A 101,015-nucleotide genomic window follows, 5' to 3' on the forward strand; every position below is an offset into this window, starting at 1 on the left:
TAAAAAGCAACAGAGGGTCCTGTGGCCCCTTTGAGACTAACAGAAGTATTGGGAGCATAAGCTTTCGTGGGTAAGAACCTCACTTCTTGCTTATGCTCCCAGTACTTCTGTTAGTCTCAAAGGTGCCACAGGACCCTCTGTTGCTTTTTACAGATTCAGACTAACACGGCTACCCCGCTGATACTCTACCATTTTTGCCGCCCCAAGCAAAGGAAAAAAAAGCCGCCCGGACTGTGCCACCCCAAGAATGGATGGAATGCAGCCCCTTAGCATGTGCCGCCCCCGGCACGTGCTTCCTCCGGTGGTGCCTGGAGCCGGCCCTGATTTTGCTCATTTAAAAAAAACCTGTTCCCTGAACAAGAAACCGATAGCATCTGTAGGGTCCTTTCCCTTAGAGGAGGGGCCCAACACATACTTTGTGCAAACAATTTAGGAAAGGATCTCGAAGAGGAGAAATCATACTGAGACCAAAACAACGAGGAGTCCTTGTGGTAGAACAGTAGTAGAACACTTCAATCTCCCTGGACATTCAATAACAGACTTAAAAGTGGCAATTCTTCAACAACAACAAAAACCTTCAAAAACAGACTCCAACGAGAAACTGCAGAACTGGAATTAATTTGCAAACTGGACACCACCAAATCAGGCCTGAATAAAGACTGGGAGTGGATGGGTCACTACAAAAAGTAATTTTCCCCTCTGCTGATACTCACCCCTTTTTGTCAACTGTTGAGAATAGCCCACTTCCACCTTAATTGAATTGGCTCGTTAGCACTGACCCCCACTTGGTATGGCAACTCCCATCTTTTCATGTGCTGTGTATTTATACCTCCCTACTGTATTTTTCACTCCATGCATCTGATGAAGTGGGTTTTAGCCCACGAAAGCTTATGCCCAAATAAATGTGTTAGTTTAAGGTGCCACCAGGACTCCTCGTCGTTTTTGCTGATACAGACTAACACGGCTGCTACTCTGAATTCTGTCACCATACGGAGACTGAAACGAGAGAGGGTGGGGAGGGATGAGGGGAAATGAAACCAGGCTCAACGTTTCGCAGGGCTTTTGCATTCTTGGCTGGGCCAGGAAAGGGAAACTCCAGTGTGATGTAAACAAACACAAAGCAGCAGGAGAGGAAGCTGCTCTGAGTGGTGCACCTGGGAAGTGAACAGTTCTGCGGCTTACTGGCCAGGAGAGGGATTTGATGGTTATTGTGGGAAAATCCTTTAAGCCATCAGCCTAGCGTGTGGTTGGCAGTGAAAGCACAAAACAAGCTCCTGGCACGTATCAGCGCAAGGTAAGAATACAAATCCAGGGCGGTCTATTGTTACTGTGCAAGGCACCGTTAGCTCTGTGGCTACTTAAATCTGAGAGAGGGGCTGTGGCGGGGAGAGCGCCTCCCATTCCTTACGGGTCTCGCATTAGCCTGCCTGGGCTGAGCAGCTGGAAAGAATCCGGCAACGAATAACAAGTCAGGAAAGAGAGAGGCTCTGCAGTGCTCAGGGTTGTCCTGGAGGGAGGCAGCGAAGGCCCGTGGGCAGGGCGGGGGGAGAGAAGAGGGACTAGCTCTTCTCTGCCAGGCCCAGATGTGTCCAGGGCTTATCTAGCAAGAAAAGGCTAGGGAGGTTTTCAATAGTGGCCACTGATGTCAGGTTCGTGGTGCCCAGCTTGAGACACTTCTGACCCCCTTGCTTGCAGAGCGGCTGACCTCCCACTGTCCCCGCTGGAGCCAGTCAGAGCCAGGACAGCTCAGATCCCCTGAGGACTGTCTCACTTTGGGCACCAAGAAACTGAGGCACCTTCAATTCGTGGCCACTCACTTCTGAAAACGTGGCTCCCGGGCTGCAGTGGGAGCCCTGGCCCCTCGGCACCACTGACAGCCAGGGCCCGGGAGTCCCGAGTTGGGCCCTGAAAGCAGCCAGAGTTAGAGGGGACAGTGGGTCCATGGAGAACTGGTGAGGGATTAAAGTCCCCGGGGCAAACAGTGGAGACCTGGGACATTCCGGGGACGCGTGGGAACCTGCCTGGGAAGGGAATAGCAAACAAGCAGAATGAGTTGCTGGGTCTGACGAAGTAGCTCACGTGCGAGAGAGACCTGATTGTGGAGAGCAGGGATGGACAGACCCAGGGTGTGGGGTGGACTGGCTGGACCTAGGCGACAGTTCTTGGTCAGCAGTTCTGTGTGCGACGGAGCTGATAGCGTCGCTTTCCTATCACCGCCCCGGGAGGCAGCTAAAATACCCGGAGAGTGATCACTGTGGTGTTCATACTAATGAGCAAAACCTGGGCGACTTATTTTGCATTAAGGAGAGCAGCCAAGAAAGACCAGCTCTGTCCCCGTGACAAAGCGAGGGGAGCGTAACGTGGCCCGGAGACTGCCAATCGGCTCTCTCCAAAGTGGCAGCGCTCTCAGCAAACAGGCAAGATCCCTCTGTACATTCACAGTTACAGGATGCTGAGGAATCGTGTGCCCAATTATGTACAATAGCTGCAGGATAACACGGTGATGGGCACAGTAGAGGAAAACAGAGTAGACCTACAGGGTATCCTGTATACAGCGCTGGTTATCAGAAATGGGCTCGGAAGATGGCATCTGGTTCCAGATCAGATCTAAGGTAGGGTTCTGGTCCAAAGCCCAGGCACGGAGAGGGGCTGAGTTTGACAGTAATGCAATTTCACAAGCTGGCTTTTTCCCTGCCCCGAGCAACATCCAGAAATCCGACCCCATCTGGATTTGCATCTGGCCCCAAAGCAAAAAGCCCCACTGGCCCCAGCACTATATCTGGGGCACTATTCTTTGGGTCTAAGCACTGGTGTAATGCAGTCCCAGGAGCAGCTAGGACTGGGGCTCTGTTGAACTCAGTGTTCCAATGGCAGGGATAATGAGGACACGGGCGTCAGAATTGCAGAGCCCCGACCTGCTGGGAGAGAAGTTTCTCATTCAGGTGACGGCCCGGGGAATGTAACAGGCTTTTCCATCTCCATGATTTGTGACCTGGAGAAATAGGCTGGTGGAAGCCTGTGTGCGCCAGCTCTTTATTCATCCCAACACAATAGGGGAGCCGGGAAAGAAAAGCGAAGCCCAGACGGGCTTTGGAAGGAGGCTGTTCTCATAGTTACGCAACAGCAAGACTCCGTGCAAAGCCCTGAAGTCCAAAGAGGGAAGGAAAATAGAAATAGCCCTGAAGTGAGAAGTGGCCAGGCCCCGGATACGCCGGAGGGTTGGGCAGAGTCTGCTTCCAGGCCCTCTGCTGCTTTCCTGACAAAGACAAGCTAAGGATCAATCAACTGGCCTTGGACAAAGAGAGAAACCAGTTAGTCTCTAGATGCTATAAATTGGACTTCCTGGCAGAAAACAGGGACCAACTGGTCAGAAGCAAACAGAACAGCTCCTGCTGCTGCGAACAAACCCCTTTTTGTATTCTGGTACAAAAGATGGTCCGTCCTGACAAGATGGGAGCCTGTGCCTTTCAAAACCAGCACGGAGCGCTCGGGCTGGTTTCTCACCAGACAGATAAATGCCGTGATTGAAGACCAGCCCTGCCAGGGTGACACTAATTCCATGCAATGCACCCAGCTGAACCCCAGGAGACAAACGGGAGGTGGGAAACAGCTTCTGCGGCGCCCAAGGAAAGGCAGTTGGCTACCCAAGCTAGTTACAAAAGTGCCAGGTTATTATCTGTGCCTAACACGGATGGAAGCCACCAAGGAAAGAACACGGCTTGCAAACAGCCAAGGGAAGCACACCCAGCTGAAAGCAAGCTTGCAATAACGCCGAGTAATTAGTTCAGAGAACATGATTCAGAAAAGAGGACAACCCAGGGGATGAGAGCAGATCGGGGAATGATTTAATTACTAAGGGGAGGAAGTGCAGTCTCAATTAGTGCACAGTAGCAGGTGTCAGGGTGGCTGGGTTTCATTCCCAGCTATGCCTCTGAATCACTGTGTGACCTCGGGCAGGTCACGTAAATGCTCTGTGCCTTACTTTCCCCATCTATGAAATGGGGATAATACAACCTGCCTGCCTCGCAGAACCAATGTGAGGCTAGATTAATGAATGCTTGTAAAGCACTTTGGCCCAGATCCTCAAAGGTATTGAGGCTCCGAGCCTCCATTGATATGTTAATACGGAGGGGGTCACGGATGGGTCTGCAAAGCTGTGGCACCTCTAACACTGTTACAAAGAGTATCGCGCCGTCCAGCCTGGCAAAGCGCAGAGGCAAGCGAGTGAGAATACCACCCCGTATGGAACCAGTTACCCCAGGGAGGGACACCGCTGAAGTCACCAGAGCAAGTCAGAAAACTCCAGATGTTAGGGAAACATCTGCCCTAGAGACCTGGAAAACAGGCTCGGGTTGGTAATAAATGGCAAAGAGAAGGCCAGGAGAAACAGCTTGTGCTGGAGCCCTGGGTGAGCTCATAGAAAAGCAGCGCTCAGCTGCCTGGATCGATTCCTCCTGCCCCGCGACTCAACGTCAGCACCTCACAGACAGGAGATCTCTGGCTCGGCTGGGTGAACAGACGGTGTCACTGGACTGCGACAGGGAAAGGCGGCTCAGAGGGAGGCCGTTTCATGTCTCAGGAGCTCTTTGAAATCTTGGGGGCTGCAGTTAATGCTGGTACCTTACAGCGCGTTGATGCATATCCCCCCTCCAGAGAACGTCCTGGACTATTTTCATTCGGCTGTACAGAGCTGTCCCCTGCCTCCCGGTTTTCCTTTGCTCTGCATCTCAGAGACTCTCCTTCAGGCGGAGAGGGGCCCTTTGGAGCCCACCAATGCTGCTCTGATTCGCTTCTGGCCAATACAAGGGTCACCTTCCCGCCACACGGCCAGGGTGCTGCTTCTGCAGCCCGTCCAGGCCCAGGCGAGACAGAAGGCCAAACAGGCCCAAGACACAGAAACAACACCCCCGCCCACTTCACACCTGCCGCTTCCTTCCAGTCTGCCAGCTGGGAGGGCCAAGGGCCTGGAACAAGTAGGTTTGGCCATTCAGCGTGTGTGCAGCCTGCAGATGTGACTCCTGCTGAGGCTTAAACCGGGACTCCTGTGGTCCCTAGGCAGCAGCGCTGCTCACTGAACTAAAATGGAAACTCCCTCTGACCTCCGCCGGAGGAGCTTAGCTGAGCTGGTCTCCGCCGGGACGCTGCTCTTTGCAGGTACCTCCGCGCTTCTCTGTTCTCACTCCCAGGCCGGCCCAGCTTTGGTCTCCTCATCCAGTGCTGACTGAGCATCCGCTTTCATCTCCTGTATTTGATCTTTCTCGCTCAGCAAAGCGGCCCCGAACCGCTCCCGTGAAAGGCACGGTCTGAATAAAAGTGGTGTTCTCCTGCATCTGAGAACCCCGGTCGGGCTCGAGACACCAGCCGCCCGCAGAGCGCTGGAGAGGAACGGCTAGATCGGAATCCATGCCCATCAGCTGTCACCCGGTGCACCACCAGCCTCATCGCTGCAGCCTGTCCTTGCTCTAAGATATACTACTGTCACCAGCCCCCGGGCCGTGTAAAAGCTACGAGGAAACCAGTGCCAATGGGGACTGCACTGGAGATACACAACCAGGATTGGAAAGTAAAAATAAGCCAGGAAACAATACGAGGGAGCTACACAACAAGCGGATACATGATCGCACAAGAATGCTGACGGGGTCTTCATAAGCCAGTGACAACCTGAAATGTCTCTGTAGAAGAGCGACCGTGGGGTCACGCCGGCCTCCACTGAAGTCAGTGGCAAAGTTCCCACCAACTTTAATGGGAGCAGGATGGAGTCTGGCCCGGTGCTGGGAGAGAGGGTGTGGGGGGTGCTTCAGTGCAGTCTAATCTCTCATCATGAGGGGGCTCTTGTCTGAATTACTCTGCTCGGCTACTATGGTGATGGGGACTAGATAGCTACTAGATGAGCTAGTGATTATCTCCTGAAATGTCGAGAGCTGAATAAGCCCAGCTGGCCGCCTACAGTAGCTGCCTCTCTCCTTTTGCAGCAAGATGACACCAGCTGGGCTAGCCTGCTCTCCAAACACACAGGAACCTCTCCAAAGCCCCCTTCTGCCTCTGCTCCAGGACAGTCTTCTGCGTTTGAGGCCACTGCCGCATCGCTTTGTGCCCACAAGACCTAGTCGCAGGCCGGATCTGTAGGCTGTGAGCGTTGAGTTTCTGTCCCCCGTATAATCCCCCCCACTGGAGAGATCAACTATACCTTAGTCTCCCTTTTATTTGCTTGGGCAGCACACGTGAAGGCGGAAAGCAAGTTCACACCAGCAGGAGGAAAATGGACTCGGCTGATCAAATATGCATGTAAAAATGGAAATACTTTTTCCTTATTGCTACGCCAGGCAGCCAGGAACAGCCGAGGCGCATGGAGCCGCATCCTGCCCGAGAGGTCACCAGGGTTAGGGGCCAGCTGCGCCGTATCCAGGGCCCCTGACATGTCTGTGTGTGCAGGGTAGGAACAGGGGGAACAGGCTGCTTTGCTCAGCTGGGTCCATCACACATGCGTGACCCGACCCTGCTCGGAGTCCATCCACGGCCTGCCCCAGGAAAGCCAGCGCAGCCTGGAAACATGGGCTTGTGCTGGCCTCCACACCACGTGTCAGCAACCAGGAGACCAGTCTGGGAACACTGCTTGGCTTTTATCCTTTGGCTCAAACGTTTGCAGCCAGATTCTAGTCCCTTTGAAGGCTGCTCCACACTGTTCTTTTGGAGGAAATCAGCATTAGAGCTGGCGTAGCTGGTTGTGGGAGCATTCGCACGCACAGGAATCCCTAGGTGGTATAGGGGCTGTGGAGCAATCACTGGTACAGCGCCTCCTGCTGGAGGCCTCGGGAATTAGCTCAATTCCAGCTCTCGGAGCACCCTCTGCTGGCCGGTGTCTCACCTGCCTCACACCCCCGTGTCCCTCCTGGACCCCGGTGCCCTTTACCTCGGGGTTCTGCCCCAACAGTGCCCCCCACACTCTGGGTCTCCCCTCCCAGGGGAACCCCCAACCCTCTATCCCCACCTTGCCTCAGTGGCTACTGCCAGTCGTCATCCAGCCCCGTTCTCTGGGGCAGACACAGTCTGTCATTGCCACTCATCACTGGCAAGGGGGTAAGACCAGCGGCCTCTGTCTATCCCCAGGCTGCACCGCTGTAGCCCCAGTACCTGGTTAGGCCTTACCCAAGGCCTCAGCCTGGGGAGTTGCCAGGCTGGAGCTCCCCAGCTCCCCTTGCCTTTCCCCAGCACTGCTCTGCATCAGGTACCCTGCTCCCAGACAGCCAGGCCCTTCTCCCTCCAAGGCTGGAGAGAGACTCTGACCCAGTGCCTCCCCTAGCCCTTTTATCAGGGCCTGCTGGGGCCTGATTAGGTGTGGCTCCAGCTGTGGCTGCTTCCCCAATCAGCCTACCTTTTCTCCCAGGAGCAGGGTAACTGCCCCTCTATAGGCTCCTTTGCTGGCCGAGGGAGCATGTGTTGGGAAAGGAAGTGTGGCAACAGTGCTTGCAAGGCTCTGACTGTTTCTGGATGCAGAACAGCCCCTTGGGAGCCACTGCAGCCAGGCTCAGTTTAGAGCAGCCCCCAGGCTGCTCTATCCTGTGCCAGGAACACAACTGGCCCAGGCTGGTTCCAGGATCAGGTGGGGAGAACAGAAAGGTAGCTTTGGGCCCCTTGTGCACAGCCCCCGGATCCATCCCAGGCTCTCTCACACCAATGCAGAAACGTTTTTGCATGTCTGTGTGCCGCTGGGGCTGTCACTTTCTCCTCCTCACAGGAGTATTTCCAGAGTGTGGTGGGTACAGAGCCTTCCTGGGACTGAACTATTCCGTACCACGGGCCAAATTCACTCATACAGCATAAAGGGCAGACATGTCCACAGCGCTCTGCATGCTTCCAGGTAAGCAGCGCTGCTGACCTTTGATATTTGCGAACAGGCTGTGTGTGCACATTCAGCTGGGAAGGTTGTGTTCCCAGACCTGTACGTCTCACTTTGCTTTAAGAGGAACATAAAGAGCTTGTGAAGGGTGTTAGACTCTAATGCCAGGAATCTGAGCTGTTCCGTGTGAGAACGGAACAGGCCAAGGAGCGGACAGCACCGGTGTAAGCTCCTCCGGGCTGCCCTGCTATCACAGACCCAAAGAGGCCCCTCAACCCACACTGATCACAGCGCCAGGCACGGCACGGCAGGCAACAGTTAGTTATTCGTGGTTATAGAGAGATCATGCCCAGTTAGGGACCCTCGTTCATGCTCCATTCATAAGCCTTGCATCAAGCATGCCCAACCTTTGCTGTTACGGATCTGGGAGGGGGGTGGGGAGCTCAGTCTGCATGGGCCATTCGATCCTTGGCCTCTCTGCTGAGCCTGCCAGCGAGGAGCCAGTTGTGAGGGTAGTTATCCAGTAGGAACCGGCCTGAGGCCCCCAAACGCATTACACACGCCGCCAGCCAGCTGTCACATGGTAACCCATAGTCCTTGTAGAATATTCAAATCATACTTTGCCTCCTCTGAGGGACTCAGATAATCTATTGTACAAAGCCACCATCTTGCAAAAATGAACGTATCTTTTGAACCCCATTGCACCCACTGGCACTCCTCAGACACGCCCAACTCTATTTTTCATTCCCCTGCTTCCGAAAGTAGCAAGAGGTACGTGCCACCACCACACACATGTTTCCATTGGGTGGGAAATGAAGCTGTGTCTAAAATGCCATTCGTCTTCTTCCTCAGGAATGTGTTTTTCTCAGCAAGCTCAGGGGAGGCCGTCGAAACTCAAAGGACAAACCAGCAATGAATCTTGGCTGTTTACTTATTAGGACAGCGTTTTCATTGTGGAGAAATGAGCTAAGTGAAAGTAAAAGGGTCACACATTTTATGATGTTATTGATCTCCTTCATATGCCAGTTATTAAATCTTCTTTTGTGGCTTATTGTAGGTTTTTTATGAAAGAGGATAAACAGGTTTGAGATTTGGGGTTGTCATAGGAACTGTTTCGGTACCGTGCTCTTGCCTCTGCTATACTCTTCTCTCCTTCCCACCATTAGTGATTTAGTGCAAGGATTCAATTCTCCCCAGCACAACACGACATTTTTCCAACTGCATGGGCAGGGCCTCCATGAGTGAAAACACATGTTAGCGAGAGGATCTTAATTAAGTTGGCCAGTCGGTTTGACACAGTAATTGTGGTTCACTTGGTTAAAACTTCTGACTAAATTTCCTTCATCAAACAAAAGGGGGCCAGTGAAACGACTCGCCCCCCACCCCCCTTTTAAAGCTGGCACCTCCACTTTGTTAATCTATGTGCAATGAACTGGCCTTGACAGAGCAAGATGTCCGAGGAATTAGAAAATAGGGAGGTCTATAGAGCCCTGCCTAAGATGATAATTGTCAGTATCTGTATAGTTGGCCAGGTGAGTGTTAATGCTAATACTAGCAGCTAAAGTCAGATGCAGTGGATGAAGTTCAGGGAGGGTGAATCTCCCCCCAGGTGAACAGGTGATGTGCAGGTGTTCTCTGTCTGTCAAGGCACCACAATCGTAGCCTGCAGCACTCCACATACGCCAGCATCACAACTTCCCCTGCACAGAGTGTTGCCAGCTCTGCTAAATCGCATGGTGAGGTGTGGTGTTGTGGATACACATCCCTTAAGGAGTGGAAGGAGGACGGCAAACTCATTTCCCATTTGTGTCTCCACAGACAGCTGTGAAAGCAGGTTTCTAGGGCACACACACATCCACCCCCACCCAGAGAGTCTATCATTCCTGTTGGCTGCGAGATGGAAGCAGGAAAGAAAAAGGAAGCTGAAAAGAACAAACGACATCAAACCCCAAAGTTCACCAGATCCGCTGCTGGCAGATCTATATTTATCACCTGTGCTCTCTGCTTCACGCTTGATCTGTCGAACCGGCTGTCCTCTGCCACACAATAGGGAGGCTAAAAGCCACATCCATCAGCCACGCTGGACGTCCTTCCAAATCTGGTGGCTCTGTATTGCGCACAGGGCCTGGGCTTTTCCTCCCTGGGTGTAGCATCTAATTATAGCTCCCTGTCAGCCAGATTCTGCCACTCTTATGCAGGCTGAGTAATAACTACTCCATGAATAACACCACTGGATTTCAATAGGATTCCTCAAGTGTCAGGGCCTAGTCCACCCAGTCAGGGGGAAAGAATCTGATCCTATTGGAACCTGACCCAGCTCCCGTTGACCCCAAACAGGGAGGCTCCGACTGAGTTAGATTGGGCCTTAGACATCTGGTGATGTTCAGACACAGGACTGTGAAATACAGCCCCCTGGCCTGGACTTTGTTCTATTCGCTAAGGAAGCGAAATATCATAATGAACCGTACAGGCCAGGCATCTCAGGAGCTGCTGTTCTCCCTGTCTCAGAGCACCAGGCCAAGGGGATGTTCCACGACAAGGAACGGTGGAAAGTTAAGTGCTGACGAAAGGAAATGCTTTTCCACACAATCCTCAATTAACCTGTGGAACTCACTGCCACAAGGTGCCATTGATACCAAGAGCTTAGCAAGAGTCAAAGAAGGATCCGATGGTTACGTGGGTCACGGGAATAGCCAGAGATAGAGTAGTAAATGCTCAATATCTATTGGAAGGGAGAAAAATCTCACTGGGTCTAAGCAATCTTGAACTATTCGGGATTGGAGGGGCAGAAATAACCCACATCTGCCTATTGTGCGGTTCTTGTAGCTCCGTCTGAGGCAGCTGGCCCAGTGTCCGAGACAGGACACTGGGGTAGATGGACCTGGGGGCTGATCCAGGCTGGCACCTAGTTGCAGTTATTCTGCTGAGGGCCACATTCTGCTCCTGTCACTGTTCGAGGCTTCCCTCAACCTGCTGACGCAACTAGTCCTGGGGAGTTCTGCTTTTTGGTTTCTGGAGCTCTGTATGTGATCGAGCTTCCTGCAAGAGGAGTGAGAACCTTTCGTTACAACCCACACCGCTCGAAACCTGCCTGCTGCAGATACAGACTCAGGACTGAACCCAGAAGTACGGGGGGGGAGGGGGAGGAAGTGTTGAGGTTTTGTTTCAAAATGACATGAAACTCGCCAGTCCCAGCTGCACCTGGCTTTGAGTCCGTCTCCAAAACGAGAGTGAAACCAGAGTGTGTGAAACCACATGAACCAAAACCAAAAATAAACTCAGCTGAACCCCAGCCACCAAATCTCAGCGCCACAACCCCACCCCATCAGCAGCAGTGAGAAGTGTGCAACCCCAGCCCTCCCAGGGAGACCCCGACTCAGGAGCACTCGGTCAGGGGCCCGTCACAGTTTCCCACCCCGACTCTCTGTCTAGGAAGCTCAGTCCTTAACGACACAGTCTCCAATGCACAAGCTAGTGCCCTAACTTCCTCTCCTGAGAGTATCTTTCAATAAAAGAGAACTATTGTTTGTTAGCGGGGGGAGGGGGGATTCTAAACCAAACTCGCCTGTGATTCGGCGATGATTATATTTGTCTTTATATGATCTCATATTCTTTATGATCTGCTTCACCTCCAGCGCCTGTGGGAAACAGGACTTAAGCGCTGCCTATAAAAGATATCCCTGGAACTGGCTGGCTGGCATATTTGCCTCTGGACTTGTGAGTTTATTTTTCGGTGTACTGTATCTTTAAATGTATTTGGTGTTTGCCAGCCTGCATGGGCAGCCATCATTTTGCAAAGTGGCCTTGATGCAGCATGTTACAGAAGGGATGCACACACACTGTGCTCTTCCACAAAGACTGTACTTTGGTTTTCTCTTGTTTCCTTCACTCGAAGGAAAGCCATTCAGAAAGAGAGGATGCCATTGGTCTTTGTGCATAGGAAGCCATCACCATGCGGTGATCCCAGTCGCTATTCGTGCCGTGCATATGGAGCCTCCTTAAAACTTTCCTCTGCTTGGCTGCATGCCTCAAGAAGTTGGCAGCAGCATCTACCAGGCAGTCACAGCTACCCTCGAATGGGAAGTGCAAAAGAAAGGGAAAAATATTTAGAGAACTAGAGAATGAAGCAACAGAAACTGCTGGAAGAAGCCAAGAGGAGTGCTGAAAGCAATTTCAGAGCACAAACGGGTGAAGCAAATCTGCTTTTGCTAGGCTCTGAGTGTACACAGATGTACTTGGCACCCACAGAAGGCAGTATGCAAAAACTAAATGCCTCCTGGATGCCACGTGGACGCTGTATTATAGTGGAGTATCCAAGCGCGCTCAGGAGAGAGGAGAAAGAATTTTGCAGGAAACATACAAAAAGGGGGACTGGGAGCTTTTCCCTTCTAGGTGCCTGGCTCAAATTCACACCACTCTGACAAGCAGTGACCCAAAGCCAGGCCTGTTCAGGAGCCCATAGGAAAGGCATTTGTGGGCTTACCCCAGCCCAGTGCCTAGGTGACGAGTGCCAACACCCCAGGTTCCCAGGATAGAAGGGGCTTATCCCAGCCCAGTGCCTAGGTGACGAGTGCCAACACCCCAGGTTCCCAGGATAGAAGGGGCTCCCTGGCTCGTGCGCTCATTAACTAACCCAAGGATTAAGCTCCTGGAGCAGGAGCCATCTTTTTGTTCTATGTTTATACAGCTCCTAGCACAATGGGGTCCTGGCCCAGGACTGGCGCCCTTGGCACCGTGATAATACAAATAAATCACACAAGTAATGATGCACCTCAAAAGTGAACCAGCTTCTCCCACCAGCATGAGCCCCCGGCTCAGGCCGGAAGCACGGACGCGAGGCTTGCCCTGCCGCTGCCTTGGCGTTACCTTCTCTGGGGATAAACTGCAAACTTCGCTCTCCTGAGCGCTCAACCCAGCTCCTTCCACAATCGTTGCATCCACTTCCAACACTCAGCCTGCACTCCCTAAGCATACATTACAGCCCAACGTTACCTGGGGGGCGGAGGGAATAAACAACTTGCTCTTTTAAAATAATTGCTTCTGACAGATCCATTTCTACCACGAGGTTCAAGCTTAATTTTATAATGGTATCGGTAACTATAGCAACGTGTAAAAATAACGTACCCCAGAGCAAAGCAAAGTCTCGGTAAACATTTCTCATTTTCTTGAGCAAAAAAGTGAGAACCATGGATGAGTCTGGCCCGCCCACTCTGGCAGCAAAACATACCAAAAGATAAAACAATCACCACCACCTTCTTGCAGGGCGAAGGTGAGCAGAACAGAACACGGCATCTTACAGCACATTCCACACCCAGCGCTTTGCTTCCTAACAAAATCCCTTCGCTCACTCCGATCTTGTCCTCCCGCCCATGCGCGCAGTACCGGTTCCTACGACAGGGCAGGCAGAAATCGGGCATTGCACTGAACCGGGTCCGGATGCGAGGCTGCTCCTGAGAGGTGCTTAGCATGCAGTGGTTCTAATCTGAAAAGTGACTCTGTGAAAATGGCATTGTGGGATTCCCACATTTATTCCATCCTACAGACTGGCTGGGCCGAGTTTACAAGAGGGTTTGTGCTATCTGCCAGCCCTGCGGACTCAGTCTAGGATCTGACCATCAAGCTGCCTTCTTTTCTCCTTTGTGGGCATTGTCAGCAGTCATTAAGGTGCTTGGCTCTGTAGGTCAAAGTATAGCCTAGGCTACCCTGTGCAACTTTAGTGACTTTACTGGGTTTGCACAAATGTCTCTGACCGGCCTTCTAATTGGAACTTAACAAACCACCCTGTGAGCTATGAACAAGGAGCAATAAATCCCACTAACTCTCTCTGAGCTGCGTGGCCTCTGCAGGGCTAACTGGAGTGAGACACGAGGGGAAATTATTTTTGTCACTGCAGACAGAAGATCAGACTCTAGATATGTCCAGGGAGCAGACCTGAGAAGTAGGAAGTTGCTATGCTCAGAGAAGAGAACCGTGCTGTGAGAGGAGAGATGTCAGGACCAAGAGAAGCAGTTAGCTTGGTGATGAAAAGGGCAAGTATCTAAAAGAACATGCAAAAACACGGCTGCTACTTTGAAACCTAAAAGAACAGGGAGAACAGACTGTTTAAGAAGGAAATTCCATCTCAAACCCAGGAGATCGGTGAGAAACTTATCCTGAGTAAAGCGTAACTGACCAAAGTCTAGATCCTCTGATTGAAAGAGTGAAGTTTTTAATGCAAGGACTTAATAATAGCTTCTTGGCTCAGCCAGCCAGAGCACCATCTGCTCTTTGCCCCTCACTATGGCAATGCCCAAGGCAGATTGAGAAAGAAACTGAGAGGAAAAGTAGAATTTGCCTATCAGTCCCAAGGGGAAATCCCCTGCTGAGATATAAGGGAACATTTCCTTCTGATCGGAATAGCTCCGAATGTGCACATGGAAGAAGCTAATATGTAAAGTAGATTTCATTAATGTGTTATTAGTTCATTGCCTACAGGATAGGGTTCTTCTAGTCCAGTATCCTGTTTCTGACAGTGGCCAGTAGCAGCAACTTCAGAATAAGCTAAAACGTTTCTACAGCTCCTAACACAATGGGGTCCTGATCCATGACTGTGACGCTAGGCACTGGGGTAACACAAATAAATACAAATAATGATAATAATAAAAATCTAAGCAATATCACTTATGCCGTCAACTGCTCGTTGGGGAAACAATTAGTGCTTGGCTTGTGTTGGTTTATATATTTTGACCATGCCTAATATAATGGCCGATATTTTTATTACCGGTACTTATAAATGGTTAATCCCACCAAGCTTTGTGTCCATAATATACTGTGGCCCTGAGTTCCACAGACGAATTAAGCACAATACTTTTTGAAAAATACCCTCTCACTTCTTATTGAAGAGAGCACAGCAGATTGTTACTGAGAAGTGTGAACAAGAGCTGGATAACAAAGGAAAAAAGACTTGGGCTGGCAGGGAAGGGAGAGAATGGATTTGCTTTAGGTAATAACTGGTTAACACACAGGGAATGGGAACTGTGACACTCTGTACCTCGGGGGAACACCCTGCACCTCCATGTTCATCCTTATAATATGATTGTGTGGTATCCAATGCAAAGTTTGTTATGTTGGGTGTCTTCAGAAGGCTCATGATGTACTGAGCATTGTTGATACAGTAATGTTATAGGTTGTAATTTCATGGATATGGTGATGAGGCTGAAAATGTGTCTGCGTGGCTTAAAACAAGCCCAGGCAAAACTCTCCAGGAACAGAGGGGCAATTCACACCTCATCAAGGCATGTATGGGACAAACCCAGCCCAGCCTCACAGGAACAAAGGACACTGGCCTAGGCAGCAACAAAGGATCTGTTGGACTCTCGAGTGAATCACCCCCCTTCCTTTGGTCAGTTTGGGACTACAATGAGGTAATGCTCACCTGACCCTGTGGGGGAGGGGGACAAAGCCAGGAGGGAAGAAAGAACAGGATAAAAGGGAGAGACGTTTATCATGCTCTTCCTCTCTCTTCCACCTCCATCTACAGACACCACCACCAAGCAACTGAAGGGGAGAGCCTGGCTGAAGAGAAACCAGCTAGCCTGTGGTGAGAAGCATCTAAGTTTGTAAGGGCTCTGGAAGTGTTGAGACCAGCTTAGAATGCGTTTTGCTTTTATTTCATTTGACCAAATCTGACTTGTTGTGCTTTGACTTATAATCACTTAAAATCTATCTTCTGTAGTTAATAAATCTGTTTGTTTGTTCTACCTGAAGCAGTGCGCTTGGTTTGGTGCATGTCAGACCCCCCCCCTTGGGATAACAAGCCTGGTACATATCAATTTTTTTGTTAAATTGACAAACTCCTATAAGCTTGCAGCATCCAGCGGGTACAACTGGACACTGGAAGACGGAGGTTCCTAGGGTTGTGTTGGGGACCGAAGATATTGGCTAGTGTCATTCGGTTGCACAATCCAAGCAGCGGCTGGCCAAAAGTGTTCACTCACGTAGCTGGGAGCAGTTTACATGCCACAGACTGTGCGTGAACATCCCAGGAGTGGGGGTTCTCACAGCAGAGCAGGGTAAGGCTGGCTCCCAGAGTTGAGGATTGGAGTGACCTAGCAGATCACCAGTCCAGATACCACCAGGGAACACCACAGGAATGCCTGTGTTCAGAAGTTTATTTGTTCTTAATCATCCATGGTGAAAGATTGTGCTTTAAGGAAGTCCAGCCCGGTTTGGAGGTTGTTGTCTCATGTTGTGAATTGCGACACTAGCATGTTAAATCATTTCCCCATTAGCATCGGGTCAGCCAGTTCCCCAATGCCCAAGTGTTGTGAAAGGCTTGGTGTTTGAGTTAGAATTCATGCAGTGACTAATTAATGGAGTTAACTGCTTACGCTTGGTGATGGTAACTCACATTAAGATGTTGATGATTTCATTTGTTAATGCTTTAGGCTATAGAGAGTTCAATGTAGCTAATTGGGCAGATATTTATGCACATGGTTAGAAGCTATGGTGACAGCACAGCGATTGCTGTAGCATTTTATTGGCAAGACTTACATGATTGAATTTCTTTTCCTCTCACATTACTGAGCTTCTGTTTTGCCACTGGGGCTGTAGTTCTCCTGTCTCTTTGGAGAGCATGGCCACACGAAGTCTGTCACTAATCACATTTTGTATTTACATGGGGCTTTTTATCCCAGGGTCCCTCACTCTTGGGAAAGGAAAGGTTAGCAGTCGTTTAAAATTCCCCATCTGATCATTTGTAGCGAACTCCTCCAGTTTGGTGTCGCTCAACACACATTTTAATAATCTCTATACACGTCCGGAGTTTTCTTCCCCAAATCTGATCTCCGTGGGGAACCAGTGTCTGCAACAGGCACTTCCCTAAACTGGGGTCAGTTACGGAACTGCACGGTGGGAAAGAACGTTGATGGTTGAAAGAGATGAGAACGTGCAGAACTTCTATTAGCTAGGCCGGCACGTAGTGTTTCTTTAAGTCTTTCCATTCGTTTTTGATGCATATATGACACACAAATATGTCTGGCCAAATAATAGATCCGACGCAGAGGCTAACAGGCAAGGTGCTGTTTATCTACCCACAGGAGGCAGGGACGTGTCAGTCATTCGGGAATGATGTTGGGTGAAGGAAAGGGTCATTCCCCATTAAAATAGTGGGTGTCTATAGCCAGCCTCCCACAGCACAGCTTGGGGAGGACCCCTCCTCCTCCATGTCTAGATCTTTGTCTCCGCATCTCCGCAGTGACTATAATTTCAGATGCCCCTCTGCCCGGCACGTGTCTCTGGGGGCTGAGGGGCTGACTAGAGGGGGTCTGTGCTCCACAGTGCTCAGACACACGGTCACCGCTGAACCAAGAGCTGAATCCGATAGCTGGGGGGCCAGAGGTAAGAGCATGTCGCCAGTTCAGGAGCCTTGTCATAGCTGCCAGGTGCACAGAACAGGACCTCCCTTGAATTTACACAGACCATCCTCCCAGCTGGGAGCTACCGCTGGCCGAAGTGTACATTTGCGCTGGACGTTTGCGCTGGAATGACTTGGGTCACAACAGTCAATGGCTAATACTGGTCAATATCTTCTAGATTACACAGTACACCGCCCATAGGCCGTATGAATCCCCGATCCCTAACCCTGAAACCAGTAACCCCTGACCCCCTTGAGCACAGACCCTCTGCCTAGTTATCCTCATTGGCACTAGGGGGCTGGGTTCCAGGAGAAGGGGCTGCAGCATTTTGTGGTCTGAATGTCAGCGAGGTGAATGGCGTGTCACATTCTCGCTCGTCAGCTGTGACGTATCACTTAGGCGGTGCCAGCCCCCTGAAAGCGGTTGGCCTTGGGACCAGTGCATCAGCCGAGTCCTTGTCTGTGTGTCAACGTCACAGAGCTGGAAATAATCACGGCGTTTTTGCTGCATTCACGGATTTGAGAAACCCTCTCTCCCGTGCATTTCCAGCAAGGATTTCCCGCAGCGGGCCAGTCGCAGCCTCCCGTACCGTGGACAGCTGAAAGCATGAAAATCACTTGGTCTGAACAGCCTCTCGGGCTCTGAAATAAACCGTTCTGTGCTATTGCTCTCAAGCCACGGGAGCCCCACATCTGCAGAGTTGCTACACACCAACCACGCTCTCTTTGTGCCTGAACTGGCCGGCACCTCGGCTGCTGTCAGGACAGGAGGATCGAAGCAGGAGGCATTTGGGGTTAAAGCCACACGCCTATGGGGGGGTCCAGTCCCTGCCCCGTCAGCCCCAACTTGGAGGCAGGACCCAACAGGAGCAAATCCCTGTTTAGATCCTAGAGGGAATCCGCAGAAACGAGGCTTCCATGTTTCACGCAAGCTTAGCTGTCACTTTGGCATCTGCGATCCGCCCTAACTCCTGCGTCATGGGTTAGACGTGGGTTGTGCACCAATAACCTCTAGAACTGTTATCACAGCCACTCCTATCACTGTCGCCCCCTGTTGACATTGTCCCATAGAGTGTGATCACACCTCCTTTCTATCTCCACTCCACCCAAGTGCTTTAACGCCCCACTGGGACACAATCAGCAGCATAGCACACAGGGCCGGCTCCAGCATTTCTGCTGCCCCAAGCAAAAAAAAAAAAAAAAAAAAAAAAGCCGCGATCGGCGGCGGCAGTTCAGGAGGGACCTGCCGCCCCCGAATTGCCGCAGGTGCCACCCTCTCCCTTGGCCGCCCCAAGCACCTGCTTGTTAAGCTGGTGCCTGGAGCCGGCCCTGATAGCACAACACATATAGGACACAGGGCCACATCCTCAGCAGATGTCGCACCACCCATTCCAGTGGCTTGTCTGGCCCGGGCTCTTTTTAAAAAATGCCAAAGAGAACAGAGGTCTCAAAGCCAGGACTTCAAAGTCCTGCAGCCTCCTTTAGCAGAAAGCCATGGCAAGCAGGAAGCGATGGGCTGCGATAAACTAATGTGATAAATGTCCCAGCAGCAGCATTCTGAATTATCTACAGCTGCTGTGAGATCTTATCCGGCAGCCCAGCCAGCAATGAGCTACAATCACCTAGGCCTGGAAGGCAGAAGAGCATTATCTGCAGTTTCAGCATTGGATGTTCTCTCCAGATAACACTTTGCAATCAAGGAAGAGTTCTGAGGGAGTGAAAAGAATCCAGATGGTATCATCCAGTAGAGGGCTGAGCGATTTAACCCACTGCAGATCCTGGAGGCATCAAAAGGGGATGGATGGATTTAAGAACTTCTACCACACCCTGCCTCCAAGGATCTCCAAGCATGGCACAGACACTGCCGAGCAGTAGTTGAACCATTTTATGGATGGGGAAAATGGAAGGCACAGAGCTATTTTGTTGCCTGGTCACGGAGTAGTCTGTAGCCAAGCGGAGAACAGAACCAGCCCTGTGCCTTAGACACAAGAGTGGATTTCCTTCAGCTAACGAAGCGCAAGAGGGGGCTGGTGGTCTTGCACGGCATCTCTAGACATTGGGCTCAAATCCTTTTGTTGGTCACCGGTGAAAATGAAGGTGGCGGTTTCTTCCAAGTCCCCATCTCAGTCCGTCACATGCTGGGTCGTCTCGGCTCAGGCAAGACCAAGGACTGGAGTGGCTGGCGGGGAGTGAACACATCCGCAGCGGTGAGCGTGCTACCATCGGCCCATTTCCTCAAACTGATGCTGTTAATTTCTCTCTCGGGATCCAGACAATCTCTCCCTCACCTCAGACATGCTGCATCGGGGCGATTCCCACTGGAAAGCAGCCCCCTCGGGAGACCCTGCTCAGAAAGAGTTGCTTGACAATGTGCTACTTGGCCCAGGGCATCAGGAGAGAATGGCACCCCCAATTCAGAGAACTTCCATTAAACCTCTGGGGCAGCCGCAGGTCCAGGCTTTCTAAGGTAGCAGCAGTTTGGGCTGGGGAGAAGAAAAGGGATTCTCTTTAGGGTGGTAGGGGGAAATCAGGGGCAAGTTTTAGCCAGTCAGAAAAGTCCCTTTGGAACATTTCTGGTTGTCTCTTTGATCGCCCGTCGCTCTAGGAGTGCCCAGCAACGGTCACCCCTGCTCTCCTCTGTCTAGGGGGAGTTAAGGATCCCCTGGCGCTTTGTGGGTCCGGATGCTGGGGTTTCCCATTCAGTAGGTGTGATGAACAAAGGAGCCATTCCAGGGCACGTCACGACTGCCACGTCAGCCGACCGAGACGCTGCACCATCAGCACCCGATTTAAGAGCTTTGGGATCCCCAGAGGAGGAGAAGCGCTGTGTGAAAACAACCCACGCACACGTGTTTACTTTCTGAGGCACGGCAGCTCTCTTCAGCACGGCGGTCACGCCGGACCGGTGGACACAGCACACATCAGAGATGGGTTCAGCTGCAGCCCCTGGAAAGGGCCCAATAAATACATCAGGCGTCAGCACGGCCCCAGTCCCCTTATTAGCCCCTGGAACGTAACTAGATGGGCGGAGGAAGCGGCATCTGGATGCAGCTGAGGGTGAGGCTGGGATGTCAAGGCTGAACTGAAGGCCGGGATGGGTTAGCCCCCATCACGTCTCCTCTGGTGAGAGACAGGCCCCAGTGTGGGAGAAGTCTCTAAGAGCAGGAATTGTGGAGCTTTTGGCCCAGAGTGGAAAGAATCCTATTCATCATGGCCTCTTCCTGAAAGATTTTAGCTGCCTATGAATGAGAACCTGAAATCAGCCCGTCCGGTCCTGGGCTTGACCTGGAATCAAAATCCTAGGGGAAGGTTTGGCTCCAGACACTCAGATCCGACTCCTTCCTCTTATAAAATGAAGGGTGGCTCATGGTTGAGGTTCTGGTTTTGCCCTAAGGATAGTGCCCAGATAGAGAAGGGCACAGGGCCTGGGGACGTCCCCAGAGAAGGCTCTGGGAGACTGGGACACGAGGTCTGATCAGGTGCAGACAGCAGGCAAGCAACAGTGCTGGGAAACTAAGCTAGACGCCGGGATAAAATAACGCTGGCCACAGAGAGACTGCAGACAGCCAGGGAAAGTTAAAAGGCCTCCTCTCAGCAAGATCAAAGGCTCCAGCAGTGCTTGTTACGCCTCCTCACCCAATCAAAGACACCAGGACTCCTCTCAGAAGGTAGAGCGTGCAGCTCTGGGCTGCTGGTGCCTAGACACCCTGGAGCTGATGCAACAGATCACACCTCGCCCAGACTGTGCCAAGAACCTCAGGTCTGTTTGATCCAGCTCAAGGCCTTGTGCTTTCATCGCGGTGTCAGGACGCCTGCCTGCTAAACTGAAGCCCAGCAGCTATTCTGTCCTCCATCCCATGGTACGGGCAGGTGTGTTTGTTCCACAGGGAGATGGGAGGCACTAGCTTGCATTTGCCCTCTGGCAGACATGAACGCTCCCGAACCAATCCCGATTTCCTGCTGCATTCTTACTTTCAGCTAAGAAGTCACAGCTTATTTTACAATTATCACGGCAAGAAATAATCCTCAGCCCTAAACCCAGCGCGCCTAGGTTCCGATTTGTATATTCCTCCTGCTCCCCCGCTCTCTTTTTTATAGCCCCGCTCCCCATGTGACAGCCAGCAGCAGAGCACGGCCCCCCGAGCGCACGCTGAGCCCAGCTAGACATCAGGAACAATTAAGTGCTGTTTGTGGGAAATAGGACTTGTGAGGAGCGAAGGCCTTTACACCACTGGCAAGTATATTTGTCTCTGTCTGTTCATGCACAGAGCACATTGCTGCTGGCACAGGCAGGCTTCACTTTCGAGGGCTTGCCAAGAACACTACCTCGGCCCTGATGTGTGGGAGGGGGGCTGGGAACTAGGGGATTGGTAATTAGCTTTCCATGCTCTTCGGAGCCCCTGGTTGAGAGGGGAGGATCTCTGAAGGTTTGACAGCTCGCACCTCCGTGGCACTCCTGTCCTCCAGCACTTGCTGCTTCTCAGAGTTTCTGAGCTGGTGTCAGAGCTAAGCGTCCCAGGGCTAAGGGCGGATGATGTAGCTCTTGTCTCTGGTAACAAGAAACAGCAAAGGAAGCTGTGAAGTCCCTGTTTTGCAGCCAGTGCTCATAGTAACGCCCGCCCTGCAGAGATAGCCGGGATGAGCTCACATACAAGCTGCACAATTAGATGAAGCGATAATGGACAGTAGGTCAGACTTGCTGTAAGACAGCCAGTTAACTCTACAGCACATTGCTGAGAGAATGAGGAGAAGCTGTTCCTTCTAGAGAGGAACAAACGAGCGTTACCGCCAGATCTGGGTAGTATTTGATGTTTCACTAAAAACCCCCCAGGGACCAGCATTCCCTGAAGTCCTCAGCCATTAATGTGGAAACACCTGCTCTCCATATTCTGCTCTCAGCAGCCTGCGGCAGAAGGAACGTCACAGAACGGAGTGCAGCTACAATGGGGTAACACGGAACCGGTCCTGAGACTACCAGCTGGGTCAAGATTCTGGGCCGGGTTCTGATCCCGGTTACGCCAGTGTAATCCCAGAGCCCCTCAACGTGTTACACCCACGCAACTAAGATCAGAATCCGGCTTATTTACACCCGCGAACTCGAGACGTGACTCCACTGAAGCCAGCGAGGCTCCGCTAGGTTTACGCTGGCCCCTAAACTGGAGCACAAGTCATAAAATCAGGATCTTCATTTAGGACCATACCATCACCATGCCGACAAGAACACAGCCCTCCACTGGCATCAGGCCCCTGAGAATCCAAAACCTCAACCCTACAGTCAGCACTGTGATGATGCCTCTCCATGAAAGCCCCTGGGTGCCCTTCCCATCTTGCAGCATGGGCAGCGCAGGAGCTGTTGGGTCCCTGGTCCCTGCTCCAGTCGTGTACCGAATGGGGGCAGAAGCAGATGTGGCTCTGAAAATCCACTGCTTTGCCAGGGAGTTTGCTATATAGAGGCGCAGCTCCCCTGATCCTCATCCTCCGCCAGCCACATCCTTCTAATGCCCTTGAAGCCTTAACCATGCTGGGTTCATGCAGAAGGACTCCAGCTTGGGGGGTCGGCTGCCCAGGGTCTGTTTCCCTCCTGCTCCCAGCTTGAGGGTTTCGGTGTGTGTCCCAGGGCTCTGCACAGCAGAAAGGCGCACAGGGGCCTAGGAAGCCAGGGAAGAGATTGGAGCGGGACGCTGCTGGAGCGTTCCCTGTGACAGGAGCCCAGCCAGGATGTTTAACTCCTCGCTGTAACGAACCAGACAGCAACGCCAGAGATTCTCACTGCTTCCTGACTCTGACTGCTCCAGAGCAGGGTTTCAGACCGCGGCCCGAGCGCCATGGTACCTCTACACAGCATACACTTCCAGTCCATACAGGTCAAGATAGGGCAGGCTTCCAGGATATACCCACCTTTCCTGCTGTGACTCAGGCCAAGAGGAATTCCCCAGCAGGCAACTTGCAGGAATATGTTAAGGAAGCCTGGATGAATTACTCTGCTTCTACTGCCGCAGGTGCCATGCTCCCGCAACAGCAGAGCCAGAGAGCAGCTGAGGGGTCACTGCATAACTCACTGAGAGACACAGCACCATCGAAGAGCCACGTAACAGCTTCAGGGACCGTCCCACTGCATGCATGCAACACCCAGCGCAATGGGGCCAGATCCTGATTGGGGTCTCTGGGCACTGCCGCAATACAGACGAGCAATAACGTTTTCATGGGTTTGAATTGTTATTCACATCACGTAAAGGCCGCCCTCCTGTGCTGAGTAGCTGAGGCGAGTTTCGGCTGTGTTTGTCGGGGCAGAAGAGAAGACAGTGCTTTGGGAGTCAGGTTTTAATATTAAGCAATCAGACGTAAGTAGTTCTGCAGAAGTCATTGACCAAGGGCATCCCAGCACAAGCTCCCAGTGGAGCATAAGTGTTACTAAAATTAAGTTGAATGTGATTAGAAATACTGCTCCCCACTTAGTCTACAATAACGGGTGGCTCTTCACAGTGAGCTGGGAAGCAAGCTGTATTGTTGTGTCCTCGTTTTACTGTTTCTTAGACGCATACAGATAGACACAGTAGTTTGGGTCCTGCCCCCCCTTCGCTTTGGGACTGGTAGAGCGATCGCTCAGGTTTCAGCCTCCAGCTGTAATCACCATCCACAGATTCCTAGGACTGCCAGAGTCCTCCAGCACAGAGGACCTGGGATTTCTGCTATGAAAAGCAAATCAAGTGGTAAAAGCCCTTGCTGAATAAATAATAAAGACAATTCCTTCGAGGCCCCCTCCTAAAGGCACAGTAAAGAGCACAGTACATGAGTTTCTTGACTTTGCCGTTCATCTTTAAATAGCGTGAGACCAGTGACACATATCACAACCAAGGAAAGGCCCATCAGAAAAGCGAGAGAAGGAATCCCGCAGAAGAAAAGCCACCATCAAACAACCGTTCTGCTTCACAAGGCAGCTTTAACCCCCGCCGCCCTAACGGCCTTTGCTTCTTTGATAAGTAGCTGAGGGTAGGGGGGTAGCAAATAGATTCTTAATGCAGCACCCGTCCCTTGTTAACCCTTTGTTTCCCTAGGCTGCATACGGATCTTGTTGCGGTTAGTCTCGAGACACCCATGAGAGCAGAGACCTCTTGCAGTGGAGTAAAACAAGCCAGCTGTGCTCAGATGAGTGTGCAGTGAGAAGGCCAGGGAGGATATGGGCTGCGGCTGTTAAAATGGGCGACTGTCAGAAGGTCTCTTTAGGCAGCCCATGAGTCTGACCCTCACACAGATACGGAGGCCTGCTCCCTTCCCCCCGCATAAATCATGTTCTCCCCCATCTGAGGCTCAGCAGGCTCTATGCATCACTCCTTATCAACTGGCACAAGGGTATTTTTCCATCATCGAGTTAACATATTGTTTAGTACAAGCTAACAGCAGATACAACTAATTTAAGCTCCTTCTGTACTGGGTGTCTTGGATTAATTTGGCAGGCTACCCAGCTAGGCTGAAGCTACATTTGGCTCCCTGGAGGTGCTAAATATCAGAAGTGCAATAGCAATACCTAGTTTTTAAAGAGCTCATAACAAAAACTGCCCCAGGCTCCTGCCTCTCGAGTCAGAGAGGACTACTCGGGGTTAGGGCGGAAGACTGAGCAGTGTGATGCATCGCTTCTATTCTAAGCTCACGGCCTGGTTTGGTTGTGGGAAAACACAAAAGTAATTTAATTTGAGGGCTGGCTCAGAGCTCGGATGGTCTGTGCGGTGTCTGGTGCTGAAAATGAGGGCTACACTCCGTAGTTTATGGAGGCCGAGCTCATTGCACACACTCCTGTCAGCCCTTCATTCCACCCACAGCTCCCTGTGTGCTACCCTGCCAGCCCCTCTTCTTCAGGGACTCCCTGCAATTCCCCCCAGTTGCTTCCCTGCTAGGGCCTCCGTTTACCCCTCATTCCTCCTATCAGAGGGTCCCCCATTCTCCCTTCACGTTCCACAGGCTGGGTGCACAGCACTTCCCCCCACTCCCTTTCTTCTTTCTAACTGGGAGAGAAGTCATTCAGCGTGTGAAAGGACTGAGAGGATATTTGCAGGGTTGTTTTATCCTGGTTGGTCCCAGGATATTAGAGAGACAAGGTGGGTGAGAGAACAGCTTTTATTGGAGCTCTTCTTCAGAATCAGCGGAGATGAGCAGGGGTATTGTTTAACAAGAGCCATCAACCAGTTCTTCCATCTACAGACAGTTGCAGAAGCACTAGAGTTTGGGGGGGTGCTAAAGAGCTGGCAAGGGCGCCGTTTGTCCCCCAGTTCCCCCTTTCTCGTTTTCCATTTTTCCCAAAACTCAACAGAGTTCTGACCATCGATGGCTAGAACATCCCCTGAAATGCTGGAGTTGAATGGATGCAGCATTCAAACGTTCTCTTTTTACATACAGACAGAGAAATGCCCCAGAGTTGAGTGTAAGGGCTTTGCAGCTCGGCCAAATATCAACATGATCAGCAATTGTAGCTGCCATTGAAAAGTGAACCTCCTTTGGAAGTATGAGAATTTGGGTTGTAAGGAATAAAAAAAAAGAGCCTGATGTATAAAATTTGCTTTAAAATAATCTGAGATCATTATTAAAGGGTGGAGGAATCCCTGTGCATGCTGGCTGATGTGTTGTGGAGTCCAGGAACTTTATGGGTCTGATCCAAAACCCACTGAAGTCAATGAGCATCTTTGATTTGACTTCATCTGGCTTTGGAGCAGACCCTAGACTGAGGTCTTCCTGTGGCGTTGATTTTAAAGAACTCCCCATCGATTTCAGTTCCTACACCTTAGCCTGTAGTGTCTTTCCTCTTTTCTGATGATAATTTTAAGAGACTTTCCCACCTGCCCGGGGTTTTGAGAGACTTAATGAAGCTGTGAGACCCAACAGGCTGGGTGGTATGGCCTCATATGGCCATACCTTTTAGTAGTGGTTGGCCATAAGGCTGAAGACTGACTGCTATTAACCTCTAAGGCGGGCCCCTGTTACATCGTCATATAAACTGCTTTGTCCTAATGGCATTGTAAAATATTCGTGTCTAAAGGAAAAAGCCCTAGCAAGTGAGTGAATGGAATATTTCCATTAGTGATAAAACGGCGCTACTCTGATACAAGTAGAACTTGTCAGGAATGTCAGTGTGTGGTCCCACTGCGCAAGAATTGAAAACGCTCCACATCTGGGTGTAATTTTAAATGGCTCTCTCAGTGTAGAAAGAGCAGCTGCCAGCGTTCTCCTGGCTGTTTGAAACCAAGCAGGGCGGGGAGCGTGATAAAAAGGGGATGAGAAAACCTGACTGGGGTCGATGTTTAAAGACTTTAACATTTGAATCCCACCAGACGAAATTCTTTCCTTTACTGACCACACTTGTGTTTCTCTGTTAGGCAATAGACACTCGACATTCTGTTCTGACACCGAGAAAACAGGGGAGCAAAGCTGGCGACGAATGAGGGGCAGCCTATCCCAGGAACCTAGGCTAGCCCCCCTTACATGAGGAATCCGGGTGGGCTGCAGTGTCGTAGCTGATAGAGCCAATAATCTATATAGCAGTGCCCGTCGCCCACCCAGCCCTGCGACTGGCTTGGCTCACAAATCGTGGGGCCTGGCCACACTGCTGTGGCTCTGGCCTCAAATGCTTGTCTGTCTGCATTTACTATCTGCATTTACAGTAGTAGATAAATCTCCATGGCGGCCTGGGGTCTGCTGTGGACTCCCCCAGTGCACTGCACTGATGCCAGCTCCAGCGAAAGCCCTTCTCATGCACCCAGACTGACCAGGGCTGGCCCTGCAGTGACTGCATGCAGGGAGATGTTCTCCTTTTCCGCTCTATGCTGCCCCTGCTACCACTCAGCCTGCCGGGCAGGCATGTGGGTGGAGGGATCTGCTGTCAGCTGCCCTAGGGCCCTGCTGGCAAAGGACAGTAGGCTGGGAGTACAGGGACTCAGAGCGGAACAGGCTGCAGGCACAGGGTTCTGCCCATGCTGTCCCCCTTCCTCAGGAGGGATTCACAAGTCTCTGTCTGGTTGCCTCGTGGGTCAGTTTGTCCCCAGCTGGATAAACTCTCTGCTTCCAAACCTGCTGCTGCCCGTCCCCAAGATGCATCAGAGTAAAGCCCGCTATAGCCATAAAGACGCCAGCATCTGGCTAGGTTATTAACATTGTCTCTAGCGCATGGGAAGGTGGGCTCCAGACTCAGTGCCTTTGAGAAAGTGGGGCGTGATGGAGCAAAGGCTGAAAATCACTGTTATGCTGGACTGGACATGGAGCTCAGAAGCCAGTGGTCCTGCTCTGATCCTGGCTCTGACACCACCGGCGAGGGGAATGGGGAGGAGGCATTTCAAATAGCTTCAATCTTCAAAACTCCCCATTGGCTTTTTGAGTTCCCAGCCTGCGGCACCTTGGACCTGGATTTTCAATGGCACAGAGCGGGCACAACTCCGACTGAAGTCGATGGCAGAGGAGGGAGCTCCGCATCCCTGAAAAATCAGACCTGAGGTGTCTCACGCTGGGCACCCAAAATCAGTGCCCGCTTTTGAAAATGCCGCCCTCCACCTTTCTGTGTGTCCCAGTCTGTAAGTTAGGGGCAGTGCCACTTACCCACTTCCGGAGGACTTTGTGTTGATGTTGGCACAGTGCTTAGAAATGTAAAAGCTGGATAAATACTCAAGTATTGTCAAGAATCTGTGAACAGCCCAGATGTCCCTTGACACTATGGTGCCACCCAGGATTGGATAGCAGTTGCAGGAGTAGAACTCAGATCTTCCAATACAAAATCACATGCCCTTTCTACTTAAGCTCGAGGGAAATCTCCTGTCCCCACTAGCAGTAGAGGGGCCATGGTACACATCGGTGTAGTTCCCTCTAATAGTGGGCAGCTGCACACAAGAGCTGGCTGCAGGGACGATCATTCTATTTTGTGAAGGATTTTGAGGTTTTGAAAATTGGCTTCATTTTGAATTGGAACAAAACCCCAAAGTTTCAAAATTCTCCGAAGGAAGATTTGCATTAAAATATTTTGTTTCAACAAAAATGAAACTTTGTTTCAATCTCAACTTTTAAATTATATATAACATGATGAAACGTTCATTTCAAAAATGTCAAAAAGGGATGTTTTCCATTGCCAGAATTCCCCTCCCCCCAAATGAAATTTAGACAAAATCAATGTGATTGCAAGGCATTTCGATTTTGACAGAACTGCATTTTCCTATGCCCCTCCTAACTGGTGCCACTGGCACGTGCCTTTATTACAGTGTTATGAATAAACACTGTGGTATCCTTGGATGGTAGGTGCTACATACGAGCTAAGTGTAACTGTTGCAATTCCTGAAGAATGCATAATGTAAAATAGGGAGACATTCTGAGTCCAGAAATAATCTGAGATATTTACCAGATTTCATTCATGCTCCTGTGTCACGGGGGACAAACTGAAACCCCAACCAACCTCTTAGAAAGAGAATTGGGACTCTCAGTTTGTTGGGGGTCACTGAAAAAAAGTCTAAGGCCTGAAGCCCACAGAGTGACTGATCCAGCCATAGACTCAGAGGGCTCAAATATCCAGCGCTGTTGCCACTGGTCTTTGTAATGCTTCCTCGAGAAAGGTAGTGAAAGCATGAAGAGCTCTTAGGTCCAGGCCTTGAAGCTGTGAAAGCAAACCTATTCCTGAAAAGCTCTCCTGAAAGACTGAAACCTGGTGCTTCCTCTTTTTCAATTATTCCGGCCAAGCAAACCCTGCAAGCAGCGAGTTATTTATTATTGCAACCTGTCAGAGCAGCTCTGAATGCACAGAGTTCTCCCAGCACCTGGTCTGGATTGCTTGGGAGCAACGTAACCCCAAAGGGTGACGGAGCCCCCTGGTCGCATGGCTGCTGAAGCAGATAGGAAAGGCCAGCGGGGCTAACTAAGGAAAAGATGGCTTTTAAAATCCAGTGCCTCCACCCCAGCTCAAGCGGTAGTTTCAGATGAAATTAAGAAGCAAAGGCAGAAGCTAAACTTGTCGAGCAGAGCCTGGCTGCCCAATAATAGTATTTAACGTCTGGCAGCGCTAACCCACCCCTGATGAATAGCGCAGCAAGTTGCCTGCTAACGGTGGGTGTTTGATTCCGAAGGGAACTACTAATTACGGCATTATGTCTCCTGAAAGGCTCTGAGCTCTCTCGCTCCCTCGCAGGCGCTCAGCGGCCAGGGGAAACGGCGCTTTCATCGCAAACAGATTATTAACCTGCAGCCCCTGCTACGGCACAAAAGCCTCCTGAGTGGGCGGGCCCCAGAAAACACCACTCGCTTTGATGGGGAGCTTGTGTAACCAAACCAAACAGCCTTGGGCAGGAGGGCCGGGGCAGGAGGGCAGACTGCTGATCCCACTGGCCTGCCCATATGCTTTTTATAGGGGAGCAACACCAGCTTCGCTCCATGAGGCGCTCACACCACAGCCATCTGCTTTGCTTCAGCACATTCCTCCCTGTAATTTTTTTTAGCTCTGTAACTTTCCTTCGTAACCGTTCTGTAGCTGCTGCTTGCACATGGACTGTCTCCACTTCGTAATTGCCTCAAAACAGGTTGTCTGAACCTTCAGCACGGCGCAGGAGAACAGCCCAGACATGCTGAAGTCAAACAGGCCTCCAGGAATTCTGGCTCCATTTAAAAATAACCATCAGGGCGGAGAAATGCCGCAGACAGCTGTATGCATCGCACCCGTATATCTTCCCCCTTTCTTCTGGTCCGCCAGCACCAACTGCTCCAGAATTCAGTCCTGGGGGGTGCTAATGAATCGAAATCTAGGGCGGGGGATGTCTTATGCTTCTATAAGAGGATCAATTATAGGATTTTAATAACCCTCTGCCCAGCCCACCCTGCTTTCCATTTGGATCCCACATGCCCACCACTGTGCAAGGAATTGTTCTAAGCCCAGACAAGCTCCTCTTGCCTTACAAAAAGCCCCAGATGAAGCATGAATGTGGGACAAAATGGTTCCAAAGTGCTCACAAACCCCATTCCCTGCTGCTGCTCACTTACACGCTTGCCAGACAGACAGGGGAGATAAAAATGGTGGTAGCAAGTTTCTTTTTACATAGGACGGCCACTGTTTCCACTGGAATAAAAATGACTATGAAGATATTTGCATTATGGTAGTACCCGGAAGCTCTTAATCAGGTTTGAGGCTTCACTGAGCAAGGCACAGCACAGGCACACAGCAAAACCCATTCCCTGCTTTCAAGAGCATGCAAATTAAGACCAGATGCAACACGTGGGTGTAGCAAACTCCAGGACAGAGGAGAGGGGTTGTAGTGGTAAGAACATGAAGTTACATGGGCTGACAATGCGCCCAGCTTGGGGGTTCCATTTCCAAATCACTTGAGATCGCTTTGCTTTTTGTTTACAGCACGATATAAATCGAGAGACTAGCTAGGGCAACAAGGAGTCTGGTGGCACCTTAAAGACTAGCAGATAGCTAGGGCACTCTCTCCCCCTCCCAAGGGTGGGGTGTAACGGTTAACGGGGGCGGAGGGAGGCTGCAAGCCAGGCTGCTGGAAGAATTACAGCAGAGTTCTCCAGAACATTGGAATTATTCTAGTTCTAGACAGCAGTCGCAGAGCAAGGCCTGCAGCCACCCTCTGGCTGAAGTCTAGTGCGGGACAGGAGCTCGCTGGTATTTGCGTTCTTCCTGATTCTGGGTATGGCTAACTGTCTTATCCAGTGTGAGCATAACACTGTCTGTCTGGCCCCAATCAAGGCTTTTTCTTTCTGATAAGAAGCTAAAACAGCAGCAAAGACTCCCCCAAATATCTGCCACGCCCCAGCCCACTCTGTAAAGGCAGCTTTGATTCCCTGTGTGCTCTGCATTCCTATTGCTTGTCGGGTAGGCTCAGGGACAGCAGTGAAATCCTTCAGGGCCTGATGGGCAGCCACTGCCTTACACGATAGGTCATTCCACCTGTTCTGACCCAGGCTGGCAGCAAATGAAAATTGTTATCAGCTGACCATTGATCAATGAGTTGATCATTGTTCATTTCCAGGTAGACGTGCCCTGGCCACAATTGGCCCCTTGTTCACAGAGAAAACCAAGGTCTGAATGGATAGTGGAGACTGTGCTTGCCTGTGTGGGGGAGGAGAAGCGCAGGAGTGTAGCAATGCCATGCCCGCAGTCCCCAGCGTAGTGGGTCTGGTGTCTTGGAGGAATATGCACAGCACTTGGGATATGGCTACGCTGCAATCAAAGACCCGTGGCAGGGCTGCTGCTGGCCCGGGTCAGCCGACTTGGGCTCTCAGGGCTCGGGTGGCAGGGCTATAAAATGGCAGGGTGGACGTTCCGGCTCAAGCTGGAGCCTGGGCTCTGACACCCCGCGAGGGGGGAGCGTCTTAGAGCCAGGCGCCAGCCCATGCGTCTACAATGCTCTGTTTAGCCCCAAGCCCCATGAGCCTGAGTCACTGACCTGGGTGCTGAGACTCAACACCACAGGGTTTTTATCGCAGTGTAGACGTACCTGTGAATACGCTGCAGTGTGAGAAGGGAGAACCAAACTCTGCCTTCTCCCTTCACTCTCTTCCTCTGTTTTGCACCCTCCCATCGTCTCCATCTTCTCATCTTCACACTTCCCCCCTTTCCTCCCTCGCTGCCCTGGGCTTTTGTTCCATTGATGGAAAACATGCCCCGTCAGCCTGTGACAAACGGCACGTCGCGCGGGGCGTCGGCTGGGGAATCCATTCATCCGTTTCTCCTCTCAAACAAAGCTCTCCTCATCGCCATACCAGGGAGGGAGTCGGTACCACTTGGCAACCAAACGCCTATTAAGTGCACTTGCTGGAAGGGTTCCTGTTAGCTCCCGAGGAGTCGGAGGGCCGGGCAATGGGTAGGGGAGATGGAGACCAGGCTTTGGGGGTGAGGGCCAGGGGAGTCAGGGTTTTGTCTGGCATGGATGGTTGTGAGAGGGAGGTTGGTGCTCCCCTCCCTTCAGTTAGCTGTTGGAATTTAACAAGGGGTTCCCAGGGGCTCTCGCCAGGAGGTTGCAGAGAGACTCCTCCCTTCCCCTACTTCTATTCTCCCCCCCCTCTCCCCTGTTTGTTCCCAGCCCCACATCTTTCTACCCTTCCATCTAAAGTGCTTACTATTATTAATGTGTATTACGGTAGCCCCTGCAAGCCCCAGTCCTAGGCCAGGACCCTATTATGCTAGGCGCTGTACAGACACGGAACAAGACAGTCTCTGCCCCACTGAGCTTCCATTTAGGGAGACCACATAGAAAGAGTGAAAAATCGGGATGGGGGTGGGAGGTAATAGGCACCTATATAGGAAAAAGCCCCAAATATCAGGACTGGCCCTATAAAATTGGGACATCTGGTCACCCTACTCCCATTACCGATGTCTCTGAGCCCCTCACAGTTGGGAATGTGTTTCACCTCACTGCTCTCCTCGGGGCAGCATGGGGCTGTCACCCCGAATGGAGCAAATAAGTAAGCAAACAATTTGCAAACACCTAGAAGATAATGTGATAAATAGCAGTCAGTATGAGACACGAGAACAAATCGTATCAAACCAACGTGATAGCTTTCTTTGCCAGGGTAACAAGCCTTGTGGATGGGGGAAAGTGGTAGTTGTGGTATATCTTGACTTTAGTAAGGCTTTTGGTACTGTCTCACATGATCTTCTCATAAACAAACTAGGGAAATACAACCTAGATAGAGCTACTATAAGGTGGGTGCATAACTGGTTGGAAAATTGTTCCCAGAGAGTAGTTATCAGTGGTTCACAGTCATGATGGAAGGACATAATGACTGGGGTTCCCCACGGATCAGTTCTGGGTCCGGTTCCGTTCAATATCTTCATCAGTGATTTTGATAATGGCATAGAGAGTACAATTATAAAGTTTGCAGACGATACCAAGCTGGGCGGAGTTGTAAGTGCTTTGAAGGATAGGATTAAAATTCAAAATGATCTGGACAAACTGGAGAAATGGTCTGAAGTAAATAGGATGAAATTCAATAAAGACAAATGCAAATAACTCCACTTAGGAAGGAACAATCAGTTGCACACACAAAATGGGAAACGACTGCCTAGGAAGGAGAACTGCGGAACGGGATCTCGGGGTCATAGTGGATCACAAACTAAATATGAGTCAACAGTGTAACGCTGTTCTGCACTACTCTGCGCTGATTCGGCCTCAGCTGGAGTATTGTGTCCAGTTCTGGGCGCCACATTTCAGGAAAGATGTGGACAAATTGGAGAAAGTCCAGAGAAGAGCAACAAAAATGATTAAAGGTCTAGAAAACATGACCTATGAGGGAAGATTGCAAAAATTGGATTTGTTTAGTCTGGAAAAGAGAAGACCGAGAGGGGACATGATAACAGTTTTCAAGTACATAAAAGGTTGTTACAAGGAGGAGGGAGAAAAATTGTTCTTTTTAACCTCTGAGGATAGGACAAGAAGCAACGGGCTTAAATTGCAGCATGGGTGGTTTAGGTTGGACATTAGGAAAAACTTCCTAACTGTCAGAGTGGTTAAGCACTGGAATAAATTGTGGGGAGATTGTGGAATCTCCATCATTGGAGAGGTTTAAGAGCAGATTGGACAAACACCTGTCAGGGATGATCTAGATCATACTTAGTCCTGCCATGAGTGCAGGGAACTGGACTAGGTGACCTCTCGAGGTCCCTTCCAGTCCTATGATGCTATGATTGCCCGGATGGGGAACTGGGGCCCAAGGGACTTGCCCGCGGTCACATAGGAAGGCTGGGGTAGAACAGGGACTAGTTCCCCTGTTACAGACTAGTGCTCTAACCACTGGGCAGCCCATCCTCTCACCCCCTCTGCTTCCTGCTCTCCTGCCCTCCAGTTCTTCCTCGGCCTTTCCCTGGGCTCCATGGGGAGCATCTGGGAGAGGCTTGGTGCAGACCAAGGCGGGCTCCTGGCAACACGCCCTCCCTGGCTGGGGAAGCGACTGGCGAAGGCAATGGCGATGTAGGGACCCCCCCAACCCTGCCCCAGCAGCAGCCGAAGAGAGCTGGGGAGGCCGGGAGCCCGGGAGGGAGGGGAGGGAACTCTCCCAGCCCACCTTAAGCCGGCAACGTAGGGCTGATTCAGGCAGGCAGGGATGACCTTAGAAAAACAAGTTTGTGCGGAGCCATGCAGGGCCCCGCCGCACCAGCCCGGCAAGCTACCTTAAATCGGGGCTGGGCTGAGAGCCGGGGGGTGGGGGGTGTTCTCGGCACTGGCGCGCGGTGCAAGCAGTCCTGCCTGCTAGGCAACGGGGGGAGGCGGGTGTCTGCACAGCTCCAGCCGCAGCAGCGGGGAACCGGAGCGGGAGACAGGGCGGCCGCAGGAGCCGGGCTGCAGGTCCGCGCGCTGCCTCTCCCGGGGGCGCCCAGGGCGCGCGGCTGCAGCGCCCCGGGGCTGAGCGCTCCCCCTGCGGCTGGCTGCCCCGGTGCGCCCCGGCAGCCGCGGGCTCCCGGCTGCTCCCCGCCGCCGCGGGGGCGTTGCAGCGGCTGGTTCGCAGGGGTCGCCGCGCCCGGGATTTGGACCGCGCCTGGGCAGAGCCCACCGCCTGCGGCAGGTGGGTGGCAGCTCCCCGGGCAGGATCGGCCCGCGGGGAAGTCCGATTCCTCTTCCTCCTTTCGGGCTGGGGCCCCAGCGTAATTTCCTCCTGCCGCTGGCCGGCCCCTGCTCTTCACGCAGCTCTTCTCCTTTCTGTCCCTGCCAGGCGCCAGCGATGGAGGCTCTCGCCAGCCCTGCCCGCTGGGTGCCCTACGTGCTGCTCCTCGCCCTGCACGGCTGGCCGGGTAAGTGCTGCTGTTGGGTCCTGTCTGGATCCCGGCCCCCGCCCCCCTCTCTTCCTTTCCCTGGTGTCCGGTTCCCCTCAGCCTTCCCCTAGCGAAACCTTTTCCAGCCAGGAGCGTCTGCTGCACAGTATAAATGCGTATTGACCTTTACCTACCGCAGCACTCCTGCAGGGGAGGGGGCCATAGATGTGAATTAAAGGGACGGGGAGGGGGGTTTGTAACTGGGCTGCTAGGGGTGGTGGTAGCCCGGGCTCTGGCCCCCTCGTTCCGCCTGGGTTCTGGGAAGCCCAGGATGCCACCGTGTAACTTGGCTCATGGCTGTGGTTTGTTTGATTTGCTCTGATCCATGGATTCTGCTACAAGGTAAACACCTCTTCCTTGCCTGGGTGAAAAAGGGGCACTAGGGGCTGAATTCAGCAGGTCTGGACTGGCAAATCGCTCGCATGGCTGCTGCGAGCTCCTCAGCAGATGGAGGTACATGGGGAATTTGTCAAAACTGCACAAATCTGCCATTCAGGCAATGTACGGAATGGGTGTGATTTACACACCAATGGTCAGCATGATAGAAGAGCAACTAAGGGCACGTCTGCAGAGGAAGTTGTTCCCGATTAACACCCTGTGTGGATGCTTTTAGTCCAGAATAAGAGCATCCACATTGGGAGTTAATCATGAATAGCTAATCTGCTTTCAGTTCACACCCTATTTTAGTCCAGATTAATTTTCATGAGCCCGTGTAGGAGGCTGTAAAATGGGCCCAGTTGTAAAATAGCTGTTTTCTTACCCACTGCTGGTAGTTGCTTTTCTTGTTCCTTAACCTCCTTCCTGCACTGCGTGATGTGCAAATTTCACTCGCTTTGCACAATCACTGAACGTCACATCAGGGTAACTTCCGCCACTGGGCATCAGTTTTCTAGTCAAACTACACCCAACATGAAGTTTGCATCACAAGGAAAGTTGCACACACTGACGCCAAGCTCCGTTTGAGCCTGTCTAGGTTATGTCTACGCTCCGGACCGTACAGTGGCACAGCTGTGCCGCTGTAAGGTCTCCTGTGTAGCCACTCTATGCCGGCGGGAGAGAGCTCCTCCACTAGCACAATTAAACCACCTCCAACGCGGGGCGGTAGCTCTGTTGGTGGGAGCAGCTCTCCAGCTGACATAGCGCTGTCCATACCAGTGCTTTTGTCAGTGAAATTTACGTCAGTCAGAAGGATGTTTTTTTCCACATCACTGACCGACAAAAGTTTTGCCGACAAAAGTGCTCGTGTAGACAGAGCCTAATCTAGGCATTTACACGGTGTTCGCCCCATGGTATCTGAGCACCAATCAGGGCTCCTGGCTCACATTCCTGGCTCTGCCAGATGATTTGTTTAGTGCTTGCAAAAGGCTCTGAGATCTATGATGAAAGGTGTGATTATGGTGCATCTAAAGTATTTATTTATTCTTTCTGCCGTTTGCATTTCCCTCTCTTCACTCCCTTCCCTCCATCAGTGTCAGTAAACTCCCTCCTCCACCAGGAAATGAGCCCTGCGGCGGCTGCTTTCAATGGTGCTTCGCTTGCAGCTGAAATGCTGTCAGTAATTTTATTTCCATCTCTGGATTAAGCAATTGGTTAACCTGCCTTCTCTAATTCATCTAAGGCCACATGTGCGACCAAAGTCAAGGCCTGCGTTTCATTGGAAGCCCTCACAGGAAAGATGCTGGAGTAGCCAGCTCCTGCTAATGTCCAACCACCGCTAATGCCAGTCCATGAGCCAGGAAATGCCATTGACCTTGGCCAAAAAAAAAAACGAGAGAGAGAGAGAGAGAGAGAAGCTCTCTAGGCTGTCAGTTACCAAGAGGGGTTCTGTGTACCAATAAGGGCAAAATTTTCAGGTGAAAATGTACACTTCTACTCCGATATAACGCGGCCCGATATAACATGAATTCGGATAACATGGTAAAGCAGTGCTCCGGGGGGACGGGGCTGCGCACTCCAGTGGATCAAAGCAAGTTCAGTGTAACGCAGTTTCACCTATAATACAGTAAGGTTTTTTGGCTCCCGAGGACAGCGTTATATCGAGGTAGAGGTGTATGTGGGGTTCTTTCCATGCTGACTCTGACCACTGCTGTCTAAGGTTGACGGGCTCCAGGGAGGGTTGCCACAAAGAGGTTTCTGAGGGGGTGGGGAAAAGGCACAACAACCCAGAATATTTCTTTCCTGCAAAAAAGTGGCACTGGCTGATCACTGGTAAAGCTGCCTTCGAACTAGAGATTTGCCAGATCAAAGCCATGGCTTTCCCCCCACCTCTCGGACACCGATTTTCCTGAACAAGTGGGCTGGTTGAGCTCTGGGTCCCATTTCTCTAAGTTCTCCCTGTGTAGGAGAGTCAGATAAACGTTTCTGTGGTTCTGGCAGTGCTGGGAAGACAGCGGGTCACAAGTAAGAGTACCCTCGTGAACTACACACACTTCCTGCTGATGTCACCCACGTGAAATACACCCTTCCTGAAACCCACCAGACGCTGTCTGGGGCTCCATGTAGGGCTGTGTAAATATATCTCTGGCTTTCTTTTCCTTTTTCTGAGTTGCAAATTCCATGCTCATTTATAGTAAGCACCTGTTCATTTTCTTAACTGGGTATCCCCATTGGGGGGGAATTTAAGCATTGTACCTAGTGAATTATTTTTGGGCTCCCGCTCCAGTTGAAATTGTCTCATTCCAACAAATGACAGTGACACTGACTGCAAATATTCAACCCAGCTGCAGATTTCTTTACGAATGCGAAATCCTTTCTCTTAGTAACGCTCACAATGCTCCTTCCAGTGTTACTTTAAATTGCTTTTGAAAAAAAGCTATTTTGGGGGGCAAGAATTTAGGCAAGCGCTGCAGCTCGCCCGCAATTAAACCTTAACCCATTCCAACCCACTTAGCATCAAGTTACTCGAAAATGGGGAGAAGGAAAAAATTAATCACTCACCAAACCGGAAATTTTAAACCACAAATAACAAAAAACTTACGACTCTCCTAAGCCAAGCAAAAATCAAGGTAAGGATAGACGACGGGGAGCACGTGCCAGGGGACGCTGTGCATGCTGCTGCCTCCTTGCTGGGCTAGGCGCATCGTAATTCACTCTAGCCTTTGCCACTTCCCCCCTCCCATGATGAATTCTACACTGTACAAGTTCCGGGCCGGCGGTATGAGGATTTCCACACTTACAAGGCTATTGCCGTACGTGATGAGATGTAGTGCTTTTAAAAACAACATTTCGCTAACCCTGAAATTTAACATCATGGTAAAGTGGATTGCAGCAGATGAGCATTAAGGGTCCAATCCTGCAGGGATCAGCACACGCTTAACCCTCCTTAATTCATCCTTAATTCTAACTTTTAAAGGGTGCTCAGCACCTTGCAGGATTGGGTCCTAAAACACAAGTTGCCAGTTTCCTAAGAAAATGGATTTTCTAAGAAACTGTTCAATGCGGTGCCTGGGAAGTGATTTGTTGCTGAATGAGTGTTCACCTGGGAGGAACAGCTTGTCTTTCGTTTGTGGAAGTTGGCTGTGGAAATGATCTCTTTTCCATGTGTGTGATGCGGCAGAAGGAACTCATGATCTTGATCACTGTACAGTATGTGTGTCACATGATCAGCGTCTGAGTCAGGGGCTGTGTTGCACAGACTATTAGAAGAAACTTTCTGAAACCTTCCCACTCAGTGCTTCCGTAGTAGGAGCCTTCATGGAAGGGGATGGGTGAATTCTTGTCTGATTTTAAACCCATTGTAATACCGGTGGATTCAGAAGCTCACCTGTAACAGTGATTGTGTTTTGCTTTCGGGAGACAATGGGTTTAATTGTGGGGAAAATAAGTAGAGGAAGAGAAAATACCCAGTCACTGAAGTGTGGCAGGGAATGGAGTTTCAGCCTAAACTTTGCATTTTCTTGCTCGTATGCTGCAGTATGCATGTCTCTTCAGGGTTTTTCAGCTCAGTTTCCTCTTTTTTCATAGTGTTGAGGGGGAAGGGACTCGCTCCACTGATAGGTCTTGGCATTTCAAGCCGTTTCTGAACTCATACTGGGCCAAATGCATCCCTGGAGTAACTCCGCTGACATTGCTAGAATTGTATCAGGAATTAATTAGCCCACTATGTCAATAGGCACGCTGAGAGGTAGGCCCGTTTTGTGTGGCGACTCCAGTGATAGTTGTGTACTTGTAAGATGTGTGATGTAAATACCCCTAGTTGAAGCTAGGAAATGCTAGCATGGCAGATCATGGCAGACGCTTGTGTGCTGTGCCCATCCTGCAAATGCTTCGGAGCCATTACAGTAAATCTTAATATCAGCAGTCGGTTATGTCTGATCTACGGACCAGCAGGTCATCCTAGGTTATGGAGAAGTGGCTGAGTTGGGAGGATGGGGGAGAAGGGCTGATACAACTTGGGCAAAAGCAACATTTGAAATATATTCCCAAAGCGTGTACAGCCGGGCAGTGTCGACAGAGACGACTCGGAAACCAAAGCCGCCAGATGAACGAGGGGCAGCCAGCAGCAGCGATGGTGTGAAGCTGTTTGTGTCACAGTTACACTGATGGTTCCTCTCAAAGTGCCAGCTCCATCGGAAACAAACAGCCACATCTCGTGCACTGACCTCACCAGCTGCAACAACACAACTGGCCGACCTGTGGCAGAATGTGTGTCACCAGTTGGACTCGACAACAATGAACAGACTCATTAACCACAAACTCCTCTTCTGTTAGAAGCTGACAGCCATTCGGATGTGCACACGTCGCAAGAATAGGGTTGGAAGAGCCAGTGCATGATACGGACGAGCTGCCTGCAGATCCTCACTTCAAAACACAGATGGGCTTGAGCTCCAGGATCACGAAAGAAAGTCTCTAGTACTCTGCCACTTCCTATACATGCGGAGTAGCTTGAAGATGTGGGGCTGCCAGGGCAGGAAACGCCATCCTAACTGGAGACTATGTATAGTGGGTTTCAACAACAGTGACCAACCGTAACAGTTCATGGCTCAAGTTCCTCTCCTAGTTATACTGGTGTAAATGCAAAGTAATTCCATTCACATCCATGGAGTTACTCCAGATTTACATTGGTGTAACTGAGATCAGATTCCGTACCTCTGAAAGCCTGCATTCATAATGGAAACCGATGAATAATACACACAACTTGGCTGAACCACATCCAGACCCACTGATATCTGTTCCTGGGGCGCCTCAGACCCCCCAGGATTCCAGAGCAGACACTTCCCCCATCTTCCTCCTCTCTGGGTACAGTGCTTGCCTTTCAGAGAGATCGACAGATGGCGAGAGGGAGGAGGAAGAAGAGAGCTCTCTCACATCCATTACACACTGTACATTCTACTAGCCTACACACTCCCTCTGCCTAGGGCTACTGATATTCACAGGTTCATTCCTACTGGGAAACTTTATCCGGGATCTTCCTCTGGACAGAGCAGAACTTTGTTTTGCTGTCTGATAAGACCAGGGTGAGGTTGTTTCAGACAGTTAATGTTGGAAACTGCCCCCTCTCTAGTAGATGTAATTTAATCAAACATTGCTGTTGTGAGCATGATGCAGAAGGATAATTATCTTCTCCGTGAACTTTTGTTAGAAATAAATCACCCGCAGTAGCGAGCATTCAGTTCCCCTCCATCACGTTCTCCTTAGGGCCCAATCCTCAGGAAGCTCAGATGTTACAGTGATGAGTGTCAGTATAGGAACCTCGATAGGGCTGAAGGATCTCCAAGGCAAACTCCCACTGAAAACATTGTGAGTCGTACCTGAGTGAGACTTGCTGGACTGGGCAGTTCGAGTGAGGATTGCAGTGGGCAGATGGACAAGAATGTCCTAGAATTCTTTCACGAGGCAGTTCTAATACCAAAGGTGAGGCCAATATATTGGCAATACGATGGGAGCCCTTGTTTTTGCAGCAGAAGCTGCTTTCCTGTTATCCCCAAGTGATCATGGAAGAGAACAGCTCTGCTAGCCAATTAGGCCCATTTTCAAAGCAATCAGTGTGCAATGTGCCAAGGCCCATATTTAATATTACTTCTATGTAATAATTGTGCACTCGTGGCTTCTGGGAACAGTGTATATATCTAAACCTATCAGCCCCAGCCTTGCATGCATTAGGCAACAGTATGAACCATTCCCCCCAGTCCTCTGTCCCAGCCCGCCAGGTGGAAATCACATCCAGAGTTGAGCCCAGAGTCCAGCAAATGAGTAGTCAAGACAACAACCCTGGCACAATTCCTTCAAGCCCAGCGCAATGACTCTGGTGCCAATTCCATGGCAGGGAGCCATCCACCAAGGAACCCTAGCTCCATGCCTCAAGAGCTTATGTGCTGGCCACCAGCTTGGTCCACAAACAGGGGATTGAACCAGAGATCTCCAGAGCTAAAAGCCAACGTACTCTAGAGATTTATATCCTCTGTGGATAGGACACAGAGAGGGATCTGTAAGGTACACTCACCAACGGGTTATACTAAAATCTAGTGACTGTCAACAGGGGAAACTCAGCTGATGTCACCCATTATGGAGATGCATAGGGAAAGGAGGTCTTATTTGACAAAGGTAAGATAAAGACCCAAATGAGGAACAAAATCGCAAATTAGCTGGGAGAGATGTGGGATTTTTTTTCTTATCATCTGTCCCCTGTGTTTCAAGGCTATTGGTCGGGTGCAGTAATTTACAAAAATTAAATCCGGAGCTAACAAGACTTGTGTGTGCGCAACAGAGCTGAATGAATTATTCGTGGTAAACAGTTGACTTGATGAGCTTGGCCTCTTCGTGCTTACCGAAATGATTGTGATTTCCTCCAATGTGGTCGTTGTATGAATTTCATCTTTTTATACTCTTTGAATTGATCGGTTTGCTGCAAGGATTCTCTAGACAAAATTTGAGCTGTTGTGTTTGGTCAGATGATCAGAAGTCACACGCTATTGGTTCTCTTTCCTGGGAGAGTGTAGGAGGGTTTGGAGAAGCTGCTGGAGCTCTAAATCTCAGGAAGCAGCAACGAGAACCAATATTGCAGAAAGCTTTTAGATCTCTTACTTCCTGGGTCACACAGGCCTTGCTTGAGGCACCCAGAAAAATTAGACTATTAGATGTACTGGCTAGGTGCAGAGCAGAAGTTTAACTTTCCCTTCTCCTATGCACTCAAGTAGCTGTGTCTGAGTGCAGTCTTAGCTATGACCAATGTGGTCAGATCCTTATCTGGGCTGCTTAGTGGGCTCTGTTACAGGAATGCTCGATCTGTATCTATTACATTCAGAGATAAGGTGCCAGTAGGCATAGCTCATCTGCGTCAGCTCTTCACAGCCTTTGTGCCAGGTTCTGCTGTGGGGTTTGAGGAACACTCGTTCCGTGCTGAGCCAAACAGAGTCGCTTCTGGAGAGAGTTCTCAAACGCGCAGCTTAGACCTGGCTCTCTGACCCTTGGTACAAGTACAGCTCACCCACATTCGCACGTTCAAATGTCTGTGAATACTCGGCTGCTTTGGGGCAGGAATCGATCCGTGCTACTAATGGAGGCATGTCTGTGTCTAGAAGGTGAGTGTGATGCCTTGTTTCACAGTTATGTCCAGTGGAGATTAATGTTCTCCTCTCACTGCTCACACATGCCCCAGTCTCTCTACTAAGCAATTCTCTGCCCTTTAGAGAACTTCTCTCACACACCCGGCACATGCTCCAGAGAGGGACCCTGCTGTAAACGGGTATCTGAGAAACTCAGGGACAAAGTAACATTTAACATTGTATGAGCCCAGAGTTGTTAGACTGACACCACTCACAGGTGGATGAAATGGAGACTAGACTGAGCTTGCACATTCTGAAATGCCACTGAGCTCCTCCTGAAATGGGGTTTTCACCTTTAAAATGTCCTTTTGGACACATTTGTGTCTCAGGATCAAAATGCTGATGCTGTATCAGCCCCGTTCTGTTTTGGGGAAAATTTCAGTGTCCTGGTGTTCTGAGTCACATCAAAACCCAGGACTTATCTGTGAAAGGAACAAAGTATCCAGAAAGCAACAAACTTAAAACTGATATTTTTATACAATGCACAATTAATCTGTGGAACTCACTGCCACAAGAAATAATTGATGTCAAGAATTTCTCAGGTGTCAGAGGATTGAGAATTTATATGGATGAAGAGAACATTAATGGGTTACATTATAGGGGATAAGAAATTATAAGTGATAAAAAATATCTTGTGGCAAGGCATCAACTAACTAACGGGGTCTAGGGAGAAACTTCCCCTATGGCAAGTCATTCCATAGTTGTCCAGTAGGAGGTGTCTTGCACCATCGTCAGAAGCATTTTGATATTGGACACCATGGTGGGAAAGCGGTTGGCGTTCAGTTGGGATTTAGGCTATCTGAGAAAATCATCTGGTCTCTACAGCAGTTGTAAGACCCCTTTGCACCATTGGAGCAATGCAAAGGGAACTCTTCACAGGGCAATATTGAGTCCAAGTCTTTAATTTTCTGGCGGGGATATACCCTGTGTGCAGCTGCTGCACTAAAGCCTATTATTGGATTCAGGCAAAGAGAAGAGAGCTTTCCGGAGAAATGCTCAGCATTTTAAAAAAGCGCATCACAGCTAACACTAAGCATTTCCACAAGCGCTATCTATTTACACGTTTGGTTAAACTTAACACCATTTGTTACAGTGCCATCTATTAACGCCCAATAATAATATGGTATGCAGTGATTTACTCTAGCTGTGAATGCCATTAACATCCACAGAAGCTCTGCAACTATATTACACTTCCCTCCATGCAGCGTTTAAAAATGTAACCCTAAGCAATGGCCTGGATAGAAATCTTGTCCAGTTCCGTTTCAATATCTATATTGGCATGACGAGGATGACAAGTGTTGCCAAAATTAATACATCAAATATCTGTATAGGCTACAGAGCATCTCTACCTATATTGCTCCTTCTGCTGCTGCTTCTACAGGTCTTGACTACAGCACTTTTCATTATTTCTCGTGGTCTTGAGCGCTCACCTTGCCTGCCCTATTCTGCCTAGGTATTGCAGCACTTAATTTACTTTAGATAACCGGGCAGTGTTTCAGTCAGCTGAGCACGACAGGTCAGGGTAACAATGACGTTTCATCTGAGGTTGCTTTATCATCATCATTATTACCTTTGGAAGGTAAATTGGAACGTTCAGGACATTTCAGAGACCTCAAACAAAGTTCCCACATAGTTAACCAGTGCCAATATTGTTTCTGCACACGCATGTGGACACACACACACAGCCTTGGCATGCAAGTGCAAATGAGCACTCAGGCTCACAAGGTGGAGAATTCTGTGCAAAAGTGCCCACTTGCATTAACTAATACAGCATACTCGGATTAATTGGGAAGCTGCTTTATTGGGATGTCTTCTAGGGAAGTGACTTAGCCTGTTAGCAGGGAATGGTAGTAACTTCTGGCTAATTGGGAAGAATTGGCATAAATATCACATCTGCTTAGTGCCAAGTGGTGCTACCCAGGTCTGCTATTCTAAGATTCGGTATTTGAATTCAATAGAAGCCAAGTAAAGATAAAGATTTAAATGCAGGAAATAAGACCTATTCTTGTATTTCTATTAATTATAATAGTTTGTCTCTTGCTTTAAAATTGGAAAAGATGCAGAGAAGGGGAACAAAAATGATGCAGCGTCTGGAACAGCTTCCATAGAGGAGAGATTAATAAGACTGGGACTGTCATCTTGGAAAAGAGATGACTAAGGGGGGATAGGATAGAGGTCTATAAAATCATGACTGCTGTGGAGAAAGTGAATAGGGATGTGTCATTCACCCCTTCACAGAACAGAAGTACTAAGGGTCACCTGAGGAAATTAACAGGCAGCAGGTTTAAAATAAACAAAAGAAAGTACTTCACACAACACACAGTCAACCTGTGGAACTCATTGCCAGGGGATGTTGTGAAGGCCACAAGTATAACTGGGTTCAAAAAATAATTAAGTTCATGGAGGATAGGACCATCAATGGCTATTAGCCAGGATGGTCAGGGATGCAACCCCATACTTGGGGTATCCCTAAGCCTCAGACTGCCAGAAGCTGAAATTGGATGATGGGGCTGGATCACTTACCCAATTCTGTTCATTCCCTCTGAAGCATTGGCACTGGCCACTGTCAGACACATGATACTGGGCTAGATGGACCATTGGTCTGAGCCAGTATGGCCCTTCTTATGTTCTTAAGTTTGTGGGGTGTTTTTTTAAACTGATAGAGAAGAGATAACACCAACCTGCCTCATGGGGCTAACGTAGGGATCAATACATTATTCTCTGTACAGGGCGTTGGAATTGTAAAGCTCGCTGTAAGTGCTAACGATTATTATTGTTATTCGCTAAGGCTCTGACCCTGCTGCCAGTTCCTCTAGCAGGGACTTCCATGCCCACGTACTGCCACAAAGTCAATGGTACGTGACGCAGGCCCGGGACTCCGTGCTACCACAACTGGTCTAATCAGGGTGTCCCAGTGAAAGTTTTGGTGTAACCCCAACTGGCTTAGTTTCCAGTGAGCAGGAGTATTTTATACTCCCCCATATAAACTTAAGAGCAAAGAAGCTACGTACAGAGCACAGAATCATTAGAGCAATTACACCATAGAGATAAGGGGCCTGAGTCGCCTCTCTTGTGCCGGTATCATTTAAGAGCCATGCAATGGAGTTCTTGGGAGGAAAAGGACTGTCAGGCCCATGAAGGAAATGCCACGTGGTTCACAAGTAAAACCAGCATCTGTTGTTACAAGATCCATTTCTAAGGTGCCCACCCTGGGCATTCATTACACAATTAAGAAGTTTAACGATATCCACTGAAATGAAAAGACCTCCCCTGTGTTAAACTAGTTTCTTTGCAGCATCAGAGCCAGGTTGGGACTCGCAGGAGAGTATAGCTGAGAACATTGTCACCCATTAAGAAAAGGTCAGTACGAAAGTGAGTCTCACATCCCCTCTAACTGTAACCCCAGCCATTTCTACTGATCACCACCAGGAAAGTCACACTTGTCTGGAGTTTATTTTCCTAATATCGTTACAAAAAACACCCATAAGGTGACTAACTGCCTGATTAGGAGACAATTATTTTCTTTAGTTTGCGTTTGGCACCACTTTGTATAGCATCAGTTTGGCTGCTCTGTTGATGTCTCATTCGTTACCAGGATGATGTCGCTCTCCAGCTCGGCCCCTCACTCCCGCTCCTCCCCGTCCTGCAGGAGGGAGTTTACCAGTAACTCAGCAGCACTGCTACGGCTGGTGCGGAGTTTGGAGCCAGGAGGACATCTCTTCATGGGAGCCCTGTACAGAGACTGGGGACAACAGGAGCTGGGGGGAGGGACGTGGTGGCTGGAAGAACTTCCCCCACCCTTTCACCATTCAGAACTCTGGGTAGAACGTACGGGGCTGAGACCTGCTACATCAGGTGTAACTCAAGTGACATAACTACTCTCCACACAAGATACCCTCCTGCACTGAGCTCAAACCTGTACAACTGGGGGCTGGAGGACCGTAAATGGAATAGTTTCAGCAGAGTATAAATAATTGGGCAATGGGCGTTGGATGGAAGCTACACCTACCTAACATCTAGGGCAGGGGTGGGCAAACTTTTGGGCCCAAGGGCCACATCTGGGTATGGAAATTGTATGGTGGGCCATGAAAGCTCACGAAATTGGAGGTTGGGGTGTGGGGAGGGGGTGCGGGCTCTGGGGTGGGGCCAGAAATGAGGAGTTCAGGATGCAGGAGGGGGCTCCGGTCTGGGACAGTGGGTTGGGATGTGAGGGCCCAATCTGGGGGTGCAGGCTCTGGGGTGGGGCTGGGGATGAGGGGTTGGGGGTGCAGGAGGGTGCTCTGGGCTGGGACCACGGAGTTCAGAGGGTAAAAGGGGGTCAGGGGTGCAGGCTCTGGGCAGTATTTACCTCAAGCAGCTCCCAGAAGCAGTGCCATGTTTCCCCTCTGGCTCCTACACAGAGCGATAGCCAGGTGGCTCTGCATGGTGCCCTGTCCACAGGCGCCGCTCCTGCAACTCCCATTGGCTGCAGTTTCTGGCCAATGGGAGTTGCGGGGGCGGCACTTGGGGTGGGGGCAATGTGCAGAGCCCCCTGGCTGCCCCTAGGCATAGGAGCCGGAATGAGGACATGCCTCTGCTTCAGGGAGCAGCGCGGAGCCATGTTACATGGAGCTGGGCAAGCCCCAGACCCCGCTCCCCAGTGGGAGCTCAAGGGCCGGATTTAAACATCTGAAGGGCTGGATATGGCCCCGGGCCGTAATTTGCCCACCCCTGAACGAGGGCAAAGCCCAAACCAGCCCCCTATATCAGGCTGGGATTATTGCTGACTGGCCTTGCGAGGAACCACTGAAACTTTTCAAGGTGGCCCAGCCCAATTATTCAGCCACGTTGTGGGTTGGGAGTGTATTCAGTGCTGTAGATCCCGTCTTTGATCATGACCAGGAATGTCCACCACATCTCAGCCCAGGGGGATTACTTGAATGAAATTACTATCAGTACAGAAGAATTTGTGATGCTGTAGCACTGCTGTAACTTCCATTGTTTTGTGGGTTCCTGTCTCTCATATAAACACATAATTAATTAATTAATTAAATAAATTAAACAAAAAGAAAACACCATGACCTGACAGGTAGTAAGAGAGAAAGCCATCTCCACCTGGGATTGTATGGTAAGGAATAAGGCACTTTTAGATACCCAAAGACAAGTCATGCATATAAAATTGATGACTAAATGTTCGTTTCTCCAGGGCAATAATCCACAATTTGTGGTTGTGCTGGTTTGTCTAGACTGACATTTCTACCTCGTTGTGTGTGCAATTTAAAGGGGTACAGACTCTGAAGGTGAGTAACTCTTTAGGGTCAGTATAAGGTGCCTATCACCTGGGTAGTGAAGATGGGAACTGTGTGTGTGATACCAACAGGCCCAGAGTCCCCTGGTTGGGGCATTGGCCAGTGGATTTGGCCCAGCCCCGCTATTTTCGGTCAATGCTGATAAACCCGGTCGGTATTTTTAAGCTCGACCATATCTTTCGTCTGCTCGCAGCAGCTCAGCCCCAGAGCGATGGGGAGAGGGCTCTGGGCATTGCTATGATGCAGGGCAATGCTATAAGCTCCTGCTGAAAGGAGACGTGATGGGCTCAGCCCTTGGACACGGGAGGAATTGTGCTCATGTTACTCTAAAGGTCACCCCCTGTGATAGCGTCACTGGCTGGGTCCTGCCCCCGGGGCAAAGGGTGTGTCGAATAAAAGAAAGAGGTGTACGATGGTTGTTTTTGTTCCAGGGGCCGGGGCCCAGGAGTTCCAGCTGCTGCAGCCCCAGGGCGCCGTGTCGGTGTCAGCGGGAGAGACTCTCACTCTGAACTGCTCTGTGACTGGGCTCCAGCCAGTGGGACCCATGAAGTGGTTCAAGGGCTCGGGTAGTGGCCGCCAGCTCGTTTATGCACAGGTGGGATCATTCCCCCGGGTGACGCGGGCTGTGAATGGCTCTGACACAAACTACAACATCCACATCAGTGACACCCGCCCCGAGGACGCCGGGATCTATCACTGTGTGAAGTTTAGGAAGGGGTCGGGAGCCGATGAGGAGGTCACATCCGGCAATGGCACCGTCGTGTCTGTGAGCGGTGAGTGCGAGCTCCCCCCAGCCCCACGCCCCTCCCCACCGGGGGCTGGTACCAGGGCGGGGAACAACCCAGCTCGGCCCAGACACTGACCGGGGAAGTGGGATTCCCATGGGACTCGCCTAGACTGGCGCTGAAGCAGCCTGGTGGAGATTTGCCCCATGACAGGTGGGCCTGGGGGATCTGGGCACCAGGCAAAAATCTCCATTTCTGTTCCTACCTTGGCCCCCTGAAGATGGCTTCACATTGCGATGAGCACCAGGAGGGGGGCTTGGTGGGAGGAGGCAGGTGTCAGGTTAGTGCCTCCCTGATCCTCCCCCACAAAAAATGCAAGTGCTGCTGGCATTGGCAGGCTGATTCTGCCATCACCCCCGTGATGCCAGTGTACCAGGCTGGGACTCAAGTCCCACCTGTGGGGCCATTTCCCCTGCCTTGTACAGAGCTGGGGGGAGGCCCCACAGGAGCTGGGAGGCTGAAGCATCCTTCCCTAGTTCGCTCCTTGTGTGTGTGTGCAACTGAACTGCAGCCAGATGCAATCCTGGGGTGATTTCACACTCGTTTAATTCCTTCTCCTGAAGCTCAGTGCCCCAGCCTGAGCTCAGGTACGTGAATGAGTCACGAGGCATTTGGGGCTAGATTCACAAGGGTACTGAGGCACCGGGGGGGGATTGGAACAATGTCTGTCGTGAGGGTGCTGAGAGCCATTGAACCAAACACTAAACCCTGCACATGATGGAAATCACTTCAGTTCCAGCACCGATGCTGCGGCACCTAAACCCCAGACTTGGGGGCCTTAGGCTGGGTTTAGGCACCGCAATCCAGATGTAGGGTCCACTGTGACCCACAGAACGCCCAAGCCCTGAACTCAGGGTAGAACTTCCCTAGGCCTCTGGTTTTCCCCTCAGGCATTCAGATGCCTCAGCCCCAGAGCAATTCACAAACCCGCCAGCCTACCTCACATGCAGGGCCTGAGCTGGCCGCTGTGCTCAGAGACCACCCAGTGTATTGGGTCCCACTCAGAACTGAGGAGGAGGTGGTGGAGGCAGCCCCCTCCCCTTAAACTTGTTGGTTCGAGCACTCCCGTGGGTGTGAGCACCCCAGGTTCAATTCCCCCCTTTGTTAGGGGAGTTAAACAGGGGTCTCCTCCCCCCTCTCAGGAGAGTGCTCTAACCCCCAAACCCTCTGGGGGACTCCCTCAGTCCCTCTGGGGGGGCTCCCTCAGTCCCTCCACTGAAGCTGGTGCATACAGAGAGTTACTGAAGCAGGGGAACTGGGCCCTGGGCGCTCACCTCCAACCTGGGTGCCCAAACCAGCAGGCTCCAGCCTCCTCCTCTCTCTCTGGCTCCGTGACTAGTTATCCACAGTGGAACCGCTTCACCTAGGGACCCCTGTTCAACTCCGCTCTCCCTCAGGCAGAGAGGAATTGAACCTGGGTCACCCCACCCCAGGTGAGCGCTCTAACCCCAGGCTAAGGGGGACACACCCCCATCACCGCCCCCAGCTGTTGTGTGGGGAGTTACACGCCTGCCTGGCTGATTCACGCCACAACCACCTAGGGTGCCTCAGCTGCTGGACTCCAGGCCGTGGGCTCCCATTCTTGGATCACGTCGTAGAGCTGGGCACCCCCTGAAAGCTGGACTTCGGCCCAATCACTACGAGAGGGCTGGGGCCTAGCGCACAGGCCTGTCCCCGTCCTCTCCCATGAGCTCAGGTAGCTCCCTGCCTCGCGTGGGTCTCTTGTGGATCGCAGTCTAAGGCGCTTATCTAGCCCCGCTTTTGGGGGGAGAAGTGGGGGCTATTTCCCACCCATAACCATAGGTGCTGGAACTAGGGGTGATATCACACACACCCCTCGGCTTGAAGGGGTTTCCATTTTATCCAGGGTTTACAGTTTGATTCAGTAGCTCTCAGCATCCCCACTATATACATGGTTCAGCACGCCTGCCCATGACTCTAACCGCCCTACACCCCAGCCCTTTGCATTTGCTCAGGGGCAGGGGCTGGAGCTCCCCCGATCTCAGGTTGTCCCTGTGGGGAGGTGGGTCCCGTGGGGCAGGGGAGGGGCTCTCAGGCGCAGAGGGATCTGACTGATAAACGCTTCTCCCTGCAGCCAGACCGTCGGCCCCATCCGTGTCCGGCCCCCCCAGCAGGGCAGAGCCGGGTCCCCCAGTGAATTTCACCTGCACGTCAGGAGGATTCTCCCCCAGAGACATCGCTGTGACCTGGCTCAAAAATGGGGCTAAACTCCCAGCCCCCCAGCCTCGGGTTCTCCTTGCACACGAGAGCGTCTCCTACAACATGTCCAGCACCGTGGGGGTGAGCCTGACCGCAGGAGACGCCCGCTCCCAGCTCACCTGTCAGATAGCGCACAGCACCTTACCGGCTCCCCTGCGTGCGACTTACAACCTCAGCGATGCCCTGCGAGGTAGGAGCCCAGCCGGGGCTGACCCCTGGGGGCTCCACTACTGGGGAGGGGCAGAAATGGATCCTTCAGCCTTTGGGCCGGGTAGTGGAGGGTCAGGGGGGTAAGAGGGGAGTCACTGAAATCTAGATTCAGATCTGGACTCTGTCCTGTGCCCTTAAAACTTTGAGACACTTCGCCATGGGCTGGCACATCCCCTACTCCAGACCAGTGGAGGGCGGGGTGGGGAAGATGTTTGACTTTGTTTAAACCCTGGTAAGACACCACTCTCCATTTTAATGTACTCGAGCTGGGTCTGTCAGGGGGTTTTCCAGGGGGAAGGGGAGAGAAATTGGGGACACGGTAGATTCGGGTTTTTGCATTCTGCTCATTTTAAAACACTCGCCTTCCCCTGGGTTATTCCTGTGTGGGGGCCAAGGCTCTCACACGTGGGAAGGCAACTTAGAGATAGTCAAGTTCTTTGCCCTCGGAAAAATATCACGTGGCAAGTGGGACGTGGGCTCAGTGGGAAGGTCAGTCTGTCCAGCCCAGGAATTTCCCTGTAACTCAGCAGGAAAAGGAGAATTTCTGTAGATGCCGAGCGCAGGATATCTGTGTTCTCAGTTCCCCCCAGACTGCGAGTGGGCACTGACCCAGCGGCACCCGTCGCACTGAACAAGTCTGTGACGTTCACTTGCCACGCGGAGGGGTTTTACCCGAAGGACGCGAGTCTCACCTGGCTGGAGAACGGAAATGAGATGGATCTGGGAAAACCCTCCTCCCTGACTGAGAATCCAGACGGGACGTACACGCTCCAGAGCTCCCTGGAGGTCAACGCAACTGAGCAGAGGAATCAGTCTGTGTTCACCTGTCGGGTTGTGCACGATTCCCAGCCCCCTTTCAGTGACAGCGCGATGCTGAGACTCTCCCAGCCATCTCCTGAGCCAGACAAAGATCCCACTTCATCTACTGCAGGTAAATGTGCAGTCAACCCCCCACCCCGCACTGCTGGGAAACGCCAGATCTGGTCTGCGGAACCCAGGGGCCATTTCAGCCCATCTCCACCAGGGGAGCCCCTCAGTGTAACAGCCACTCTTTTATTCCAGGATTATCACTCGGCTCTGCTCTCCTGGGGCCCGTGGGTGGAAGGGGAAGGTTAAGGGCAGGAAGTGTCACTTTGGCCGCACTCTGTGCCCAGGGCAGATCATCTCTGCAGCCCTGCAGGGGCGTGACGGAGGCCCTTGGAGAGGGGCTCAGACACAGTCACTCCTGCAGAGCCGAGGATGAGGTTCCACGTGGCCAGCTAGTATCTTATGCAAACAGCTGCCAGCCAGAGCTGGGCAAACGCAGCAGGGTGCAGTTGAGTAACTGAATCCGTGTGTTTGGTTTGGGGATGAACCAGCCCCTGTGTGTTGCCTGGGGGCCTGAGTTCAGCGTTCGTTTAGCCTGTTGGAGGTTTCGCCATGAACATTCTGCCCAGCTGATCACTTGCCTCTTGAGTCTTCCTCCTTCCTTGGTATCCCAAGACATAACTTAAACCCACAGATGCACACCATGTGGAGGGGTAAGGGTCTCTCCGTATTCCTCTCCAGCCCAATGTTGCTTGTGATGAACAGTTATAGTGTCTGCTGTGCCACTCGGGGTGGGTGGGGGGGGATTGCTGTCTAGTGCTGCCAAAAGTTATACCAAGACCCAAAGGCTTCCCCCCCCCCCGCTTTTCTATAGCTATGGAACAATCCTATGGGAACACGTTAACTTGGAGTTGCTGGTCTTCACTAGATGCGCTCAGCAGATGGGCGGAGACTGGTCGTTATTCGAGCTGAGCAAACAATGGACTTTTTGATGCAGGGACAAAATTTAACACAAAAACAAAACCCTTAAACACAGTTTATTTTGACCCAAAATGGAAGTTTGTTTTGGGCGTCTCACCCTTTTTTCTATGTAAAACAAAACTTTAGCTAAACATCTAAACAAAACACCATGTCAAAATAAAGCAAGAGCGAAGTTTGGACTTTGAAGTGGCCAAAACAAGCCATTTTAGTTGTTTCTGCTGAAAGATTTGCTGAATTTGGCCTGAATTCACAAGTCTTTTTGGTATAAAGAACCCAACCACGCACACTTTTTGGTGACTTCACTGTTTGCAAGAAAAACTTCAGCCAACTGCAGTAACTATATCAACACACCTGAGAGCACCCAGCGAACTGGATTCCGAATCCTCCCCTAAACCCCACAGACTAGGCCTGAGAGAGACCAGGTGGGGGAGGGAATCTCTTTTATTGGGCCAAACTCCCGTTGGTGAAATGGACACGCTTTCAAGATGCGCAGTGCTCTCCTTCAGAACAGGCCTGTCATCTCTACAGCAGCTATGAGCAGGAATCCCAGGTCTGCACAATCAAACTCCGGGGAAGTTCCCATTTGTACCAAACTTCAGACCTGAGCTGTGGTTGAGATTCTCAAAGAGGCCAAAGGGAGTCTGAATTTCCATGAGCTGAGCTCCTAACTCCCTTAGGCTCCTGCGGCCTAGCTCACCTTTACCTATAAATATAAACCCAGATGTTCTGCATTTAACTCACTCAGTCTGGCAAGGAGTTTTTCGGTTTGACTATTCTGATGCTGGCCTCCTATGATTCCTGAATTTCTCTCGTTACATGTAATTACTTATCTGAAGAAAAAAAGATCTACCTAGCAGTAGCAGTGGTTTGTGCAGTGCTGGTTGTATTGGTAATCGCCGTCATCTACCTCATCAGAGTACGACAGCGCAAAGGTAAAAATGAATGATTTTCTGTGGGTGACTCATTCACGTACTCGTAGCTATAGGGAAAAGTCAGTTATAGCTTAAGGATAACAGCCACTGGAATAGATTTAAGTTATGCATTATGGAAATCATATGTATGTGTCACACTTTGTATTCTTCTCTTTAAATTGCTCGTTTAGTTCTGTATAGCATCTAGGGACCCTGAAACCCTCTACTAAGATGCAAGCTAGACAGATGTAGGGGCAATGACGATAGATTCTAAGGGCAGTTATGGGAATTTAAAAGCTGTAGTTGAGGGAGAATGCCGGCCAGGACACCAGGTTTCTCTTCTAGTGCTCTCAAAAAAAAAAAAAAAATGCCCAGGAGATATTTGACTTCCTCCTGGACAGATGAGGAGTAAAAGGGCCCTTGGTTTAACGCCCTCTCTAGAGGGCACTGCTGTATGGACACCAAGCAAGGAAAGCACTGACTGCATGAAAGGATGGGCTGCAGTGTTTGTCTTGGCAATGGGCTTAGCATGTCCATGGGGTAACCCCATTTTGGATGGAGACACTCTCACTCCCATGCATTAGAACATATGGGTACTACTAAGATTCTAAACTATCCCATAGATTCTAGCACCTATCCCATAGAGCCCAGTACAGCTGCTAGGAGCAGGTGTTTGGATAACTTCAGCATTGCACTGTGGGAAGGACCAGTGCAGCTGCACCACTTGTTCCACTCCCCGCCTGGAGGGAATACCACTCCTATAAACGTCACTGGTTCTGCCTGGTCGTGAACTAAAGACCTCATTCCAGATTCTGCAACCAGCTAGTCCAACAAGGGATTGTACAGGGTCCAGCTCAGCCCATGTGGGGATGCAGGTGTGTTTGTACATTTGTTGTAAGTTCAGGGTGTTTCAGGCACTGGTTTGTTGCAGTATCTTCTTGCCTAATAATGCAGCACCCCATTAATACATCACTGAAACATCAGCACTGGTTGTGAACTCAGGGTTTCTCAGTAGGGTTGTCCCTCTTGTCTGATGGAAGGCTAAATGGGAAAAGTCTCACTGCTACCATCCCCCCTCTAGTTTCTGCCAGTTGCTGGAGGAATCACAGCTCCCAGTACTGTGCCTGGAAGGCACTGGAAGATTCACCCCAAAAATAAGAGGGGAGGGGAAGTGAATTACCAGGTGATAATCTCATCAAGAGGATCTGATAACATTTTAAACAGCAAGAGCAATAAGACCTTCTCAGATCTCCGATACCGTTACCGGCTTCTGACTCCTTTCCCATCATTCCTCTAGCATGCTGCCATGTTCAACTTCATAAAACAGCCCCATTCTGAAACCCTCCAGGCTGTGCGTAAGATTGTATGTGATGCAATTTGTGTCTTGCAAAAGACACTCCTGAAATAGGAAAGGTTTAGACTCCACCCACAAAGATTTGTCCTGCAAGGAAAGGAAAGGAGCTTTGCAATACGTTCAGCAGAGTTTGCAGGAAGTTGCTGGTATTGGGTTTCTGGAAAACCTGATCTAGCAACTTCCACCAAAAAAGTTAGAAAAAAAGTAAATAGTGTGCAAAGGAGCTAAAACAATATAAACTAACATGAAATGCTGTGGGGAGGCGGGGATTATTCCAGGCTGTGGGGAGGCGGGGATTATTCCAGTAAGGTTTTTTAAGTTGTGTTTCTCTTTTTAACAGGAAAAAGCTCCCCTTCTGTAAGGTAAGCACCGATCTCCACTTTCTTCATTGAACTGTTGGGAATCAGTGAGGGAATTTAAAGCTACAGGAGCTAATGAAGTCAAAGTGTTGACACCAGGGATGAAATGGGTCAAGTTTTAGCTAGATTCCAAGTGTGTAACTTGAATCCCTGTGGTTTCGGATGGTCTTCACTTCACTTTGAAAGCTCTTCGCCTGTACGTGGCGGTTGATGTGATGCTCAGTCACTAGTGGATGGAAGAGGAGACCCATGCTATGGAGACTTTGGTCTCTAGCTCTAGTGACATGGTGGGGTCGAATACCCCAGAGCCATTGTAAAGGCAGGAGTAGCTCATGAGCCGTGACTCAGCCTGTTACAGCACACGACTGTTCGAGAGTTACCACCCAGAGACGGCTCAGCGACGTCGCGCTCTGTACGAACAGTTACGAGCCAGCAAGCAGACGTCGCTGGAGATGGTTCTCCCATAGCACTGCTGAGCGGAGGTTCCTGGCCGAGCATACACCCTCACATTCATTAACTGAGCTGCAGACCAGCCACTTGTTTTTTATTGTCCATGCCCCACACAGACAGCCTGGGGGAAACCAAATCTTCATCCTCTGGCCAGCTGGCTGTTTACGTCTGTGGGTTGTGTGAGGATAAACTCCGCTGAGTGCGGTTAGTTCTCCGTTATCACACGCTGGTATCCAATGGTTCTCCCCTCTGGCCTGCGATCAACCGTCAGTCAGGCCTCCACCATCCTAACCTGAAAAATCCTCTGCAAAACTTAGTCACCCAGCAGTGCTACTGTTTTAAAATACAATGAGTGTTTGACTCTGTTCTGTTGCTTTTTCGGTAGGCTACACGAGCCCGAGAAGAGCCCCAGCACAGCTCCCCAGGTGCGTAACAACTAGCTTCTTTTGGGGAACCGGAGAGGGGGGAGCGACAGAAGATACCATGAAAATACCAAGCGTCGGGCTAAAATCACGGCAGTTTATTAAGTGCTCAGAATCTCAGCTATGCGAGCCTGCTTCTGTGGCTGGGGTGAAGGGAGAGACAGACAGTTCGCTCCCTCTCTAGATTGCATAGGGAAGCTGCCTCCATTGCACTGAATTTCTCTTCTCCTCATCCCCACCCCAAAGAACACGTCTGGATCTATTATGACTAGAGCCAGCTGTACAATAAGCCAGGGAAGCTATTTCTAGAGTTATTTTGCATTCTGTGATGCGGCTCTGAGTAATTTACCGATCAGAACGGAGCTCTGTCCCCCCTGCCCCAGCTCGCCCACATGCTCACGCTCACGTAGGCACACAGCTGGCCGAACACTGGTAAGACCTCATCCATTCAGGACATAGCAACCCAGACCATGATCTCACTTCCACCGCTGCAAGTCTAGAGTAATTCTGTGGACTCCAGCGGAGCAGCTCTGGATCTGCAGGGGTGCAATGGATTGCCGACTCTGGCTCGGTATGGCCAGCTGGTTCTGCCCTCTAAGCATCGTTCACCAGCAGACTTAAGGGACAATTCTTGCCGCGGGTGGTAATAGCGCAGCTCAGTTGCCTGGAGAAGCCTGAAGGCAGCAAGCGAGTGTCTCGGTTAGTCTCGGGCCCTGTGGACTAGCGGGCTTTTCCGCCCCTCTTGAAACACTATCACGTGTCCCCAGGAGCCTGAATGACAGTTCTAGAGCCGAGTTATCCAGCAACAGGTCCGGCTTGCCCTGCCGCTGGCTAGATTGACCCCACACTGTCCCACCAGCATGCCTTAACCCTGCCCAGGATGTTGGATCAGTCTCAGAGCCATTTCCGTCTTTGTTCCCTGCTGAACAAGCCAGCCCGTTGGCAGCTGATGCCCATAGTTGAGGGGTTGGTTTTGGAAGGGGGACGGACACCTGTCTCAGGATCCGGCACCACTAGTTCATCCACACACACCCCAGGTCCCAGGCAGGGGGACTTTAGGTTCGAGCACATCATATTTGTGTGGCCCTAGCAAGGTCCATCCAAGGACCTCAGAGCACTTTAGTCGTTAATGAAGTAGTTGTATTCCCAGTTCACTGAGGGGGAAACTGAGGCACTGGGCGACTCAGTGACTTGCCCAGGATCAGTCAGCAGCAGAGCTGGGAGTAGAATCTAGCTCTTGCCGCAATCTCCTGCGATAGCCACCAGACCGGGCTCTTAACTCAGGATGAACGGCTTCATATCCCATCCGTAGGTGACACAGCTCCCTGCTGACGCCATGTTTTCTCCCTCCCCCAACTCAGGATTCTGATGCCAACAACCTGACCTACGCAGACCTGAACTTCGACAAGCAGAAGAAGAAGAGCAAGCACCGCTTCGTGGAGATGAGCCCGCAGTCGGAGTACGCCTGCATCCAGACCGGCCAGCCGGCAGCCACTGAAGACAATCTCACCTACGCTGACCTGGACATGGTCCACCTCAGCAAGGCACCCAAGAGACCTGCCCCCCGGCCCGAGGAAGCCATCTCGGAGTACGCCAGCGTCCAAATCCAAAGGAAATGATCAGGGCTAAAAGCAGGCCGGGGCTCACTGGGTTTTCGGTGAAGTCTGGCAGGCCCCTAGCTGGACATGGAGCCCTGGTCCTCCAGTGCTGGCTCTCAATGGAGGCACCAGGAGCACAGTGGAAGTGTGCGCCAAGCTATGGTCGCTGCATTCCTGGGGCTGGAATGCTTCACACTGCGTGCGGCAGCCTCCCCATGCCACTGTGTCCTCACTTGAGTGAATACCAACTTCCACACCCGGCCCGGAGAGGCCCAGACTGAACTCAGACCCTCACACAGTGCAGCTTTATTTCTGGACCAGTATCTCTGCTATTCCCCCCCCGCCCCCTCCCCACTCCCCTGGTGATTTGTCACCAGACTGGAGAGGTCCTTCGCTCGGTGCATCGAGTTTGCTTTCACACGTGTTAAGCAGACAGACTGTTTTCAGTGCTTCTCTGGTGCAGTGGCCTAGTCCACCTTGTAACCAGACAAGGGCTGTGTCAGTCTAGTGAACACCTGAGTTTCTCTGCAGCCAATTTAGGATGTCGTGTGCATTGAAGAACCAGCCAGGCTGCCTCAGATCAACCACCTAAAGGAGAGGAGGCCGATTTGGGAGATAACTTAGTGGCAGAGAGCTGTCTGGCAGCAGGCTCTGGACTGCTGTTCGCAAGGCAACATAGGCCAACTAGCTTGCCTGATGGAGTCCCTCTGTGAAGAGCAGACACTGTTTGATCCGGAGTGACTACTCCCTCTTCCTCTCAGACTTCCTCCCTCCTCCTGCTCCAGAACCCGCGTCTGAATGAGACTGCTCATTTTAGGCACAGCTTTTCCTCCAAACTAAGAGTGTCGTAAGTAATTCCTTAAGTTTCCACCTGAGGTTCCCCCTCCCCACTCATCCCATCCTTGAGGCAGTATGTTAAGATCAGTGACTCCCTCGTGCCCTTGAGGGTTGAGCACCAGGCCGTGTGTCTCACTCTCTGCAATCAGATCACAAAGTGAGGACGTTTCTCAGCACCAGAGCAGCTTGGGCTGGGGAACGCAGCCTGCGGAGATTCTTGATCCGACCCTGGAGCCAGTCACAAGCTACACTAGTCGTGAGCTACGAGGCACCGCCGCTCCCAGGCCTGTGTTCCCCTGGTACAGAGCATCCCCATTGCCAGCCACAGAGCTTATCCCCATGAGACTGGGACTAACGGGCTTCCTACAGAAGCTTGTGCTAGCCGGGGTGGGGGAAGAGGCTAGCCAACCTCTATTGCCAGAGCACAGGCTACTCCCAGGACTATGCTGCCTTTCAGCACTTCCTGCGGGCCAGGTCATCCAGCACTCCCGGCCCCAGTGCCTGGAAGGAAGAAGAAAGCCTTGATGCACAGGGGAGGGCATCCCCCGCAGAACAACGTCACCATGTTTTGACTGTTTGACATGTAACTGTTAATCTTTAGAGCTAAAAGCCAATGCTTGTGTGTCGTCCATGGGTGGAGTGCTGTGTGTTCATCACTAGGATGAGACGTGCAAAACTAAGTGTCAGAGTCAGCGTGATAATCCCCAACCCTGTCAAGTGAAGTCCCGGTAAGCAAGTAACCCTCCATCAGCGCTGCGGGGAGGGGTGCGGATTTCCGACTTCTCAGCCTTCCCCACTGCCAGGTAGATTTACCGGCCTAGCGAAGAAAAGTGGCAAACGAAGCTGAAATGCAGCCACAAGTGGCATTTCAGAAGCAGCCGTCTTCCTGATTTTCCACATGGGAGGTTGCAGATAATGCAGAGTTTCAATTTTCACCTTATCCCTAGGAGTCAGGTTTCAAGATTCCCAGGGCCAAGAAGAGCTGGGCTAGGCAGCTGGCACTCCAGGCAGTGGATTATACCTGTTTACGCCAGGCCTGAATGTGGCCCCCTTGCCCAGTTCTTGTGATGGCCGAATGCCCTTTCACTTCCCTCCTTTCCTCAGCAGTATTAAAGGGAACACATGGGACTTGTGGTACCATTCCTTGGAAGGAGGGCGGACGAGGGAGAAATAATCTAGCACTAAAATGTGTTGGAAACCAGATTGTATCCTAGCTGCTTGATCCTGCAGGGAGCAGGGGAGGAGGAAGGGGAAGCCAGGAGAGCTAGACAGGATGTTTCAAAACCAACAAGGTGACCACTTGTACAGATTGCAACATATATATTTTTTTTTTTTTTGGTTTGTTTTGCTTGCAGGATATTTTTGTAATAAAAAGTTCAAAGTTCTGTCTTGCTGTGTGTCGGTGCCAGCTGCAGTGCTCAGGGCCCCCTGCCACAGGGAAGCCAGAACACCCTTCCTGGGTTAGATACCCTTGGGGAGCAGGGAGGCAAATTGAGTCATTCATGTTCTCAGACCCTTTTCCCCATCTCTATTGTGACAAAGTTCCTCCTCTGGCTTGGTGGGTCCTGCGCTTATTGGCGGATTTTCTTGCCTTAGAGATTCACCATGTGGTTGGGGAACAGCCCAGAGACCTTCCCCTCTGGGAGAACCCACAGTACAGGTCAATTGGGAGGTTTGGGGGGAACCCGGGCCCGCCCTCTACTCCGGGTTCCAGCCCAGGGCCCTGTGGACTGCAGCTGTCTATAGTGCCTCCTGTAACAGCTGCATGACAGCTACAACTCCCTGGGCTACTTCCCCATGGCCTCCTCCAAACACCTTCCTTATTCTCACCACAGGACCTTCCTCCTGGTATCTGATAACACTTGTGCTCCTCAGTCCTCCAGCAGCACACCCTCTCACTCTCAGCTCCTTGCGCCTCTTGCTCCCAGCTCCTCACACTCACACCACAAACTGAAGTGAGCTCCTTTTTTAAAACCCAGGTGCCCTGATTAGCCTGCCTTAATTGATTCTAGCAGCTTCTTAATTGGCTCCAGGTGTCCTAATTAGCCTGCCTGCCTGAACTGGTTCTAGCAGGTTCCTGATTACTCTAGTGCAGCCCCTGCTCTGGTCACTCAGGGAACAGAAAACTACTCAGCCAGTGACCAGTATATTTGCCCTCTACCAGACTCCTGTACCCCACTGGTCTGGGTCTGTCACACTACGTACTGCCCAGTTTTACTCTGTCCCTCGCTTGGTGTCGGGGAGAAGAATTTGCAGGGCTGAGTACAGCTGCTTTGTACGTCTAAAGCATCGTCTATCCGAGAAGCTCCAGGGGCTTCACAGTGCAGCCTCGCGGCCCCTCTGCAAGGCAGGGCAATGTGATCCCCATGGCGCAGACGGGCAGACTAAGCCGCAGGGTGGTGAAGAGCTGGGTTTTTAAACAAGTCTGGCCCTCGAAGGTGCAAGTGCAGGCGTGGTAACTGAGCACAACTGCACGAGCAATTCAGGCACGTGGGACCATTTGCATGCACAACTGCAGACGGGAGTTAGCTGCACACCTACCTATCGTAAGGCAGCCAGAGCCAGTCAGCGTCAGGATTAGAACTCAGGAGCTAGTTTAGTCTTGTGCTTTTCTAAACATCAGCCCATGCTCCTTTTCCCTCACAGCTCTTCCCCAGGCCTCCCCCCAGAGCTTTCTGCCAGTCATTTGGTTTTGCTGACTGCTCAGTCCGTAGCAGAGCATCAAATAATGCTAACAGAAGCAGTTAAAACCTGTGTCGAAAGCCAGCCTGCTCAATTAAGTAACTATTTGTTCCTCTTTCTTAGTTTAGCTTTCTGTGGCTTAGATGTCTGGATCTCAGACAAGGACCCGTAACCATCTGCCTGTGGTTAGACGTGCCTGGCCTCTTGTAAAAGACCCCAGAGCTTGTGCTGATGGTAGCTCACTGCTGAAGCCCAAAACAGGTTCTCAGTACAACTACCATTGGCTGAAGCCTACTTCTGTTTGAGATGAAGCTCATTGTTTGGAGGGTGACAAAGGTCCATCCCTTGCAGCAGAAGAATCAAAAAGCAGGGCCAGGACCCTGAGCAGCATCAGGTGGAGCAGGAGGGGGTCTATGTGGGAGGGGTTTTGTCAGGAGATTGCACTGAACTGAAGAGGGAGGAAGCAGTAGGACCTGGTGACATAAGCCCCTGGCATGCGGTGCGTTTCCCCACTTCTCGTGCCAGGCTAATCCGCTGCCGTGAAGCAATTCAACCAGACATCCACAGATTCCGTTTCCACACAGCTGGGAGAGAAACAACATGATGCAGACACAGTGTGTGGAAACTTTCCAAGTGATTCCCATGAGTCTGTGGCTGACCTTCAGGGCTCCTACAGCTTGCAAGGGGGATGCGAGAACTGCAGAGACCGGGTCCTGCAGGCAGTAGCAAGCAGACTACAGGAGGATAAGTCTAGGGTAGCAACCATTGGATGGGTCTGTGAGATGGGACTGAGCTTTCCAGAAGGAAGAACGCGTGCTGGGAATAATGATGGGAAAACACTAAGGCCTGAATGATCCAAGATACCGCGGGTGTCTGCTGTGTTTAGGGGCAGGAGGGGGGAGAAATACTGGGATCGTCCTTAAGAACAAGAGATCTTGAAATAATGGTTCAGTGACTCCCAACTGTCAGGAAGCCCAAAATGTTTTCAGACCAGCCATGATCCTTTCCAAGCTTGGAGAGTTATTTACCCTGCCCAAGGGCCACTTGTGTAGTTACAACCCACCTGTGCCCCCAGGCGTCTTTATCGTCCACTCTTGCTGTTCCACCCCTCCCCCGGGGAACGTGGTGCCGTGGTGGGTGACTCAGGTGAGTGGAAGTGGAGTAGTGAAGGGGTGGGGTCTGGCCAAAGGGGCTGTGAATTAGCAAACCCTAGCTTTGTTGGTGGAGCTCCCGCCAGGCTTAGCCCTGTATGCAGACAGGTGGAAGTCAATAGTAACAGGTGTTTCAGAAGAGGAGCCCTCTTCCGGAGATGGGCCCTTCCACCAGGACTGCTCCAGCTATGGAGCTCCAGCATTGTCAGGGTCCCCTGTAGAGCCCACTTACAGTGATAAGCATGGCTAGGTCTGGGGGTGGCAAGAGCCCCTACGCAGGGCAGCCCCCTCCATTCCGCCTTGCAGCAGCGACTTGTCCCCATCGGTGAATAACCCTGTCCAGAGAGTTCTGCTACTCCCATCTGAAAATGTGTCCATGTTAGAAATATAATAATTCCAGCCGCTCACCCACACATCAGGGCAAGGGAAATATCAGCGGGTCCTCGTCCCCTTCACAGTCCGAATGGGTGGGTAGATATCAGGCTGGGAGATGGTAATTGTTCCTGACAGTTTTGCAGGTTTGATCTGTACAGCAGGGCCCACCCTCTGTGGAGCCACCTCCGCCCAGTTGCACCCACCTCGGCCTACTCAGCCATTCCACTCCCTCTCTGTTGAGAACACACCTCTTCCTGATGCTTTCTGTGCTCTGAAACAAGCCATGCCAAAAACTTTCCAGCTGCAGCTCCCAGACTCTGCCCAGCAGAGACAATCCCCCAGTCTCCTGCCTTTCTCCTTGGGAAGGAACGGAGCCGTTGTTACAAGCCGGAAATTTGCTGGAGATGTCAGGAGGGCAGGAGCTGCGGTAGATGAAGGGAGACCATGTTGTGTACTGGGCAGGGCAAAGGGCTGGGAGGCAAGAGACCTGGTTTCAATTCCTGGCCCTGCTCCCTCCTGGCTACTCTCCCAAACTGAGTCACCTATTAACCAACATCAGCCTACAACAGCAAACAGGTCCCTGGCACAAAGCCGCTTGCCATGCAGATGGTCCTTTGAGTCCCACTGAGCAAGACGGGGCTGTGTCCGCCAGAGCCCCTCTCCCAGCAGGACCCCCCAGCAGTGGCACTCTGGTAGCCATCTGGGGAGTACGCCTGCCTGCCTGCTGTGCAGGGGGGGCCACGTCCCCCCAGGGAGCTGGGGAGCGTAGCAATGAGTTTCAGTACAGCTGTGGCTGACCGAAGCCAGAGCAGACCACAGAGGAGAAGTTCAAGCAGCAAACTCACTTCCTTACTTTGGATTTCCCAACTGCTGAACCAGCAGCCACTCAGACCACAAAACGAACACGACTGAGAACACAGAGAGGGAGATTTCCTGTCCCTGTGGTCAGCGGGGCACTAGGAGCCCCAGGTTTCCGTGTTTACAATCCCCCAGCTCAGAAACCGGTGCTGAGCCTCCCCCACTCTGTTTTATCACTGGAGCAGAATTGGGTCCTCTCTCTGCAGTCCAGCCTTTCTACCCTCGGGATCTCGTCACAGCGCTCCAGCCGGTTCTGTGCAAATCCGTCCCCCAGCCCCCATTCAAAGTTTGCTTTTGAAAAGAGACTAACCACACTGAGCTTCCAGGGAAGAGGAAAGTCTCTGGAGTTGCTCCAGCCGCTCACAGCACACAGCTGAAGGCTGTGACCCTAACAACTAAGGTCAGTGCTGCAGTGTGGAAGGGTTACCTGGTGCTTTGAAAGAAGAAAAACCCCACAGCTGTTGAATAGCCTTCCTGTGTGTTACTCAACTAACCCCTCACTAGTGCCTTTCAGAGAGGGGGAGGAGAAGGACGTTAAAGCGGCAGGAGAAGAGGTTGCCTGTCTGGTAGTGGGAGAGCTGCGCCTTATGGCACAGGCCTTCTTTCCCCAGCGAAGGCTGAAGCTAGCCTCCCATTAGACACACAGACACACTCTGCCCAAAGCAGCTTCCTCACAAAGCAGCTAGTCACCCTGCAGTGTCGTGGCAGATCATGCCCAGGGAGAACTTCTGAATTTTTGTTTTGCTCATTCTCCTCCCTCCAACAATTTAAAGTTATGGTCTTTCAATGCATCCCACTGACAGGGCAGGTTTTCCTGAAGTGGGATAATCACACACGCCCCCATTTCCAGCTGGCCTGGCCAGTCTGCAGACTGGCTGTTAGCCCTGCCAAGAAGCACTGTTTGATTAGGCGAGGGATGTTAAGAACAAGAACATAAGAACGGCCATACTGGGTCAGACCAAAAGTCCATCTAGCCCAGTATCCTGTCTTCCAACAGTGGCCAATGCCAGGTGCCCCAGAGGGAATGAACAGAACAGGGAATCATCAAGTGATCCATCCCGTCGCCCATTCCCAGCTTCTGGCAAACAGAGGCTAGGGACACCATCCCTGCCCAGCCTGGCTAATATCCATTGATGGACCTATCCTCCATGAATTTACCTAGTTCTTTTTTTAATCCCATTATAGTCTTGGCCTTCACAACATCTTGTGGCAAGAAGTTCCACAGACTGATTGTGTGTCATGTGAAGAAGTACTTCCTTTTGTTTGTTTTAAACCTGCTGCCTATTCATTTAATATGCTGACCCCTAGTTCTCGTGTTATGAGGAGTAAATAACACTTCCTTATTTACTTTCTCCACACCAGTCATGATTTTATAGACCTCAATCATACCCCCCCAAAAGCCTCTTTTCCAAGCTGAAAAATCCCAGTTTTATTCATCTCTCCTCATACAGCAGCTGTTCCATACCCCTCCTCATTTTTGTTGCCCTTTTCTGAACCTTTTCCCATTCCAATGTATCTTTTCTGAGATGGGGCGACCACATCTGCACAGAGTATTCAAGATGTGGGAGTACCATGGATTTATATAGAGGCAATATGACATTTTCTGTCTTATTATCTATCCCTTTCTTAATGATGCCCAACATTCTGTTCGCTTTTCTTACTGCCGCCACACATTGAGTGGATGTTTTCAGAGAACAATCCACAATGACTCCAGGATCTCTTTCTTGGGTGGTAACAGCTAATTTAGACCCTGTTATTTTATACGTACAGTTGGGATTATGTTTTCCAGTGTGCATTACTTTGCATTTATCAATACTGAATTTCATCTGCCATTTTGTTGCCCAGTCACCCAGTTTTGAGAGATCCTTTTGTAGCTTTTCACAGTCTGCCTGGGACTTAACTATCTTGAGTAGTTTTGTATCATCTGCAAATTTTGCCACCTCACTGTTTGCCCCTTTTTCCAGATCATTTATGAATATGTTGAATAGAACTGAGCCCAGTACAGACCCCTGGGGAACACCACTATTTACCTCTCTCCATTCTGAAAACTGACCATTTATTCCTACCTGTTTCCTATCTTTTAACCAGTTACCAATCCATAAGAGCTTACTTTGCTTAAGAGTCTCTGGTGAGGGACCTTGTCAAAGGATTTTTTTTAAATCCAAGTACACTATATCCACTGGATCCCCCTTGTCCACATGCTTGTTGACTCCCTCAAAGAATTCTAGTAGATTGGTGAGACATGATTTCCCTTTATAAAAACCATGTTGACTCATCCTCAACAGGTTACGTTCATCTATGTGTCTGACAATTTTGTTCTCTACCATAGTTTCAACCAGTTTGCCTGCTACTGAAGTCAGGCTTACCATCCTGTAATTGCCAGGGTCACCTCTGGAGCCCTTTTTTAAAATTGGCGTCACATTAGCTATCCTCCAGTCATTTGGTACAGAGGCTGATTTAAATGATAGGTTACAGATGACAGTTAGTAGTTCTGCAATTTCACATTTGAGTTCCTTCAGAACTCTTGGGTGAATACCATCTGGTCCTGGTGACTTATTACTGTTTAGTTTATCCATTTGTTCCAAAACCTCCTCTAATGACACCTCAATCTGGGACAGTTCCTCAGATTTGTCACCTAAAAAGAATGGCTCAGGTTTGGGAAACTCCCTCAAATCCTCAGCCGTGAAAACCAATGCAAAGAATTCATTTAGTTTCTCCGCAATGGCCTTATCCTCCTTGAGTGCTCCTTTAGCGCCTCGATTGTCCAGGGGCCCCACGGGTTGTTTAGCAGGCTTCCTGCTTCTGATGTACTTTAAAAAAAATTGCTATTACTTTGAGTCTGCTAGCTGTTCCTCAAATTCTTTTTTGGCCTTCCTAATTATTATTTTTACTCTTCATTTACCAGAGTTTATGCTCCTTTCTATTTTCCTCACTAGGAGTTAACTTCCACTTTTTAAAGGATGCCTTTTTGCCTTTCATTGCTTGTTTTACTTTGGTGTTTAGCCACGGTGGCTCGTTTTTGGTTCTCTTACTATGATTTTTAATTTGGGGGACACATTTAAGTTGAGCCTCTGTTATGGGGTCTTTAAAAAGTTTCCACGTAGCTTGCAGGGATTTCACTTTTTGCGCTGTACCTTTTAATTTCTGTTTCACTAAATGTCCTCATTTTTGTGTAGTCCCCCTTCTGAAATTAAATGCTACAGTGTTGGGCTGCTGTGGTGTTTTCCTTTATTCCGTGTTTGTTAGACTTGAACTGTTTCTGCCAGAACCCTCCTGCCTTTCAGCTTTTGACACCGGACATGAACTAGCAGCCTGTTGATTTTTCTCTGTCCCAGACTCACCATTAAGGGGAGCTCACGTATCAGCTATTGGAGAGATCAGAGCTCACTCTCACTGGCTAGATGGTGCCACCACGTGCTGCTGTTTTTACTTGCAGGTCTGTCCCATACCTAAGCATATGCCGAAAGCCTGTACTGTACTTTCATGGAGCAGGGTCTGTACCTCAATCAGTCCCCGGATAAACTGACACACAAGCTGTACAGGAAGAGCCGTGGTGGCCCAAGGAGCAATAATTGCTGGGGAGGAGCGTGGATCGTTACCCGTTGGAGAGGACAGGTCACTCACTGGGCGTGGGGAAGGCTCACTAGACACACCTTCATTTTTCCTCCCGTTACACAACTCCAGGTTTCCAAACACACATACACACAGCCTCTGCCTCCTTTGCATGTTGCAAAGCAGCTACAAAGGCTCATCTCCAGGCCACAAGGGGAGGCTACAGGATAAGTTACCTGGCAGCTGCCAGCAATACCGCTCTAGAGCACACCTAGGACAGAGGCAGGGTGCCTTCCCCACCAAGGTGATGCCCCATCAAGCATCCCCCAAAGAGGGTGGCACTGGGGTGGCCTCCTTCCCATGGGCCTGAGCTGGCCACAGAAACACATTCCCTGGCAGGCCAAAGTCCTCTGCCCCCATGAAACATACAACCCAAATCTGCAGCCATTCCTAAGCAATACAGCTGCAGGTTACCTACCAGCCCCCCACTACCACCACCTTCCAGGGTGCACACCAGCCTGTCCACGAGTCAGCAGCCACCCTTCACAGCACAGGTGCTGCAGGTCAGCGGTTACTAGCCCCAGGCATGGCCCCCGCAGATAGAGTCCTGAGCCCATAGTTTGTAAAACAGAGACAAAGCGTTCCCCGAAGGGCTGCCATGCAAACCGTCTCCAGAGACAGGCAGCATCTCAGGGCGCCCTCCCCGAGGAGCTTCCTGCCGCACTAGCACCCGTGGGCAGCCTCCCCCTTTGGTGGCTAACGGGGCTGCCCAGCCGAAGGAGTTACAGAGGACGAGGAGAGGCAGGAAAGCCACAGCTCTCAGGGCCAGCACACCGTGTTCATCCCCAGCGGCAGGAAGGCGCCGCCGGCTTCAAACTGCGTCCAAGCAAGGTCGCGTGATACAATGGTGTCAGTCACAGCAAAGGCCACCCCCCCTCTAAGCCCCATGACGGTTCCCAAGCCACAGCCAGCCTGCCCTGGATCCTTCGGCCCAAACAGAAACCCCGCCAGGCCCCAGCCCGCCAAGCCGTCCTCAGCCCTGGCCCAAAGTACCTGCGAACAGCCCTGCTGCTGAGCCGGGGACGAAGGCAGGGTCTTGTCCAGCCAGGCCAGGCTGGCTCGTCTTGGGCCTGACTGCTTCGGACCCAGCATGCTTGAACAGGCCCCAGTTTTCTGTTAGCCCCACCCTGGGTAGGGTGCCTGCTGCCTTCTCTGTATAGCCCCCTCCCCCTCCTAACAAGCCAGCTGGAGGACAGCCCCGCCCCCTCCCCAATTGGCAGCCCAGGCAGGGTCTCCAGGGTGCAGCTATTCTCTGCCTCTGGGAGCGCTTGGGGCATTTATACAGACCCCCGCCAGCCGGCCCTGCTGAGAGGGGGTGTCCTGGGCCGCTCACGCAGAGCCCCCCCTGCGCCAAAGCCCGTCTTGCTGTGAAGCTGTTGGTCAATGGCTCCTGCTCCATTGAAGGTCATGGCAGCCACTTCTAGCGCGGCGTCACACCTGCTGATGGGCCGGGGGCAGCTGTTGCCATGGGAACTGTTTGTCCGCTTTACTCGGTTGTTTTTCAGAGCAAGGCGAGGAGGCGGTTTCTCAGCGAAGGGCCATTCCTCAGCAGGAGCAGGGCCTGACTCTGATCCCGCTTGGCTGGGGTAAATGAGGACTGACTCCCCTGCAATCACCAATGGGTGAAAAGTCAGGCTTAAGCTCTCGGAGCCTCCCTCCTGCGGGCCCCAGGGGATGGCGGACCAGCTGGGAGCAGACACCTGACACTGGGACCTGCCTAGTGTGAGGGGAAATAGAAGAATCCCTCCTTAGCTTGTCTCATGCTCATTATAATTAATAGTTATGCTGCACGTTTCATCCCCAGCTCAGTCTCCTTAGCCCTCTGTTGTCCATGGGGCCCAGGAGACACAGGGCGGGGGGTTAAGAGTTTTGCTCCGGGCCACAAACGGTAAAATTCAGCCCCAGGGAAAGGACTTTAGAGAGGTGTGTGCAGTGCCTAAGGTTGGGTGCTGGCTGGCTGCACTTCAAACAGTGGCAGAGCCAGGAATTAAAACCAGGTCTCTTGCCTCCCAGCCCTTTGCCCTGCCCAGTACACAGGGCCGGCTTTAGGCCAATTCCACCAATTCCCCCGAATCGGGCCCCGCGCCTAAGAGGGCCCCGCGCCCAGTGGCAGAGCCGCCGGAGGGGAGGGGAGAAAGAAGTAGCCGAGAATCCCTTCCCTGGCTAGAGGCTCCTTTTTAATTTTTACTCACCCGGTGGCGCTCCAGGTCTTCGGCGGCACTTCGGCAGCGGGCCCTTCACTCGCTCCGGGTCTTCGGCAGCACTTCGGCAGCAGGTCCTTCAGTGCCGCCGAAGACCCAGAGCGAGTGAAAGACCCGAAGACTAGGAGCGCCACCCGGTAAGTACAAGCCCCATGTGTTTTTTTACGTGGTTTTTTTTTTAGTCATCCTTGCCGGGGCCCCGTCGAAACTGTTTGAATCGGGCCCTGCACTTCCTAAAGCCGGCTCTGCCAGTACACCACATGGTCTCCCTTCATCTACTGCAGCTCCTGCCCTCCTGACATCTCCAGCAAATTTCCGGCTTGTAACAACAGCTCCGTTCCTTCACAAGGAGAAAGGCAGGAGACTGGGGGATTGTCTCTGCTGGGCAGAGTCTGGGAGCTGCAGCTGGAAAGTTTTTGGCATGGCTTGTTTCAGAGCACAGAAAGCGCCAGGAAGAGGTGTGTTCTCAACAGAGAGGGAGTGGAATGGCTGAGTAGGCCGAGGTGGGTGCAACTGGGTGGAGGTGGATCCACAGAGGGTGGGCCCTGCTGTACAGATCAAACCTGCAAAACTGTCAGGAACAATTACCAGCTCCCAGCCCGATACCTACCCACCCATTCGGACTGTGAAGGGGACGAGGACCCGCTGATATTTCCCTTGCCCTGATGTGTGGGTGAGTGGCTGGAATTATTATATTTCTAACATGGACGCAGTTTCAGATGGGAGTAGCAGAACTCTCTGGACAGGGGCTTTTTCCTCCCTTATCCTGGATGCGGGTCATAACTCCACAGGTTCTCTATGCTTTGCGTCCCTCTGTACACCAGGGCTTCATGCCCAGCCGAAGCAGGGGTCCTGGGCATTCATTGTTTTCTTTTCTGTGTCCTTGTCCTGGCACCTGCTGCTCCCCTCCCCCAGTTGAATAATCCGAGTACTCAGCAGTGAGTCTACAAGCACCCACATTTGCTTCATGCACATAAAGCACATTTCGGGCTCACTCCTGTGAGGTGCTGGCTGCTGTCCCAAAGGAGCCATAGTGAGAGGTCATCTAGTCCAGCCCCTGCGCTGAGGCAGGACCAAGTACACCTAGAGCATCCCTGATTTCCAGGGCTTCTTCCCCAAAGACCTATGTTAGCCCCGTGATGAGCCCTCATCCTGGCTGGCCCCCACACTGCGGACAGATGCATCACCAGACACAGACTCATTAACATCTTTTTATTTACCATACAGAAAAGGAAGAGGGTGAACGTGACCCATCTCAAGATAGACCAAACTTTATTTCTTCTTGTAAACGTAATAACGGAAAGTAACCAGACTCCGAAACAATCTGTACATTTCAGAACAGCACAAGGGAGCAGGTGAGGGCCGATGGAGGCCTGTGCTTAGCCAAACAATGCGTCTCAGGCAGAGTCCAGACCTCATCTACATTCCTTTTCAGAGCTTTCCTCTAGTTTAATTTCCCAATTTTGCCCATGGTTGGAAAAGGAAACAATGTGCCAAGCCCCGCCCGTTCCTGCCTCTGTCTCAGGGTATTTTTGTTGGCTTGTTGCAATTCAGCACTAGCTGGGGGATGGGGGGAGAACACCGATGGTTGCAATGAGAACTACATGATGAGCCAAACTTTCGGAAATGGCTCCTCATTGATTTCTGTCATTGTGTGTGGGAGCGATCCCCTGTGAGCAGAGCGAGAATGGGGACAGCTAGTGTCAGTCCGTGCTCCTAATTATTTGCACCTGCAATTCTGTGCACACAATCACTCCAAGGCACAAACAATCGGACTGTGCCAGCAAATCTGGCAGCACAATACCTCCATTCACTCGGCTCCCTTAATGACTGTGTGCGTGAATCCCCAGGTGACAAACGAGAGGCTGACTCAGGTGCCTTCAGAAGTGCGACACTATTGTGATTTCATCGCTTCATTAGAAGTGTGCCTCTCTCGTGTGTATCAGAAAGGGTCACAGCTGGGATTTAGCTGGAATATAATGAAGCAAGTCAGGGTTCTATAGGGCAAGCCCACCTTGCTCTCCAGGCAAGATGCCCTCCCGGACAAACACAGGTCCCTCTGGGACACACTGGCTGTTCTGAGCAGAGGCGTCTGAATGGATAGACTAGAAGGCAAGTAGCAGATGCCTCTGTTTCCATTCGAATATTTAAATTGGAAATGCCCGGCAGCACCTGGTGCCAGCGCCGGGGACCTTTGAAAATGGGTTTCCACCGCAAGGAACTACAGCTGGATGGTTCCGATTTGGAGCTAGAGCCAAACTCCCCCAAAGCTGGGAGGCCTTTGAATCTGGAGCTCTAGGTTGGTCCATGACGGACCAAAGGGGCCAGCCACCGAGTTGGCTCCAGAGCTGAACTTCCCCAGCGTTTGGGGTATTCCGACTGGAGGGTGAGTTGGGCTCATCGCTAAGGATCACAGGGAGGGTCGATAGTCAGTCGTCTGAGACTGAATTCAAGTAACCTGCTTTCGATACAGCTGAACTAACCCCCTAGCTGGCCTGATCGGTTCGGTGCTGGAAAGGGCAGCAGGTCCAAGTCCCAGAGTTGACAGAGACAGAAACGGAGGAGGAACGTTGCCAGTGGCAATCCCTGCCTGGCTCGAAACATCTGGCTCTTCAGGGAAGCAGCAGCGGGGTGGTGCGCCTGGGTCGGTGTGTGATGCCTGGGATGCCTGGCTGAGCACAGGAGGGTGACGTGGGGCAGGAGGAGCGATGCAGTCCATACTGGAAGTATTCTGACTGTCAGGGGGGTTCTATAGGTCCAAGACCTCCCCCGAGTAGGCGTTGGGGTCCTCATCCGACCGCGTTGTCACCTTGAACTGGCGCCGCAGGAAGCCCCCGTAGCGCTTCTGATTGTCCCATTTGAGCTTGGGGCGGATCCTGCGCATGAAGCCCCCATAGCGCTTGTGCAGGTCCTCCAGCTCCTGGCCCTCCCCCTCGGGCGCCAGCGCCGAGCTCCGCTTGGGGTACTTGCGGAGAAAGCCCCCGTAGCGCTTCATCTCGTCCTTGAGGTTTCCTTCCTCAGATTCTTCCCCGTGGTCACCTGTCTCCTCGGCCTCCAGCTCTGGGTAGTCCTCCACCACCTCAGAGGCCGCCCTCTCCCCCGGCTTGCGGAAGAAGCCACCGTACTTCTTAGTCATGCCGCCTTTGCTGTGGGCGTTCTCACGCAAGAGGGAGAAAATCTTGTTCTTGTCCAGTTTCTTCATGAAGCCACCGTACCGTTTGACCAGGCCGCTGGGGAGCTCGCCGGGGATGGGGCTCTCTTTTGGCTCTGCCTTCGCCTCAGCCTCCAGAGGGGACAGGCCCTGGCCCTCCACCATTGCCATCAGCGGGGCGAGGAGAGCCAGAGCGGTCTGGCACCTCTCCCACTCCATGCGGGACAGCAAGGAGCCCTGACACTCCAGCGAACAGATCTGCAACACACCAAAGAGAGCAAACCCATGACACCCGCCGGCAGTCCCCAAGCACCAGGGCTCTCTCCAGTATCCCTCAAGAGGGAGGAATGATGTCTTGGGATTCCCCTTTCCAGTCCTGGAAGGGGCTCTAGCTCTACTCCTTGGGATCCCACAACATCCTACCTTGTAAGAGCCTGCATCCCACCCCGCTGCAGTGGACGGCTGAGTAATCTGGTCCCACAGTGGGAAGCAGATGCTTCCATACCTCTAACATCCAGGACTGGATACAGAGAGGGAAAGATCGTCAGAGATCAAAAGGAGACCCAGCCCCACGGCCCTGATTCTACGTTGTGCGGCACTTGGGATCATCGTAGACACCAGTGCACAGTGGTTGTGAGATGCTGTCAGCTCAGACTGGTAGCTTTGACACAGCCTTTGCACTAGTGTAAGTGACTGCACAAAGTGCAGGGCAGTGGAGAACTGGGCCCATGTTGTTGTTCTCTGGTCTCTGCTAGAGCATGCAGAATCCTGAGAGCAGTTATGTTCTCAGTCTAACCTTTCCCCAGCTCGCAGGACCAACCACTTCAGCAGCCTGCCACTCCCTATACAAGGCAAGAAGAAATGCTCACGTCAGCTAGATTTCAGTACTGTGTGCACAAAAGCGCATTAGTGTGCACAATCACTGCAGTTGCACGCACACAACCATGGCAACGGCATCCCCAAATTAGGCATGCAAACACCGCTGCGCAAGTCTGGAAAATCTGGGTCTTTGTAGAGCAAGTGTTACCAGACCGGTAAATGGGCTAAACCAGGGGCCAGTTTGGATACAGAGCTCGTTTTCTCTGAGCCCCAAAGCTGAGGTTGCTCCAGACTGCACCTGGCAAAGGACCCAGCACTTACCAGGGGACTGATGGGCTTCTCCAAATCCTGGGTCTGCACGGCACACACGGAGCACTGGGCTGCACAGTCTGCAGAGGCCGAATGAGCCAAACCCATGCAAAGAGCCAACAGCAGAACCTGCCACTCCATTCTGCGCAGTGGGCACTTCCTGCGGCGAGGAGGGGAGAGAGAAAAACCACAAGAGACCAATGATCTTTCACCATCAGATGCAAACCCCAGGCAATGGGTCCCCAGCGCTACCCTCCGAGAAATAAATAAATTTATGGAGATATCCCATCTCCTAGAACTGGAAGGGACCTTGAAAGGTCATTGAGTCCAACCCCTGCCTTCACTAGCAGGACCAAGTACTGATTTTGCCCCAGACCCCCAAGTGGTCCCCTCAAGGGCTGAACTCGCAACCCTGGGTTTAGCAGGCCAATGCTCAAACCACTGAGCTATCCCTCCCCCCCATAGCCAGGGGCACCCACAGCACTTGGACATGGGCAAGCCCACCGTGGGGAAAACTCAGTACTTGGCCCGGGAGTGCCACACCCACATCCCCCATGAGTCAGAGATCACAGCGTAGCTTCCAGAGCAAAAACTATTGGGCCAATAGGAGTTAGAAAGCAAAATGCCCCTGCCACGGCAGGTGATAGTCCCCCAAGAAAGGGCAATGCACCGATGTCACACTTGCCCTTAGCCAATAGTAGCTACGTACAGGTGATCCCACGGCAAAGGAGCATGGAGCCCAGGTCCGATGTTCCTCACTCACTGAGATGAAGTGACTTGCCCGAAGTCACAAAGGCAGTGTGGCGCAGAGCTGGGATCTGAACCCAGATCTCCTGAATCCCTGTCCAGTGCCTAGTCTGGGAGGCTTTACTTCCACGCAGCCTGTCCCGGAGAACACCCCCAGGCTGCCAGTGGGAGGGTGGGGTTAGCGATGACCCTGTAGCTTGTGCTTAGCATAGCCCGTTCACACTCGTCCCACAGACGTGCACAGGAAATGGCTGCCACTGGGCATCAGCAGAAGCCTTGAGGAATTTCCTCTAGCAGCTGTTGAGCTGTGTTACAGGTTGCAGGGGCGTGAGCGGCACCACCCCTGAGATTTGCTCTGAATGGCAGAAAGGGGGTGCTAGCTGATGTCTGAGGCAGCCTGGACGATGATACAGAATTGCAAGATACGACTTCAGCGCGAAACATACCGGCATAAACACACCCCGCCACCCATGTGCAGACATAAACACACAGAGGCGCTCACACACGCACATACACAAACACATGTTCCACCTAGACGTCTCGGAAACCCTTCACTTCCACCCAGCTGGTAACTTTTGCACAGGTGCCTAATACACAACTTAGCCCAGAACTACAGCTCATATAAATGAGCATAACTTCGTGGAAGTCAATGGGGCGAACTCGGATCTACACAAGCTGAGAATCTGGCTCTTTGCCTCCAATCTACAGTAAAAGCTCTGTTACCCGGCACTTTATCCACTGGAAAGCTCTATAAGCCGGCATTTCTGATATCTCCCAATACAAATCTTCAATCTAGTAACCGGGACGAGTATACTGCCCAGCACGTTATGCAATTGCACATCCCGCACTCTCCTTTTATGCAAAAGAGGCAGAAGACATGTAAGCAAGCTGATATCAGAGATTTATTTAAAAAAGCAGCTTCCAGGGTGTGTCAGGGTCATTACAGATTCAGCCCAATCCCCTCCACCTTCTCCATCTACAATGATAATGGTGGTTGATAATGATGACACTGCGGCACTGCAAGATCCCGAAGTGCCTTCTGAATCATCAAAGAAAGATTACATTATGTTCAGTCTAGTTTTAGTGTTAAGTGTATTTTTTGTGATCTGGGGGTATGCCATGCGCTGCCCATAGCGATATATAGCATCAACAGATAACCTACTGTATAGAAAACTTTACCTGTCTACACCTCCAAGAAACCAACCCCTCGGCAGTGCAGTACTACTACGGGACTGGGGAGTCCCTGTCTACTATTTCATACTTGATTAATTTTATTGTATTCTAATTCTCTGAAAATTGGTATTCCACTGGTAAGTAGAACTCTTAGTTCACTGGAATATTTGATTAACCAGCACACACACCCCCCCCCCGTTCCCCCAACATGCCGGATACCAAAGCTTTTACTGTATTTAAGAAAGTCCTAGCGTGCCTGTGTACATTTCTGACCTGTCTCTCAATGTTCCTAATGACCTGGGGACTGTTTCAAACATGCCCGCAGATAGCATGTCTCTCATCAACAGGACCTTTCTCATCTCATCGGCTTATGGAAGATGTGGGTTTTGCTCTTGTAGATGTTCAGTAACCTGTTCCTCCCAGTGCCTGAGCGAGAGCAACTCAAACACATTTATTCTAAAGCCTTTTATTTATCATTTTAAAGAGAGATTCTTTCTTAATCAACAGCAGCATGAATTTCTCTGTGGTATTGTTATCCCTGCGCTACCGAGGGGCTTAGAGAGGGTGAATCACTGCTTCTCTCACGTGGCCTTGAAGAATAAAGGCAATGAAATCCACAGCAGCTATTCACCAAAGGAGAGCAGGGGGAGGGAAGGAATTCAAGGTCTTTGCATTATCCAGTGATGGATGGCAGTACCTTTCCAACGCCCTCCTCCCCAGTTCCCAGCTGCAATGAACACTTCACACTCTGGTCTTCTCCCCTGCGGGCCTTGAGCCTTCAGGAGGAGGAGATGGGAGGGGGTGGAGTTCAGGAAACTAGGCTCTGAACCTAACCTTCCTCCATGTCACATTTTGGATTCTTCAACCATCAAATGAGAGGCCACACGAAGCACTCCTCTCTCTTTTGGATCTACGTCCAATCGAGTCACACTCATGAGTGAGCAGATGGTGCAGCTGGGCCGTGACACATATAATTGGCTAACAGCAACAGCCATATTAGTTGGAGGTTTCCACCCCAGAGACATCCTAGAAAGATTCCCTAACTGCCTGCTAGCACATCCTGTCCTCACCACAACTTTCCTCTCTCACAAAATTCTGCACCCTCCCAAACACCTTCCTTCCCAAAATCCACCCTAGTCTTCTGTACCACACACACACACAAACCCCATGCCTCCCAAATACCCAAACTCAGCCTTTCCCAGGGACATGCATTCAAAGCACTTACACCCACTGTTCCACTAGGGACAGAGTAAGTGGTAACTAAACTGGACCAAAGTGAGTCTTGCAGTGACTCATTGCCTTCCCATGAGTTCACTGGCATTGCACCAGAGAAGCAGGGGATCTGATGTGCCTTGTCCCCGCCAAGATTCCTCTGCTAATAGAGAAATGAGTGGTTGAGGATGAAGCAAAATGTTGTTGGCCTGTGGAGTGAAGGTGCCTGCTCTCTACACCCCTCGACAAGGAGAAAATAAAGTCAGAGGTGCTTTTATTTTCCAACCAGCAGTGACGCAGAGGCAGTGCAAGAACTCAGCCTGGCACAGGAATATGCCATTTGGCCCATGTTGCCCGCAACGCAGGCCAACCCGCACACTTGCCATGAGATTACATGCGCCAGCCACTGTTCCCGTGCCCCTCCACTGCCGGACACCTAAACGTCCTGGACTAAGCCATCTTTTTCAGAGCTTAGAAGCACAGCAGGTCACACAAGCCCAAGATACCTGGAACATCTCGACTCCCGAACCTTCATTCCTGGGATCCCTAGGTCATTATTTGTTTATGTTCAATACAATTTCAGAAGTACCCATGTGAATTAGGAGCCTAAGTGCCATTGACTTTCAATGGGACTTAGGCACTTTTGAAAATTTTGCCCGTTGTACCATGTGTGTAAGAAGTTTAGTTGTCTCCAAAACATGCTTAAGCAGAAAATTAGCCACCAATTGTTCCCTTGCTTTATTGTGAGCATGTGATAAGTGTCCTGTTACCTTCTTGGTCCCTTTTGCCTCCAGAACAATGGCATAACCCTGAAGCAGTCCATTTGGGATTACTGACGTGTACTGCAGTCTCTTGCATTCTCAGTCAGTATCTGTTAATGTACCATAATTGGCACTAATGAAGAAATATGTTAATGTTCCGATTATTAATTCAGGCTATGCTTTAATGTAATTTGAGTTATCTGCATTATCGTATGCGGAACTATCTGCATTAATAGAACATCAAATTCACCAGGCTCAAAGCGGTTATTAAGACGCTCAGTAAATGAATGACTACATAATGACAATACTTTGCACTAATGTAGTGCCTTTCATTTGTGGATCTCAAAGCCAGGGAGCCTCACACCATGACTGTGATAGGTGTTATCACAGTTTTAAAGGTGGGTAATAAAAGGCACAGAAGGTGTACGTGATTTGCTTAAGGTCATATAGCAAATCAATAGAACAGAACCCAGGAGTCCCTATCCCCAGCCTCCTACTCAAACCACTAAGTCACTCTCCCTCCTTGTTAACCTCTCGTGATGTGTCATTAGAAACAGGAATATGAGATACCCTGTTACTTTATTAGCCTCTCTGCTAGTCATGCAAATAGAACTGGTCAGAGAAAACTCAGCTAATGCCAATATCGGTGCAAAACTGTAATACAGGGGTCGGCAAGCTTTCAGAAGTGCTGTGCCGAGTCTTCATTTATTCACTCTAATGTAAGGTTTCGCGTGCCAGTCATACGTTTTAACGTTTTTAGAAGGTCTCTTTCTATATGTCTATAATATATAGCTAAACTATTGTTGTATGCAAAGTAAATAAGGTTTTTAAAATGTTTAAGAAGCTTCATTTAAAATTAAATTAAAATGCAGAGCCCCCCGGACCGGTGGCCAGGACCCGGGCAGTGTGAGTGCCACTGAAAATCAGCTCGCGTGCTGCCTTTGGCAGGCGTGCCATAGGTTGCCTACCCCTGCTGTAATACAACAGGAAGAGAAAACTCAATACAGCATGAAAACAAAACCGATTTTTAATTTAAAGTGCTCTCGGTCTGGAAGACTAAAATGCTGAAGGTCTCTGCGCTGCATGGAAAGCAAAGAAGAAAAAGGGAAGGGAAGCACCAAAGAGGAGGGGCTGGTATGGAAACGGTTAAAAGGAAGGACGGAGAAAAGACAAATATGCCACTTGTCAATAACCGCAACATGTTCAGCTCCTCACCTCAGAGCCGTTAATAACACCAGGCTCCCCAGTGCCCCGCTTCTATCCAGGTGTTCAGTGGGACCGGACGCTTGGCATCACGCAAAAGCCTGAGGAAGGTTTCCAGCAGCACATGGGAAGAAGACAGCAACGTGCCCTATTTTCTAGCCATGAAAATCCCCATGCCCAAGGCAAGGCCTGGGGATGAGGGGAGGGAGACACATACCTGGGGGCTTGGCAGAGCGGGACCTGAAGCAGGATGTCTGGCTTTTTTCTTGCCTAGAAGCCCAGCATTCTGCAAGCAGTGTGGGGCCTTCAATCAGGTTTGCATTTGACGGGGCTGTGGCACAGCCTCTCACTGGGGCATGAGGTCGAGCCTCTGATCTGAACACCCCCCGGTCTCAGACTGGCCTCACACATACAGCCATTCCAGTGAGGAGTCGCCCTGCTTTATCCAAATCTCGATTTAGTCAAACCAGCCCGATTAATCTGCTTGGATTAATGGGGCTCAACCCTGCCTCCTCCCTTTACCAGGTTAAGTCAAGTCAGAAGGGCCAAATTCACAGCTGGTGTTTCCAGATACCTCTTGACTTCACTGGCGCTTCACCTGCTTAAACCAGGTGTAGATATAGCCTGGAGACTCGTCTTTTCCCCGTTCACTATCGATCCAGAGTTTTCCGCATTAATAGCTTTTCTCTGTCTGATCCAGCACTGAAAACATCATTGATCTCTAAACCGAAACAAATGTCTGGCACCAATTTGTTCCTACCTTAGCTACGGCATTCCGTGGCATCAGCTCCTATATATTGATTTCTACCAAGATGATTTAAAACGCCTTGTAAAATGCAAGAGCGGTGAATGAAAGCCCTGGCTATGTGGTATTGGATTTCAGAGAGGAGATCAGAAAAGGAGCCCTCTGTGCCATCTGGAGAAGCCGGGCACCACCTTACACGTCTGATAATATTTATCACACAGGCATTTCAAACCTGATGTGACAAATTCCAGAAGCAATTAACAGACTATGAAATCAGAGCATTTGCCTGATAGTTAAGCTATTGGATCTGGCACAATGCGCCGAGCATAATCCTCACACCCTCCACAGCCAGAGGACAGGGGATTTCACGACACCCCGTACAGCTGTAACTCCTCTGGGCAAACTGCAGGCTACAGTCACCAGTCATCAGGCAGCCAGAGACCTCCCCCATGAACATAACTCACCCAGCACTGTAAGAAGTACTCCACACAGAGCTTAGCTGCGTTCTGCTCAGAAACGGAGAAGTGACCGATAAAAATAGAACAGAAGAAAAGGAGGGAGAGAAACAATGAAGGAGAAAAGCGAAGGAGGAAACACAAGGAAGGGAAGAGGTAAAGAAAGGAGGAGGAAAAACAGAGTTATAGATATATACCATATTTTATATACGTACGCAATACCCACACTATCATGTGTGTGTATATACTCACACACACACCAATACACACCATGTTACACACACATCCTGGAGAGATAGATCCTTGCATTAATGGAATTTTAAGAATAGATGTAATACAATTTAACCTCCTGCTTGAAGCCACCTATAATTAAGTTAAATATGCACCTTTGGGGCTGAATTCTTCCCTGCTTGGTCTCTGATCAAAAGTGGATTTTTTTTTTAAAGTTCATGCGAAATCCCTTCAGCCATTTCTGAGGACATCGTGTGCCAGGTTATAAATAAAGCAACAAACGTACAGAGTATTTAACTAACGAACAGAATGAAAAAATGGGAAGTGAAGACTGTTCCTGTAAGTGGTCATTTCAGAATCAGATTTTCTATATATTCACCTACTGGATTGCTAAGCAGTGTGATGCAACAGAATTAGTGTTTAAGAAGGGCTGCAAGGTCCTCCGATGAAAGTTGTGCAAGATATGAAGATAATTATTTTTATTAATAATTATTATTGGCAATATAATGTTAACATACCTGGCACTTTATACAACACAGACAGGGTACACTTACCTCAGCCCGGTTACACCAGTTTTCCCTCTCTAAAAGATCTATCATTCTGGATGCTTTTTAGGACCTTATAAACATTTCTAACATCATTTCCCCTCCCCTCTCATTTGCATCCCTTTTGTCTTTAAAAAAGACCTGAAAAATGTCTTTTGTGCATGTTTTGTTTTACCAAATAAAACAAAAACAAAACACCAACCCTTCAAACAAAAATGCTGCAAAATTCTACAGCAATGGTCCATTACTTTGCAACTTCCACTACTGCTACTTCAGAGTTTGGTGCTACTGCTGTAGAATACTAGTCTTTTTTTAAGGGCATTTATAAAAAAGGGAAATAGGTGTTGTCCTTAACCTCCAGGTGCACCTTCTAGTTTATTCTGAAATTTGATTTGTTTCAGCGTAAGTAATTCTGTCCCTTCTTGAAAGATAGAAAGATGTGATATCTGAACTGAAATGAAGTATGGGAAAGACATTTACACAGATAGACTGGGTAGGCGACAGACAGCTATAGGGATGAAAAAAATATCTGGGGACAAAGAGCCTCATCTGCATGTCGTTAAATAATTTAGCAATTGATAAGAGGTACTTGGCACTAGAAACCAACCAGCGGCTTTAAACAAATCAAGTCCCTTTTTAATGCCAGAATCGTATCCAAGCTGCAGCCTGTGCATCATTATTAGAAGTTGAAATGCAAGGAGAGGAAAAGCAAACCTGAAAGCAAAGAATTAAACTCCAAAAAGTGTTGGATTCAGGGAAGTGCATCACACACACACACACCCGTACAGACCGACGGACACACAGACACACACACACAGCTGGTGTCTTACCTGTGTGTTCCTCCCAGTCCCTGGAGAGCTCCCCGCCCCGGGCAGAGTTTGGGTGGAAAGTTGATTCTGGGAGCTGCAGGCTCCCTTGGAAAGTTGAGAGTCTCAGCAGATTCTGTCCACCTCCTTTCCTCAGCTTCAGGATAATCTGGTCATCAGTGAAGCGGGGGATGGGGGGGAGGAAACTGGTCCCTTTTTGCAGCTGTGGCTTTCGGCTTTGTAGCCCCCAGACGGCACCGAGGACGGCCGAGCTCTGCTTGTTCCCCTTTGGAATTACAGCCCTACTCTTTCGATCCCCTCTTTTTATTGACACGGAGCCTCCTCCTGTCACTGAGCCCCAGCTCAGCATAGGCTTTCCAGAGCCAATAGGGGGAGACGGAAGCTGTGAATAATCAGTCACAGACTCCTCTCCACCGCCCTGAGCCGGGCCCTCAATGGTCCCCAGACCCTTTAAACAGTAACTCTGGGAACATGCACGAGGCATCTGCTCAAAGCAAGAGTGGTGCAAAAGGGAGTATGAAGAAGGAGGGTAAACACACATATACACACGCACACATACACACACGCACACACACACACGCGCGCGCACACATACACACGCGCGCACACATACACACGCGCGCACACACACACGCGCGCACACACACACACACGCTACTGAATGTCGTTTACATTTGCAAATCTCCAAGTCTAACCCACTCCAGCCTGCTGAGCGCCTGCCCGGCCAAGTGGCTCTCCTAGTGACACTGCTGGGTGGTGGGATTGCCGGCCGTGTCGCGATAAGCCAGAGGATGCGCCAGACCCAGAGACAAGCCCTTCCCAAGCAGCCTGGAACTTAGGGTGAAAGTCTCCAGCTGCAACATAAACGGACGGACTACGCTCGTAGGCTGGCAATGGAGCGAGGCGCTTCTCATCTCTGGTAACTGATTCAAATGCAGCCCAGACTGGTAGTCACCTTAAAGTCACCCACCTGCTGGCCAACTGGCAGCCTGTGTGAGATGAGATTGGTGGGTCTCAGTCCAGCTCCCAGGGAATAGATGAAACTCACTATGAACACACAGTAGCTGGCAAAGAGGCCCAGGACTGAATACACCCTGGGAACTAAACTGCCATCCCTACCCACCCCCGGACGTGGCCCCTTGGGAGCAGAGGGGAGGCCACCCCGGCAGGAGGCAGCACACGGAGATGGCACTGCCACTCCCCTGCTTGGTCCTGTTCTGTGGCTCGATAAAGGAATTCAGCCTCCAGGCCTGTTGCTCTCCCACCAGCACTAAAGTCAAACATTACCCGGAAAGAGTCAAAACCAGCGAAGCTGCCACCTGCCCTCACCTGTTTTCCAACTGTCAGAAAGCCTTCGTCGGCTCGGTAACGTCTTTGAGATGGAGTCAAGCTCCCAGAGCTATGGACAAGACAAAGAGAGAATGCACAGTCACATGGACTCCGGGGAAAGGCCTGGCCCAACTATTTGGATGTGGATGTGTATTTCCAAATATTAAACCCTGGGCCTTTAGCATTCAGATGCCTGCCCACCCCCCTGTCGCCACCCTCACTCCCCCCTCTACCACCACCCAGGCACCCTCATGCTGCTGAGACATCTGTCACAAGGCCAGGAGACCTCACAGGCCCTCCCCAGAATTTACCTCTACTGGCGACTATGCCGAGACACCGATGTTCTCCAACTGCTGCTTCTCAAAAAACAGCCAGCCGGAGAGGAGCCAGCCAGGGACTAGTGTGTCTGAAGGCAAAGGGATTCAGCAGCCACCGGGGCTCTCCTCGGTTGCTTCAATTCTCTCCTCCCTCCCTGTTTTGTATATCCAGTGGTCCCTTACCTTGACCTTCCGACGCTGTATACGGAACAAGCCTCTTCACTTGTTCTAAAGCTTCCACCTGCGCTTGCTATTGAAATGCAGGTTTTTATTCACAGCCAGGGGTTAGTTGTACTTTCCCCCTGCCACACACTCCACCTCCTCTTTCCCTGCACATCGAGCTATTGATAATTACCTTGGGAAAGAGACAAAGAGATGGGAATACCATTAACATAGAGGAGGGGAGTGGGAGGCAGCCGGACAAGGGAGAGACAGAAATGTGCCCAGATTCTATTCCCCGCCCTGATTCTGATTCACTAGGGCCCAGACTGGCATCAGGGCATTTTTAAACATCTGCCAACCTTCGAGGCAGGTGCACAAGCTAAGATTTGAGTGTATAAGCCTTGAATTGCACGCATGCATCGGGGGTTAAGCTTGAGAAAACTGGGCATGGACTAAAGTACATTGTGGAAAATCTGGGCCTGCAGGCAAATCACCCAAACCCTCTGTGCCTCAGTTTTCCCATCTGTAAAATGGGGGTTCAATTTATCTGAGAGGGGTCATTCATCATGTAAGAGCATTAGGTGAAAGAAGCTACACAAGGGGCATTTCTTATCGGTAGATCTCCTTATTGCCCTGTTTCATCCCAAGCAGCAAATGTAGTCACAAAAACAGACTGAGCAGAGGTTATAGCACTTATCAGTGTGCCTGGAGGTCACCCTTTACCTCATCCTCTTTCAGACAAGTGTGAAAAAACTCCCAGAAATTTACTCACCAACTTTCCCTCTCTTTCTTCCCAGTAAGTCTCAGATGAAAGAAACCAGCAGGGACCAGAGAGCAGGAGACGCCTGACTGGGGTGATGCTCAAGAGGTTATGATTCTGCATCTTCTTTGTAACAGCATGGACACCTGGGCACAAACAGAAAAATCTCTCCTCTCCCCTCCCTCCCCCTCCCCCCCGTAACCTTTATGCCTTAAAAACGAGAGAGGCTCTGACATGGTTACTGCACATGATGCCTTTCAAATATTAGTGATAATCCGGGATCTGAAGAACGTACTATTTTTACCATCTCTCTCTCCAGAGGGATGTTTCCCAGCAACCCTCCCTTCCCCTTAGCTTGAAAATTGGCTTGCTGGATACTTGAAGTTCCTTCCTGTGAATAAAGAGCTGGATTGAATTAGCAGGTAAATCTTAGTTCTCTACAAAAGCCTCAGGAGGCCACTTGGTCGGGATGGAAAGGTGCCCATGAGATACGAGAAACATTCAGCTTTTAATAAAAGGACTTTAAATCCCAATCCTTTCCGAGAGCTTCTTACTGGGACGTGCACAAAACGAGGGTGTTTTTGCACCTAACTGGCCAAGCCTATTGCATACGCAAACTCCACATTTGCACATAAAGACGGGAATTTGTGCACAGATGTCAGCTTGTTAGGTGCACAATAACCCAACTGTTGTTTACATGTGACCTTTGCTCATGCTAATAGTGCAGATGCACAGCTTGCAGGCCCTCTGAAAATCCAGCCCCAATTCAGGGCAGGTTACATGGAGCACCTGGGTAATCACACGGGGTGAAAATCACTCCTGTCCAGAGGATCGACACAAAGCCCACGTACCACCTAAGTTCTGCTGGAGTTGGAGCATGGGATCTTCTGCTGACCCTTTGCACAGGGGTAAATTTCACCTATGTTACTAGCCACTGAATTCCAAGAGAATTCAGTGTGACTATTGTTATTCCAAAGGTGGCATGAGGAAGGGGAAGGCCATGGGACAGTGCACTTTGAGACAGGACTTGTGTGTTCAAGACCTTTGCTCACCAGACCAAGAGTGGAAATGGAGGGGCAACAGCAATTTCTACCTTTCCATAAGATGCTTCCAGTCACAGAAGACTGGTGCCCTCACATCAATACTCTGTAAAGAGTTCTTACGAAGCATTGTGCATTTCCAAAAACGGTCCTCAGGGACAGATGACGGGGTTTCATTTATCCACTGGAAAGACAACCACCACTCTCCCTTTGACAGCTCTGGCCATGGAGTTTGAAAGAGAAGTTCCCCAACCTCCCCGAAGTCACATCTGACTGACTAACGTGTGCTGGTGTTAATAGAGAAGAGACTTGTCATGGGAGGGCATGCTACCAAGGGGCTGGAGGCACCATCTTAACTCAGCCCATTCTTCTGCTTGGCTTTGCACACATGGACTCAGGCACCAGTGTAGTAAAAAGCAGCTGCAAGCCACAAACACCCCGGTCTAGCTGGTTAAGATCATAGTTATCCTCAGAGAGATTTAACCCTTGCCGGTATGATTCAAAGGCCACTGAGGGCAAGCCAAAGTCTCCCATTAACTTCAGTGGGTTTTGGATAAGGCTCTATGTGGGCATAATGCTTAATACTGGAAAATATTCTCCATATACAGAAAACTGTCATTTCTAGCAACTTATTCTCCCAAGTTAAGACCCTAGATGTTTAAAACCCGGCCTCCCTTTTTTTAACCTGTAATTATATGGACCCATTAGATGTCAGGTTAGTGTCTGATCACCTGTAAATGCCATCAGCCGCGTTCCCATAACAGTGCCTCTGCGGCCGGGGACGTGAAATGCAGAGCTGTAAAGCCTGATTGGAAACGGAACCTACCTCAGCCTTCCACGCTCCAACTATTGTGAGAGCTGAAATGGCTGTCAGATACATCATTACCTGACTGTAACGCACCACTTAATCAAACATTGATCTGACATCTGTTGTGCCCACACAACTGCAAGTGCAAAGCTAGAAGCCAGGGTTTTTTTAAAAAAAAAAATCTGTCCCCGAACGTATGACATATTGAACGTACGCATGCTGTGTGGAATTCACAAACAAGGACCAGAGGGAGAAAATAGCTGCCTGCTCCCCATTAACCCCGCTTATCCTCAGAGACTCCAGTGCCATGACTGATGGTGTAGACACAGAGAATCCTGGACGTCAGACGGAATTCAGCCCCCAAAGGGCACCTGAAAGTCCATGCAGCTGCTTTGCTTAGATCCAGTTCAGTTGCACCATAGAAAAACCTGCTTTGGGAGACCAAGCACCAGGCTTGGGTTATTCACCCAAATATGAAAGTACTTGGTAATAAGATTTCTTAATAAGAGTTTGTTTCCTTTGGCTAGAGGGGAAAGTTAAATTGCTTCTGTTCCTACAGCAGATGGAGTTTATTATTACTCTCAATTTATGTTGCAGATTCTCTCTCTCTCTCTCATCTTCAGCCTCTGCTGTAGCTAGTGTTGAGTCTCCTCTCGTCTCGCATTGCTGGGTTCCCTTCCATCTCCCACAAACACTGTCCGTTCACTGACCATCTGGTGCCAGCTCAGCTGCTCAGGCCAGGGAACATGTAGCTACCGGGTCCTCAGCAGAGTCAGGGAAATGACAAAAAAGAAAACCCACTCACCAGTAAGTGTAATTAATATTCATCTGTCTCTTCCTAATGGGAGACTGTCTCTGACTCATGCTGACATTTCGCTGGGACAATGGTAATTAAGCACCTGGGTAAAGGAGACAAATGTGCAGTAATAGAAAAGTTAAGTTTTCATAACTAGAGCAGTTAAAAGCTGGTTAGGAGGGAGGGGGGTTTAGCATGAGTCGCAGGCTAGTGGAAAAACAAGTGGGAGTTAATTTCAGCTAATGTCACACAGCTCCTCTCTTTACAATTCTAGCCCCTCTTCACCAGGGCCAACCGGCAGCTGCTTGAAAACCCCTGCATTTTTGTAGCAGCTTGCAGAGGTCCCTGGAACTTTCCAAATTTCCTTGAATGAAATCAGCTTCTTTCTGAGTCCCCCCTTTTGAGGGCCAGGATGATCCTTCTGGAATAGGAAGCGTCACCTTTGGTAAATCTCCAGGGAAAGCCACGTAACCATTCAGACAACATGCTCCAACCAGCCCCAACTCCGCCATACAGGCCAGAGGAGGTGGACACCGAGGACTACAAAATACTAGGCGCAGCAGAACATTATATTGGAAGAAGCGTGTTGTATCTGTAGCAGCATCAGTCTAGCAGAGGAGTGAGCAGATGCAATACCTACTGGGAAACAGTAAAGGGAGCAAGTCTGGGAAGAACAGGGTGGAGCTGTTACATTGTAATGAGTTCATTTAAAATCCAGCAAAGTCTGACTACCTGCTTCTCAGGTCTACCAAGCTAGATCACAGTGCATTGGTATTTATGGGGCTGTCCCTACATAAAGGATGAATGGCATCTAGATAGAAAACTATTACATTCAGCAAGGTGCTTCTAGCCCTCTCTGGCCCTCTCCCACTACTGCATCTTATGGGTTCATTGTGTGCATGACTACAGGCTGTTGGGAATGGACATTTCCCCAGGCAGATGAAAACCCCAGAACCAGCACTGACTCCCAGACAGGAGCAGGTAACTCACTGCCCAGGGGCCACTCCTAGCTGCAAGTCCCCATGCAATAGCCACCACCATGCCCAACTGGGAAGCAATTCTTGGAAGTGTGGCCATCAAAATGCGGTACTGCTGCAATTTGCAGGCAAGCAAAGTGGCGCTGCTGCTCGCTAGATCTGATTATAGAATATGGTGTCTTGGAGAGACCAGCTATGTCCCAAAGGTTGTTGAACAGTCCTGATGGAACCACAATAGGTACATAAAACTGCAGCCCTTGGAGACTGGATGGCTCAAAGGCTTGGTCATGGGGATATGGCATCTCTGGAGTGCCAGTTTTCTTCCAGTCCACCCTGACTGTGACCGAGAGTTACCGCCATCTGACCACACGTGGGTGCTGAATGGGAAATGAGTTTTACTGGTCTCGGTCTTGTTCCTACATCATAAAAAAAATCCTAAAAATGACAACTGGCCCTAAACTGCTGCTTTATTGGCAGTCTCAGCAGATAGATGGAAGGGGAAAGTTGGTTATGACCAGTGAGCTCCTCTCAACATGCATGAGACCCAGGGGTCATGGAAATAAACAGCCCTTCAGAAGATCTTTAAATATCGGCTCAGGAAGGCTGTGCACCAAGCTCCTTCCTCTTTCACTTCACCAAAGCCCTTGGCCTTCGTACCCAGCTTCCCAACTTAGACCTGCAGTGCAGCAGGTCAAGGATTCACTCCCTACTTCCCCTCAATCTTTAAGCACCATGGACAGCAAAATGATCCTGACGAGGGCAGAGAGCCTGGCGCTGGGAAGGAACAGAACAGGGCAGAAGGGAGGGACGGGGAGGTTAAAGAAATCACCCAGGAGTCAGTAGGAGAAGCCCACATCCAGGTTTGGAAGGAGGCTGAGGATTTTGTCCAGGGGACAGGCAGAGACCAGGAACACTGTGGAGAGGTGTAGGAAAGGAAAGTGACAGCCACCCAGCATATGGGTACCCGTTGACCGGCATCAGTCTCATGCCCGGCTACCTCCCATCCTACACCAGTGGTGGCCAATCATACAACAGAGGAGAAATAAGGCCTGTACCATGGGGAACACGTGAAGACCACCTCTGGATCAATATTCAAGTGGGGGCAATGCCATTCTCACATACCAGAGAAGAGCCAGAGCTTCTTACAGTGGGGATCAGATGGGGATAATGTCCTGGGTCAGACAATGGCAGAGAGGCCTGCTAGCAACCAAGTGGTTCAGTCCCAAACGCGAGAAAAGAATTCATACAGCTCCTACAACGCCTCGGCCTGCTGGGAAGGGTCTCGAGCAACGGAGAACTCTCAGGACCAAGGCGTATCCCGCCCTCCAGGTACGATCAGCCAATGAGAGTTCACGCCGGTGAGTGATGTTTGGAGAGCTCTGGTGGTGGCAGAGTTTTGGTGGGATGGCAACTGGGATTTCTTTTTTAAGCAAAGCCACTCCGGGTAGTCAGAACACAACATTTGCCAGTTTGGTGTCCATCATTCCCGCTGTTCACCTCCCACCAGCCAGCCCCAGATTCCAGCAGCTACCGTCCAAATAGCTCATTTCTCAGCAGGCCGGCTGCCCTGCTTCTCGAGGCGCCTTTCAGGAGAAACTAGGCACCACTCTTCTATTGGAAGAAGGAAACTCCTCCGTCTGGCAGTAAGGCGGTGGGTGCGGGGCAGCAGTGAGGGTCTGGACATATTGGGCTGTTTTGTCACCCGGGATCCCATCAGCCAAAGATGCCTTTTTACAATTAAATCCAGTGACTAACTGGACCAGAACAGCAGCAGGAAACATGAAACAAGCTAGCACAGTGAGAGGCTCTTGCTTTATCCACCGCCTCACAGCCTCCACCCCAGCACCAGTCGTAGCTTTTTGGACTCTGCTGGTTCAGAATATTCCAGGCCTATAAATGTGCAGTAACGACACGGTCAGGGCAGTTCTTAATATTCTGTGAACCCCTCGGCCAACCCGGGTGCAAGGGTTAATAGGCCCACAGTAAAAACTAAATACAGATTCAAAAGAAAAAATCATTGCATTGTAGAAGGGGGATGGAGCCAGCAGGGGGAGCTGCACGCTGAGGTTTTTCTAATGTCCCTGGGAGAATGGAGACATCACGCAGTTGGCTCTTTAGGGTACCTCCACCTTCCCCACTGCAGTGACCATCAGCGTCCCTTGGGTCATGCTGAGCTTGGGCTGTGAGCCTCCCAGCCATAATGTTCCCGAAGCCACAAAATGTTACTCAACTTGAACAGACGCTTTAGACAAAGAAATCACTGGTTAATCACTACTGTTAATTAAAGTCTGCTTAACTGATCATTGTAGGAGCTACAAGTTAATAGCAGGCAACCACAACTCTTCAGAAGGCCTACTGGCCTGGGCTTATGGGATTGGATAGAAAAGGAGAACTTTCCTACTGAGGTCACTCGATAGCAGGGATATACATTCTCTATTCATCGCTATCTGGCTGCAATAAAATTCTATTGCATTGTTGAGCAGAAAGGAGATCGCGCCCTGCTTTTAAAAGCAATTTCTAAAGAACTCTGTTGGTTTCAATCTTATTACAGTCTACGATTTTCCCAGAAAAGACCTGTGCTAAGTAGCCTGTTCACCCCTCATTCTCCCATAGCAGATGCAACCCGCTGCCCTATTAGGACTACACCAGGTGTGAAGCAGGATTTCGTCAGTGAGTGGAGGAAGAGGAAGAAGGGGGACAGAGATAAAGGATAGGATAGGGTACAAAGGGAAGTCTCTGGCAGTCTTCTTAGCACAGGGACCTGGACCAAATATCCATTTGCCGCAGCCTCCCTTGTTGCTATGAATGGAAGGTTTCAGGGTCCCACCCAGCCCAGCCCAGCCGCCCCACTGCACTGGCCATTTGGAAATGATTGTTTGTTGTTTACAAACCAGAATAACATCCAATGGTGTGAAACATCTGGGTGTGAGGCCAACTCACTTCACAGAGAATCTGACTCCCTGGGATTCAGCTGCCAGCGATTCCCAATGCTCTACAGGTAGGCACCCCTTAATTCACCACATCAGCGATGGCAGTGAGTCAGGGGTGCACAAATCTTACCTTCACGACCACCAGTTTGGGGCAGTGGGTGGGAAAGGACCAAACTACTACCTCACAGGCCTGGTGTCGGCTGCACTGACATTTGCAAAGTGCTTTGAGATCCTCAGATGAATTACTGTCCCACCTGTTTTTATTGCGGTCATATCTAATGGCCACTACCAGGGTTCAGCACTCATTGTACCAGGCAGAATAAAGTCAGTCCCTGCCCCCAAAGAGCTTGCAATTTCAGCATGTGATGAGAGACAACAGGTGGAGAAAACCCACGAAAGGGAATGGAGGGCAAGGTCACAGTGAAATGAATGCATTTCGTACGAGGGCCGGCTACAGCTTTTTTGCCGCCCCAAGCGGCGAAGCAAAAAAAAAGAAATGAAAAAAAAAAATAAAGCAGATCGGCGGCACTTCGGCGGCAGCTCAATGGCGCCACTTCATTCTTCTGTGGTAATTTGGCGGCGGTTCCTTTGCTCCCCCTCTTCCTCTTCGGCGGCACTTCGGTGGCAGCTCAAAGAGGAAGAGAGGGACTGAGGGACCCGCCGCCGAATTGCTGCCGAAGACCTGGACATGCCGTCCCTTCCCATTGGGCGCCCCAAGCACCTGCTTCCTTAGCTGGTGCCTGGAGCCGGCCCTGTTTGGTACTACCCAACACCGACTGCCTACCCACTGGCATTTGTGGGCATTGCAGCCCAGGTGTGACGTAAGGCTATGCACACAGAGTATTATTTTCCCAAGAGGGTGAGGAGATGGAGCTCGATTATTAGAGGGCTCCAATGACCATGTGTTGGGGTCTCTTCTCAGCATACTGCCCAAGGCCATTGCTCATCTCTGGACAGGGCTCATCCGGTGACAAGATAGATAACTCCCACCTGGCGAGCATCAGCAGAACACAAGTTTAGTCCCTGGGAGAACAGGTAGCTCAGGGGATTGATAGAAGGACATGGAGCCTTTCTAGATCATTGGCAGTGACTGGAATTTGTCATCATTTGACAGCTGTTTGGTGGCCCACATGCAGTGAGATTGGGGGTCTCAATCCGGTGCTGATGGACAGGCACCTGCCTCACAAAGACAGCTAAAAACTGGCACCAGCATCACCATGTCCTGCAGAGAGGCCCGAGACTGAATAAACCAATGGAGACAACCAGCATCCCTCCTCTCCAGGTCATGGCTAACGTATGTTTATGGGTTGGTATCCACTTGCCTTCTTGCTGCCCATGTGGTTGTTGTCCTGTAGCCAAATCAATCCAGCCCCCAGGCCCAGATCCTCAAAGGTCTTTTGGTACCTATTTCTCATTGAAATCAATGGGAGCTAGGCACTTAAATATGTTTGAGGATCTGGGCCCAAGGTCTTTCTGACATATACAGCCATCTCTTCTTTTGGTAGCTAACCCACTGAAGGAATGGGCTGCATCTCTCTTGCCCCCGAGAACCTAATCCAGAACCCACTGAAGTCAGCAGAAAGACTCCCGTTTACTGTGATGGGAATTGGTTCAGACCCCAGTGAGGAATCCAGCCAGAAAACTGGGCAGCTTTCATAGGTGGAGCTGTAAGATTTAGAAGCAACTGCTAAAATAGCCTGTCTCCGATGAGGTGGTTTATTCCTCTCCATGCGCAAGATGAAGGATTCCTAAAGAAACAATGGCACAAACAAAGGGGTTAGACCCCTGGGATGAGTCAAGCTGTCAGCCTCCTGCCCTGACAACACCATGAAGCTATTATATTTGCTGCTGTATCTGCATCTATCTATGAATATATTCTGATTCATTTCAGCCTTGGGAATTGAGGCTCTTCGTGACACCTTGCTTGGTGCCGTCATTAAGAACGCCATTCAGTGGAACTCGGATGCCGCTGACTGAGATGAAGTGACGTGGGAGCGAACGAGCGGCTGTCGCTAATGAAGGAAGTGAATGCCTCACAAGAGGCTCAAAAGTGACCAGTTCCTTAGTTACCATAACTGCACGGAACTGCAAGGATGCACCCAGCTAAAACAAGCCACTGTGCTTTTAATGTTCTTGGTGAGAATAGCAGCCTTGATCTCCTTTCCACTTGAAGTCAGCGCTGGGGAAAGGTGCCAGACTGATGGCCCTAGAGAAGGGCCAAATTAAACCCTGGTGCAAGTCCACCGTCTTCATGGAACAGGATGAATTTGGCACATAGCCCCTCTGCTTATCCACAGAGCAGAAGCAGTGGAAGGCAAGCTTCCCCACACCACCCCATCGGCACGCCTTTACCCTGATTTGCAGAGACCACTGGGATAGTTCACCCTCCAGGCCAAACCACTTTCAGCCCCACACAGGCACAGCCAGCAAAGACACCCATTCCTGCCAGTTGCAACGCTATCCATAGAATCATAGAACTGTAGGGCTGGAAGGGTCCTCAAGAGGTCATCTAGGCCAGTGCCCTGCGTGGAGATGGGACCAAGTAAACCTAGAGCAGCCCTGGCAAGTGTTTGCTCGAAATGTCTTGAATAATTTATTGGAAAACCAAAGCAAATGCTGGAAGAGCCATGAAAGGCTGGCAGAAATGTGTTAAAGTTCTCCTTGTCACAGGCACCTGATCCTTACTTCTTCTTAATGGGTACTTCCCCAAGAGAAACACCCTTTATGTTTCAAGGGCCACAGGGAGATGTGAAGTGTGTATCTCCAGTACTACCAGCTCATCATTGTGTAAGAGTATCATCTCCTTTTACAGACCCTGAATAAGGGCCTAATCTTGCAATATATCAAATGCCCTCCACACAGCATAGACAATAAGAGCTGAGGGTGTTCAGCATCTCAGCAGTAGTAGAGGCAATTCCCTGCTTTGTAGTCCCATAGGCTATCCACAGAGCCTCACAGAGGTACGGAAATGGCAGCGTTCCTTAAGGAGAGGGAAGAGGGGATGGTGCAGGGTGGTGACACTGTGAACATCCCAAGAAAACAGCCCAGTCAGCTGTAAATTCAAAGTGCATCTTCAACTGGTTCCTGCGTCTGGGTTAAAAAAAAAACAAAAAAACAAAAAACAAAAACCCCACAACCCAGTTCTTCAGAAAACCTACCATAAATGTTCAAAGACAATGAGCATGTCTATTTGTACTAATTAGTCATTTGCATCCATAGTTCTTGTGCACGCAAAAGTGCATAATTTGCATGTGCAATCAAACATTAGCAGCTACGTGATGCCGTTATGAAACGATGAGCCCGAATAAACAAAAGAATCACACAACTTCCATTATGCCTGACATGTCACTGAGAATATTGTGAGCCTGTTAAAAGCAAACATGCTGGCCTCTGCTGCCCTGAACTCAGAACTCTACCCTTGCTAACATTACCGCAAGAGCTGGGCTGTTAGTTGTGTTAATGGCCCCTCTCATTCAGAAGCAGGAGACGAAGTGACTCGTTAGAAATGAATTGAGTTTAAAAAAGATTATCTCGGCAGCCACCTACTCTCACTTTGTAACTTCAGCCGAATCTGCGCTTAATCAGATCTTCCATCACAGCATGTGCCAAGTGATCTGACACCAAACTGCAATCTCCATCCATCAGCCCACTCCTTCATACAAAATTAACTAGTGAAAAAGCTGCCGACTGCACCAACAAACCCTTCCAACCTTGTAATGAGCATCCCCTGCCCTGATAAACTGCCCTCCCGTTGGCAGGAGGGGTAGGCATCTGTGTCATTTGTTACAAGGCTGCACTGGCACCAACACACACAACTAGCTCTGCAAAGCCCCATCCTCGCCAACAGCCAAGGCAGGCAAGTATCAAGAGATTTAAGGTAGCACGTTTCCCCTATTAACACCTCCACTTAAAAAGGAATTAAAGGTCTCTTTGTTTCACCTCCACCTTCCCATATCTGGAGACTTGAGTGAAGTGGGTTATAATGAAACACAAAAAGCTTTAAGTGTGGCCCACAGGTTCTCTGCAGGCCCATCAGCTCCCCTTTGCGGTTCCTTCCCAAGCCCCTCTAGAAAAGCTATCGTAGTCCACCAGAATGGTCACAGCCACTGAACCATACTCTAGTGTCACTGCAGCATTTGGAGCTGTCCTGGTATTTTCTGAAGGGGGGGCTGGGGAACGAGCATGCGGGCCTTCAAAACATAACATACTTTCTGCTCAGCCACACTGAATGAGAAGCAAGATGTTTGACAGTGCAGAATTGAACCCCCAGCATCTCAGCCATGTGAGAGATACAGCAGCTCCTTGTGTGGCTGGCCGTTGGAAGGAAGGCAAGGTGACAGTGACATTGTAACAGAGGATCTCCTAGCATGGTAAACTTCTCTAACATAGACAAGGCGTCACTGAAGCCAGCAGGAGTTTTGCAGACACAAGGATTCACCATGAGGCATGATTAAGCCCATAATATGATAATGGAATAATTTTTGCTTTTAAGGCTTCACTGCTTAGAGGTGGGATTTCTTAGTGAGTTAGGTACCAGATTCCCTGAACCCTCAGGTTCAAACCTTGGCTGGATCTACACAAACCTTTGTCCTTCCAAGGTGTAGTAGATAAATTGAGAATGATAGTTTACGGTGTAGGTGTCTTCGGGATGACACTGTAAAAACAGAGCTCCTACCTGCTCTGTATGGACATTACTGGCTAGATCTTATAAAGAAAAAAAGAGCTAGGCATGCAAAATATGCATGGAAACATATGCTTCATTTAAACTGACTGTGCACACAAGTGAAATAACCGTGCATGCAAGTGGCTAATTAGATGCATTTGTATGAATTGTGCAGGCAAATTAAACTCGGTCCAGCAGCAAGAGGAGGACTGAAGATTCTAAGGCAGCGACTTTTCAACCTGGAGCAGCATATGAAGATCAAATGCATCTTCCCACTTCCTCTCAAGTTCACGTCAGAAAGGCTAAGAAAAAAATCTCCCATCCCAGCCCCCGCCATCACCGGCCATTCTGTACTTCGCCTGCACAAACTGAAATCCATCGGTTAACACAACACTCACAAAGGTACCGTCTTCCAAGGGGACCTGGTTTTCCCAATGTGTTGATCACCAGTGTTGTTTTGCACCAGGCGGCGAGGGCCTCACACCATTTGTAGGGGAACTCTCTAATGCTGCTGCAGACAGAGCATCCTTGTCCCAGATCCTATTCAGGAGGGGATCATTTCAACAACTAAAAAAAGAGGCGTGCCAACATAATAATAATGCTAAAACTCGCTTTTAAGGTCATTGCCTCCAGCTTTACGTGCCCATTTTTAAAGGCCTTCGGTGTCACCCAGGGGAAAAAAAGGAAAGAGGAATGAAAAAAGCAGGGAAAGAAGCTTTTCTCTTTCTTTATTTAATAAGAAACGTTTTTGTGGTAGGATCTGCAAACTTGCAGGAAGGAATCTAAGGGACAATGTGCTAGCAGGCTTCATGGAAAGCAAGGCAGGGACAGAAAATAAGAGAGGACAACGTACCAGCGATCATTATGAGCAGTTATTACCAAAGTATCTTAGGTTAAGTGGCTGACTGAGGGAGGGCTTGGCATAAAAGCACTGGCCTGCCAGTTGCACACATCAGAAAGGGAGCTCTGACAAAACGAGCACAGGAAAACGCCTCCCTTTTTGGCAATCTGCCGAGCCTATAAATGTCTATTTCTATGGTCCACGCGTGTACCTGGAGGGAGGAGGATTGTGTTCCATGCTACCTGAATCAGCTGCATACGGAGCATGGGTATAAATCCCTCTGGGTCACCTTGGACACGCTGCTGACGTGCAAAAGGAAATCCCACTCTTCGGAGACTTCCTCCACTAGGAGTTTGGTCTGCAGCCCCTCACTTCTGCCTTTCCCCTTGCCAAACATCACTACTTCTCCTCGACCCCCAGGACTGGAACCCTCGGGCTCTGCTCCACCTTTGTTTCTCTCTTCAAATGTGCTGCCATCTTTGCCCTTCTTTAAAGGCTAAACTGACACCTACCGGAAGAAATGCTCCACTTGGAATGGCCCCTGCCCCAGCGCCCATCTACACTGTCCTTTCAGCCTCTCCCTCCCCATCAGAGCAGTCGTGCATTTTTAGCCATCTTTACGCCAACAAATGGACATCTATAAAAGCAGCTGGAAACTAGGGGAGGCAGCACCATGGGACCCTGTAGACCCTCCCATGCCTCCACCAACCACCTACGGCCCATAGAGCAGCTTGGGAATGAACCAACGGTTAATTTTATTCACCCATCTGAACACAAAACCACCTCTTCCCAACAGCTGGTTGGCATGCTGGCTGCCCTGTGATGTGCTCTGGGTTTGGCAGGGCCGCCGGCATCCCAGAAACCGAATGGGTGGAGTGGACCTTGCACTGACTTTTGATATTAAGTGCTTTGCTTAAGAGAGGGGAGGTGTGCCATGAGCCGCAAATCTCCCACCTTCCCCAGAGGGGAATTGGCACAAGCTTTTCTGGAAGACATGGCCTGGATCTCCCAGGGAGAGGTTGCCCAGCAGGTGGCAGCTTTCAGTCAGCTGGAGATACACTTCACAGTGATCGCTACTGTGGGTGCAGGGATACTCACAATGGACTTTGGACTCTCAGAAATGGGCTTGGCCCCCTGAAGCCCACTGAAGTCAATGGAAAGACACACTGACTGACTGATGAGCTTTGGATCAGTCCCAATCTATTTCACATTTTTTCCAGCCTCACAGTGTCGATCCAGTTTTGCAAAAGCCGTCTACGGAATATGTTCTCCCACTCAATTATGATCACTTAGGAGCTAAAAATCAGCCTAGTCGTCACTTTAAATGCTTTGAATTTGGGGGGCAAACCCCACAATTTTTAAATTAATAAATTTCAGTCCCAAAGAATCGTAAGTTATGCCAGGCTGTATGTTTTGGTGCCAAAACTGCCCATCTTGCACATATAAAAAGTCCTGGAAAGGGTTATATTTGAGGTTATGTAATGGTCCAAAAAGAAATTGCAAATATCTGCTTGCAACACTTTATGAAAAAATAATTGTTTGATTTCCCCCCAACGACCTCGTTATACTTAGGTTGGTCTGGAGTGAGGAAGCAACAAAGAGAGCCAAGTTAGAGCCTCGTCCTGCTAACTGCCTTTCACCTCCCGCAATGGAAACAGAGGGCCCGCAGCACCTCGAATGGGCCCTGAGGGGGGCATTCTGCACACCTATAAATGAGTCTTGCCCTTCATTTTTCTAGTTACCCAAACCCTGAAGCCCTTATTCACATGAGCAGCTGTACTGACTTCAATGAGATTATTCACAGTAGGAAGTACTGTGCGAAGTGAAGTGGTTACAGGATTGGGCCCTTGATACTTACCTGCACCCCTGTGATGTAGACAAGTTGTATGGCTGCTTGTCAAGCACTCTGAGACCCTCACAAAAGAGGCATTAAGGAAATGCAGTTTATTGACTACTTCAGTCCCAGTTAAGTTCAGTCCCACTAGTAACAACGGTGCTAGGACAGATTCCAGGTTTGTCACCACCGCCCCAGGCTACAAGTGACTCGGAGGGACTGAAATTAGGGAAGTTTGCCATAATCACATGGCCAGTAACTGGGAGCAGAGGGTTAACAAGTACAGCAGACCCAACCCCTCATGCACTGAGTCCCCCTGAGAGTCTCAATTTTCTTTATATCAAGGAGAGTTTTGCAAGGCAGAATACAGACTTGGAAGTAATTACAGATGGAGACTCACAGATGTTTCTTTGACTCTTTAGTAATTATCTTTGGGTTTGTTTTTTTAATATAACCCAAATAGCTGTCAGAGCTCTTGAGCCTCCGCTGTGCCTCCAAGTGTATTAAGTACTGGATTTATTTACTGGCAAGCTATCACCCAACAGAGGTGTCAAACCAATTAACTCTTGGGTTTCACTGCTTAATCTTAATATGATGAACTCGACTGATTCAGGCAGATCACTGACCCCATGCCACGCCCTGTGATACAAGGTGTAATAGGGATGGGTGCTGCTTTAAATCCTGTATTGCTGGCAAGGAGCAGCCATCTCAAACAGTTTATTTTGCTTTAAGAAGCCCTAGCAACGAATCTCTCTTTATCGCAAGCCTGGAAACCCAAAGCACCAGAATGAGCTGTTCCAAAGTTGAGCGAAATAACACTGGGCAGAATTAAAGCTTCAGGTTCACAGTCAGTGACATTCGCAAGGAATTTTCTGTTTGAAATAAAAAATGGTTATTAAATCCCAACAAGCTGGCCACGGGGAGCAGACATTCGTTTAACTTTGTCAGATGAAACTATGGCATTTGAACCTAGCAAATGATTGGATAAAGTTAGTTATGGGACAGGCTTTGCAGCAGCACACAGTCAAATGGCTGACCAGGTGTCACTAAACTACAATCAGGATTCACTGGGACAATGCAGGCCTTTGCAAACTGCATTTGTTGGGTGTTGGGAACTGCTGTAGCAATGTATCGCGTAGCAAACATATTCAGAAGTTTATCTGATGGTCCAGAAATGTTCTCTCTCAGCCTCTAGAAACAGACTACAGTATATGGTAGTAAAAATTAGTGGTTCCAGTGAGTCAGTCTAGTGCTACAATATCTATGCTCCAGAATACATCTAAGAGCCAAAACTGCTGCAGATTTTAAATCCCCCATATATTTCAGTGAAGCTACAGCAGGATTTGGCCCAATGTCTGTAGGCTTTATGAAACGTTTGATAATACCAGTCTCAGAGGCTAATTCCTGGTGTGGATGAAAAACACTTGTCAAGAAACGAACCACTATGTAAACCTTAAAATCCACACATCACTCATCTGCACTGCTATCATCCTTGTCTTCCCCAGCTTCTGGGTCTGTCCTCTCCTCCTGTTCTTACCTTTAAACCACAAGCATTTCAAGGCATGGACCCAAGCTGAGATTTTCAAAGCCATCTAGGGGTTTAGACACAGTTCCCATTGGAATGAGTGCGAGTTATGCCTCCAAATCCTATGTGTCCTTAAAGAGTTCAGCCTCAGTCTTTCACTGTTTGATAAAGAACCACATGCATTTACGGCATTGCATAAATACAAATAATAGAGATGGACCAAAACTGATTTTTTTCAGCCAGACTCTACCATCCTCTTTAAAAAAAACTGTGATGATTTAGATAAAATTGGACTTGATCTGAATCACCTCTGGCTTTGGGGATTACAAAATCAAAACCAAAACCAAAACATGACCTCCACAGTTCATCATTTAACCAACAGCTTCCCCTCAGTGTAGACTGAGACGCTCTCAGTGGGATATCCCTGGAAGTGGTGTTGTGTCCACAACTATTTACTAATGGCTTCGAGAAAGCAGTAACTAGCAAGCTGTTGATGAGACAAAGCTATGTACACTAGTGCACACTAAGGAGATTTTGAGAAGGTGCAGCTAAACAAATTCAAATATTGCGTATTTTATACTATACATAATAACAATGGGACTCCCTCCCTTTCCGTACTGTTTGGTTTTTGTCATTTCACCCTAAGAAAGTCCCAGCAGAGATTAAAAGCCACAGAAAATTCCCCATGGTATCTGTAAATATGGATACGGCCTCCCAATTAATATAAATCAAGCTCTTTCCTCTCCTCTCTCAAAGAGCCTGGCGCGGTGTGTGTGTTTCTTCTTGTACCATACTGTACCGGACACATGGAGCTCTTCAACATTGAGCTATTCAGGGCAGAGAAACTATCTTTTGCTACACTTCACCTAACAACACAGAGCTTACAGCCAGGCATACAGCCCTGTCCCAACTAACCCTTCCCCCATGCTACCGTACAAAGCCCCCAAGATCCTATCCCCACACTGCTTCATCACAGCACCTGCCTACTTCAAATCCTGCAGACTGATGCACAGCCCCCACCCTCTGGTTTATTACCCCCACCATGCAGCTGCAGCATAACCACCCCCAAGACAAAACACTCCTTCCTGCTGCAGCTGTGCAGCTCCCTGCTTCCCCATGCTGCCACTGCACACTCCTCCCCCATTCACTGCCCAGCCTCAATTTCCCCCTTCACATCCCCATCACGCTGCTGCCCACCCCTCCCCG

The 101,015-nt window shown here is 50.3% G+C and overlaps 2 protein-coding genes across 9 annotated transcripts; one reads left to right on the top strand and one right to left on the bottom strand.

Moving 5' to 3' along the window:
- The first annotated feature begins 34,315 nt into the window (after nucleotides 1-34,315).
- LOC117885646 (tyrosine-protein phosphatase non-receptor type substrate 1-like) lies at nucleotides 34,316-58,227 on the top strand. Of its 3 annotated transcripts, none has more exons than XM_034786974.1 (9): nucleotides 34,316-34,540; nucleotides 34,905-34,983; nucleotides 48,268-48,609; nucleotides 50,717-51,031; nucleotides 51,632-51,982; nucleotides 53,676-53,771; nucleotides 55,445-55,466; nucleotides 56,299-56,338; nucleotides 57,697-58,227. In XM_034786974.1, exons 1-9 carry the CDS (start codon nucleotides 34,331-34,333, stop codon nucleotides 57,952-57,954), a joined length of 1,713 nt encoding a protein of 570 aa, XP_034642865.1. In that variant the 5' UTR covers nucleotides 34,316-34,330; the 3' UTR covers nucleotides 57,955-58,227. The 3 variants fall into 3 exon arrangements, with proteins under 3 accessions (XP_034642865.1, XP_034642867.1, XP_034642866.1); XM_034786976.1 differs by lacking the exon at nucleotides 34,316-34,540 and adding an exon at nucleotides 34,585-34,757; XM_034786975.1 differs by lacking the exons at nucleotides 34,316-34,540; nucleotides 34,905-34,983 and adding an exon at nucleotides 45,929-46,403.
- Nucleotides 58,228-70,846: 12,619 nt separating this feature from the next.
- Nucleotides 70,847-91,423, bottom strand: PDYN (prodynorphin). 6 transcript variants are annotated; one of them, XM_034787642.1, is made up of 5 exons: nucleotides 84,408-91,423; nucleotides 83,657-83,828; nucleotides 83,157-83,226; nucleotides 73,941-74,088; nucleotides 70,847-73,058 (listed from the first exon to the last, which is right to left on the bottom strand). In XM_034787642.1, the coding sequence occupies exons 4-5, from the start codon at nucleotides 74,067-74,069 to the stop codon at nucleotides 72,399-72,401; spliced, it is 789 nt and encodes a 262-aa protein (XP_034643533.1). In that variant the 5' UTR covers nucleotides 74,070-74,088; nucleotides 83,157-83,226; nucleotides 83,657-83,828; nucleotides 84,408-91,423; the 3' UTR covers nucleotides 70,847-72,398. The 6 variants fall into 6 exon arrangements, with proteins under 6 accessions (XP_034643533.1, XP_034643534.1, XP_034643532.1 ...); XM_034787643.1 differs by having other exon boundaries at nucleotides 83,468-91,423; XM_034787641.1 differs by lacking the exons at nucleotides 83,157-83,226; nucleotides 83,657-83,828; nucleotides 84,408-91,423 and adding exons at nucleotides 77,831-77,954; nucleotides 81,831-82,370.
- Between the last annotated feature and the right edge of the window lie 9,592 nt (nucleotides 91,424-101,015).

This window comes from Trachemys scripta, chromosome 12 (genome assembly GCF_013100865.1).
Source record: "Trachemys scripta elegans isolate TJP31775 chromosome 12, CAS_Tse_1.0, whole genome shotgun sequence".
NCBI classification, from domain to species: domain Eukaryota; kingdom Metazoa; phylum Chordata; order Testudines; family Emydidae; genus Trachemys; species Trachemys scripta.

What these genes read in the sequence shown, in the direction of transcription:
- LOC117885646 (XM_034786974.1), top strand. Translation starts at nt 34,331, where the DNA reads ATGCAGGGCCCCGCCGCACCAGCCCGGCAAGCTACCTTAAATCGGGGC. An exon ending in CCGCAGGAGCCGGGCTGCAG is followed by an intron (nt 34,541 to 34,904) that starts GTCCGCGCGCTG and finishes TGTCCCTGCCAG; the next exon opens with GCGCCAGCGATGGAGGCTCT. An exon ending in GCCCCAGCACAGCTCCCCAG is followed by an intron (nt 56,339 to 57,696) that starts GTGCGTAACAAC and finishes CCCCCAACTCAG; the next exon opens with GATTCTGATGCCAACAACCT.
- PDYN (XM_034787641.1), bottom strand. Translation starts at nt 77,883, where the DNA reads ATGGACTGCTTCAGGGTTATGCCATTGTTCTGGAGGCAAAAGGGACCA. An exon ending in AGGCAAAAGGGACCAAGAAG is followed by an intron (nt 74,089 to 77,830) that starts GTAACAGGACAC and finishes TCCTCGCCGCAG; the next exon opens with GAAGTGCCCACTGCGCAGAA. An exon ending in AGAAGCCCATCAGTCCCCTG is followed by an intron (nt 73,059 to 73,940) that starts GTAAGTGCTGGG and finishes GGTGTGTTGCAG; the next exon opens with ATCTGTTCGCTGGAGTGTCA.